The following is a 116,939-nucleotide window of genomic DNA, read 5'->3' on the forward strand; positions in this document are numbered from 1 at the left end:
TTCAGACCCTCATCCAATGATCTCAGCAGCCCCTCCAAGGAGGCTGTTCCCATTTCCTTTCCAGAGGGGGGAACTGAGGCAGGGGATTCTTGGGTGCAGGTGGCTGATTGCAGTGCATGAGGGCAGTGACTCTTAAGGGCTGCAATGACTGGTCCTCTTAGGTCTGACCTGCAGTCAAATTTCAAGGCAAGGCCAGGCCCCAGCCTGGCTCTAAGAAGCAAGAGTTGAAAGTTGATGTCCCCCAAATGTTGGACTTGAAAGACAAGCCATTCACTGTGGCTACTGCTCCTGGCCACAGGACCACGATCTGGTGACCCTCGTTTCCCCACTTTGTTGGGATGTTGCAGAGCACATGTTCTGGGAAATCCAACTAGCAGGACAGGGTCCTGCTTCTCTGGAGTCCTGAGGTCCCCCAAAACCAGGCTGGAGAATCCCTGATGGGTAGAGTTGGAACCCAGGGCATCTTGAGGTCACAGCTGGCCCGAGGAACTGCTTGCCACCTGGTGCCCAGAGCACCCTGGTCAATGGGACCAGGGAGCTGGGCCCCATGGAAGCAGTGTAGACAGCCCTCTTTCCCACACGGGGCCATATTGGCATGGACACTGCCTGGAGGAAAAGGGGGTGTTGGGACCATTCCTGGAGGTCACCTCTGGGCTGAACAAGACCTCTAATTCAGGGGCAACCATACTGGGGGGTGAGGGGTAGGAGTGGCCCCCTGGGCAAGCCTGCCCCACACCTGTGCAACCTCACCAAGGTGCAGCAGCATGAAGTGGTCATCCAGCAGCTGTGGAACACCAACCTCCTGCAGGTGAGGCTTTGGGTGGAATGTGGCCCGGGTCCGCAAACACTCCATGCCTCTCCTATCTGTCCATGTCTTCAGGAAGGGTACCGGAGGCCCAGAGCTGCCCCCTAGGAGGCAAGTGAATGCGGCATAATGCACCACTTTTCCAGCCCAGAAGGGCTTCCTTCTCTGGTAGCCAGGATGCTGTGTGGCTTCCCAAGGTCTCCAACAAGGCCCTAAGAAATGATGAGTCCCTGGGCACTGAAGAGTAGTTGGCCCTGCAGCCTGTGCTCATAGGATTGGGTCTCAGAGGCAGACAGCCATGGCCTGGTTGGGCACCTGCTCTCAGCCTGGCTCTGTTCCAGGGTGTCCATGCAGCTGTGTGGAAATACTTGAGGGGATCTTCCTTTTCCCCAGCCTGATTCTGAGTCCCACTCCCTTTTTCTGAGTGTGTCATCTGCCTGAAGAGCAACTTCACTGAGTGGCAGAGAAGGCTGCTGGAGGTGCACAGCCAGCACTGGCACCACTCTGCAGCTGGGCTGGTCTTCACCCTTTTCACCTGAATCCTACTACTGTTAATGCCATGCTGATTCCAACATAAATGAAATCCATGACAGATACAACACTTCATCTCAACTGAGATACTATTTTCCTACTATTTTGTTGTGCAGCATATACAAAAAAGCATATTAGGAATTAAGTATTATCCTGTTTTATTTTTGTTTTTTGGTTTTGGTACCGGAGATCAAACTCAGGACCTTGTGCTTGCAAGGCAGATGTTGCACCACTGAGCTAAATCCCCGGCCCAGTATTATCCTAACTGTTGAAGGCTGCAAATAAAGCTTGTTTCTCCAAGTCCTAAGTCTCCTTCTCCACCAGTTTTCAGGTGTCTCCTGTCAGCCATTTGTTCCTAACCCTGCTCTCTGCAGGTCTGGAAGGCAGGTCCCTCTGGGGGACATACTGGACTACACATATTGGACACCCTGGGGGCACCCAATGCTGCTGATGTGTGGTCTTGCTGAGCTGCCTTCATCCTGGAAGGGCCACAGCAAGGGAAGAATTGTTCTTTCCAGGATACCACACTTTAGTAAACAGTTGCATGGATCACCTCAAGGCAGTCAGTTCAGTGCCTACCACCACACAGCAGCATGGTGCTCCTGGCCCTACTGCCCCATTTCCTGGGCATTAATTTCAGCAAGAAGTTGGCCAAAGCCGGGGATTTAGCTCAATGGTTCTGGCGCCTGCCTCGAAAGTGCAAGGTCCTAAGTTCGATCCCCGGTACCAAAAAAAAAATAAAAGAAGTTGGCCATGAAGATCAGCATGACACAGGCTGAGGAACAGAATGCTGTATGGAGAGGAAGTAAGGTCTGGAGCCAGTGGACACTGTCTTCAAAACTAGCAGCAGCCTGGGCTGGGGATTTTGCTCAGTGGTTTCGGCACCTGCTGCGCAAGTGCAAGGACCCGAGTTCGATCCCTGGTAACAAAGAAAAAAAAACAGCAGCAGCCTTGACAGGACAGTAGGCCCAGACGCATAGAGAAGGGATGCAGGGAAGGACTCCTAACGAACACAGGAATAATAAATTTATTATATGAACCACATGACAGGGTAGTGCACATATAAAAAGGGAACTTCTTGTCACCAGAGGACTGCTGGCTGCTGCTCAGTATGGCAGGCAACACACAGAGGTGCTGCATAGCCGCATCCCACTGGGAGTCCACTCTAGGGGTGATGCAGAGAACAGGGTATTCTGAGGATGCCGGGTCCCGAGAGGACAGTACCCAACTGGTCAGTCTTCATCCCTCACAATGGGAACTTGGCACCCTTATCCAAGAGTGACACAGGTGAGCCAGGGACAGGCTCCTATGACCCCCAGCCCCTGCTCCCTCACAGCACACAGCCTGATGCCCACCTGCAGCAGGGGACTCCTTGCTGCCTGGAAGCCGGCCTTCCCTCTGAAATGGAGCCTGGGACCCAAGTCCCAGAGCATCTCTGGGCTACATTTCACATGCCACAAGCAGCATGCCCTGAACCTAACACTGCTCAGAGTTGTACTGTCAGGATTTCCTATGTCCTCTTCCACATCCTCCTATGGAAATGAGTGGAACATATGCTAACTCACAAGACGCTTGGATGAGACCCTGAGTTCTCCCTCATGCTGCTGAGAGTGGACAAGGAGCCTGGAGAGGTCACAGGGAACACAGTCCACGGTCTGACTTCCTGGAGGGTGCTGTATGGAGAATCTTCTCTAGGAAGACCCCTCCCTGCACCTTCCACATTCATTCAGCTCCACAGCCCAGTACTATACAAGTATGGGAAGACCCCAAGGCAGAAGAGAAAAGCAGGAAAGCTAACCTAACCCCAGGCTCTCTAAGGAAGCCAACACCTAGAAAGGTCCAATATGAGGTGTGGATCCACAGAATGGAGGAGGCTATTGGTTGTCCCTGCCATTCCTGGCTAGGCAGCTGAGAGGCAGGCCTGGTGGATGCTCTGTGCCCAGGTGTTGAGCAGGGCTGTGACTGAGTGCTTGTCAGGGAGCTGCAGCAGCCTGGAGGTCATGCACCGGTGCACTGACTGTAGAAAGGGGTTGGCATCTGCAATAAAGCAGAGGGCTGTGAGCATCAGGCCCTCAGTGAGGCAGCCAGCCACATCCGAGCCCAGCCCACACATGCAAATCTGTGGGAAGGGACAGCCCCTGCATTAGTCTGCAATCGCCAGGCAGCGGGGCTCCCCACCCAGAGTCATACCCTAAGTAAAAAACTGGAATTTGGACTGTTTTTCTAGAGCCTCATCATGCAGCTGGATTTGCATGAGACCAAGCTCCTGCTGGTGGCCCTGGGTCAGCCCTGTAGAGCTCCACAATGGCCACTGGGAGCAGCTGGGTGTCCTTGAGCTGCGGCCTTGCTCAACCCTCCCCCACTGAACATAGCTGCCTTGCAGCTGCATGACAGAAAGAGTGAAGAGCACAATGCGGGGCACACACCCACCCTTCTCTGGGTGACTGGTGAGCACCCTGCTCTTGACGGTGCTGGGAGGGAGAAGGCACGTGGAGGCTGCCCAGTGCTGACCCTGGCCTGCCCCAGCCCTGGACATCTCTCAGTTCACCCACCATACTGCCACTGCCGGTCGATCCACAGCGGGCTCTGGGCAGGGTAGTCAGCAGGCACGCTGAGCTCCAGGGGCGGCACACTTGGGAGGTCCTTGTCATCTGCAAGACATGAGGCTGCACTTGTGCCCCAAACCCTGACCTGATGCACACACCAACCAGCTTGCACCACAGCCCTGCTCTGGAACAGGGCTCTTCACACCCTGAAAGGCTCTGTTAAGGCTTGCTGAAAAGCCTGGAGGGCTCCAAACAGAGCCAGCAGCCACTTGTGGGGGAGAGGGAGTTGAGGGTGTAGGCTCAGGGACTGGGAGCATGGCTACGCTGCCAAGAAGTGATGACAGACAGTGGGCAGGGCTGTGTGAGTACAGGGCCAGCTGCGGGGAGGGAAGCACTGTCTTGAAGGCCTAGACACTTCACAGCCTTGGGCATGGGCAGCAGAGCCTTGGATCCCCCCCACTCCCCACCCCCCACCCTACTTGGCCACTCACCCAGCTTGCATATGAGGTGGACGGTGCCATTGTTACTGCAGTGAGAAGGGTCCAAGTTCACCAGGAATTTGGGGTCTAATCTGGCCACCTCCCCTTGGAGCACATTGGGGATGCTCTGCCGCTCATCCTCCTCAAACCTGCGCTTCCGGGTACATACCACTGGGGCCCTGGAGGAGGAGGCTGTGGTGACCACACTAGATACATGCAAGCCTCTGGCCTGCCACACACCTTGAGACCCATCCGTGGCTGTACGTACGTGATGGGAGGGCCGTGGATGGCTGTCATGGCTGGCACAAATGTGCGGTACAGGGAATGATTGAAGACAGGTGAGCGGATGTTGGCCAGGACAGCATCCAGGAGCGGCTGACATAGGTCCTGCTGCTTGGTCGGTAGCACTGGGGGCGGTGGGGGTGTGGGCTGGGAACAGGACAGGTGGATCAACAGCCTGGGCTCAAGGCTTCACCTACTCTGAGGAGGCCTTTCAGACCCCAAGGCCGACCCCTTACTCAGCATGGCCTCCACCTTGACCAAGCCTGGACAAAGCTCTAACCCTCCTGCAGCCTTGCTCCCAGCCAGGTATCCTTCCCAGGGTACCGGACTGCCAGAGGCACCCATGGGGACCAAGGACAGAGGGTGACTTCTCCCACATTCCCACTCTCTACATCACTAGCCTGAAAGAAGCCTCCTGGGCAGAGCCCCCAGGCCCAGGCCCTGCTTGCCCTAAGTATGAAGGCTCCTTTCAGCCAAGTTCCAAGGTGCTGTGAGGTGGGCCCTAACCTCCCCAGAGGTGCCTGCAGCTCTACTTACCACCGCCATGTCATTCTTGAGCTTCTCTAGGGCGATCTCACACTTCTGCAGGGTTTTCAGGGGACATCTGAGGGGAGGAGGGATGTGGATTGTCTCTCTGCATGGCAGCTGGGAACGCTGGTGACTCAGGTACTCATCCCAACCACTGCCTGCCTGGCCTCCCTGGCCCTCAACCACTGGAAACCTCCACAGGAAGCCCAGCCAGTTGGCCAGCTGCTCCTAGGCCAGGCTGAGAAGGCCTCTGTTTCATCTGGGCCAGCTCTTGCCCATTGGCCCCACAACCCCAAGGAAGGGTCAACCTCAGAGGGCCTGGAGGGCTGTCCAGCTCCAATGGGCCCCATTCAGCAGAGCCTGGTATCTGACCCAGACAAGCAGGACAAGAACTTTCTGGAAGGGGAGGAGTAGAATGTGAGCTGAAGCAGCAAGATGGGAGAGATGTACGAGAAAGGCCCATTCATGTGCACAGTTCCTATGCTCACAGCAGCCTGTGACTGGCAGGCCAGTCTTCCACATGCTTCTCTTGGGTACCACCTTGTTTCATTTTCCTGAGCAGCACACACAGCCTTGCTGCAGACAGGGTGACCAAGATACAGTCTCCTGGCCAGTTACCAGCAAAGTAAGAAGAGATGAAGGTCAGACTGAGGCCTATCATGGCTAGTTGAAGAGACCACTGCAAACCAAGACCTAGCTAGTGGCCCACTGAGCCAACCTCTGACAGCCACAGGGTGGAAATGTGAGGATAACAGCAGCAGCCTGGAGCAGGCAAAGGCTGGACAATGGAGAAGGTCCAGTCAGGGCTCCACACCCCAGCACACACCTACATGGAATGGAGCTTCTGGGACCTTTAGCAGGGCCCTTTGCTAAACTATCATCACCAAGCCCTGAGGACCGTTCATGAGCTGCAGTGCAGCCCTGTCTAGCCCCAGAGCCTTGGGGCAAAGCTCACCGCTTTGAGGGGTCAGTCAGAATGTCCAGAAGACTCTTCATCTTACTCAGGTCCTTTTTTCTGTCTGGGACAGAGAGGGGACACTAAGACCCAGGTATCTAGAGGGTCCCTGCCCTCAGCCCGGCCGTTGACCCCACCTTCATTCTTGTCAATCTTGTTGATCATGCGGCGCAGGGGCTCGATGTACTTGGATAGTTGCTTCAGCTTGTCTAGGTACTGCTGCTCCTCAGCCTGGCTGGAGCCTGCTGGGCTCATGACAGAGCTGGGGTTCACTGTAGGACATTGTGGGTGAGGCTGGCTCTCTGCAAACCCTCAGGTAGGGCATTCAAGCTCTGAGGCCCAAGAACGCATGCACCCTTATGAATTTAGGCCTCATGAAGGTGACTCTTGGTGCTTCATGGCACCCCAGTCCCAGGTCCCACTTACCAGGGGTATTTAATGGTCCAGGGGAAGGGACGCTGAAATTCTGCGGGGTGCGTGCTGTCACTGGGCTCTGGGAAGGCTGAGGTGAGGGGCTGGGCAGGAAGCTGCTGGGGGAGGGGGCAGGACCGGAGCTGTAGCCAAATGAGAGAAAGCAGCTCTGAGCCAGGGGCACTGGGCATGCCCGCCCTGAGGACCAGACTAGAGGGCTGGCTGTCCTTGGCCAGCCTTACCTGACATTTGAGTTGGGCTGTGAGCCAGGCTGTGGGGATGGCTGCGGGGGAGGAGGCATCGACTGCGGAGTCTGCACCTGCTGGCCAGGTGATGGTGAAGACAGCATAGTGAGGCCACTCTGGCTGACCTGGAAGTGGAGGGGATTAACCAACTAAAAGTCATACATTCCCACATGCCTCCATGCTACCTGCCACCATATCCACAGCCCCATCCTCCTTCACAGCCTCACCCATTCCCTTGTCTTTTTCCAAATATGCACCCAGGCAATAGGCCCACCTCTGGATATACAGAATGTACCTGTAAGTGCTGCAGGCCCACCCAGATGGAGCCTTTGCCATAGGACTCTGGACACTGGAGTTGCAACTCATAGCCACAGACTCCCACAATGCCTCTGTGGGACCATACATATACTGCCACCCAACTGTGGCCACAGCTCCACACCTCCCTCCTACCACTCTTCTGCTATGGTCCCAGAAGCAATGAGTAAGGACCACTCTGGGTTCTCAGCTTTTCACACTGGGAACAAGTCCAGCTCTCACCCACCAATGATTCCTTCCCACCCCATGGGACAGCAGGGCAGGGAACAGGGACATAACCACCATAGCTGCTCAGCCCTTTTAGGACCTACTACCTGGACAAAGTTTGAGGAGTGAAATGGCACTTGCCTCCTGCACACCAATTCATCTGCTCTCACTGATTGTGCCACACAGTGCTGCCCAGGGGACCCTGTCCATTAGGGTACCAGGGGGACTAAAGCACAGGGTGCCACCCACATTGTGATGATTTCCACATGGCTGGGTCAGAGGCCTCAAACCAAAGCTGCTGGCCCGGTGGGACAGTAACAGAGGGAACACACTGTTCCCACCATTCTGTGACACCCCTGCCAGGAGTCAAGCAGAGCTCTTCACTGATTTCACAAGGTCAGACCAGGACTGGTGTGGCTATGCCTGTGAAGTGCTGAGCTGAACAAATACAGCAGGTTTCCCCTGTAGGTCTGACACACCACTGAGTCCCAGGGGATCAATGTGTCCCACATACATGTACCAGAATCAATCTAGGTGCTAACAAAATCCTAGGCCCAAAACTTCCCTGCAGAGAACTACATATGGTGTCAAGGAGCAGAAAGCAAAGGCCCTAGATCCCACTACACACCCTACCCCACCCCAGTCCAGAGGGCAGGACTGGCTCTGCAGTGGTTCCCTCTCACCCCTGTCCCCCAAGTGCCCACCACCCCTCCTTCCTGGACTTGAGCCTCCATCTGCTGCCAGTTTCCACCGGCACCCAGTCCCTGATGGAACAGCTGCCCCTTTTAGAAACTAGTTAGTTCTTGTCCATGGCCTAAAAACTGGTGCTCCTCTGGAGGACAGCAAGGCAGATGTAGGGAGTCATAACTGGGCAGGGGCTGTTGCAGTGGGAAGGTCACCTCACAGCTCATGTTCCCACCTTAGTAACCAGACCATAGGGCACAGGGACACACTGCTGACACCCTCTGCTCTTGGAGAGGGCAGGGTAGGGTTTTCAGGGGTTGTGTCTCCAAGCACCAGGAAGTGTGGAGGGCAGCCAGCTGCATAAACCTCCAGAGGAGACAGAACATCCAGGTCCAGCCCAGAATCATGTCCTCAGGGAACACAAGGGCCTCTCCTCTCTGTCAGAGGAGCCTGGATCCCAGTGTCATGCCTCTTCTCACACCCTAAGGAGGCCTGGACTCTTTCTCCTAAATACTCTACAGGATCCAGGATGGCACACTGGTCTGTTGATACATGAGGCTCCTTCAGACCCTTCCAGGCAGCTGTCTGCCCCTGAATCTCATCAGCATCTCCATTTCTGTCTCTTCAGGGCCCCCAGGCACACAGGTCTCTCTCAGCAATTCAGCTGTTCCAGGCCAGGGTAGTCGGCAGACCCCAGATGATGGGAAGTAGGGAACACACGTCCAACAGGGAGTAAGACAAACCTGGGGCACCCTTTCACTTCCAAAGCAGGAAAAAGGGGGCTTAGAGAGTGCTTAAGATATCAGCCCTGAGGATCAAGTCACCGGACACCCCCACCCCCACCCCCAGCCTCAAAGACCCATCTTCAGACACTGGCCTAGAGAGGCAGCCAGTAGGGTGGGAACAAACCCAGCCTTTAGGGAGCAGGGCAGGAGATACCAGTGCATCTTGTCAGCAATGAGCTCCTTGCAGGGAGGGAAATGATCCTCCATGTGTTCCCATCCTGCTAGTGGCACAAGTATGGATATGTCACAGATGCTGGCAAAAGCCACAGGAGAATGATGGATCTCCCGGGGAAGAGCTTGTGAGTGCTTGCCACGTGCCTCACACTCCTGTACATCACAGGTGGGAACATGGGAGCTCAAGGGAGGTGATCTGCTCAAGGTCACACAGCTAGTGTTGTCACTCAGGGAGCCCAGGTACAGTAAAATCCAGTGCCTCCAAAATGATGGCATACTGTATACTTTCTTGGGAAAGGGACTGCACACAATAGCCACAGGGAGGTTATGGGGCTGCACAGAGCAGCCGGGCCAGAATGCAGATGGATGCACAGTGGGGGCAGGTGGGAGTGGAGGTGGGGTAGAAGGGAAAAGGGGCCACAGCTCAGGAGAAGCAGAACAGAAAGGTTGGTCCAGGTAGCTTTGTCCCACAAACAAACCTTAGGACAGGCTAGTACCATGAGCTCTCTCTCTAGACTACCCACGCTGTTCAACACTTCAACACTTGCTCCTGGATATTCATCAGGCCCCTGTGAGTCACTTTCTAGAGCTAAGAGGAACATGGTCTCATCATGGTGCCACCTGCTTACACCCACCAAGAAGTGTGAGAAGAGAAACTTTAGGTCACCCCACTGGACCCCTATGTTGGGCACTGTGTCTGGTACACGCCTGGCATAGAATCCTATTTGATCATAGTTGTTGGAGCCCATAAAGTAACCCCACCACAGCACAAAGATGCACCTGGAACAAGAGGACACACAGGAGTCTCAAGAAGCCGGTGGTGGCACAAGTCTACTATCTCAGCACTCTGGGAGGCTGAGGGAGAAGGATCACAAGCTTGAGCCCAGCTTGGGCAATGTAGCAAAGACCCTGTCTCAAAGGAGTGGGGGAGAGGGGGCTGGGGATGTAGCTTAGTACAAAGGCCCTGGATTCAACCTTTAGTACTAGGTGGGGTGTAGGGTGGGGTGAGGCTAAAGAGTGCCTGAATTTCTGCATGCTATTCTCGAACCCAATTTGTTATCACAAGGAAAGAAAAAAACCAGATACAGATGCTGAATTGTGTCCTGCTGAGGAATGAGAGCAGGTGGCTGGGGGAAGACAGCAGCTATAGGACATGCTGAGGTCAGGAGGCACTGGAAACCTTAAGTGGGGTACAGGCTTCAGCCAAGCTCACTGGCCAGATAAGCAATAGGGCAGTTCCCAGCTACATTTTTATTTTGTCTTTAGTGCTGGGAATGGAATCCAGGGCCTCTGGACGCTAGGCAGATGCTCCACTACTGAGCCATAGCCCCAGCCCGTGAATGGATTTTAAGGACATTCTTGGGATAAGCTCTCTTTTCTAGGGAGGGCCTAAATTAGAAAGTCACTGTCACAAAAGCAGCTGCATTGTTTCTGGAACTAGATGAATGTCCAGGGTATGCATAGCCCAGGGTGATTCCAAGGTCCTGAACATGGGCAGGGCTCCTCTGTTCAGAGGTCACTCAAAGCCAGGTGTACAGCAGGCTGCATGGGGGAGGCCCACCAAGGCTGGGCCTGTGTGGAGGCTGGGGAAGGGAGGCTCCCCATGGGTAGGGCCAAGATCACACAGGACTGCAGAGCACTGTGTTGGCAGCAGGAGGCTTCCAGGGTTCTCTCCATTGACTTTTCTCCCTTCTCTAAGTATTTTCAGAGTCCCCTTCCTCTCAGTAGGCATGGATGAATGAGTCTGCTTTAAAAAAACAAAGCCAGAGGGCCAGAGATTTAGCTCAGAGGCACCACGCCTGCTTCACAAGTGCAAGGTCCTGAGTTCGATCTCCAGCACCAAAAAAACCCCCCCAAAAAAACCAAAAACCAAAAACCAAAAAAAAAAAAAAAAAGCCAGAGCCTTCTAGTTTCCCGATGCCAGAAATCCTCTGGCTAGATCACTGTTGGGACAGTAGTACTTCCTAAATGCTGCTGGATTTGTCAACACACTACCTCAAAGCTTCAGGGGTATGATCCCCTGCCCACAAGCACTAACGGTGTATGTCTTTGGGTGGGTAGATGTTGTGAATAATCTGTGTGGAGTTAGCTGGCATTGTCTGGTGATGGCTCTGTTACTATAGCCACAAAATGCAACGGGGATGAACTAAATTTGCCATGTGTTAACTTTATTTTGGCTTTATCTTCTTTTTTTTTAATCTTTCCTAGCCTCTACCTCTCTTCCTAGCCTTTTGGGGCTGGGAAGTACTGCAGATAATAAGACTTAGCTGGCACCACTAGTGGGTAGACTTGATCTGGAGGGGGCTGAGGAAGGCTGGGGAGAAGAGTGGAGAGATTTGGCCCAGTGAGTTCAGATGGAAACATCAAGAAATCACCAGCTAGGGGTGTGGTACAAGCACCCTGCAACAGACTGTGGGCAAGACAAGGGGTGGAACAGAACTTGGTGTGGCAGGAGTGTGGAGCCATAGGGGTGTGAAGGAGGCCCCCTGGGGAGCATGGGAGGGCCTGCTCAGCCAGGAGTAAAAGCAAGGACTTCAGCAAGAACAGGGCTGAGGTGTTTCCAGAAGGCTCCTACTGAGAGGCCAAAGTGTGAGAAGTTCATCTGTGCACCTGGGTCCTCAGCAGGCCAGCTCCCTGTGGCCCTTCTCAGTTTGTAAGAGGAGCTAAATGCCTGAACCAGGACCTGCAGCAGTGAGAACCAACAAGATTCTGCACACAAAGTACCCACCTTGAGGCCTGGCGCATATCACACACTCAAAGTGTTGGAGACTTGTAAAAAAAAATTTTAAGAGTAGGAAAATTTGTTGAGGAATAGGAATAGCTTCTGAGAGACAGGAGGGGTCCCAAATGGGTTGCCGATTTCTTTGTTTTATAAAAACCAGTCCTACATGCTGTGGATAAAGTCATTTGCCCCTACAAGGTCACTTGACTGTGAACCCAAAAGGTACCAAGCCAGTGATGTGACTGTTCAAGTGAGGACAAGGATCATACCTGTTTGTGAGCTCGCAGGGAAGGGCAGGGTCTACTGCTGTCTGCTAGGATTCCCTGTGACAAAAAGGGAATTTTGAAGGTCTTTTGGCAGATTTAAGGTTTTCACAACAAACCTACCAAAATGGAAAGTCTGTATGATGTGAGGTCTTTAGAACTGTTTTATCTCAGAATCTTACAACACTGTTTGGCACACAAGAACCCACGTGGTATCTGTTTGTTAAAGAAATGAATATACTGTGAGATGATTCCATATTTCATACAATGGAAAACCAGGAGTTAACTTCCTTAAAAGATGTAATGCAGCTGGATGTGGTGGCACAGGCCTATAATTCCAGTACTTGGGAGGCTGGGGAGGCTGAGGCAGGAGGATTGCTACAAGGTCAAGACCAGCCTGGGATACACAGTGAGTTCAAGAACAGCGTGAAATACACAGCAAGACCTTGTCTCAAAAACAAAAGAATGTAATATACACCGAAGTTCACTTTTACCTAGGAAGGTACGTCTGTAGTAAATTCTGCTGCTTAGCAAACTCGAGGGAGCTGCCCTGGGCCAACTCAACTTTCACCCACAATAGCTGTCTTCGGTGATCTGTGTTGTCTTGATGGGAGCCACTAAGTTCCCCAGGGGCTACTGAGCTCAAAATGTAACTGGTACAAACAAAAAATTGAGCTTTTAGCTTTATTTAATTTTAATTAATTTAAAGGTAAACAGTCATACATCTCTAGAAAGCAAAGTTATCTGTATGGCTTGTTTTATTTCACCATGAAAATAATAGCAAGATGATCATTTTAAACTGGAGGGTGGGGGACAGACATTATTCACTTCCCAAGAAACACCAGCTGGGTTTGGCCTTATTTAATCAGATTAAAAAGTGATACTTGGTATAATGCACGCTGAAAGTCACTGCAAAGGAAGTCACTGAAGATAATAGATAGGCTTAACAAAGGCTCTCAGGATCATAAGCATCTGTGGCAGGGGCTGTACAACCAAAGGATGGAGGATGTCAGTGGAGTTAGGTGGGAACTGGGCTCTCACATGCATCCTGCCTTGGGCCAAGGCTTCAGCAATCACCTTTGAGCACATGGGGACAACGGACGGGGTGATACCAACAAGAATCGCAGTGCACAGCAGGTAGAGAGGATGTATACAGCCTCTAACAAGGAGGAGCCACAGGATGAGACACCCTTGGCAGTTCTGGGTGGCCTGGGGGGAGGGGAGGCACAGTGATGTGTTTAAGCTCAGTGTCTTTCTATCCTACTGGCTGCACTCCTGCAGTGGTTGTCCTGGATATACTTCTGAGCTGTGGACAGATCAGAATCCTGTAGCCCAGAGTGTCAGAGCCTGACTGGGAGAGCTGAGTCAGAGGTTCTGGGAGACCAGGCTCGGGAACAGACTAGGAAAGGGGACAGGCCACCAAGCCTTGCTACAAGAAAAGTTGACCATCACTAACACAGAAACCACATTTAGATGAGCCTGCTCATAGCAGCATTCCTTCTCAGAAGTACCCCTCTCAGAGCCCCAAACCACTCTCAACTCCTCCATGCCTCTCCAGGGCTGCTAGTCCTGGCATCTATAGAGGAAATGGTTTTTTTCACAACTAAAAACTGGGGAGAAGGTGAGCAGGAGAGCCTGGACCCCAGTTGAGGGGCCTCCCCCCTTATGAGGAAGGTCACTTCCACAGGGACATGCATCAAGTCAGTCCCTAAACACCAAAGATGATTACTGAGGTGGAAATTCTAGCACCAGCCATGACTTCTCTTGTCAATTTATACTTCTTACTAGGGTTATAGCTCATATAACAACACTGATGTTCCCGGAGTCCTATTCTGTGTTCTACCTGGCTTTTTTATCTATTATTTGAGATAGGGTCGCCCTATGTAGTTCAAGTTGGCCTTGAGCTCACTACATAGCCCAGTCTGGCCTTGAACTCACAGCAATACTCTCGAGTTTGCCTTGGCTCTTTTATTTGATATTACTCATGTAGCAAGGGACAGTTTCACCCACAGTGGGATTTACTAGGATACAACAGATGTCTCTTTTTCCCCTATAAAACCAAGGTAGAATGTGTATCCATTTTCAAACAATTCCTATACTTTTGTCTTTTAACCTTCTATTCTTCTAGTATATGAAAATTCAGCTTTATTTTATAGGTTGCAAAGAACTGTCATCAAAGACAAACACCCATTATGGACATGCATGTGACAAAACTGACATACAATTGCTCTCTGAGTGAGCCTTTGCCAGCCCCAGAGAACGACCCCTCCTTTCCTCCCTCTGAGCCTTTCTGTGCAGTGACCAAAGCAGGCCTGCAGCCTGGGCTGGCGTGGAGTTTCCCTGAATTCCTTTCTGGGCAGCTATGTGTTGGAAAGTTGCAAAATGTTATCACTTGATAGTGAGTTACCAGTTGGTAGTTTCTGTTTTACTGGAATTTCTGGCTAAAAGAAAATGAATGGGCTGGGGATGTAGCTCAGTGATAGAGAGCTTTGGTAACATACATGAGGCCGGGAGCTCAATACCTAGTACCACAAAAAAATTTTTAAAGTTTCGTCTGTTGGAAGATGGTGGGACTATCTGAAAATGGTGGAAACATTTACAAGGTGGGGCCTAAAAAAAAAAGAGGTAGAGCTTAGTATATTTAAAGAAGACTGGAATGCCAGGCTCTTCCTGCCTGGATGACACACCTTAAAACATTGAAGGCACAGTCCTCAATAAACCAAACCCATTTGGAAATAAACCAAAGGGGTGACTATGCTCCACCTTTCCTAGCTACCACAGATCCTGCAATCTTTCCACTAACTACACCTAAACAGAAAGATCCTATCCTTCCTTTGACCTTCCACTTGCCAGTGATCCTCAATGATCGGGTGGGAAAGACATTAACAATTAAGGTGTATACTCAGACATAACTGTCCATGGCTCACCACGTTTCCACAAGAGCAGGAAGAGCCATGCCCTGCACACAGGCTCAGTGTGGGGGACTGAGCACATGTACCCAGAATCCTGCTGCTGGCAGCTGATGAGACATTGATATGATGATTAGGGATATACTTCCTTGATCTAGCAGCCTATGAACAAGTTGGCAGAATGGACCCACACCAACTGCACAAATGGCCCATTGTGCAGCTGTTTGCTTTCCAAACAATGAAAGGTGGGGATGAAAAGACAATTTCTTTCTCCCTTTTATACTGGACCAGACCAGAGGTAGAGAGGTTTTCATAAAGAAGGTCCTGTAATGGGGTCACAAAGCAGCAAGGGAAGCGGCCAGTAGCTTATACTTTCAGAGCAGTCACTAATGTGCTGCCACTTTGCTGACCGAACACAAACCACATCCTTCCTCTGCACAAGCAAACAAGAGGAGGGGGTCCCCAGGTGACCTGAGACAGAGTGGTGTTGGGAGAGACAGATTCCAATCTCACAGTGGTGGTCAGTCTCCCCCAAATGCAAACACGAAGTCTATGGTGTGTTTCACATAACAGTGGGTAATAGAGGAACACGGCCCAGGTCACTCAGTGTAGTGGCAAGGGAGCTGCTAGGTTAGATTAGCTGCAGCCAAAGACTTCAGGTTCCCTCCACTGCAAGCTTCTCCTCAGGCAGTGTCCCAGGGACTTGAACAATGCAGTGGGGACAGGAAGGGGTATTTCTGAGCCTCCACCCCAGTGTGAAACGATGTCTGACTGGCTCACAGAGCTGTGGACCCAGACTCAGCTCAGCAGGTTTTCAAGTAAGCCAGTCAGTACAGATACACAGCTGATAGCCTCCTAAGGGCAGCAAGGTGTGGTCACAGCACCAGCTGAGGGTGGAACTGTAACAGCCTCCCCATATCAGCTAGCACATTCCAACTACTTCTAAAGCCAATCTCCCAAGTCAGGACTAGGAGTGTTTCTACCACCATATGGACACAAGAAGAATCAAGGCCCCAGTTAGGTATCTCCTTGTACAATCACTAGCATGAAGGTGAGGTGGGCATATCAGTCAAGTCACAGGGACCCTGGGTGTCCAGTCCCCAGACACTAGGAAAGGCCAGACAAGGCCTCCTGTATCCCATCATCCCACTGACATCTGATCTAGAGTGAACAGGCATGAGCTAGCTGGACAGCAAAATGTGAGTGGTGCCTATTTCTCCCCGTGCAGGCCCATTCCCATGCTCCTGTGTGACACATGCCTGTCCATGTCTAGATACTCTGCTATTCTCATCTTCCTACGTTCATGGAAGTTGCCTCCCACCCTTGCCAGTTCTGTCCTTAGGGGCTCAGATGGAAGCAGAAGTGAAGATGAAACCATGCTGCTTTCCTCTCACATGCACCTTCTCGGAGCAGAGAAAGGAGAGAAGACAAGGATTCCTGGGGGTAAAGTGGGAACTACACACACTACATACACAGCTGGTAGGGTCCCAATCATGACTGAACAGAGCTGCCTATCCTGAAGATGTTGGGGGTGTCTCAGAGTGCCAGGGAGAGGTGATTCCCCATGCTTTACCAATTTGGACCCTAAACCAAACTGGACCCTTGCTGTAACTCTATGGGTGGATGGACATGCACCAGCTAGAGACTCCAGAAGCCTTCGGCTCCCAAGGCCTTTACCTGAACTCCAGAAGCCACCATCTGAGCAGCCTGTGCTGTCTGCACTGCTGGCTGCTGCTGTACCTGAGGCTGTACCTGCGGCTGCTGGACCACCATCGGAGCTCGGACCTGTAGGCAGGAAGAATTCAATTTGGAATTACCTGGGGCAGAGAGTAGGGCACACAGTACCTCTGTGGGAATGAAGGCAATTGAACCTTTCTAGAGATGGGAGATGAGATTATACTGATTTCATAGGCCATGATGTAACTGTTACTGGCTGTTACTGATATCATAAGGTCCTAAGAAATGTCCCACACCAGCCAAGTTATGTGTTAGCACAGACAAGGCCCTAACTTCTCTAACTCTGATGAGAACCAGAACAACCCTCCCACTGAGCTTCTCCAGACACCCACCACACCAGCTATCACCGTGAGCAGAGGAATGGCCTCCACAAAGCCAACTGCATAGCTTAATCTGCTTATCCTCTGGCTAAACATGCAGATGGTCCAGGAGGAAGAAAACCAAGACTGGCCAGCTGGCAGCTCAACTAGAAAGATGAGCTCGGGTAAAAGAGTCAGGCTTGAAGAAGAGCAGACAATGTAGGACCAAGTGCAAAAAACTCCTCGCAAGGACAAGGCAAGCCCCAATTAGGCCCAGGGAGGTGGCTCCTCCCTCGATGTTTCCAGGCCACCAGTCCCAATCTCAACAGGACACAGCCCATCACACAAAGGTTCAGGTCCCAATGGGCTGGTTTTCCAGTGACAGGTGAGGGACCATATCTGCTCCTTATGACCCTCAAGCCTCCCAACCTGCTGCAACAGGGCCTCTTCTTCACTCAGACACTCAGGTCAGGTGAGGTTCCTAACCCCACACCACTCAATGAATCACAAATAGAAAAGGTCACAAAAACCAAGGGAACTGAAAAGATGTCACAGTTATCTTCATCTTGGTGGCAACACTCTCTGTTCTGTAAACGTCATGGACTGGATTTACCTTGTAGAGACGTACAATAAGACTGAAAATAATAGTATTTTGTGCGAGTACCTTTCTCAAAAATATAGAAATTGTAAGACTTTTCAAAAACCTGAAGGTGTAGTTCATTGGTGGAACATATGCTTAGCATGCACAAAGCCCCATGTTCCACCGTCAGCACCAAAGAAAGTGAAAAATTTAAAACACAGCAAGGTGGTGCACGCCTATAATCCCACCACTCTGGGAGACTGAGACAGGAGGATCATAAGTTCAAGACCGGCCTAGGCAATTTATCAAGAAATAAAGAATTGGGCTGGGGATTTAGCTCAGTGGTTCCACTGCCTGCACCTCACAAGCGGAAGGTCTCGAGTTCAATCCCCGGTACCAAAAAAATAATAATAATAAATAAAGAAGAATAAAATATAAGTAAAAAAAAAGAGTTGGGGGTATAGCTCGGTACTGAAGGTCTTGAGTTCAATTCTTACTGCAGAAAGAAAGAAAAAAACGATTTTGGCTTAGGATACAACTCCAAACAGTAAGTGAAGCACCTTGGATATCCAACTGACCTAGCACATCCTCCTTCATGGTGAGACTACATGTCAGCCTGATCATGCACCACCTTCAAGTGCCCACAGACACTACTGAAATCAACCACATGGCTTGGAAGATGAGACATCTCCATGCAGGGTGCAAAAGTAGCTCTCAGAACACACAGTCCCTCACTGGCCTGTGCTACAAAGCCAGATGGGTGGGCCAACATGAGGGTTGCCCAAGTTCTAGTGTGTAAAGAAAAGAACACTGGGCCGGGGATTTAGCTCAGTGGTTTCACCTCCTGCTGCACAAGCGCAAGGACCCAAGTTCGATCCCCGGTACCAAAAAAAAAACAAAACAAAAAAACAAAAACATAGCCTGGTTGACAGAATCACCACCCACATGCAACACCATGAGAAGACGCGCGTGACTCACTATGGGCTTTGAGTACTTACAAATTTCAGCTGCGGTTGGGCATACAACATCTGTCCCGGAAGGGCTTGAGCCTGTGACACCAAAGGTTGGCTCTGTGACTGTGGTGGGAGTTGTGATGGTTGGTTCTGAGCCACTGGGGGTTGCTGAGCCTGTGGCGGAGGTTGGTGGTGTTGTGGATGATGCATCTGTGGCAGCTGCTGGGGCAGAGCCTGGGAGGGGGGAGGCTGCGGCTGCTGCATGGGTGGCTGTTGTATTGGTGGCTGGGCCTGCAAAGCCTGCTGCTGCTGCTGTTGTTGCTGCTGTTGCTGTTGCTGCAGCTGCAGCTGTGCCATCCTCTGCAGCTGCTGTTGCTGCTGTATCTAGGGACAGGAAAAGCAGCACTCAGTGACTACCCATAAGCCTCTCAGGTGCCAGCTCCTTCCAGTGCCAGCTGAAGCTCCAGAAAGCCCAGGAGGGGTTATCACCTTCATGGAGGCCTGTCTGACCTCTCACACAGGGAGGGGAGCATGTCCCAAGAAAAGGAACCTGGACTCTTGAGGCTAACACCAGCTATCTTCTAGATACTAAAGACACACCAAGCGTGCCTGTGCGCTTGCCACTGGAGACCGATCCACCCCTGAAGTGCCTCAAGGGAAATACCTAGAAGGTTTTTAACAAAAGTAGGTGCACTTCCACAGAAGGTAGGCTAAAAGCTCAGGCCAAGTGCAGATTTCTTCAGCTTTCTCCAGTGTTGCTGTTTTGAGCCTGTGATGGTCAGCAGTTCAAGCTTCCATAAGGGTGGCCAATGTCTATTTCTCATGATGAGGAAGACAAGTAGGGCTGAGATACAGTTATCTCTGGGAGAGGAGCCTCCAACCAGAGGGGGCCAGCAGGTGCAAAAGCACCATTGATGCATTTCTCCCTCAACCAATACGTGCTGACACATCTAGATTCTGACTGCAAACCACAGGAGGACAAAATAGCTTCTACCAGCAGGAGTTCCAATGTGACACTGCCACTGCCCTACAAACACCAGCTGGAGGTCACCTGATACTGTGCCCAGACATAAGAGACAAAATAAGAGGAGTGTTTATGTCCTCAAAAACAAAAACATCCACAGCACAGTTCAAGCATCCCTGAATCTCGAAGCGTCTGTTTCCCTTCTTGTTTCAGTTAATGCCTCACAGTATGCAGCAGGCCCAAGCTAGGGGGAACTCCTATAAGGCAGCACCACCCTATGAAGTCAAGGCCTAATTTTCTTGCCAGTCCTACTTTGTGGGAAGCCTACACAGGAGGGCAGGCAGCACCTGTCAAGAAGGACCCTTGGGAAGTAGGAAGAAAATGTTCAAATGGGAAGGAGAACAAGAGAAGGGGGAGGAAGGAGGGAAGGAAGAGAAAAGGAAAAAAAGAGAGAGAGAAAATAGAAGGGAAAAAATGGAATAAAGCTTTGATAAATAAGGAGGGGAAGAAGGGTTGAAGGGAAGGGAGGAGAATGGGGAAAAAAGAAGAATCAAGATATATTATCTACAGGTACAAATTCCCTATGATGAATGTTATCACTATGTATATCAAAAGTTTACCAATAAAATTAACAACAACAACAACAACAAAAAACAAAAACAAAGGAGGCCCCCACACCCAGCACCATGGCTGATGCCTATCCTTGGCTAAAGGACTGCAGGAGGGAGGACTGGTGCAGATGCAGGGAACCTGGTACCTGTTGCTGGTTTTGATGATGCAATTTAATGAGGTGCTGCTGCTGTTGCTGCTGCTGCTGCAACTGTTGCTGCTGCTGCACCACTGCTTGGAACTGCTGCTGCATGGCACTCTGCTGTGCCTGGAATTGCTGTTGCTGCTGCTGTTGCTGCTGCTGTAGCGCCGCCTGCTGCTGCTGGAACTGCTGCTGCTGCTGTTGCTGCTGCTGTTGCTGCTGCAGTGCCACCTGCTGGAGCTGCAACTGGGCTGGAGAAGAGACCCAGATGTAGGCCAATGCCACCCCTAGGGCTGCCTCAGGGCTGCACAGCAAAGGAAGCAGCAGCAAGCCAAGGCCTCAGTGCTACAGCTACTATGCAGACTGGGTGTTCAGGCAGGGCATGCTACCCAGGCCGTTGCAGGAATCTGAAAACTCTCATTTAAAAAGACAGATCAGACAGCAGTTGGCATTTGTGTTGATTATGAACTTACTTGAATTACTCTCTAGAGATGAAGGAGAAAAGGGCCCATTAAGTCTTCACTATGGACAAGAAGCAACTGCTAATGTACTTTCTTTCTTTCTACCTATAGATTTGTTGATTCAGACATTCATTTGAATGGCATTAGAGAATATGTGTTGTTTTATGACTGGCTTATTTTGCAAAATGGTTACAAAGCTCACCCCAGTTGTGGAATGTTACCAGCTTTACTAGTATTATTTTTATAGAATACTATTCTACTATAATAAAATAATATCTTACTATATGAGTTGCCCACATTTTTTTATCTACTCAGCTGATTGACATTTGGGTTGTTTTTACTTCTTGACTATTGTGAATAATTCTTATATAAATAGTTACAAGATTTTCTGTGTTGAGGTTTCTTTTTGTGTGATGAAAATGTTCTAAAACTGATTATGGTGACAGCAGCACAACTTTGAATATACCAAAAACTACTGAATAGTGCCTTCCAAATGGGTAGATTATATGCTAATGAGAATTATATATAAAAAATCAGGCATGGTGGCACATGGTTGTAATCCCGGCATTCTGGAGGCCGAGGCAAGAGGACTGCTGTGAGTTTGAAACCAGTTTGAGGTACATAGTGAGTTCAAGTCCCTCCTGAACTACATAGTGAAACCCTATCTCAAAAAACTGAAAAGGGAAAAAAAAACCCACAGAGAGAACTTTTCTATGCTTGGCCCAGTTTTCGTGGCAATATCACGCTACCGTATATCACAATGAAAATATGCCCTTGTTTGTATGGGTGTGTTTACTAAACTCTTACAGACAGCAATTTTATCACCATCTAGGTGGGTTGGACTACCATCAGAGCAAGACACTGAGCAGTTCTAATACACAAAGATCCCTCAGCTCCCATCAACAGTCCCACCTCTCAAGCCCTGGCCACCACTATGGTACTGTCCATTTCTAAAACTTTGTCACTTCAGGCCAGGGATTTAGTTCAGTGGTTCTGGCACCTGCCTTGTAAGTGCAAGGACCCAAGTGTACCAAAAAAACAAAACAAAACACTTTGTCATTTCAAAATTACATAGAATAGCTGGGGGAAAAGTTACACAATAAGTAGAACCACACAGCATGAATCCTTTTATGATTACTGTTTTTCCTTCTGCATATTTCTCTGAAGATCACTCAAGCTGTATGAACAGCAATGATTTCTCCTTCTATTGCTAAGTAGTATTCCATGAGATGTATCTATTGTTGACTATGCGCACAATGCAGAACATCTGAGGTGATAGGAGATTTGGGCTATTCCAAATATAGCCATGAACATTTATGCATATGTTTTTACAGGAAATTTTCATTTCTCTGGGATAAATGACCAAGAGTATAATGGTTGAGGTTTACTTTAAAGAAGCTGCACCATTTGACGTTCCCATCTGCAGCACATGAGCAATTCAGTCTCTCTACCATCAGCAAATGATATTGTCATGATTTATTTCAGCCATTCTGGATAGATGTTAAAACTTTTTTTTTTAACAGCATGTTTTCTTTGTTTTTTTCAATTTTTATTTTTATTAGTAGATGTTTGCAGTACATAGTGATTACATTCTAGAACTCTTAAATTTTTCTTTTGGTTACAAATTTCTGTTTAACAATCTGAAAGCATGTGAATGACAAAAATACTTTGAAACTGTTGAGACTCACTTTATGGTTTATTTTTGTAAACATATCTGTTCCATCCTGTGTTTAGAGTAAGTTCATTATACTGTTCAAATCTTCTCTGAATGTACCAATTTTTATCTGCTTAACTAGCAATAATCAAGAGAACTGAGATAACTGCCCAATACATGTATGTTTGTTCGTCTTTTATTTTCTAATCTTTTTGCATCTTACAGGCTTTTCATCTCTCCAGAACTGAGCATCATTTTAGAGGTAATTTTTGTTTATGCCAAGGGTTCTCAACCTTTCACCACTGCTGACTCTTTGGCGCAGACACTTAATTCTATATAGTGGGGAGCTGTACTATGCAAGATGTTTAGCCCATCTCAGTATATCTGCCCTCTACCCACTATGTGCTAGTGGCACGCCATCTGTGATATCCAAAAATGTCTCTGGACATTGTCAGATGTCCCTATTGTGCCCCAAAAAATCACCTTGGCTAACAATCACTGGTTTAGATTTAACATATTCAACATCTCTTCTGTCACTGTTATGTGCTGCATCTCAAAAGGACAGCTTAAGAGGGAAGAGGAAATGGTGAGCAATAAAAGAACACTCCCTTTTGTGTTGTTTATCTAAAAACTTCTTGGGCTGGGGATTTAGCTCAGTGGTGCCTCCACCTGCCTAGCAATTGTAAGGTCCCAAGTTCGACCCTGGTATGAAAGAGAGGGGGGGGAGAGGGGAGGGAGGAGGGAGGGGGAGGGGGAGGGGGGAGGGGGAGGGGGGAGGGGGAGGGGGAGGGGGGAGGGGGAGGGAGGGAGAAGGAGAAGGAGAGAGGGAGGGAGGGAGGGAGGGAGAAGGAGAGAGGGAGGGAGGGAGGGAGGGAGAGGAGAGAGGGAGGGAGGGAGGGAGAAGGAGAGAGGGAGGGAGGGAGAAGGAGAGAGGGAGGGAGGGAGGAGAGAGGGAGGGAGGGAGAAGGAGAGAGGGAGGGAGGGAGAAGGAGAGAGGGAGGGAGGGAGGGAGAAGGAGAGAGAGAGAGAGGGAGGGAGGGAGGGAGGGAGAAGGAGAGAGGGAGAGAAGGAGAGAGGGAGGGAGGGAGGGAGGGAGAAGGAGAGAGGGAAGGTGGGAGGGAGGGAGAAGGAGAGAGGGAAGGTGGGAGGGAGGGAGAAGGAGAGAGGGAAGGTGGGAGGGAGGGAGAAGGAGAGAGGGAAGGTGGGAGGGAGGGAGAAGGAGAGAGGGAGGGAGGAAGGGAGAGGGAGGGAGAGGGAGAGGGAGAAAGAGAGAGAGAGAGACTTACTTCCTGTGGCCTTGGACTAGATTTACAGGAACCAAATGGTTGGTAGCTCTGTTTGAATCACTTTAACATTTTATTATCCTTCTGACTCCACTGCTGAATCTACTGAGTGCTACTCTAACAGAATTACCTGTTTCTAAGATATCCTTCAGGCCTTTGTTGTCTGCATTTCCACAACAGCAGGTTAAGATATAGAAGCCTTTGACTTAACTTGCTTGGGGTCAGCTGGGCTTTTTGAAGCTGTTATCTCTTCCCAGACTATTTTCTTCCATTCTCTCCATTTGGTGCTCTGGGGCTTTGATTAGATCCTGGTTGGTCAGAACTGTGTCTTTCCATTTCTTGCCCTTTCTTTTGTATCTTCCAGGTCCTTTTCTCTGTGTTATACTAGGTAATTTCTTCACATGTAGCTTTAGTTCACAAATTTTTTTGTTTTTGCTTTTTGAGACAGGGTCTCACTATGCAGGTTCAGGCTCACCTTGAACTCACTACATAGCCCAGGCTGGCCTCAAACTTGCAGTGATCTTCCTGCCTCAGCCTCCCAAATGCTGGGATTACAAGTATGCACCACCACGAGCAGTTCACAAACTTTTTTTTTTTGGTACCAGGGATCAAACTCGGGACCTTGCGTTTGCGAGCCAGGAGCCAGAACCACTGAGCTAAATCCCCAGGCCCTTACAAATTCTTTTTTCAGCTCTACCAAATCTGCTGTTTGCCCATCCACACATTCTTCCTTCAATAACTGTATTTCTACTTTCTGTAAGGACCATTAGCTCCTTTTCAAATGTGATTGGTTACAGCGTTTTCAGTTAGAATCCTACCCTTCTTTACACACGAGGAATCTATACCGCAGTGATGGTGAACCCTTTAAAGCTTTCAATGATGCAGCCCAATACAGCCCTCAAACCGTAAGTTCGCCACCATTGCTATAGCACAGGGTAGGGTGGGAGGGTGGAGGATGTGATGATGTGTGTATTTTTGGTACTAGGGATTAAACTCCTGGGTACCCTACCACTGAGCTATATCCCCTAACTTTTTTTTTTGGTACCGGGGATCAAACTCAGGTCCTTGCGCTTTCGAGGCAGGCGACAGAACCACTGGGCTAAATCCCCGGCCCCCTAACCTTTTAATTTAATGCTGGTGGTTGTGGTGTTTTTGAGGCAGGGTCATACTATGGGTAGTTCTGGCTGGCCTTGAACTCTTGGTGATCCTGCCTCAGGCTCGCAAGTGCTAGAATTACAGGTGTGCACCATTATGCCCAGCTGCATTTTATTTTGACACAGGGCCTTGCCAAGTTGCCCAGGTGGGACTCAAACTTACAATCTTGTCTCAGCTTCCCTCAATGCTGGGATTACAGGTGTGTGCCACAGTGTCTGACATTATAGCCCATATTTAACAGTGCCAGTATGCATTTATTGTCCCTGAGTGTATCTACATCTGTTTATTATGTTTGTTCTCCTTCATGATGTCATTTCCTTCATACCAGGTGAATTGTGATTGTGTGCTCATTCCGCCTGACATAACCTGTGCAATTTTCACAACCATAAACTGGAGACGTTTCCCTCTATTGTACACCAGCTTCCAAAGGAGCCAGAGGATGCCACAGGTCCCCACATAATCCTGGGAGAACAGAGAAATCCCAGGCTTGCCTTCCCCATTTGACAGTTGGCCAGGGCTCAGCCTTCTGCAGGCCAGCAATCCAAAGAGCAGCCTAACCAGGATCTAGGACAATGGTAGGGAACCTATGTCATAAGTGCCACAGGACGCTGTTTGCATCACTGAAAGCTGTAAAAGGTTCATTCTCACTGGTCTAGGATATCTCGAAGAGGAAGAATCCTCAGTAGCAGTCTGTCACACAGCCAGATGTAGGAATTATTATTATTATTATTATTATTATTTTTGTACCAGGGATCGAACTTGGGACCTTGTGCTTTCGAGGCAGGCGCCGGAATCACTGAGCTAAATCCCCAGCCCAGTAAGAATTATTTTTTAAAGTCAGTTTTCTATGCACATAATATAAAATTTATTGAGGAACAAAAAACAGAGTGAAAAGTTTGGGTTCTAAATCTGTGTCACACCCCCAGCCATATACATAATCAACAGTTTCTGTCTAATTTGGGTCACCTGGAATCTATGAGCATCCACTGCAGTGCCTGCTTTTTGAAAGTCCCTTGCAAAATCTCAGACCTAAGGTTTGCCTTCATAGGGGTACCTGGTGAAGATCTGAATCACCCAAAATTATGCAGTAATTTTGCAGAAGGCACCAAGATCTCAAAAGCCCATAAGACAATACCACTATTTCAGGCAGACCATGGAGGCAAGGGGTCAAGGGCAGGGAGGGAAGTTCTCTGACAGAGATAGCAGCAGGACGCAGAAGTAGAGAAGCCACTTCAACTTTCAACTAGTGCCACCCAATAGACCAGACCTATAGAATTGAAAACAGGATGTGGGTCAAGGTCAGACTAGGGAGGAGTGGGAGGATACCAGTGATTCACCACTGAACTTCTGACAAATAATAATTCTAAAACAAAGTCTTAGGAGTGGGATCACAAAGCAAATTAGGTGAGATTCTAAACCCATATTTTTAAAAACCATTTCTTACTATAAAAATAAGTCAACCACTACACAAAAGTATAATGCAGAAGAAGCCAGAACTTCTGTGCTTCCTTGTATAAATCTGTGCATCAGGTGTGTTGATGAGAGAGAAGAGGGGAGTTTAGGATGAAGAACCAAGTGGAGATTGTTTGAGGATAAGGAAATCGTAATGTGTCAAGAGTTAAGAGGGCTGGGGATTTAGCTCCCTGGCACCATGCCTGCCTTGTAAGGACGAGGTCCTGAGTTCAATCCCCAGTACCAAAAAAAAAAAAGAGTTAGATGGGAAGAAGTCAATAAGAGCTGGGTATGGTGGCACACACCTGTAATCCCAGGGAGGCTGAGGCAGGAGGACTGCCTAGAGTTCAAGGCCAGCCTGAACTGCACAGGGAGACCCTGTCTCCAAAAAAAAAAAAAAAAAAAAGGAAGGAAGAAAGGGAAAGGGAGAAATAGAGAGAGAGAAAGTAATATGAAGAGGGAGTGGCTGGGGATGGAGGAAGGTTTAGTGCAAGAGTGGGTGGGAAAGAGGACCCCCCCCTAGGGCCTCTGAGAAGGGAAAGGTGATGCTCCTACAGGAAACCTGACACAGGTCAGGATGTAGGGGTGAAGAACGCACTGGGTTTCCATTCCAGTTCCTGGCCCAGGTGAGACTGCAGTTCTTGCCATAGCTACCTCACTGCCAAAGCAAGGGCAGTGACTCTGCCCTCTTTATAGGGCTGTTGTTATTATTTTCCTTCAACTCACTATGTAGCCCAGGCTGGCCTTGAACTCACAGTGATCCTCCTGCCTCAGCCTTCCAAGCGCTGGGATTACAGGCATGCACACACTACCACTCCCTGCTTCATAGGGTTATTGTGAGGGACTCATGACAAAAATATACTCAAACACCAAACCTGTATACAGATGTCCATAGCAAGATCAAACTGGAAACAACCCAAACATCTTTCAAGGGTGAGTGGAAGGCAAACTGTGGAAAGTCCATCCCAGGAAACACTCAGCAATTAATGGCATGAACTACTTGTACAACTTGGATGAATTTCAAGGGCATGATGAAGAGCAAAAGAGCCAATCTCAAAAGTCAAATGTCTATGGCCTGGGGATTTAGCTCAGTGGTTCTGCAGCCTGCCTCGCAAGCGCAACGTCCTTAGTTCGATCCCAGGTACCAAAAAAAAAACAAAACAAAACAAACAAAAAACCAAAGATAAAGTCTCAACCTGAGTTGGTATTATTGTTCCGATACTATTTCTTGCTTTTGACAACATACTACACAAGGCATTATCACTAGGGGCAACTGGGTAAAAGGCACATGGGAACACCCAGCTATTCTACAACTTCCTATCAAACTATGTCAAAAACAGTTACATAAAAGGAGAAAAAGTACTGAAGCACTTTGCAGTGGGTACAGCACATTACAAATATTGAAAAAATGTTCACGGGAATCAGACAGACATCAAAATGGGTCTTGAAAAAAAGAGGAAGCAGGTTCACTGATTCTCCCTGAGAGTAGCTCTGGTCCAACTGAAATACTGGACTATAGCTCCACTCTCACTCCTGGCCACGGCAGCCACATGCAAGGGACCAATGGCATGACCTACAGAGAACAAAGCACCTCCTTCAAGGAGGGGGGGTCCAATGAAGACGTGGCTGTGAGTCTTAAGCCAGGACTGGCCAGGGGGCAAGAGTAACATCAGAAAGGATAGCTCCAGGCCTTGGGACAGATCATGGGGTCATGGGGTGCTGACACTGCATTGCTCCACAGCCAAGAACCACGTAAAATACACTGTTTCTTTTTCCATTGTAAAACACAACCTAGACCTTGGATGTTGGCCTAGGCCCTCCCCAACCTTCTACAAGAGCCTCATCCTCCACCCAAAAAGAGAGCCTAGTTTCCCCAGGCATGGTGGTGCACACCTGTGTGTGATCCCAGCACCCTGGGACACTGAGCCAGGAGGATCATAAGTTTGAGCCCAAGTGGGACAACTTAGGGAGACTGTTTCAAAATAAAAAGCAAAATAGGCTGGGGATACAGTTCATTGTTAATACCCTGGGTTAAATCCCTAGGACTGAAAAAAAAACAGAGAGCCCAATTTCACTTAATCCTTTTGGTAGCTCAAATAGAGCTTGGAGCTTTTCTCTCCATACTAAGCCTAGAGAGGCAAAAGGACAGGGGTATCTGTAACTTCTCCATGCTTTTCTTTCTTTATTATTTTTGGTACCAGAGATCAAACTCAGGTTCTTGTGCTTGCACAGCAGGTGGCGAAACCACTGAGCTAAATCCCCGGCCCCTGCATGCTTTTCTTAATGTCATCATAAGGAAAGGAATAAAATGCAGTGTTGTAAAAAGAAAGCAAATTCTCTTGGAAGTGCAGTACTCACTCTGTGGAGTTCCTGTAGACACTACAGTCATGCCATGAGGAGTCATCCCTGAAGTCCCAGGGGGTGGCTGCCCAGAGAGGGACATTGGCTGCCCCATGGCACCAAGCCCACCCATCCCGCCTAGGGATTGTCCTGGGCCCCGAGGAGGCATGCCAATTCCGGCTGCTCCTGAGGCAGGTCCACCGGTAAGGCTCTGCAGTGCGTTCATGGGATCTGTTGGAACATAAGCAAGCAGCAACTCAGTAAAGTACCCAGGGCTGAACAGGTTCACAAGTGTGAGGCTCACGGGGCACAAACATCTTCTCATCTATATGCTTTACCCCCAGGAAGCCCCGAAAGTTGACAGCCAGAATCCCAGAGCCAGGATATGTTTGTTGATCAATGCTGCCAGAATATGAGCCACATGAGAACAAGGAGCACACCCCACCCCTACTCTGGCCTAGGTCAGGGTCCTAGTGCTAGGCAGGAAATGATCCCCTCTTACACTAGCAGTTAGTCTAAGGATGAGCTGAGGCCTGAAAGGCAAATGGCAGCCATGACCTGACTACCTAGACACCATGCTGGGTGAGCACACTGCAGAGATTTCCAGAAACAAAGTACAAGGGGCCCTTCTCCCCAGCAGGTGGGAGCACTGTGGCCAGAGAAGAGAAGCAGGAGGAGTCAGACAGACACTCCTCAAGGAGGGCACAAGTAGGCTGACACACCAGTGCCCCACTTCTCTTCCAAGTCTTTGCAGGATGCTGCCCCAATACAGCTGTGCAGCCAGAAGAAGTCCACCAGAGAGCCCAAGGTGTGCAAGAGCTTCACAGAGTGCCGAGGGGCAGACTGGGCTCACTAAGCTCCTCAGGAAAGCAGACTCAGCTCAGTCAGCAATGTCACAACCACACACAGAAAGTCTGATGCTATCATCACAAGAGTGTGCACTCACGGTAAACAGTAGCCTGCAAACAGGTGTGAGCTGGCTGGGTCACCTTTCCACAGAACTGGGTAGTGCCAAGGACCACCCAATGCCACAGAGCGCAGGCATTCTCCTGATGACATGCACTTGACCCTCCCACCTCTGACAGGCCAAGAATCACTATACAGGTTGAGATGGGGCCTACACAGGCAGGGGCACCCATCATTTATAGGTCCCTGTGTAGGGCAGGACACACAGACACATAGCCTGTAGTGCTAGCTCACTCCCTTCCTGACAGGCTGGAGGTCACGGCCAGCTTGAACCTGGCTTAACCTCATCCTAAGCAGCAGAGACTAGGGCTCTGCTGACTGAATTCCCCTGATGTGATAAAACCTTGAAATTAAAAAGGAAAGATTTCTGACTTTGCAAAGAAATTTTATAATTTAAGGATCTGAATTCACATCTGCTCTTTAAGACATGCTATTAGCGATCATTATACTGAATATATGATAATAGTTCTCTCCCAGGGAGCTCAAAATTTTTAAATAATGAATTAATAGCTTTATTTATGAGTTTTTATAATCTTTAAACAAGGAGGAGAGGCATCATTTGACTTCAGTCTGCAGGAAGATAAAAAGTAGAGGAGAGACTCGGGTACAGCTGGCTAGCCTCTGCCCTGCCAGAGATCTCCTGAACATTCTCCTCTAGCAACAGGTTAACCCAGGCACAGGAAGAAGCATGCATCATCTCACACCTGCTGCCACAAGTCTGAGGTTGGGAAAAACTTTATTTCAAAAGAAAAAACTCTTACCACTGACAGAAGCTTGAGATTTCTTGTTATCTGTATAAAGACACAAACAGAAAAAAACCAAAGTAAACAAAGTTTTATATAAACATGTTTCCACAGGAAAGTCAATTTTGTAAGGCATTTGACCAGAGGTCATTTGGTAAGACTGATCTGACCTTGCCCAGGAACAAGGCAAGAGACTTGAGGGCCTCAACCCCAAGGAATCACTGGTACTTCTGGCAACCAGGGGAGGAGATATCTGCTCCTGGTAGCACTGAACACACAGAGGCCCTGGGCACAGGACACAGAGCCACACAGGAGTCCACTTAGAGCCTCAGGGAACTGTTTCAAGCCTGAGGCACCCTGGGGTGGGGTTCTAGGCCTATGGGCCTACTTTTCTTTCCTTCCAGGTCCAGGATCTCAGTGTGGGTTCTGGGCCACAAACAAAAGAGCAATAGGGGACTGGGGATTTATCTCAGTGGTTCCACCACCTGCCTCGCAACCACAAGACCCTGAGTTCGATCCCCAGTACCAAAAAAAAAAAATCATGCAAAAGAGCAATAGGAACCCACTATGGAGCTGAGAACTTGATAACACCTCCATTTCAGCCCACTCTGGTTGCCTAGGTGAGGAAACTGAAGGTACCTGAGGCTGTCTGGAGGTCAGGTCTAGCTGGCCCCAGCATATGGGGAAGAACTGCCCAACAGTCTGTGGCCCAGAGGCTTCTAAGAGCCCCTCTCTGTGAACCCATGAGACTCTCAGGATCATGTGTGTCTCCAGGCGACTGTCCTGATGAGCACAGCAGGGTGTGCCTGTGTGTGTGCGCGCACCAGGACATCTGGATGCTTGGTTCCCAGATTCCTGGATCCTTCTCTTCTTCCACACTTTTCAGGTCTTTCCACAACCCCAAAAAATGAGATCCCATGAAGTCCACTGGACATTCTGGTAAAGAGTTAAGTGTGGGAAGAAGCAAATCATACTAATCTCTTGGCTCTCAATGTCTCTCTTTGCCCTCAGGAATTGACACTGAAGCTGCAGCTGCCTCTAAAAACCATGTTCCAAATGTCACTAAGCCACGGGGCATGGAGAGAAGCCAGTGTCAGAAGAAGCCCATATCCACTGATTACATTAATGGGGTAGGAAAGAGAGTTGTTGGCTGTACCCAAAGTGGTCATCTACTCCAGTTTCCTTCACAGGCTACAGCCATCCAGGAACACTCACTTGGGGTCACATGCTTCCACAAAACACACAAAGGCACCAAGACTTCTCACTTCTGAAGTTATCTTAACAACTCATTTCTGAAGAGCTGGGGCCACTGCCTGGCCAGAATGACAGAACCACAGTGGACATTCTGAATCAGAGGGGGTACAATGTAAAGTGAGGGGAACCTCATGACAGATAGGAGCAAGGGGTAGGGATTTAGAAAGTCAACCTCAGAAACACAGCATCACAGAAACACACATTAGGTCAGGACTCCATGGATCCATAAAACCAACTGGAAAGTGTCTGTTTCAGAATAAACTGCTTATTTAAGAACTGCCCCAAGGGCTGGGGATTTAGCTCAGTGGTTCCGGCGCCTGCCTTGCAAGCGCAAGGTCCCAAGTTTGATCCCCAGTGCCCCCCCCCCCCCAAAGAACAGCCCTGGGGGTTAAAAAACAAAAGTCCTATAAGAAGGAGATCAAATCAGAACAATTTTGATCACTTTGAGGCCAACATTCCTATCATGTCAGGATCTGCATTTTTGAGGCTGAGGCTTGAGGGGTATGAAGAATCTGGAACCCAATGCCATCCAGTGAGGAGCTTCCCAGAAGCAAGTGGACACTGACATTCCAATTCAGGCACTGCAGCCCACAGGGTCAGCCTCCACTAAACAGCAGAAGAGTCTGCTTCTCAGAGCCATCATAACAACCCAGAAATATGAAATCTTACTTACGAATGTCTCGAAAATGGATAATGAGCCTGGCCACAAGGGAAAGGTATTCGTCCTAAAAGTAAAAACAGGTAGCAGTTTAATCCCAAATGGAGAAGCATAGTCATGTGACTCCCTCTCCCAACCCCTCGCCCTTCCTGGCCATCCAGCTGAGGTTCTTCCTGCAAGCTTGCTGGGCCCTGGGCCTGACCAAGATGGTTGCAGGTGCTCTGCCCGGCTCACCCTCCTTTGGAATCCATCTCAGAGAAGAGCTGTCAGTGCCCCACTCTGTAGCTGATAAAAGGCACAAAGAAACAAAGACACAAGAAGGGCACAGAGAACCTTCAAAAGGCAGCTGCTCCACTCTAATGGAAAGACCACTCAGTTGAGAGAGCCAGGAGTCATTTCAAAGCCTCTTGTCACAGAGGGCTAAGGAGCTGGCCTGGGGTCACAAAGCCTACCCAAAACAGACACAGGCTCGCCACTGTTGCCTTTGCATATGGGTATAAATGTGCTTTCCATTTTCATGCCGAGCCTGTTTCTGCCTTTCCTCTGCTGACGTGGTATGTGCACATAAATCTCCATGGGATGCATCTGGCCATGCCTGCAGGGAATCCATGTTCCTCTGCTGCCTGCACCAGCAAGGGACGCAAGGAAGCAACACTTGAAAGCGGCAGGTGAAGAAGGTCCCTGCCTGCCCAGGCCCTCGGTCCAGGCTGCCATGTTTCTGGAAGGACCTAGTAGGGCCTGCCTTCCAACAATTGTCCTTTCTGTACCCAAGGACACTCACTCCCAGGTACTGTAGGTAAATCACTACAGTAAATCACCACAGTCAAGGAAGTAATGTCTGAGTTAAACCTCACTTCAGAGAACATCTTTCCCCTCCATAGAAATGCCCATCCTTTCAGCAAGGCAGCTTTCATTCTGCCCTGCTTAAACAACTATCCTCCCAAGTCACCATGGTGCTGAGTCCAACAGACAGCAGAAAGAAAGACAGTAGGTGTTTAGGACAGAAAACAAATGTGGACTGGATGAGGGTGGAAATTAAAGGACACTGTCTATACCTTTAATACCTATCACCCAATCTCCACACTCCACTCCACCACTATTTTTCACTTAGGGGAATCAGAGCAAGGTAACATGAAGGGGAAAGGACAAGAGAAGCTGGCAAATGTTCTGTCAAGGGGACAGAGACAGAGAAAGGGACAAGAAAAAAATGCTGAAACAAAGGGTGACTGAGATATTCTGCCAACATTCCCAACTCCCAATGGCCCCATTAACTTCCAGTTGGAAAGACAATGTTCCCAGGGTAAAAGGGCCCTATACAGTCATAAGGGCTGGTCTCTAAAGGACAGCAGTGTGGTGAGTGGGAGCAGTGGAGGTGCAGGGGGGCTACAGGAAGGTCAGGAACGGAAACAGGGCATTCAAGCTGGAGGGAGAGAACCTGGAAGCCAGGAAATTCCACACCTAGCCTCTCATTAGCACCCTGGACTATCCTGTAGGTCTGTGATACCATAAAAATTTTTGTGAAGTTTTCCCTACTACCATGAAGGAGGAAGTAGGTTTCAGAAGGAATAAGCTATGTTTACATTGACAGAAGATACGGTAAACAGAACTCAAGGAGGAAGTTCTCAAAGCCCTTCCACACAAAGGCAGGACCTAGCAAGACTTACTACCAGCCAGTGCCTAGCACTACATGGACAGATATCACCATGGTGGGTATCTAGTGTCATTCCTGGCCTACAGCAGGTGTGGCCATTGAGGTACAGTCTGGCTCTGCAGACCAAGAGGAAGGAATGGGTTGCATTATGTGAGAATGGAGCACAGGAAACAGTCACACTGGTGGCCAAAGGGCTTTCTTGGAGGTAAAATGCATTTCTTACATTCTCCCAAGCCAGGTTGTCCAGGATCATATAGGGGCTAAGCCTGGGTCAGCTACAACAGCTCCTTTCTGTAGAAGATCCCAGAATCTGATCTCTGGGCTGGGCTACCTTTCACTCCCTGGCTGTTCACTGTCTGGAGATGCTAGCATCCTGACATTTCCAGGTGGAAGAATTCCCAGGCCCAGTCCAGACAGAGAGGAAGTGATAGTACTTCTTTCTATTCCAAATCACCCCAACTCTGCTAAGACAGTTTCAGAAAAAGGGCTGAAGAACATCTCTTTATCTTTGCTCCATCTCCTCTGGTCACTATCAAAAACTTAAATGTCCAAGATGTACCCAAGACTAAGTCTTACTAGACCATAAATGACAAATCCTTTAAGAAGAGCAGTCAACACTTGGGCAGTTACAAAGTGCCAGGCACAGCTGTAAAAATTTCGTAAGTGTTAATGCCTTTAATTCTCGCAACAACCCATGAAAGAAAATACTGACATTCTTGATCCATGCATAAGAGAAAAATATTTTTAAAAGTTTCACGGGGCTAGGGGTATACAGCAGGTACTTAGCACTCATGAGGCCAAGGATTCCATCTCTAGCACCACACACACACACACACACACACACACACACACACACACATATAACACAGAAAAATTGCATGACTTTCAACATTTTCTTGATTAGTACAGTTCAAGTCTTACACAGAGGCTGAATAATATGTCATGGAGTAAGTGCCAAGAAGGAGAAAGCAGAAGGGAAACAGGCACACTTCTTTATGAAATACTACCCACCACACACTGTGCTACCCACTGCTTTTTGTATAAGACCTGGGGAATCAGAATTACTTAAATGTCTAAGTAAAACATTGGAATCATGGATAAACAAATATCAGGGAGTGGGTTGGAAATGAGCCTTTTCCAAACTTAGTGTTACCTGTCTTCACTTTGAAAATATGTAAAAATTTCACAACTGAGAAGATAAAACAGAATCAAGGGAAAAAGGTACAATTTCTAAAAATTCAAAATTAACCAAAACAAATTAGTTGGGTATCAAGTTGGTGCCAGAATCATATAGGAAAAAGTATTTTGAATGTCCTTTGGGGAAAAAAAGGAAATCAAGAACCAAAACTGAATGTTTTCAATAGAAGGTATACATTTTAAGGATGAAAGGGCTCCAAAGGAATCTTAAACCTTTAGATCATATTTTGTCATTAGTGGTAATATTAAGATGTTTATTCTGAAAATACCTGAGAATAAAGCAAGCAGTTATGCTAATAATACCAGAAACCAAGATACTCATAGTTACAAAATAGGCATATGTTTAAAATGAAAGAAAACACTGTAAGGTTCATTTGAATTGGAAACATCAGTGTGAAATTATGGAGTTTTGTTTTTATTTCAAACACATATTATTTCTTAGATCTGTTCATAAAAAAGGTCCAAAAGTACTAAGCAGAGCAGTGCCCACAACTGCATACTCTGTGTGCTATATTACCCTCGAAAAAGAACCTTAGATCTCTGCCATTCTCCGGCCAAGGCGCCCACTTTAACCCCAACAGGCCGACAGTCGTCGCAGTCCCCTCAGCCTCGTATGGACGTAAGCCAGTGACTGAGTAGAAATCGGGCCTCATTGGAACCCTGAGCAGAGGTTGGACAACTGCTTCTCAGGAACTCAGGAAACTCATGGGTCAGAAAAGGTGACTCATAAATAAACCAAAAGAATACGGCTGCACAGATATCAGAATCTGATCAGATAAAACAGTTTAGGGAATTCCTGGGAACCTAAAATAAACTTACAGAAACCTGCTTTTTGGACTATGGTAAAGACTTCACAACAAGAGAAGTAAAACCTGAAGAGATCACCTGTTCAGAACATTGCTTACAGAAATATTTAAAAATGACACAAAGAATATCCATGAGATTTCAGGAATACCATATTCAGCAGAATGAGCCCCTGGCAGCCAAAGTGGGACTCCTTGGCCAGCCTCGATAGAGAAGTCCCAATGGCTGAACTCTGGGTGGAGGCTGCCACGGCTGTTGCACTGGGAAAGAGGACTCATCAGGTGGAATCCCTGGAAGCGGTGGGCACCATGTTGAAGCATCTGTCATGACTATTTGGCAAATGGAAACCACTGGAAAAACAAAATTGCTGCTCAGCAGGAATAATCAAAATAGAGGATCTTATTCAGTGAAAATAATAAGGTGCAACATTTTTTGAGGCCTAAGATTCAGTACCTTGGTAACTTAATTAGAAAAATAAGCCACTGTTTCTTCAATAGTGACTGATAATTTTTAAGCAAAATATGTGTTCAATCATGTAAGAGAAAAACATTACTGGAAGTGAAATAAATGGAAATATCACTGAAAAAAAAAAAAAAAAGAAGAAGAACCTTAGAGTAACAAGCCATCTGGGGGCCTAAATGCCAGCGAGCTATAAAAGACTAAAAGAGGTCATGTAAACAAAACAAAACAAAACAAAACAAAACAAATCAAGAGGTCTTGTAAGAAGCCCCAAGAGAGACAGGAAAGGCCTTAGGAACTCCCAGGATGTATGTGGATGGGACCTTTTATACAATTAAACAGATTGAAACACGCCAGATACACAACCCTGAGTTTGAAATGTTGCTGAACAGAGACCCATCCCTGGCCTCTGGGAGCAGACCTTGCACTGGGAAGACTGACAAGAACATTCTTGTACAGAAAATGCTGCCTTTGTTGTTGTTTGGTGGTACTGAGGACTGGATCTAGGGCCAACTCACTGAGCTATATCCTCAGCCCTTTTTATTTTGAATAAGGTCTTGCTAAATTGCCCAGGATGGGCTCACACTTTCAATACTCCTGCCTCAGGCTCCCAGAGTGCTGGGATTATGGGCATGCATCTCCATGCCTGACTTGCTGCTACTTTTATTTTGGTCCCTGGGGCACTTTATCACTAAGCCACATCCTCCTGTCTTTGTTTTTTGAGATAGGGTCTCCCTGTGTAGTTCTGGCTGGCCTTGACCTCACTATATAGTCTAAACTGGCTTTGAATTTGCTGGGATTGTGCTGGGATTATGGGTGTGAACCACCATGCCCGGTTTAGACTTAGCTTTTTATTTTGAGACAGGGTCTAACAAAGCTGCCCAGGCTGGGCTTGAACTTGTGATCCTCCTGTCTCAGCTTCCCAGAGTGCTAGGATTACAGATGTGCACCACCATGCCCAGTTGAGAGAAAGCTTACTGACAGAAAAATTCCATGTTATAAATGTGAGAAGTCAGCATTAAGTACAATTAACATTTTGCAATTCATAATGAAACAATGGAACCATCAGATAATAATGGGGAGCTTTACACAGGAACAGTCAGGCTGCTACTCTCCAAATGCCCAATCCTTTTGGAAACATCAGGAAACCTAGAAATGTTGGATGCTAACAAGACTGCAGTACTCTGTGCACTTTCAATCTCACACCCAGTTCACAACTAAGAGAGAGTCAGGCGGGAGTCAGACCCTTGCAGGGCCCATGCAGAGGGTCCACAGAAACTGATTCCATTAAAAAATATATAAGGTTTACTGACATAATTCACTGTTCATAAAATCCACCCATTTAAAGTATAACACTCAATAGTTCTTTTCTTTTTTTTTTTTTTTGGTACCGGGGATTGAACTCAGGTCCTTGGGCTTGCGCAGCAGGTGGCGAAACCACTGAGCTAAATCCCCCGCCCACACTCAATAGTTTTTAATATATTCAGAGTTATGCAACATTATTGCAATCAATTTTGGACTATTTTCATCACTCCAAAAGGAAACTCCATTTCCCCCACAGCATTCTTGGCCCTAGACAACAACTAATCAATTTGTAGTAGTCTAAATAATAAATTCCATTTGTAGTAGTCTAAATAATAGGCCCTAATACATCAGGTCTGATTCCATGGACTCTGTAAATGTTACCTTATTTAGGAAAAGCATCTTTGGTGATATGCTGAAGTTAAGGACCTTGAGAAGGGGAACATCCTGGATTACCCAGGTGGATCTTAACTGCATTGCATGTATTCTTGAGAGGGAAGCAGAAGGAAATAGGGGCTGGGGATGTAGCTCAGCAGTGCAGCACCTGCCTGGCAAGCGTGAGTCACTAAGTTCAATTCCCAGGACCAAAAAAAAAAAGGGCCAGGGAACTCCCTGCCTGGCAAGCACAAGGTCCTGAGTTCAATTCCTAATGGGGGGTGGGGGGGTGGTGCCGCACACCTGTAATCCCAACACTTGGGAGGCTGAGGCAGGAAAACTCCTGTGAGTTCAAGATCAGCCAGGGCTACATACTGAGTTCAAGGTCAGCCTGAACTACTCACCAAGATCCTTTCTCAAAAGAAAAAAAAAGAATGGGCTGGGGATTTAGGTCAGTGGTTCGGCTGCCTGTCTCGAAAGCACAAGGACTCGAGTTCGATCCCTGGTACCAAAAAAAAAAAGAAAGAAAGGAAGGAAGGAAGGAAGGAAGAAAGAAAGAAAAGAAAAGTAAAAGGCAAGGTAATGTAAAGATGCAGCAGAAAGAGATTTCACCTTATGATGGAGACTGGACCCTCTACAAAAATACCACCAGCCACCACAAGCTGGAAAATACGACAGAGATTCTCCTTGAGATCCCTCAGCAGGAGCATAGCCCTGCTAGCATAGTGATTTTGGCCCAGTGTTATTTAAGACTTCTGGCTTGAGAACTAAGAGAGAATAAACTTCTGTTCTTTTAAACAACCAAGTGTGTATTAATTTGTTACAAAAAATACAAGAAATGAACACAGATTTTGTTACAAGGAGTGAGATGCCTAAAAATGTGGCAGTGGCTTTGGAACTGAGAGTCTGAGAAGCACAACAGAAAATCCCTAGATTGCCTTGACAGGCTGTTGGTAGGAACAGGAATACAGACTCCACTAACCAGATTCTGCCTCAGAGAAAGTGAAGGATCTGTCTAGTTGTGTGGAGGTAGTATTACAAGCAATGAACTCATGAATTTGGCTAAGTAAATTTCTAAGCAAAGTGCTGAAGGTTCAACCTGGTTTCTTCCTGTTGCTTGGAGTAAAATATGAGACGAATGAGATAAATTGAGAGCTAATATGCAAAAAGAACCTAGACTTGATTTGGGAAATTCTCAGGTCACTCAGATTGGAAAAAACAAACAAGGAAGTAAACAAAATGCTAAAACTAGGAGATCCCCTGTTAAGAAAATGTGTTCTGGGCCAGGGATTTAGCTCAGTGGTTCCACCGCCTGCCTCTAAAGCTCAAGGTCCCAAGTTCAATCCCCAATACCAAAAAAAAAAATGTTCTAATTGCCAGCATGGTGGTGCACACCTGCAACCCTAGCTCTCAAAAGGCTGAGGCAGGATTGCTGTGAGTTCAAGGCCAGCCTGATTTACAGAGACCCTGTCTCAAAAAACCAAAAGCCGGCCGGGGATTTAGCTCAGTGGTACTGCACCTGCCTTGAAAACACAAGGTCCGGAATTTGATCCCCAATACCAAGAAAAAAAAAAAAAAAGAAAATGTGTTCTAGAGAGAAGGCCAATGGTATGGCTACACAAATTTTGGCAATTGTCAAAGAGATCAGGTATGAGATTCATGAATCCTCTCATTCATCTTATAGAAGCCAAGAACAGGAGTGAAATTATATAGGATTATGGAGAAACCTCACCTAATAGCACAACTCTCATCACATACTGGGGAGACCCCAGAAGGTTTCTCAGAGTGCTGTACCAGCAAAAACACTGCCAACTTGGACTGAAAGGTTCATTAACTAGAAAAAAAATCAAAATTGGACTCCCAAAATTCTACAGGTAGGAAATAGGCTCATAAAACTACTCAACAGCAGGGCTGGGGATTTAGCTCAGTGGTTCCAGTGCCTGCCTCGCAAGCCCAAGGTCCTGAGTTCGATTCCCAGTACTAAAAAAAAAAGAACAAGGAAAGATGAGCTGTGTATAGTGGTACATATCTGAAATCCCAGCTACTTGGCAGGCTAAGACAGCAAGATTGGAAGTTAGAGGGCACCCTAGGAGACAAAGTAAGATCCTGTTGAGAGACAGATACACTCAGACAGATAGGCACGCGCGCGCACACACACACACACACACACACACACACACACACATGGAGGCAGAGATAATGAGAGAGGGAGAGAGACTGACCTCAAAAGCACGCATAGGCATGGTGGCACATGCCTGTAATCCTAGCACTGTGGAAGGCTGACACAAAAAAATTCCAAATTTGAGACCAGCCTAGGCAACTGACAGTCTGTCTCAAAATATAAAATAAAAAAAGGGCTGGGGCTATATAGCTCAGTATGAATGTCCTGGGTTCAACCTCTAGTACTAAAAGAAAAAGAAAAGATGGATGACCACAAGGGCAGAGCCATGGATCCAGAAATCAAAGACTCCAAGCTTGTGGTAATTTATTACGGCAGCCATAGGAAACTAATATAGTACCTAAATTGATATGCCTATTACATACATGTCATAGAAATGCAATATGTGGTCCTTTATGGCTAGGGGAAAAAAAAGACAGGGTAGCCTTTAATTCCCACATATAGCAGTCCAATGTGTGCTACCATGCTCACAAAGTTTTCAAGGTTCATCTATGACACAGCATTATCAATACTTCATTCTTTCATATATGGCCAAATAATGTCTCAGTACATGGATACATTGTCTGATCCATTCTCAGTGCCTGTCTCAAAAACAAACAAATGAAAGTACTATATCATTTTTTAAAAATTAAATGTTTTATTTTATAAAACAAAACAAAATTCCACAACAAACCAAGAGAAAAACAATAGTTAATATACTGTATATCATTATCTTCACATAGTTGGGTGCACTAGTATTTGGTGCATATATATTTATGACTGTCATCTCTTCCTCTTGAACTGTTCCCTTTACTTTACAAGGATGTAGTGGCTTTCTTTGTCTCTCTTAATTAGTGTTGGTTTGAAATCCATTTGACCTGCAAATAGGATAGCTACTCCTGCTTATTTTCAGGTTCCTGTCGCATGGAGTATTGTTTTCCACCCTTTAACTTTCAGTCTACGAGTTTCTTTTTGAATTGTTTTTTGAATGAAGCATATTATTAGATCTTGCTTCTTGACCCATTCTGCCAGTCTCTTTCCTTTTTTTTGGTACCAGGGATCAAACGCTTGCGAGGCAGGCACTGGAACCACTGAGCTAAATCCCTGGCCCAGTCTATTTCTTTTTGACTGGTGAATTGAGACCATTAACATTGATGGTTATTAAAACAAAACAAAACAAACAAACAAAAAAACATTGATGGTTATAACTGGTATGTACTGACTTATCCTTGTCATAACCTTTTCCTGTTGTTGAATTCTCCCCCTTTGCATTTAATTTCTTGTCTTGCCTGATGGGTTCATTCTGCTGGGCTTCCTTGGGTTGTGATCCTCATTGTCTTTTCCTAGCATATTGTTTAAAATTTTTTGGACTGCTGGTTTGGTATTCATGAAGTTTCTCGGGTGTTCTTTGTCATGAAAGTTATCTTATTTCTCCATCAATTTTGAAAGATAGTTTTGCAGAGTACATCAATCTAGGTTGGAGGTTATTTTCCTTTAGGGCTTGAAATACTTTACTCCAGGCTCTTCTAGCCTTGAGGGTTTGCGTTGAGAAGTCTGCTGTGATTCTGATGGGCTTTCCTTTGTATATGATTTGTTTCTTTTCTCTAACTCCTTGTAGGATTTTGTTCTTCTGTTGGGCTTCTGAAATCTTAACTATTATATGCCTAGGTGTAGTTTTTTTTTTTTCATCAAAGCTAGTTGGAGACCTATATGCCTCACTTATCTGTATGTCAAATTCTTCTCCCCTGCTTCAGAAGTTTTCTGCCATTACTTCTGTGAACAGTTTTTTCATGTTGTTTGCACTGTCTCCTGTTTCTTCATTGACTCTGATCAGTCTCATTTATTTTTCTTTGAATCATCTAGCAGCTGCTGGATTGATTTCTCATGATCCCTATTTTGAAGAAATTATTCTTTTCCTGGTCACTAATTGCAAACCTGTTTGCTATATCTGATATTTTGTCCTCACACTGGCTCATTCTGCTGCATAAATTTTCAATGGAGTTTTTAATCTCCTGGATATCTGCTTTATGGATTCCATTTGTCTTCTATGCTGGGATTTCATCATGTTCCTCAGCTCCTCTATTTTTTAATCTGTGTCTGCTCTAGAGTTATTCATCATCTCTTGCACTATGGGCACAATCTCTGTTGTTATCTGAGAAATTATTCCTGATTTCATTTTTTCCAGATTCTCTTTGGCTGCCAGTTCAGGGAGTTCAGGTGACTGAGTATCCTCATATTTTCTTTTTGGTACCTGGGATCGAACTTGGGACCTTGCACTTTCAAGGCAGGTGGCGGAACCACTGAACTAAATCCCCAGACCTATCATTTTTATATAAGGGACTTGAGCATCTGCAGATTTTTGGTATCCTTGGAGGATCCTGGAACCAATCCCCTAGAGATACCAAACTTGTTAAAGGTAATTTTTTTTTTTTTTTTTTTTTTGCAGTACTGGGGATCAAACTCAGGACCTTGAACTTTCGAGGCAGGTGCAGTGCCACTGAGCTAAATCCCAGCCCTGTTAAAGGTTAATTCATTAAAGAGCAAATAAGTAAACATTCAGAAATAACTTCAGTTCTAATAATCATCTCTCCAAAAATTTCCTATAGATACTGGCAGAGGTGCAAGCACCCTGACTACCTTCTCATCCAGTGGATGCCAAGTCTTCCAGAACTTTCAGAAGGCTGGCTGGAGTGTCTGGAGTTGCCTTTATCACTACAGCACACCACCCTCAGGCACATTTATATTTGTTTCCCTCAGCCTCTTTTAGACAGAGAGGAATTCCAACCATAGGAACTAAGGTCTTCAGGAATTAAAGTAAATGTCTCAATATCTTTTGCTCTGGTAGATGGGAATCAGGAAGAGACCTGGCAAACAGTGTCGGCTCTAAAAGACTTCTGGGTTTATATCCCAGCTCTCTACTAGGTCCCAGCCCAGTGACATTCTGGGTAAGGCAATTAGCATGCTGTATCCGAGTTTCTTTCTTTGGGAAAGAATAAGAGATCAAATGGGGTCACAAGAACTCAGGATATGACCTTTCAAGGGAACATCACTTTAGAGTCCACAAATGGGATCTGGTCATGAGAGCTGAAGCCAGCCAATGTCAGAATGGGGAAGACTTTAACTTGGGGACTTAACATCTACATTGGAGATATGTGCCCTTAGTCACTTTCCTTGTTCCTGGGACAAAATACATGGAGATTAATAACTTAAAGAAGGAAAGGTTTATTTTGGCTCACAGTTTCAGTACATGTTTGGCAGACTCAAACACAGAAAACAGAAAATGGCATGGTGGAAGGACCTAAGACAGTGGTGGTAAACCTTTGGCACATGCTGCAGTGGGCTGTTTGTATCACTGAAAAGGCTAGCCATCACAAGGACAAGGAAAGCTGCCAACACTGTGGCAGCCAGGAAGCAAAGAAGTGAGAAGCTGGGAGGGAGACATACTCTTCTAGATGACACCATCAGTGACCTGTCTCTTCTGACCAGACCCCACTTCCTAACAGCAAGTCAACTATCTCTCCCTGTCCCCTCGTGATTCTAGCACCTCCCAAAACCCCTTTCTATGAGTACATGAAGCTTTCAGGGGACATTCTCAAGCTTTAACATAAAATGCCTACTCCTGGCAATTCTGTGATTAATGTAGACAAGAGTACACAAAATTGTATGTACTAGACAGTCTGAGGTGCCCATTAGTGCCACAGTCCTCTAAAGTGTGGCACCTTTGGACCTATAAGCCCACTTTCCAGGTACCAAGGAAAGGTCATCTCCCTCCTTGTGATAGTTAACTGTGTCAACTTGAGTAAGAAGTGCCCAACTAAACTGGATCAACACAGTTCTGAGGTGTGGATAAGGGGATTTACTGAAGACAGAAGACCTACCCTGCTTACGCTTGTTGTCTGAATATAAAATGGAAAGGAAGAAGGAAGGCTTGCTTTTCTGCCCTTCCCTGTTCCAAGGTCCTTCCTTTTAAATTCTTCCACAGCTCTTCTAAGAGTCTCAGGCAGCAGGGGCAGGTACAAATGTGCCTGAGCTATTTTTTCTTTTGTTTTTTGTAACGCTGGGGGTTAAACTCCCTCAGCGTCCCGAGAAGCTGGTATTATAGGTGTGTGCCAACATGTCTGGTTCTGAGCTGCCAGCTTAACCTTGAGAGTCCTCTCACAAGCCCACGTGGTAGGAAGGTCCTCGACAGCACTTAATTTGCATCTGCTTCCATGTGGAGTTTGATTAGTGAGTATAAAGGCAGACGTCAGATGACAGTGTCCAAGTATAATGTCTGTCTGTGTAAGAAGACAGAAATTTTCCAACACTGCTCTCATAAATACTTCCCTTCCAATTAGTCAGATCCTCCTTTAGAAATTAGGGATGTAGAGTCACCTTAATCAAAGGAAATTAACTGAATTCATTAAGGTACAACATGAGTAATTCAATATGTAGTAATTCAGAGACCAAGGCAGAGTGAACTGTGATGGGGAGGGGCTGCTGTGCTCTTAGGTACCCCCTTTGGTTTTTTTTTTTGGTACCGGGAATCAAACTCGGGTCCTTGGGCTTGCAAGGCAGGCAGTGGAACCACTGAGCTAAATCCCCGGCCCTTAGGTACCTTCTTTGTGATGAAAGGCTTATTTCCTCAACTGCCAGGAGGGTCCCTGAGGTAGCTAGTCTCCATGATGGCCCCACAAGAATCACTGGCCTCCCTGTATACAGAGATAGCTGCTCACACCCTAACTTTGCACTGGTCTTAAGACTTCCTGTATCCAAATGATGTTCTAGAGTCTCTGAGGACTAGCAGGTACTACTTTCTCCTCTTGAAAGCCAGTCACAGTGTTGCAGTGAAATCTGAACTACACCAAGAAAGATACCATGTGGAGGCCACTCTGGAAAAACTGATTTACAGCCACATGATGGATCCTTTATCGATCTCAGCTCAGCTGCTCCCTGAAAGCAGTCACAAGAGAAGTCAGAAGTGAGACTAGCAGAATGGCCCAACAAGGCAATTCCAAATGTCCCAACTTCTGGCCCACAGAATCAAAAACAATACTAACTTGTTACAGTAAGCCATTAAGTTTGAAGTTTGTTTGTTATGAATTAATAAATAATAAAAAATACTGAGCCAACAAAGTCTACATTTTAAAAAGTGAAAGAGTTCAATATGTCTTCATCAAAATTCGTTAATTCTAAGAAAATATAAACTAACAAAACCAACAAAAATATCTTATCCCCAAAATATGTATCTAATAAGAGACTTATATCCAAATACACATAAAGAACCATTAAAACCAACAACATGAAGGGGGTGAATGGGATAAATAAAATTTAATAATAATAATAATTTAAAAACCAACAACAGAAAGACCAACAACCCAACTTAAAAATGGGCAAAGAGCTGGGCATGATAGTACACACCTATAATTCCAGCACCCTGGTAGGCTGAGACAGGAGAATTCCAAGTTTGAACATAGCCTGGAAACCTAGCAACTTAGTAAGACCCTGTCTCAAAATAAAAAATTTAGAAAAGGGCTGGAGATGTAGTTCAATGAAATGGGCTTTCATTCAATCCCCAGTACTGGGGGGTGGGTGGAGGCCCTAAGATAGAAATACACATATCTCCAATGAAAATATACAAATAGCTAATAATAGCACATGAAAAGATCCTCAACAGCATCAGTAAGCAGGCAAATGTAAATCTAAAGGCCAATGAGAAACTATATATGATGGTGGGGACGAGGATGTAGCTCAGTGGCACCACAACTGCCTGGCAAGCGCAAGATCCTGAGTTCAATCTCCAGTACAAAAAAACCCACCAAAAATCATATATGTGATGGCTGTAATAAAAAAGGCAATAACAAGTGCTGGGGAGAAACTGAACCTCATAACCTATTGGTGCATTTTAGATAATACAGTTACTCTGGAAAACAGCCTGGTAGATCTCGAAAAGGTTAAATCTAGCTAGGGATGGCGGCACTTGCCTATAATCCCAGCATTCTGGCAGAGTGAGGCAGGAGGAAAGCAAGTTTGAACTCAGCTTAGGCAACTTAGAAAGATCCAGTCTCAAAAAAAAACACAGTGCAAAGGCCTGGGGTCAATCCCTAGCACTGTAAAAGAAAAAAAAAAGTTAAATGTAGAGTTATCATACATTGCAGTAACTCTACTCCTAGGTATGTACCCAAAAGAAATGAGAATATAAGTTCACAAAAAACATTATACATAAGTATTTATAGCAGTATTATTTATGGTAGCTAAGAATTGGTAACAACCCAAATGTCCATTAAGTAATAAATGAATATATAGAATGTGATATTACACAAATGGAGTATTATTTAGTAACAAAAAGGAATCAGATACATGCTACAATATGGTTCACAGATGAACCCTGGAAACATACTAAGTGAAAGAAGCTAGCTGCAAAAAACAACCAACTAAACAAAGCACACATTATGACTGTTGTTTTTTTAAGGTTTTTTTGTTTTGTTTTGTTCTGCAGTCCTAGAGATTGGACTCAGGCCTCACACAGGCAAGCACTCTAACACTGAGCTACATCCCCATTCCTGTATGGATTTATATGGAAAGTTCAGAGTGGGCAAATCCATGACTACAGGAAGTAGTTAAGTGATTGCTGATGGCTAGGAGGAGAAGGGTGTTGAGTCCTAATGAGTACCAAGTTTCTTTTGGAAAATTTTCTAAAATTGCATTGCAGTAATAATCCACACAACTTCTGAATACTCTATACAACTGAATTGTACACTTTAAATGGGTGAATTGTATAGTATATGAATTCAATCTTGACAATGCTCTTAAAAGGAAAACAAATTGCTTAATCAGACATATCTACAAAGCAGAGCCCACCCTGTCCCACCTCAGTATGTCTGCTCTTGTAGCTCTTTCCTATGCATCAATGCGCCAACAAATAAGTACATTTTTTTCCCCACTTCTACTACATTTCTTTTCTGACATCCTGCTTCATTTCTATTAAAATGACTCCCCAGGGAGAACTCATGTATGAAGGGAGGTGATCACATTAAGCTCAACCTGGCCCAGGGCAAGAACCCACACAGCAGAAATCCTTCTCACCACTCTGTGATGTTCCAAGCCTCAGTCTCAACAACCACTCCTTGGATCACAAAAGGGGACCAGAGGGCCAGGGATTTAGCTCAGCAGTTTCACTGCCTGCTGCGCAAGCGCAAGAACCTGAGTTCGATCCCCGGTACCAAAAAACAAAAACAAAAGGGGACCAGAACTGTTCTGTACCCATGCATCAAGGCCGTGTAGGTTTCAGCCAGGACCCTCCCTCATTGAGCTGAAGTCAAGGAATGAGTCACTTCTTACAGTGCTCCTCCTTCCACAGAGCAGGATTTAAGTGAGCTCCCTGTAGGATTCTTTGGGGCTGGCCACAGATAGAAGGTTCCAGCAGTGAGACCCAGGGTTGAAAGCTAGGCTTTTTTCCTAGTGCCACCCAGTGTTCCATGGACACACAGGAGGATACAGAGCACTTCAGTCAAAGCCAACTGTGTGCACAATCAATGAGCAATCATCACCCTATTCCCAGAACCCTCACAGAAGTTTCTCAGAACCTGAAATACTCCCTTCCCTGAGCCTCTCTACCAGGGCTCCAACCAACAGGGCCTTACCCGGGTCTTGGCCTTCAGGAACACATGGCTCTCCATATCCTTGCTAGATTTACTGTGGGCCACTCCAGCTTTCCTCATGGCATCCTCACTGAAACACAAAAGGAGAAGAGACATTTACACACCCCAACGGGTCTGCTCTTCAGGGCACCTACCAGCAGGCCATGCACAGCAGCTATCCCTAAGTGGACAAAGTATTGTCCCTAGCACGCCAACCAGCTGAGGTCCTAGAGAGGCTTGAAGGAAAGTGAACTCACCAGAGCAAAGTAGTAACAGAGGAGGGCCATAAGAAGAAATGAATAGGAAAGATGGTCACCATGAAACAAAGAGGAAGCCCCTGGCATGAGAGGGGTTAGGTGAGTCCATCCCTACAGACTGATTACACCCAGCACAAAACCAAGCATGTATTAGACCATTAGGGTGGCCAGCCAGCCTCTAATTCCTGCCCTTTGAATGAACTAGGTCCCTACCCAATTCTGCCACTGAGCACAATGGGACCTCAGTTCCAGATTCCTCCACTATAAAATGGAAAGGAGCAAAAAACTCACCTCTGTCTCTCCCAAGGCAAGGGTCCCTATGTGAGACAATGCATGTTCTCCTAATGGGACCAGAGAGACTAGCCCCAACTTCAACAACTTTTAGCTGGGAATAACAAGAGACAGATCACACAAATGTGCAAAGCATCTTAAAAACAATTTGCCAACATGGGTATAATAAGACAGAAAATCCTACTAAAGGTTTTACATCACACTGCTGCTCCAAAGGATAAAGAGCCATGCATACAAGATAGGCTGAGCTCTCCTGGAGTGATAGCATACACTACCTCCCCCATGCACACACACGCACAGAAAGAACAGGTGTATAATTACTAGAAAAATAGGAACACATCAGGACTAGCTGCTCTGGTCTGTTCAACAGCCTGCCTTCTTCCCTGTAGAGTGAGTCTCTTTCCTACCTGTCCTCCCAGCACTGGGCTTGTTGATGAACAAATAAGCCTTGTCAGGGCTCTGAGTAGAATAAACAAATGCAGCCCAAATGATGCTTGAAAGCACTCTCACCACTCCAAACATAAACCAACCAAGCCCAAGTACAGAAGAACACATGTAGGGCTGCAAGCATCACACCTATTACCCCTAAAGAACTCATACAAAGGCCAGGTACATGGCTGCAAGTTCAAGGCCAGCATGGGATACATGGAGAGTTCAAGGCCAGCCTGAACTACATAATAAGACTATCTCAAAAAAATTAAAATATAAAATAAAAGAGCCAGGTGCAATGGTGCATGCTTATAACCACAGCTACTCAGGAGGATGAGGCAGCAATGAAAAGTTTGAGTCCAACCTGGGCAACTTAGTAAGACCCTGTCTCAAAATACAAAATAAAATTTTAAAAATAAATAAATAAATAAATAAATTTTTAAAAATTTAAAAAAGCGATAAGGTAGAACCCCCCTGGGTTTGATCCCCAGTACTGCAAAAAGGAAAGAAAAATGAAAAAGACCCATTACACTGCTAGATCCTTTACTCAATAAGCATAATTGGAGTGCCTACCTACCTTCTGCTTCCTAAAGCCTAAACTTTGGCAATAAGGCAGCAACAGGTTCTTGCTTGCATGGCAACCAGGGGTGGAGCAGATGAACAAGGGGAAAGGTCCCTGGGGCCACAAGAGAAGGAAGAGAAATGACATGACATAGGACAGTAATTTAAGAACCAGCTTACACACAGTGCAGGATCAGACTTGTAAACAAGAAAGGCATTGACACAGGTGGGAGGCCAACAAAGATCCAATGTACACATGCTGAAGCTGGCATGGGGCAGGCACTCCATCTTGGAGACGGAGACATTACCTGGTAGGCTCTAAGAAGACACAGCATTTTCAACAGAAGTGTCAGAGCAGAGACCTGTTTTCAGATGGCTGCCTTACCTGTGCCCCCAAGCCTATTCTTGTTCCTCTTCCTATCTTCTGACAGCAATGTGAGAAAGGGACTATGAAGCTAACCAGGGCCACAGGGCCACAGAGGTACACAATAACAGAAGGTCTCAAGGCAGAGCAGCAGACACAAACAAACATTTGTACCTAAGAAGCACAGCATGGAGGCTGCCTAAGTGGGAAGCAAGGAAACCACAAGGTTGCGATACAGCCAGGACACCAGGTGCAAACACAGAGGGATCTGAGGAGGAAGTGGTTGCACAGATGAACTCTGTGCTGGACAGCAGCAACCACTGAGGGTCAAAACAGGTTCCTAAAAGTGGTCCTCCCATAGTGCCTCCAGCCACTTTTGCTAGTTATCAGACTGGAAGGTCCCAGACAGTACAGGGTGTTGCCAAGACAGCAAAATATCTGGTGTGTCCCCAGAGACAAAACCCAGGACACAGCTTACTGTGATAGCTTCAAGGAGGTAGGATGACCATGGCCAAAAAAAGGTGCTTGCTTAGCCATAGGCACAGTGCACCAGATGCCAGGAAATGTGCTGGGAGACAAGCTCTGCTCTGTTCTCCCAGCGTAACATCACAGATGACATAGATGGTAGGGGCACCAACGGTTAGTGACTCAGAGCTTGAGGATCATTGACCTGGCTGTAAGCCAGAAATAAGACTATCCTGACAAGCTAGAACATACCCCTCAACAGCGGGAAACTGAACTGGAAGAAGGAGGCAGCCAGTTCTGCCAAGAGCTGTGAAGGAGGGGCTACTGTGAGGGACAAGAAGAACTGAGGAGGAAGGAGTTCCTCCAACCAGGCATCAGGGTTCTGCAGGGTAGCTCATGCCCTGTCACTCCTACATCCCCTCCAGAGATCCTGCTCCTGGGCCAGGGAAAAGGCCCAGGGAGCCTTTTCATGTTTAATGGTTAATGAATAAAACAAGATGCCTTGAGCACTCTTTTCAGTCCTGCAAACCTATTTTTAAAACTGTTTTTGTTCCTGTTTCTAAAGATCATGCCCATAAAATAGAAGACAGAGCCAGGCACAGTGACATAAACCTGTAATCCCAGCACTCTGGGAGGTGGAGGCAAGAGGATCACAAGTTTGGGGAAGAAAGGGACCTGCTGGTCAGGAGTTGTCAAGGAGAAAACTGATGTCAGCTCACAAGTCTGGATCCTAAATAGCTGTTCTGCCACAGCTCTGTCTAGTATTAGCCATATGCTTGCAGAACAATAGAGACTTATGTGGCAGTCACCAAAAAATTAGAGGCTGCCATAGTGGTGTTAGCACCAGCCAACAGAGCCCTGGAGCTCCTGCCTGATGCAGCCAGCCAGCCCTCTTGACAAGATAAATGCAGGGACAGACAATAGCTCAGAGCACATACCCCTTGTGTGACCAGGGCTCCACAAGCTTTTCCTTGGCCTGTGGACTAGCTTCCTCCTGGTTGTTGTGACTACACCTGCTCCCCCTGGTCAGGGTTCAACTGATATCTGGTTTAGACTGGAGCCTTCTAGAGGACTTCTGGGAAGATGGTGGAGGGGTGAGTTGCAGAGAAAGAGCCTCTCTGAGATTTTGTGTTCTGACACTGGAATATAGCAGTGTGAGGAGAAGGAAGGAAGGAAATGGGTCCCCAGGACTCAGGAAGGATCTGAATCAAGAATTGAAGTCCACAGGGAGAGCAAAGAGAGAGTCTTCAACAAAGAGGAGGGAGGTAGCAAGCAGCACTTTCTCCCAGAGCCCAGAGTCATGGTGTGGGAATGGCAGGTTAAACCTGCAGACACATGGTGACTACTGGCAACCCCAGAGGCCTCCACAGAGAAATGCACAAGTGGAATGGAGCAGTGGACGCAGTGGACTGCAGTGGCTGATGTTATTCAGGTTCAGACATCACCCAGGAGAGGGCAATTGACCAGTAACCATCCTGGAGGGGCCAACTGAGGTCAGAACTCAGAACATCTATGGGCTGACTCCATTTAGTGGCTCCCAGTATCTCAGTGAGGGTGCCAAATTCAAGTCAGTGGAAGGTCAGGAGTTAAAATCAGCAGGGAGCTGAGTTCGAGCCAGCAGGAGGCACAAGAACTGTTGCAGGCTCAACAAATCCAGTTTCAGCTTGAACTTCAGTGGAAGTGGAACTAAAGGTGGAGACTGGCTGGGATTATCCACTACCCCACCGTAAAGCTATGGCTAACTTGCTGGGATTAATCAACTCAAGTCTGTACTCTGTCTGGCCATGTTCTCTGGCAGTGATAGCAGAGACATGCTTTGAATTGAACTTTTCTTTTTCTTTTTTCTTTTCTGGTTTCTGGTTTTTTTCTTGATTATTTGAACAGTTTCTAGATTTTGTTGTTGTTCTGTTCTTGTTTTTATTTCTTCCTTTCTCCTTCTTTCCTGTCTTCACTAGTTTCCCAAAGCTTGTATGATCCTCCCACTCCCCCTCCCTCTCCCTCTCCTTCTTCTTCTTGTGTTTCTCTATTTTCCCTCCCCTAACTCCTTTTAAATCTTCTCCCCTAAGAGTAATATTTCCATATTAAGGGCTTTCTTATTGCATACAATTTTCTGGTTTGTTTTAGATTTGTTATATAACCACAAATCTAGTTCATATGGTGGCAAATCAAGTTACCACAGTTTGTCATTTTCTACGCTGTATGATGCTACTGTTATGCTGATTGTACTGCATTAGCCAAGATGACATAATGTGGAGAGCTGCGTGTGCCGCGCCTTAAAGATGGCGCTGGTTTCCGCCTTCCGCCATCCCGACGGCGAGAGCTCTTTATGATAAACAACTCCTTATTTGGCTGTGATGTGTCTGATGCTCTGCCCCCTCTTACGTGTACCTATCCGCATTCGCCACATGACTATCCGTGATTGGTTGGTTCGGGGGTACTTATTCTAGGGACGGGTGCTCCCCAGGGGTAGAAGAAAAAGAATGTTAAGTTTTCCTGAATAAACTGCTAGAAGAAGAGCGTTGGTGTTGCGTCGTCATTGCTGGTCAAAGGCGAACGCGACAACATAATTGCGTTAATCAGTTGTTCTTCCTAGTATACCAAGACTGAGATTGCCTAAGGATCTTATAAAAAAAGAACTTTAGGCCAGTGCCAAAGAAGCAGGGCCTGGGCCAAGAAGGCAGAAAAGTCTCATCCCCAATAAACTGAAGAGGTAGGATCTTACAGCAGACTCAAACCCCAAAAGCCAGATACACCTGGAAGACACCTCTAAGAAGTAGTCATTTCCTAAGGGTTCTGAATACTGGCAATGAAGCTACTCACCATAAGCAATTTACAAGCATCAACCCAGGAATTAAACTTAAAAAAAAAAAAGAAAATGATAAGACACTTAAACAAAATCCAACCCCACCCCCCCTGCAGACTTTCAGCTCACCAAAGGCAAACCCAAGGGCCAATGAGGTGGAACAATCTGAAAGCCACCCACCAGGACTCTATGAAATGGTAACAGTGGACGTAACAAAGCAGATGAAGAAGGCTCTAGAGAAAAATCAAAGCAGAAATAATTTCTCAGATAACTACAGAGATGGTGACCGGAATGAAAGACATGCCTAGTAACTCTAGAGCAGATACAGATTTAAAAAATAGAAGAGGGCCAGGGATTTAGCTCAGTGGTTCCACCGCCTGCCTCACAAGCGCAAGGTCCCAAGTTCGATACCCGGTACAAAAAATAAATAAATAAATAAAAGAGCTCAGGAAAATGATGGAAACCATGAATGCCCAGCTTAGGAAAGAAATGGAATCCATGAAACAGATATCCAAGAGATTAAAAACTCCATTGAAAGTATACACAGCAGAATAAGCCAATGTGAGGACAGAATATCATATATAGAAGAAGGATTGTGGTTCATGATCATGAAAAGAAAGATTTCTTAAAAATAGCAAAGGAGGGGCCAGGGATTTAGCTCAGTGGTTTTGTCACCTGCCTTGCAAGCACAAGGTCCCAAGTTCAATCCCCAGTACAAAAAAAAATAGCAAGGGAGGGCCGGGGATGCAGCTCAGTGGCACAGCACCCACCTGGCAAGCATGAGGGCCTGAATGTGATTCCTAGTACAAAAAAAAAAAACCAACCAAGGGATCGCAAGAAATCAATCCAGCAGCTGCTAGATGATGCAAAGAAGAACAACATAAGATTGACTGGAGTCAATGAAAAAGCAGGAGATAGCACAAATGACATAAAAAACCTGTTTACAGAAGTAATGGCAGAAAACATCCCAAACAGGGAAAAAGAATTTGATATACAGATAAGTGTGTCATACAGAACTCAATTAGTCATGATCAAAAAAATCTTCCCCAAGGCATATAATAGTCAAGATTCCAGGGCCAGGTATTTAGCTCAGTGGTTTTGCTGCCTGCTGTGCAAGTGCAAGGACCTGAGTTCGATCCCTGGTACCAAAAAAAAGAAAGAAAGAAGATTCCAGAAATTCAACACAAGAACAGAATATTAAAAGCTGTTAGTGAAAAGAAACAAAGCACCTATAAAGGAAAGCCCATCAGAATCACAGCAGGCTTCTCAACACAAACCCTCAAGTCAAGGAGAGCTTCAAGTGCAGTATTTCAAGCCCTAAAGGAAAACAAACTCCAACCCAGACTGATGTACCCCACAAAACTATCTTTCAAAATTGATGGAGAAATAAGATACTTCCATGACACAGAACACCTGAAGAAATCCATGACCACCAAACCAGCACTCCAAAATGTTCTGAAGGATTAGTCTGGAAAGAGGCAACAAGGATTATAACTCCATGAACTCCAAAAGAATTAATTCACCAGGCAAGGCAAGAAATTAAACAGAAGAGGAAAGAAGGAAGCCAACAACAGGAAAATAATATGACAAAGATAAATCAATACATATTAGTTATAACCATCAATGTTAATGGTCTCAATTCACCAATCAAAAGAAACAGACTGGCAGAATGGAACAAGAAGCAAGATCCAACAATACGCTGCATACAAGAAATAGATTTAGTTCAAAAAGAAATTCATATGCTGAAAGTCAAAGGATGGAAACAATATTCCATGTGAAATCAGAAAAAAGCAGGGGTAGCTATTCTATTTGCAGACAAAGTGGATTTCAAGCCAAGACTGATTAAGAGAGACAAAGAAGGTCACTACATCTTTCTAAAGGAAACAATCCAAGAGGAAGAGATAATAATCATAAATATATATCCACCAAATATCAAGGCACCCAACTATATAAAACAAATATTAACAGACATGAAAAATCAAATAAGCACTAATACAGTCTTAATAGGGGACCTCAATACCCCACTGTTACAAACAGATCAAGTAGACAAAAAACAACAATGAAATATTAGAACTGAACCAAACTTTTGTTTGGTTTTTTTTTTTTTTTTTTTTTTTGGTACCGGGGATCGAACTTGGGACCTTGCGCTTGCAAGACAGGCAGTGGAACCACTGAGCTAAATCCCTGGACCTGAACCAAACTTTTGAACAAATGGACTTAGTAGATTCATCAGAATACACACTCTCCTCAAATGCCCAGGGAATGTTCTCAAAAATAGGCCACATACTAGCTCACAGAACATGCTTAAGTAAATGCAAAAGAACTGAAATTATCCCATGCATATTATCAGACCATAGTGCAATGAAATTGGAACTCAATGCCAAAAGAAGCCACAAGAATTTCATAGACTAGAGCCTTCTAGGGACTTATCTGTTATAATAGGACTGGAACTGCCCCTTATCAAGGGATCTAAAGATGCCCTCACAGTCCAGACCAGCCCCTGGAACATAGTGTGTCTTAAAGGCACTACCTAAGCAGCCAGAAGATGACATATCATGAAAACCTTCTGATATCCTTATTTGTTCACCAAGACCCCATGCAGTATACCCCAGGAAAATCCCTTCGCTTCCCCATGGCCTCCAACTCCCTAAATTTCAAACTCTCGCCTCATCTCCCATTGTAATTGCAGCAATCCCTTCCAATGGGCCTCTGTCTCCAGTTCCCAGTTCCATCTACTCCCCAAGTCACATTACTGCCAATGAGTGAGGGAAGCTAGACTAGGGTCGTGTCTACCTGGTCCCATCTCAGCAAGGCCTGCCCAGTAGCCCACTTTAGCACCCATGCCACTTGTTCCCAGGCCAGGGCCCTAGGGACAGTGACCTTTTTTATTTTTCATTCTGCTTGAATGTCCACCGGCTCTGCAGGGGCTTCTCACTTTGAGCCCACCTAGCACTCCTGCTATCTGCTTCACAGAAATCCTGGAACTCCCTGTAGACCTCCCATATGAATCACTAGCTCTGTCAGGCCCACTGTACTAAAAAACACCCCAAGATTGAAATGACAACATCCACCTCTGTATGCAACAGGTAGTCATACAGATAATAGGCTGGACAAGATAACAGGCTATTTGTAACACAAGAAATGGTACTGCTTCCACATGTGGTGGCAACACACCTATAACCCCAGCACCCAGGAGGATGAGATAGAAGGATGGCTGTGAGTTGGAGGCTAGCCTGGGCTACACAGTGAGTTCAAGGCCAGCCTGAACTACATAATGAGACCCTGTCTCAAAAACAAACAAACAAACAAAAAAAACCAAAGCAATAGTACCACCATGCATGTTCATGGACCATGAGTCAGTATAGCAGGCACTGGAGGAACCAAGCCTTAAAAGAGCACTTCCACTCAGTGGAGGTCAGGGTCACCAGGGAAAGGTGGGTGTTGGAGTGGATGGAGCTTTAGGGTAGCTGGGCCTGGCCAGATGCAGACAGAGGAGGAAGGGCCTGGGCTCCAATTCCAGTCTGGCCACTTGCCAGCTGTGGGTCTTGAGGAGGCACTCCCTGCCCCCAACACTGCATCAGCTTAAGAAGTACTTTGAAGGGCTATGGCCAGGAGCAAGGTACACATAAGGGGTGAGGGTATAAAGACAGGCCCAGCACTGGCCACCTGGCACAGCTTTTGTCCAGCATAGGCCTGTGGTTCCTTATCTCCCCACTATCCCCAAACTTGAAAACTCAATTTATCAGAAATGGGCACAGTGTCACCCACCTGCAATCCCAGCTACTCAGGAAGCTGAGACAGGAAAATCACAAATTGAAGGCCAGTTTGAGCAACTCAGTGAGACCCTGTCTCAAAAAAATAAAAAGGCCTGGGTATGTAATTCAATGGAGACCCTGCGTTCAATGCTCACTATCACCAAAAAAACAACAAAAACAAGCAAACACCACAGTGGGAATCTAATCCCAGTCCAGGATATAGGAAAAAAAAGGCAAACTGAGTCCCTTGGGAAAGTACACATGGACATCAAAATCTAAGTGGCTAATGTGAGTGAGCCCTATGGTGAGGTACCCCTGCTCTGAGGCTGGTTGCCACAGCCTGTCCCTCAAAAACACTCCTAGCACTGCTGCACCCTCCCTGAAAAGGGAGGACCATGACAGTGTCACCTGACTATTCCGAGGATAACAACAGTTAATATTCTAAGGCACTACATACATAGCAAGCACTAATTATGCATTAAAGAAATAAATCAGAGAACAACCTGTCTGACTGAGCAATAAGACAGCATCCAAGTTAGGCACTGTCACACACACCTGTAATCCCAGCACTTGGGAGGCTGAGGCAGGATGATTGCTGTGAGTTCAAGGCCAGCCTGGACTACATAGCAAGACTGTCTCAAAACAACAACAAAGACAGCACCTGAACACAACTCCACCACACAGTGATGTTAGTGTTGCCCCTTCCCAGGAGATGGAATACCATACCAATGAGTCCCTGTGGCTCCCTTGGGCACAGCTGTGTTCCCACTGGGAAACTAACTCACCTAGCACTTACTGCCATGATGGATGCCAGCAACACAACTCCAATGGGAAGGGTGTTCCCATGGGTATGGCTAAAGATAAGAACTAACTAGCCTTCCCCTGCCCCTGCTCCCTTATCCTTCCACACCCTGTCCCTAGGGCCCTGGTTTCCACCCAAGGGGCCCCTCACCTCTCACTAAGGCCTCTTTGACTCCACTCTCTTCACCACTAGCCCTCACCTGGGCTGACAAGACCCCGTCCATGGCTCACCTTCTTTCCCACTGCGCAAAGGATTCATGAATTCCCAAGAGTACCACTCCTCTAGTCTCCTGCCAATATCCAACACAAGAAGATTCAGACTCACCCGACTTCAGGAGGACAAAGGGCTTCCTCCCATCCATTTGTGTGACCGATTTATTTTCTGCCCAATGGAAACTTCTGTAGGTTTGTTCTAATTTTGAGAAGACACTCATCCGTCAAGTGATCTCTTGTGGAGCAGGAGGAATTTCTGCCAGCCCCTCCTAAGTGGTTTCCTGGCAAATGGCTGCCTGCATGTACAGATGAGTCTGTTCGCCCACCTGGGACAGAAGCTTGCATATGGTATACTTTATCCTATGTGTTTAAAAATCAAATTTGGAAGCACCAAAAGATCAACAGAAGAAGTTATACAATATCAGGATGATGACAGTTTTCCTAGGCATATAACCAGAAGTAGGCCCTATAAAGGAAAACTAATTTTGTCATATCAAAAAGAGGTCTATCACCTTAGATAAGGGTAAGTGTCCCTGATATCCCATGCTTTCAACCACTCAAGCTCAACCCTGGATTTGAGGTGGAGACTCTGGCAGACACCAGTTTCCTTATTTGGCTTCCCTGTATCCACTTCCCACTTCACATTGTATGTAACCAACCTCACACTAGAAGACACTGGAGCTTTCCTCTCTGGAAAGGCATAAACTTGAGAAGGGGATTAATCAATTCAGTTGAAAAGGCACGTTGAGGATGTGGCCTGAGTGGCCATCTGTGACCCGATCCACACTGTGAAGACCCTTCACTTTCCAGCCCAGGACCTGGGAGACTATGCCCTGGAGGAAGGACTTAAGAAAACCTGCAGCTCAACGAGCCTCTGGAAAAGCTCCCAACAGACAAGCCCCTCCTGCTCAGAGACCATGTAGCCTGAGTGCCCCTTTTCCATAGAGTGAGCAGCCACCAGGAGTTCCTGGACACCCTAACATGGGAGATAGAAACCTGTAAGAAGCCAGGGATTTAGCTCAGTGGTTCCACCGCCTGCCTCGAAAGTGTAAGGACCCAAGTTTGATCCCGGGTACCCCCCCCCAAAAAAAATAAGAAACCCATAAGAAAAGAGTAATCTTGAGGTAACAGAAAATCAGCAGGAAGACCAAAATGTAGAAACTATTTTCCACAGAGATAAGACATCACATTGTAGTGCTCGCTTCGGCCGCACATATACTAAGACATCACATTGTATTCATTTAACAGGAAGGAAAAGTCAGATTTACAAAAAAGAAAAAAGGGGAGAGTTCTTAGAAATAAAAGCATGTTAGCCAGATGTGGTAGCAAATGCCTGTAATCCCAGCGCTCAGGAGGCTAAGGCAAGATGATTTTGGCAAGTTTGCCAGCAATTCAAGGCCAGTCTGGTGACTTCAGACCAACCTGAACTACATAGTGAGATCCTGTCTCAAAAAACAAAACAAAACAAAAAAACCCACCAAGATGAGTGTGATGGTGCATACCTGTAATCCCAGCTTTTGGGAGGCTGAGAAAGGAGAACTACCATGAGTTCAAGGCCAGCCTGAACTACATAGTGAGGCCCTGTTTCAAAAAACCAAAAATAGAAAAACAACTAAAGAACCTAAAAAGCAGTTATGCACCACTGAGGAGTACAGTTGTGCCCAAATTGGCATAGTCTCCAGAAGCTAATTCCTATAAGCCGTTTTCCAGGAAGCTTGTAGAATGAGACACAGGATATAAGAAATCAAGAGACTTGGGCCAGGGATTTAGCTCAGTGGTTTTGGCCTGCTGCGCAAGCCCAAGGACCCGAGTTCGATTGCCGGTACCAAAAAAAAAAAGAAACAAGAGACCTGACACAAGAGGACAACAGGCTGGAGCCATGCATCTTGAGAGATGACCCCACTGACAGCTGTCCTTATCAAACCCGTGCCCATTGACTTCAGGGTTGCAGAAGGGAGGTACTGGGAAAGAGATATAACTGATACACAGTCCAGTAGTACACACAGAGTCTGGGGCTAATTATGCTGAGAAGCAACTGAAAGATATAGGAAAAATTTGCACAAAAAACCAAGTATAGTTTTTTAAAAGGCATTTTTTTCCCCTAGAAAAACAAAACAAAACAAAAATACAGCCAGGCATGGTGGCACACACCTGTAATCCCAGCACTCTGGGAGGCTAAAACAAGAAGGTCACAAATTCAAGCCTGCTCAGCCTGAGCAATTTAGCAAGCTAGCAAGAACCTGGCTCAAAATAAAAAATACAAGGGGTTGAGGATGCAACTCAGTGCAAAGGCCCTGGGTTCAATCCCCAGTACTGAAAATACAGAAAGAAAAGGAAAAAAAAATCAATTAGAGTATATACCACTATGCTTAGACACGAGTACTGTTTGTGTGGGCATAAGTGTAAACATTCATTACTGATTTACTCAGAAAGTAAAATACTGGGAAGATGAAGGAGGGGAACCAGAGATAATGGCATTGTGTACAGAGGCTATAGAGCAAGTAAACAGATAATTTATATAACTCATAAAAGTGATAAGTCAACGTAGGAGAATGTACACATTACAGAGAACCACAGACACAGAAGAAACAGGGTCAAAGGTGGCTGCTGTCTCTGGGGAGGACTGGATAAGTAGGGAACCTTTGTAGTTTCTTGTAAAGTCTTTTATTATTCCTTGACTTTTGCAATTTATGTGCATATATTACTCTGGTAGACTCTAAAGCAATAAAAATTCAATGACAAACAGTATCCCATAGAGACAGGAGACCTTGGAGCCCCCAAACTTTGGGATTTGTTTGACCAGAGAAAATGTAAACTAAAATGCCTTTTTGATTGTAAGAAAAAAAAAAGTATGCCACAGAAAAATACTCAATGAACAACAGCTACTATTAAGGAAAGTCTGATTTACCTTTCTAAACCTTCCTGTCTCGACATGGAAAGCAGATGACATCTGCTCTATCAACAATTTTGACCCTGAGGAGTATACCCAAAGCCTATCACCCATTCTTTCCATGGTTCTCCAGGTGGCCCCATAGTCACAAAGTAAGAATTGAGGGCCAAAGCATAGTAGCACATGCCTATAAACCCAGCACTCTGGGAGGCTGAGGCAGAGGATCACAAGTTTGAGCTCAGCCTAGGCAACTTACCAGTTTAATGAGACTCTGTCTCAAATTTAAAAGGGGGCTGAGAAGAAGTGTGAAGGCCCTGAGTTTGACTCCCAGTATCATGAAAGAAAACAACAAAGAAAAGAGTTGGAAAGGACCTCAGGGCGGACAAGGCCAACATGGTCCCCACACACCTGAGAGGTACCTTCTGATGCAGCTCCAATATCTCATCACATCCTAGGTAGAAAAGCCCCTCCCTTCCATTCAGTTTTCTGCCTTTCACAGGGTCTTTAGAGAGTTACAAAACAATACTCTTTGCTGTCCTTATCCTTCTTCAGATCCTGGAGCCAATGTATCACCCCTGTTTCCAGGTTTCATTCAGAGGAAGGAAATGAGTCACCAACTGTTTCATCACCAACAGTAACCAAGCAAACACCTGGCCTCTGGACCTCACAGGTAGCTGGATGCATGTCTGCCAAACCATATTCCCAAACAGACTGTAATTTCTTCCTTTCCATTATTAGAAAACATCTGCATTTCAGTTCCTTGACTTTTTTTCCCCCAGTACCACTAGGGATTGAACCCAGGGTCCTCACATTGAGCTACACTCTCATCCTTTTTAAAAAAATTTTTTTTTTGTACTAATCGAACTCAGGTCCTTGAGTTTGTGAGGCAGGTGGCGGAACCACTAAGTCCCTGGCCCATCCTTTTTTAAATTTTAAGACAGGGTCTCACTAACTCACCAAGTTGCCCAGGCTAATCTTGAATTTGAGATCCTCTTTCCTCAGCCTCCAAGAATGCTGAGATTACAGGCATGTGCAACCATGGCCCGTTTCCTTGACTTTTTTTTTTAAAGACACATAAAAGTGGGTTTTTTTGTTTTGCTTTTGGTACCGGGGATGGAACTTGGGACCTTGCGCTTGCAAGGCAGGCGCCGGAACCAGTGAGCTAAATCCCTGGCCAAAAGTGGGGTTTTTTTTTTTCACAAGTTAAAAATATCTACTTTGTAATTTAGCTTTCCACCTACATGTAGAATGGATATTCTGGTCTTGCAGAAAAACATTTTCTAATCATACCAATACCCAAGATGTGACATAGTTTCTCTTTACACTCCCATGCTCAACTGAGCTCTCCTTCTGCCCCCAAGAATTGCCAATGTACAGGGTCAAAGAACTAAACTGAGCCAGGCATGGTGATCCATGCCTGTAATCGCAGCACTCTAGGAGGCTAAGGCAGGAAGATCACAAAATCAAGCTCAGTCTGGGCTGCTTACCCAGACCCTGAAAAGAAAAAATAAAAAAGGACTGGGAATGTAGCTCATGGGAAAGACCCTGGGTTCAATTCCCAGTGCCACAGATTAAAAAAAAAAAAACCCAGCATGCCTCGAAAGCACAAGGTCCTGAGATCCCTGTACCAAAAAAAAAACAAAAAACAAACACAACAACAACCTTAAGCCAAGCCTGAAGCTGGGAGTGGTAGCGCACATGTGTAATCTCGGCGTTCTGGGAGGCTGAGGCAGAAGGACTGCAAGTTTAACTCCAGCCTGGGCAACTTAATAACTCAGAAAGACCCTGTCTCAAAAATTAAAAAGGATGAGGCACTGATGTAGTTCAGTGTGAAGGCCCTGGGTTCAATCTCCAATACTGACCAAAAAAATTTTGAAGACTGCTGCTTCAAAAGGCATATTATTGGGGCCAGGGAATTTAGCTCAGTGGTTTCACCGCCTGCTGCGCAAGCACAAGGACCCGAGTTCGATCCCCAGTACCAAAAAACCCCCCCCAAAACAAAAGACATATTATTATCTGAGCTTGTTCAGTACACCATACTAGCCTCTGACATTTACTCCAATCTGTTAACTTGACCTCAAAAAAACTGGGAGAGCTGGAGAGACCTTATGATTCCAGTCCTGGCACCAGCCTGGGGCTCCTCCAGCTCTAGCACATCCTACTTGCACCAGGGAACCACATGGCAGGGATGTGCTCTGCCAACCAAGACCCTACTTCACATGTTTTTTTGGTACTGAACAGGAAGCAGTACGTTTTAGATATCCTCAATTAAGCACTCACAGCTGAAAAGTATGGTGCCTGAGATATGATTTAAAATAATCCAGGAGAGAACAGGGAAGCTTGGTGAAATAACACTGGCCATATATGTTGCTACCTTTCAAAAGACTTGGGAGACCATTATTCTATTATCCTCTACTTCTGGAAATGCTTGAAAAAGAATCCATGATGGAACTTTTTCTAAAAAAGTTGTAAATCAAATGCTTATCTGAAGCTATGGTATGGCTGTGCACAGCCCAAACCTCTCATGACCCTGGGTGCTATGGGGCATGCAGGTACCAGCCAGAGCCCACCTAGGGAGAGAACATAGCCTGAACTGTGAAAAGCTACAACTCAAAACTGCACTGACACAGCCTAGTACTACTTAAAAAGTACATGTGTTCATGTATCTACATATTTAAAAGACATTCATATAAAGTTCTAAGCACACAAAGGACTGGAGGAAATATATCAACATGTCAGTAATAGCCATGTCTGGGCAGAGAGATTATGGAAAACACCTTCCTGTTTTTCATTTCTCTACAATGTTATCTGGAATGGTATGAAGTACTACACCCAGTCCTCAACATACAGCCTGAAACAGGGGAGACATAGCCAAATTGGCTGTGATTGATGAGCAGCTTTGCTGAGGCTGGTGGTCTGGCTGAACTGTGCCTATCCTCGCACCCCACAGTCCTCCACATCTGCTCTGCCCACCACAACCCTCCTCTTGGGTCCTCTGCTCTGCCCATCCAGCTGGGCAGATTGGCTTTACCTTGGCCTCTAGGAGACCCCATTCCTGTGCTCTTTCGCAGAACTGCTCTTTAAGGCTTGCGCCCTGCACCTACTTCTGGCTGCTGGACATTTCCCCTTAGAAAGGTTGGCCCCACACCCACTCTCCACATCATCACCTTATACCAGTCTCTCACAATCAGTACTGAGTCAGTCCTCCTTCTCTACTGAGGTGCATACTTGTGTCTTCCTCTTCCCTTCCTCTTGCAAGCTCATTCATGCATGCATAACCACAAGTATGTGCACCCAGGTACATGCGGAGTCACCATATCCTACCATCCCTTTCCTTACAGGCTTTCTCTCTTAAACCATCCTTTCCAATCTAATTGTCACTGCACCCAGGGAGTCTCAAGTTTGAGTGTGTGTTCAAAGCCAACAAAGGTGCTTGTTATAAAGGCACATGCCTTGACAATACCAGGTGTTGGCCTACATGTTAACAAGTGGAACTCCCCCACATCGCCGTGGAGATGTAAACTGGTACCACTTGCGAAAAGTGTGGTAACATCACCTAACCCTGCCCCCTATTCCACTTCTATGGGCACAGCTCAGAAAGTTAAGTGCATACACACACTGAAGACATGACCACAGCCATTCCTGCCACTGCCTTCATACAGCTAACAACTGGAACTAACTCAATGTCCTTTAAGGGAGCAGAGAAGTAATCTGGGTTAGAGTTGTGCAATGAAAAAGCACATCATAAATCTGAATAACTGCTCCCCATGAGGATGAATTACAGACATGACAGTGAATGCAAGAGGCCAGACACAAGATCTCATAGTATAATGCTGGTCATAAGAGGTTTAAGAACAGATGAAAGGTCTCCCTGGCCAAGGAAGTCAGAAGGGTGGGGCTGGGTTCGCCCTGGTTGAAGCACAGGGAGGAGTCTGCTGCAGACTGAGCCTGTCCAATGTGCAGATCTGGGCGGTGCATGAGGACACTGACATGTGTGAACAGTCATCTGTAGAAGACTGGAGCCTTTGCATCACTTACTGTAGCAGGTCCAATACACTTCAATATAAATACAATATAAAATAAGGGAGAGCTATTGAGTCATGAGTCCCAGGATTCTGCTCCATCCTTTGGTTGGGACTTGAATGGCATCTCGCTTGAATCCCTACTACAGAGCACTTTGCAGAGTCTACTCCCTGGCCTGAATCAAAGCAGACTGACAGCATTTCAAGGCCTCTGGTAATCCATTAGGGCTTCTGAGGGCCAACCTTGAATTTTTTCTACTTCACAACAGGGGTTCCATCCCACACACCAGCCAGATCCCTTCCTCAAAGGTCACCTCTGGTGAAGAGGACTGAATAGAAGATGGAAAGTGAGAGAAACAGAACAGAAAAAGAACAGGGATGCCATTCTGTAAACACCAAATGTTATCTGTCTGCCCCTAGACCCCACCAATAAAAGAAGAAACAAGGGAATGAAAACTAGGAAAAGCAATGGCCCCAGAGGTAGAACCCTTTCTTGTCCCTAGTGCTTGGCCCAGATGCCCCTCATTGCTCCTGCTATCCCTCTGCCAGACTGGACACAAGTGATTCGGCTCAAAAGCTACCTGCAACCTGTCACACCTCACTCTCCACCAGCCACCAGCCCTTATGCAAATTCCCAGGCAGGGAGCTGAGAGAATTGTTCCAAAGCCACAGGCTAACAGAGAAAGGGCTCAGAACAGGAGGCCCCAGCACCGAGTAGGAACAAGCTACTGAGTAGGAGCTGAGAGAAACCTGTGAAGCTACAGACTAACAGGGAAAGGGCTTGGAGCAGGAGGCCCCAGCACTGAGTAGGAGCAACCTAGCACTGGCTGCTATTCATGGAGCACCAAGAAGATGGCATAAGTGAAAGTAAGCTCGTGAATCCTGGAGAAGGGCATAGCCAAAGGCTTTTAGTATCCTTGCAATTCTCCCTATATTTGAAACATTCTTAAAACAAAAAGATCAAAATAAGGAGACTTGGGGCTTAGAGAAAAGGTCAAATGTCTTCTCCAAAAACTTACTGCTCTAAGTAACAGTTATTCGGGCCTGGGATTTAGCTCAGTGGTTTTGCTGCCTGCTGCGCAAGCGCAAGGACTCGAGTTCAATCCCTGGTACCAAGAAAAAATAAAAAGAAATCTAAGTAACAGCTATTCCACCTCAAATATTTAATTCATTCAATACGGGACCTTTATTAACAGTCCCACACCTATGGAGGAGATTCACTGTGGAAGTTGAAGTGAGTATCTCCTTCATGGGGTAGTAGTTTAGAGGTGATTGAGTCTCAGCTCCTATTCATTCCCTTTTGTTGTCATTCTGCTATCTATTAAATAGAACCACCTAGAAATAACCTGTATTCCCCTTTGTCTTTAAATCAGTGTCTCAAAGAAGAAAAAAGTATCAAAATGACAAGCAGTTCAGCAGTTTAAGCAGCATTGATGGTCTAAACCTTAGTAGGCTGTAGGAGAAGCCAGCACTGCATTAATGTAAAAACACCAAAAAAAAAAAAAAAGATAACTTAGGAGTTTTATGTCATTATGCACCCAATGGACCTCTGTAAACTCAGAGGAAGGAAAAAGTACCACTGAGCAGAGCTGTCAGGGTTCACTGGGAGGGAATGCAGACAGAGAAGAGGAAAATGGCCCCAGGAAATAAGGGAGCCAGCCACAATGGTGCCCAGAGAGGCAGTGTGGCATAGGGCTCTCCTGCAAGGGTTAGTTGAAGAACAGTTTCAGATTGAAAGAAAAAGGGCTTCCAGCTCCTTTGCAAGGGTGGGAAGGGTTGAATCATCTTGGGAAGGTTGGTCTGGCATTGAGCAACGAGGTGAGGGAGTACACCTACCCTGCACACAGTGGCTTTTCACTTCAAGTAGTCAGTATCTGCCACCTCAGGTATGGACAGGGTCCATCTTGTCAAAAGATTTACAAATACTGGGCCGGGGATTTAGCTCAGTGGTTTCGCTGCCTGCTGAGCAAGTGCGAGGACCCGAGTTCGATCCCTGGTACCAAAAAAAAGATTTACAAATACAAAAGGAACATACATTCATTCTTGACAAAAATACACATGTACATATATGTATTAAAAATTTCAAAGAAGGAGTGGTGATGTAGCTCAGCAGCACTGTGCCTGGCAGGCGGGTGGGGCGTGGAGGGGGCTGAGTTGATTCCTGGTACCAATAAAAAAAAAAATTACAAAGAAAAGCTGGGTGTGATGGCCCGTGCCTGTAAGTGCCTGTAATCCCAGCACTCGGGAGTCTGAGGCAAGAGGATCACCAAAAAATTTGAGGTCAGCCTGGGGTAAGTAGTGATTTCAAGGCCTCCCTAAGCTACATAGCAAGACCTTGTCTTAAAAAAAAAGAAAGAGGAGGTGGGCTGAGGATTTACCTCAGTGGCACCCCGCCTGCCTCGAAAGCTCAAGGTCCTGAGTTTGATCCCTGGTACAAAAAAAAAAGAAAGAAAGAAAGAAAGAAAGAAAGAAAGAAAGAAAGAAAGAAAGAAAGAAAGAAAGAAAATTTAATCTGTACCACACATCTTGCTTGGTAACAGATTTTGCTTATATTTATACATTATGCAAGGTTCCCACATCATTGTCACCAGCAACACAAAATCTATCATCTCCAGCTACAACACTAACCAAGCTTTTCTGCTGATCTGTTTCAAATGCCCTACTTCTCAGATGTGGCAATGAGTATAACTTATAACCTCACAGCCTCATAACTATTAGGCTTTCAACATTCCTAGATTATGTCCTAGAGGAAATGCCCAGGGAAATGGACATTTTAAGGTTACTGAGATAAAGACTATTACCAAAGGGCCCTCAAAAAAATGGTCCTGATTTATGCAACACCAGGTGATTTGGTTGGTTTGCCTGTCTTCATGTGGCATTACTGTTGGCTCCATCAAAGGTAAACTACCCAACAGGTGAGCCCCCGTCACCACAGCACCTGAACAGGCCCACATGGTGCTCAAGAAACCTATGCTGGATGACACTAAGAATTCTGCATACTAAGCACTCATGGCCAGACAGAAATCAACATGACTCAAAAAACATTCATACTGTTCCTGTACTGGAGGAATTCAGAATAATAGGTGTCCGGAGCAATGCTACATAATTTTAGGGAAAAACCACTCGATTAGGCCTAGTTCTCCTGCCTACAGGCCACCTATGGCATTTTGAGGCATAATTCCATCCCCATCAGGGCCCCCCCGCCCGGATCACAACTGAGACCTCAATGATCCAGTGATGCTGTGATGCTCCAGGACAAGATTACACCAGCTGAAGACATCCTGGGAGGAACAAAATCTTCATCTACTCAGTTCCTCATTGTTCTTAGATTGTTACACTTTGTTTATCCCAATGTACATCCAGATATACTAAACTCTCTGCAAGTCATTTGTTACATCTGTTTCTCCTGATGTATTGAATAAAAGGTGCGGTAAGCTGGGGGCTTTCATCTTTGCTGCCCAGAGCAGTACTGATCAGGCCCAAAGCTCAGTTTCTTCTCAGAGTCTCATTTTTTCTACCTTTCCTGTATAATAAGTTAATTCTCCTTGTGGTGCTGTGGCTCACAGGAGACTAGGACTTACTGCAGAGGTCCTAGTAACGTCCCCTCTCCCTATTCCCTACAAATAGGAGACAAACCTTCAAACAATCCAAGGGCAAATTGGTACCTCTTTACCTAGCACATGGATAGAGCAGGAAGATGACAGGGAGGCCCAATTTCCTGTGTAGAGTGAGGCACAGTTCAGCCCAGGGAATGTTGGGTCTTTCAGGCAGGGGAACAAACCAGATGCAGGGTAGCCAGGGCAGAGCTGGGCTCATTCGAGGAGCCACGGGCAGCTCAGTAAGATACAAGATGTAAATAAGGCAGACAGATGCAGACCGGGGAAGAAGGACTGAGACTCACAGTTGAATCTACAGGTAATGGGCAGCCCCTAAAATATCTTGAACATCAAAACAACTTTGGGGAGCTGAGGCAGGAGGATAGCAAATTCTAGCCCAGGCTGGGCAACTTAGTGAGATCCTGTCTCAAAAAAAAAATTTTTTTTTAAAGGTTAAAGATGTAGCTTAGTGCAAAGGCCCTGGGTTCAATTCCAGTACCAAAAAAAAAAAGGAGGTGGTGGACTTGAGGGTTGGCTGTGGCCTGTGGTAGGGGCTAAAGATCAATGGGGGCTTTTTGCTAGCACTTTCTCTGTTCTCTGAGGCCTAAAGACCCATAGGGAGTTGTTGAAATTATAAATAGGAGGCCCCCCAGCAGTAGGATCCTCTACATGGTCTCCCAATGCACTTGGCTGGTATTAATTTTGAGCTGTTCCTCTCCCACCCCACCCCCAAAAAAGATATAACCTCTCGTCATGCTATGGTCCAGCAGACATTCATTTGTAAGATGTAGAGTAATTAGGCCTGTTTCTTCATTTTACAAGTGGGAACAAGTGCATCTACAGACAGTTTAGCATGAAGAGGTGAATACTCAACATAGGCCAACTCTGTTACAGAATTGGCAAAGTTGTCACAGCATGTCAGCTGCAGTTGCAGCTGTTCAGAAAGTCCTCGATTCCTGAGAAATCCAAGGGCTCACATCCCCTCAGCCATGTTACTACTGCTCTAGAGGCTTAACAATCATTCCTGGTTGCCCATCAAAAGCAGCCCTATTGGGGCAGGGGATTTAGCTCAGTGGTTCCGCCACCCGCCTCGCAAGTGCAAGGACCCAAGTTTGATCCCTGGTACCAAAAAAAAAACAACAAAAAAACCCCCAGCCCTATCAAGGCACTGGAGCTATGGAGGTGAACAGAAGGTCAGAGCCCTTGCCTTGGCCTCAGGAAGCAGATATTCTACCAATGAGTTATACACAGACACCTGTGAAAGCCGGTTACAAAGCTGGCAATGAGACTCAGCACCCTCCCTGTCGAAAAATAAGGGCCAAAATGGCAAGGGCTATTGGGAGAACTAAGTGGGGAAAGTCACAGAACAAGCCTGGCCAAATCTCACTGGCTTGTGCCTTGGTAGGGACCTTGACTTATAGAAAGGATCTGAACTTGGAAGTTAAAGATACTCACTCCCTATCCATGATGGGCACTGGACCCTTAAAAGTTGCTGTTTCACTGTTTGTTTTGTTCTTTGTGTTGTTTTCTTTCTGGCTAAAGAGCACTTACTTAACTTTCTGCTTGTGATCCAAGTCAAACTCTCCATACTTAAAGTGTCAGACCCAGAGCTCCACATCTCTTTTTTCTCCCCCTCAGTACTGGGGATCAAACCTAGGCCTTAGCACTGAGCTACATTCTTTGTTTTATTTTTTGAGACAGGTTCTTGCTAAGTCACTAAGTGTCCAGACTGGCCTTGAATTTTTTATCCCCCTGCCTCAGCCTCCCAGAGTGCTGGGATTACAGGCATACCCTGCCACACTCAGTTCAGAGCTCACACCTCCCAGGGGACTTCACCATCCAAGCTCATATGTTCTGTATGGTCTCCTTCCCCCATCTTATTTTTTTGTTTTATTTTTGTTTGTTTGTTTGTTTTTTGGTACCGGGGATCAAACTCAGGTCCTTGCACTTGAGAGGGGCAGGTGACGGAACCACTGAGCTAAATCCCCGGCCCTCCCTCCCCCATCTTAACTCTTCCCCAGAGTCTAGATATGACACTGCCCTTCCTAGCCTGTGTTTTTTCCTCTCTGCATTCTGTTCTGCCCAACTCACTTAGAGGGGAGGGGAAGGGAGGGGAGGGGAGGGGAGGGGAGGGGAAGGAAAGCCCACGTAGCTCAGCAGCACAGCATCTGCCTGGCAAGCACAAGGTCCTGAGTTTGATCCCTGGTACCAATACACACACACACACACACACACACACATACAAATTCCACTCCTACATGTGCAATCTGCTGTACTAGGGGTAAGAGGGATAAAAATCTCAAAAACAGGATATTAGAAAAAGTAAAAAGAACCAGGAGGCAATGACTGATGAAGTCCTCCCACTCATTCACTGCATACATATTTCTGTGAACCTACTGTTAAGTATAGCACTAGTCACTACAGATACATGCCCGGTTTCCAGGAGCCTATAGAAAAGCCTGTAGATCAGACTTGCTAGCATTAACCTAACAATCCCCAAAGAAAGCCTCAAGTCCCATAAAGACTGGCTCAGGAAGCTCTAAAGGCCCTTCTGAAGTCCCTGCAGAGAAAGTGACTGTTAAGGAAAAGCTGATCTGAACCTACCAACAGTTTCCCAATAACTCTTTCCCTATAGGCGTCTTTAAGTGTCGAGCTCCATTACCAGGATTGGGATATTACTTTCATGATCCAAGACTACAAAATATTCTACCCTTGCAAGGGCAGAGGAGGAGGTATCAGGGAGCTCATCACTGAGTTCTCAAGCCTCTTTGCAGATTTCAGACTCAAAGGTCTCCGTTCCTCTCACCATCCCTGTAAGACACATTGGACACCTACCATTTCACATAAGTAAAATGTTCCAGAAAGATCAAATAACGGCAAAGGCCACTCAGCTAACAAGCTAAAAGCAGGATTTCCAGAGCTTCACAATATACCTTGGCTCTGGTAAAGAACACCACTGTAGTACAAGAGGTGACTCACACACCCCTCAGGGAAATACTTTCTCCTGCACTCCAGAGTTCCAAGAGAAACTAAAAAGGGCTGAACTAACACCTATCGGAGAAGCCAGATATGGTGGTGCAACTTATTAAGACCTTGTCTCTTGGGCTGGGGATTTAGCTCAGTGCCACTGAGCCTGCCTCCCAAGCAACCTTAAATACTTGATAGTACATTATTTTTAAAAAGAACAGCAGGCCGGGGATTTAGCTCAGTGGTTTCCAGGCCTGCTACGCAAGCGCAAGGACTGGCGTTCAATCCCAGGTACAAAAAAAAAAAAAAAAAACAGCCAGGTGTGGTGGCACCTGTAATTCCAGCACTTGGGGAGGCTGAAGCAGGAGGATCCCTGCAAAGTTCAAGGTTAGCCTGGGCTACATAGTGAGTTCAAGGACAGCCTGAACTACATAGCAAGACCCTGTCTCAAACAACAAAAATAGAAAATAAAAAAGAGAACAAGCTGGGTGTGGTGGCATATGCTTGTAATCCCAGGGATTTGTGAGGCTGAGCCAAGAGGATTGCAAGTTCAAAGCCAATTTAGTGAGACTGTCTCAAAGTAAAAAATAAAAAAGACTGGGGATGTAGCCCAATGCAGAACTTACTTGCCTGGCATTCATGAGGCCCTGAGTTTAATGCCTAACTACTGGGAAAGGGTGGGGGGCACACAGGGGAGGGGAGGAGAGAAGAGAAGAGAAGAGAGGGGAAGGGAGGCGAGGGGAGTGAAAGAAAGAAGAGACCCAAGGTCAGGGGGCTGAAAGTGTACCTCAGTGGTATGTTAAGCAGGAGCAAGGCAAAGAGTTTGAAATGTTCAAGAAGTGGAAAGATCAGAGAGGCTAGAACAGAGTGGAAAGTCCAAGATAAACCAGGCCAAGGTTTATGTTGGCCTTATCCAGGGACTGCTTGGAATTTTATTTTAATGCTAAGGGAAGTCACTGATGGGCAGTGGCATGAACCTGTTGGACTATTGGGGAAGAAAGGACCTGCTAGGAAGACTGAGTGGCAGTGGCAGTCCAGGAAAGACCTGGACAGGTAGATCCAGTGGAGAAGAACTAAGAAGCCCAGAGGGACTCCCCCCACAGGCTGTCTAGTTAGGGCTCTCCTAACCAGCCCCAACTCAAAATTCCTTTTTCTCACTGGGAGTCAGAAGGCCAGATTATCACTACACTCTGGGACCTTGTGCCCTAGACTAAGTAGATCAAGAGGCAGGTAGAGAGAGCGAATTGACAGTCAGACACTTTCCTTTCAATTTAAACCTCTCAGTTCTTTGCTATGCTTTTTTAAAAACTTATTTGGGGTCTGGGGATTTAGCTCAGTGGTTCCAGCGCCTGCCTCGAAAGCGCAAGGTCCGGAGTTCGATCCCTGGTACCAAAAAAAAAAAAAACTTATTTGGTCCTGGAGATTAAATACAGGGCTCCGAACATGTTGGCAAGCATTTTACCACAGAGCCACACCCCCAGCTCTATTCTTTCTTTATTCCCTCAACTATAAATCACTTGGGTTCAAAGCACTTCCCAAAATGGGCAACAACAACATAAACACCTGAGCAAGTGAGAATTAAAGATGTGTAGGAGGGGCCAGGGATTTAGCTCAGTGGTTCTGCTGCCCGCCTCCCAAGCGCAAGGACCCAAGTTCGATCCCCTGTACCAAAAAAAAAAAAAGATGTGTAGGAGACCCAAATATAAATGCACTCTTTTAACCCTGTAAACACAATAAACCAAGGCACCAGGAAAGAAACCTAGAGAGAAAACAGACAAACCTGAGAATTGAAAACATCTACATCACATTAGGACGGGAACTTTTCAAACTGTGCACCCAGGTGTGGTAGAAGATTGTCCTTCCCCCAAAAGATACAGGCTCTAATCTCTGGAATCTATAAATATGCTAAATTATGTGGTAAAAGGACTATGCAGGTATAACTTTAAAGAGATTATCTTGGATTACCAGAGTGGGCCCTATTCTAAACTGACCTGTAAAAGCAGAGAATTTTCTCTAGCTGAAGTCAGAGATGTGGCAAAAGAACCGGCAGCTGCCAAAAGGAGGCACATAGAAAGCATGAGCAGGAAACAAGCTCTAGGAACAAAGAAAATGACCCCTACCAAATATCCAGGAAGGAAAGAGGATACCTTAGTTTTATAAATGCAAGGAACTGAATTTGGCCAGCAACCTGAATGGGCTTGGGAACAGATTATACCCGAGGAAATGCATCCTGCCAACCTCTTGATTTTAGCTATGTAAAACTCTTAAACAGGCAACTCAATTAAACCTACCTGAACTTCAGATCTACAGAAATGAGGGGGAATTTTTTTTTTTTTTTTTAGACAGGGTCTCAACGTGTATTTCAGGCTGGCCTTGAGCTCGCTATGTAGCCAGGCTGGCCTCCAACTCAAAGGAGTCCTACTGCCTGGGCCTCCTGAGTGCTGGGATTACAGACATGTGCCACCAGCCCTGGCTAAATCTATGTTTTTGGGGGGTTTTTTGTTTTTTCTCTGTGTTGTTTTAAGGCACAATATGTGTGGTAATTTGTTATGACAGCAACAGAAAAAAAATACACAAACAAAAAGGAAAAAAGAACTCAGTTCTCCCAAGAGCACAAGGAAGTATTTGGTCAGTTTCAAACACCCAAAACTCTTCAATCTTCCCTCTAGCCCTCTGACACTTCCCCAGCCTTCTCTCATTGCCTTGAGATAAGAACACATTCTTCTGGTTCTTCATCACAGGGCTTTCCCAAAGAGGAATCCTTGCCTGAGGGCCTTTTCTAGCAAGAGTCCTCAAATGGGTTATCCCTCAAGATTTCACCTAAGTACATCAACAAAGCACTGTTCATTGATTCTGCAAAGTCCACAGAATTGTCCAGAGGCCATTCCATGGCAGTGCCCAAAGCTACTAATGTTATAGTTCCTATTCCTTCCACTCTACTGTTGTTTCCCACCATTCAAGCCCAGCTTCCTTCCTTCCACCCCACCCCCTTCATCCAGTTAGTCATTAAGAATAGCAGGGGATTTAGCTCAGTCGCTCCGCGACGACTGCCCTGCAAGCCGCAAGGACAAAGCCGCAAGGACCCGAGTTTGATCCTCGGTACCGAAGGGGGAAAAAAAAAAAATTGTCTGCACTCTCTCATTTCTCTAGAATCTGTCTTCCTCTTTCAGTTTCTAAAGTTCTTTCTTCCAAGTTCTAAAGAGGGCCTTTATAATCTTTTGCCTAGTCATTCCACGATGATTTTATGAAGTAATAGGATAAAGTAGAGATCTAGTAGTGGAAATACAAGGATGAAAAAGGACAGTTCCCAAGCCCTAATAACTCAAAACTCCCCAAATGGCCAGACTGGTCTCACAGTCCTTGATTCATCTCCGGGGATTTGAAAGATCTTCCTAACACTGGCATTTCACAAACTCAAAACAGGCCACATGCCAAATCCAAGCTCAATTTCTTAGCATAGCACCCACTAGTAACGTGCTAGCACCTGCTCACCCTCATTCCATTATCTCTCTGAACTTCCTTACTCCCTAACTCCACAATTCTCAGCCTACAACAAAAATCCTTCGTCCAGTAAGCGCTCTCCCTTCCCACTCCTACTGGTCACCTACTCCTCAAGGCTGCTTCAGGCCTGCTCAAGCTAACTGTCTCTTTACAGGAAGCCCCCGAAGCACCCACATCACAGAGCACTGGCAATACCTTACTGTGTTTGTTTTCCGTACGGGGGGATCAAACTCGGGGACCTTGCGCCTGCAAGGCAGGCGCCAGAATCACTGAGCTAAATCCCCGGCAAATATTAAGGTTCTTTTTTTAAATTTTGTTGTTGTTCTTTTTGGTACCGGGGATCAAACTCCGGACCTTGCGCTTGCAAGGCAGGTGGCGGAATCACTGAGCTAAATCCCCGGCCCTGTGTTTGTTCCTTAACCTATAGCGATATTTCAGGGAAGGGGCTGTCTCAGGCAATTCTGTGAGGAACACAACAGGACAGTAAGCTCAGTAAAAACTACTAAATGAAACAAGCAGTGGGCAAGCTAAAGTTCTGCTGAAAGGGGCGCTAACCTCAGGTCTTCCCTCCCTCCTCCAGAATGCCTGATCGCTTCCTGACAGCCGCTTCCTGCCAACCTTTGGACAAGCCCACACTCCGTTAGATTTTCCGTCCCTAAGGCCCACAACCCAAATACCACCCAAACTCATCTTCCATCAACCCTCTTCTAATTTTTTTCTCTCATCCTGATGCGCTTCTGAATGAAACCACAAAACATCTAGCCTTGCTAAAACCACCACAAATGGCTTCCTTCCCTTTCCGTATTCCGTATGAATCAAAGCCGGGGAAAGTCTGCACCCAAGGCATACACATGACGAATGAGAAACCTCAGGACGATGACTCATAAGGCAGAGCTCCTTGGTTTGCAGAGTTCGGCCCTAAGAAAGCTAACAAGCAGTCCTTGTCTGCCGACAACGATGGGGACCACCACCCGGATAGGGCCACTCGCTAGAACTCACGCAGTTACCCGGCGCCCTCGAGACTCCGCCGGGTTTCCCCGCCGGGGGTCTACTTCAGGTCCAGCCCCGGTCTCGCCCGCGGCGCAAAGACGGAAGATGGTCATCCTGCCATCCGTTCCAAGCTCTACTCACATTTGACTGACCAGCTTCTGTCTGAAAGCGGCGCTCCGCCAGTCAGTCTCCTGCCCCGAAACGTCCATGCCGGTACCCCAGCTCCACCTGCTCCCGTCCCACTCGGCCGCCACCGCCTCTACTACAACCAGGCCCAAACCCGGAAACTGTCTACGGCTCCTTGGCCGCGCCGGAAGTAAAGAAGGAATTGTGGGAAATAGAGAAGCGCGCGCGGGCCCTGTGGGAAATAGAGTTCCCGGGTTGCGTGCTGGACGGGCTAGTCTGACTCTTCCCGGGCTCCGCTTCCAGGTACTTCGTCTCCCTGGAGCTTTGGACTCCTCACCCAGAGTGCAGTCTTGCGTGGCCGGGATCCCAGATGTGCCGGGATGGGAAGAGTGGTGGCTGCGTGGAGTTCCTGGTGCTGCGGCAGGAGTTGCTCACTTGCATTTCTTGCAACCCTTCTGTATGCTGGTCTCATTTAGTCCCTGAGATCTGGATCCCTCGAGGATACTGGGCCAAGTGGCCAGCTGTCTACAGGGATGCTAGGGAAAAGAGAGTTTTTTGTTTGTTTTTTGGCTTTTAATTAAGTATACGTGAGCACATCCTGTGTGCGAGGTACTGTGGCTTGCTTGCCTGCCAGCGTTGCGTCGGATGAGTGAGCAGGTAGACTGTCATCACTCCTTCCCTTAGACTTTGGACTCTCAGATCCCACCCCACCCACCATTGTGGTTGTGGATATTAATCCCCCCCCCGCCCCCGCTGTCCTGGAGATTGAGCTACAGCCCTAACTTTTTAATTTTGAGACAGGGTCTTGCTAATTTGCCAGGACTGGCCTCAAACTTGCAATCCTCCTGCCTCACCCTCCCGAATATCTGAGATTACAGGCATGCACCACTGCGCCCGGCCGACGTTTATTATTTTTATGGGCTTTCCTGTTGTCTTTCCACGTAGTCTGCTCCAGCCCAGATGGTCGCCAGAGGCTGTACATCAAACTCTTAAAAAAAAAAAAAAAAAGGACCGGGGATTTAGCTCAGTGGTTCCACCGCCTGCTCGCAAGAGCAAGGACCTGAGTTCGATCCCCGGTACCAAAAAAAACCAAACAAACAGGGTCTCGCTATGTAGTCCAAGCTGGCTTTGAACCATGTAGTTTAGGCTGGCCTCACAGCCATCCTCCTGCCTTAGCCTCCTGAGTGTTGGGATTACAGGACTACATCACCATGCCTGGACTTAAAGTTTCTGGGTGGAGGAAGTGAGCAGTACACAGGACGGAGGGTTCCAGAATCTGAGGATACCTTTTTTTTTTTTTGGTACCTGGGATCGAACTTGAGACTTCGCACTTGTGAGGCAGGCGGCAGAACACGGAGCTAAATTCCGGTCCTCTGAGAATACTTTTAAGAGGGCTGTGTACACCCTTTGTCCCTGAGCACTAGGCAGGGTCTTGCATTGATGTGAAAGCTCTCCATATCTTCAAACATTTTTTGCTGTCATTCTCCCAAAATAGCTTTTAAAAAAAAACTCAACCTAGGGCAGTCAGTGTGTCCTGGTTTGACCAGAACTTTCCAAGTTTTAGCTGTGACCCCCCCTTAGCCCTAGACCAAACAGACTGGTTGATCACACTATCTGTACTTCTCTTGTACATTTTTATTATTATATAATTCACTACTATATAATTTACCCTTTTGAAGTGTCCAGCAGTTTCTAGTCTATTTATGTATTATAAGGTAGTGCAACTTTTACCACTGTTGCACATTTTTGACAACTAAAAAAATTATTCTGAATTGCTCAGGGTATAGCTCAGTGGTAAAATGCTTGCCTAGCATGCATTAAGCCCTAGATTCTAGCCCGAGCACCAAAAATAATTTTAAAAAGCATTTATGCTGTGCTTGGTGGTACATCCTTGTAACCCCTAGACTCAAAAGTTCTACACTATGTAGTGAGACCCTGTCTCAAAAGAAAAAAAAAAAAAGTTAAGGTGTGGTGGGGATGTAACTCAGTGTGAAGGCCCTGAATTCAATAACCAGTACTGCAAAAAAAAGTTATAATAAATATTTCTCTGTGACTCATTAGAAGACTGTAACTGTTGGTTTATTTTATATCGTATATGGGCTTCACATGCTTGTTTGTTTGCTAAAGGGTCTTGCTATGTAGCCGAGACTAGTCTCAAACTTGCGGTCCTCCTGCCTCAATTTTCCAAGTACTGGGCAACCACCACCATGACAAGCTTTTCAAATGCCCTTTTTTTTTTTTCTTTTTTGAGACAGGGTCTCACTGTGTAGTTCAGGCTAGCCTCGAACTCACAGCAATCCTCCTCCCTCAGCCTCTCAATTGCTGGGGTTACAGTCATGTTTTACCACACCTGGATTTTCTCAAATGCCTTTTGTTAGATCTTTGTCCCTGCAGATTATATTCATTGACATAGCCAGTCCTCATTATCAAACCCTCTGGCAAATTAAACACACTGGAAATTTTGAAAAAAATAGGGTGGACATCTTGTCTGACTTGAAAACATATTAATAATGTCCTCAGGACAACCTACCCCCTTGTGTACTCTGGTTTGAGGAAAACAGCAACAAATACAGAGATTCACAAAGAGACAAAGTCCCAGGGCCCTAACAGTTTTTGTCACTATGATCATATATTAGGTGCTGTTTTCTTGTTCTAAGATAGAACTGTACCCTTAAGAGGGTTGAGATGCTATTTTTCAGATAAATAACTTCTCAAGAAGTTCCGGAAAGAAACATTACATAGCCAGGCCCTAGTTGCATATGCCTATAATCTCCAGCACTCTGGGAGGCTAATGGCAGGATTGAAAGGCCATGCTGGGCTACCAAGTGACCTTGTTTCAAAAAAGAAAACAAGGGCCAGGGATTTAGCTCAGTGGTTTCGCTGCCTGCCTCGCAAGCACAAGGTCCCAAGTTGGATCCCCGGTACATATATATATATATATATATATATATATATATATTTTTTTTTTTTTTTTTTTTTTTTTTTTTACTAAAGTTTGTTCTATATCATAGGCCCTAGGCCAACCTATGGCATGTATGCTGCAGTGGGCTTTTTTGTATCATTGAAAGCGCTAAAAGGTTTGACATCACTGCTAGACTATGTGCAGCAAGTCATTCCTCAATACCCATGCACTATAGTTCATTTGTGGACAGTTATGTTGGTTCTTATTTTTCACAATAAAAAATATACCCCAAGCCAGGTGTGGTGGCCCATTCCTGTAATTTCAGCTACTGGGGACCCTGAGGCACGAAGATTGTAAGTTTGAGGCACCCTGGGCAACTTAGTGAGACCTTGTCTCAAAAGGTAAATGGCTAGCAATCCAGAGGATTTAGCTCATTGGCAGCGCACCTGCTTCGAAAGCGCAAGGTCCTGAGTTCAATCCGATACTAGAAAAAAACAAAGAGAAATGGTTTCAAGATTAAAAGGGCTGGGAAGTAACTCAATGGTGGAACACTGGCCTACCATACATAAAGACTGGGGTTTGATACCCAGCACTATTAAAAAAGAGAATAAATTATATATATGGGTGTATATATATATATATATATATATATATATATATATCTCCTTCACTACACAGTCTTCATTCCATTTAGAAGTATTTCTCAGGCTGGGGATTTAGCCCAGTGGTTCCATCGCCTGCCTTGCAAGAGCAAGGACCCGAGTTCAATCTCCGGTACCAAAAAAAAAAAAAAAAGATGTATTTCTTCAGTATAAGTACCCAGAATTATTTAATTTTTTTTTTGTTTATTTGGTTTTTGTTTTGTTTTGACCCAGGGTTTTGCTTCACAGTTCAGCTGGCCTTGAACTTGAGACAGTTCTCCTGCATGGTTTTTGAAATTGGTCAGCTGGAATATTTTGTGATGCAGGGGTTTGAACCCAAGGCCTCCAGCCTGCTAGATGCACTACCACTGGGCTACATGCCTAGCCCTATTCAACTGAATTTAAGTACCCATTTGCCTTTGAGCACATTAATTAAGGTTGATAACTCAATCTCTTCAGAATCTATAAAATGAAATAATAATAGTATCAATTCCAAAGAGTTGTTCTCAGGTTGAATGAGACAATCTTTTATATGCTTAGCACCATGACTGGCACAAGGTAACCACTGAAGTGTTAACAGTTATTTTTCTTTAAAATAAAGTGTAGGGGCAGGGAGCTAAATAACAATGATGATAATAATAACAAAAACATGATAATAATAATAAAATACAGTAGGAGGAGACAGCCCAAGTAGTATATATTTGTAATATAAATGTAACCAAACTACACTCAAATAAAGAGGATCACTTTAAAAGAAACAGAGAAAGATGTACAAATACTTACATTTTGGGTACTGAAAAGAACTTGCCTTTGATAGACTGGCACAGCTCAGCACCTCACAGCAACAATGACACTACACTGTCAGAAATGATAAGAAAAGAAAGAAAGAGGGAGAAAAAAATACTCATAAAAATCTATTCTAGGTGGGTGAATATGGTGCATCTGTGGTTCCAGCTACCCAGGAAGATGAAACAAGGGGATCACTTGAGTCCAGAAATTTTCGGCCAGTTTGGGCAAATTGAGAGACCCAAATCTCAAAATACAAGTAAAAATTAAGAACACTGATCTTATTTAAAAATAAGTGGTGGTGGCACCTGCCTGTAACCCCAGCACTTGAGAGGCCAAGGCAGGAGGATTACCATGAATTTAAGGCCAGGCTGAACTACATAGCAAGACCCTGTCTTCAAACAAAAAAGTTTAAGCTCAGCCTGGGCAATTTTGTGCTCAGCCTGGGCAATTTTGTGAGGCTATTTATTTTCAAAAATAAATTAATACAATGGGCCAGGAATTTAGCTCAGTGGTTCCACCGCCTGCCTTGCAAGCACAAGGTCCTGAGTTCGATCCCTAGCACCAAAAAATAAAATAAAATAAATTAATACAGGCTGAGGATGTAGTTTAGCATAAATACCCTGGGTTCAATCCCCAGTACTGAGGAAGAATGGAAGGAAGAATGGATGGAAGGAAAGCAGAGGCCCATTCCTGTAATTACAGCATTTAGGAGGGGAGGACAATGAGTTTGAGGCCTCTCTTGTTATCTTCACATAGTGAAAGGAGCAAGTGAGCTTCCTTACAGCTCTTTCATTGATTGATTGATTGTTGCTGGGGATTGAATTCAGAGCCTTCACTTTGAGCTACGTCCCCAGCCCTTTATTTATTTTATTTATTTATTTTTTGAGACAGGGTCTTGCTTTGTAGTGCAAGCTGACCTTGAACTCACTATGTAGCCCAGGCTGTCCTCAAATTGTGGCAATCCTCCTGCCCCAGCCTCCTTAGTTTTATTTTTTATTTTGAGACAGGGTCTCATTAAGCCTAAACTGGGCTCTAACTTGTAATCCTCAAACTGCCTCAACCTCCCAGAGTGCTGGGATTACAAGTGTGTACCACTGTACTGGACTTCTCACACCTCTTTTATAAGGGCACTAATCCCATTTATGAGGGCTCCCTACTCTCGACTTGATCTCCTCCTAATGGCCTCACTTCTATTTTTTTTCATTTTTAAAAAATTTTATTAGTACATGTTTGCAGTACATGCAGTTTACAATCATCTTGGGAGTGGTTACATGTAAATATTCAGCTTGTTTCTTTTTATTTCTTCCTTCCCTGCCCTTCCCCCCTTCCTCACTGGTTCCCCTACCCCCTTTTTCATACTTGATATTATCTTAGCTCATGTTATGGCATATACTGTTTACATTAATTGGCGTTATTAAGTTCATGTACATGATAGATCTTGATTCTTCTTACTTCCCCTTCCCCTCATCCTTTGTCCTACTCCCTTGGATCGCTTCCCTGTTGCAAGAGATCCATCCCATTGTCCCTTTCTATCAATCCTATATCATTTTCTTTGTTTGTACTATGCCTCACTCAGATGAGAGATACTATACGGTATTTAAGCTTGTGTGTCTGATTTATTTCACTCAATATTATATTTTCCATTTCCTACAAATGTCTCAAATTTGTCATTCTTAATACCCAAGTAGTATTCCATTATATATAAAATTGAAATTAGGAATTCCATATGACCCATCCATCCCCCAAAAAGCTTAAGTCATCCCACTACAGTGCATACCAATGTTTATAGCAACACAATTCAAAATAGCTAAATCTTGGAAGCAGACTGCATACCCATCAACAGATGGTTGAATAAAGAAAATGTGCTATCTCTATATAAAAGCCTCATCTCTTAATACTATCCTACTGGGGATTAAGTTCTTTTATATGATTGTTTGTTTGTTTGTTTTTTGAGACAAGGTCTCGCCATGTAGTCCAGGCTGGCCTCGAACTCATTATGTAGCCCAGGATTGCCTCAAACTCCTGACGATCCTCCTGCCTCAGCCTCCCTGAGTGCTGGGATTACAGACATAAACCACCATGCCCAGCTGGGGATTAAGTTCTCACATACAAATTTTGAAGGCACAACATTCAGAACAGCAGACTCCTTGCACCTCCAAGGCTTCTCCTGTCTCCACTGGGTCCACTCTCACCGCTAGTCCTATTGGGCATTGGGCTTTTTTTCCCCCAGTGCTGGCGTTTGAATCTAGGGCCAAGTGTTTGCTAGGCAAGCACTCTATCGCTGAGCTGCATCCCCAACTCCCACTGGGTCTTTGAGACTAGCCTTTTCCTGTTCCCTCTGTGGATTCCTGCAATTGGGATGGTGCTGGAATACTGTTCTTCCTCATGCTTCTACCCTTAGTCATTCTCCTTTCCTGCATACTTGTTCTGGCTTAGTACTCCACCAACAGCTATGGTGTATTATATGCCAATGACTCCATTCCACCCTGACCTCTTTTGCCAGAAAGGTCCTCAGCAGGGCAGCTTCAAGTCTCCTCACTCAACCTATGCTCACACTGGGCCTTGTCTTCCCCAGAGGTCACTCTGGCTCTGGGTTTGCTGACCCTGGCCATCTCTTGGCCTCCCCATCTTCATCCTTCAGTTGCCTGTACTATAGAAGCTGCCTCCTTCCCATGTGTATTTGTCAGCTTTGTGTCAGTACAATGAAATACCTGATGCAACCAACTTAATAAAGAGAAATGGTTTATTTAGCTCACAGTCTTGGAAGTTCAAGTCCAAGATTGGGTAGCCCCACAGATTTGGACTTCTGGTCAGATGGAAATGGCAGAAGCACGGTATGGCAGGGGGTGACATCTCCAGTAGGAGCTGAAGACTGAGGTCCTGCAGTCCCCTTGGTAGGCACAGCTAAGAACCTAAAGGCTTCCCACCAGGCCTCAGCCTACCCCCCCCCACACACACACTTTATCTTTCTGCAGCACTAGGGATTGAACACGGGGCCTTGTGGCATGCTGGGCAGGCTCTCCACTGCTGAGTTACTTCCCCAGCACTTTTGTTTGTTTTGTTTTTTGTTATTTTCGGCAGAGTCTCATTATGTAGTGCAGGCTGGCCTTAAACTCACTATATAGCCCACACTGACCTTAAACTTGCAGCAGTCTTCCTACCTCAGCCTCCCAAGTGGCCAGGATTACAGATGTACCATGATGCCTGGCAGTCCCATCTCTCTCTCCTCCCCTCCCCTCTCCCTCTCCTCCCTCTCCCTCTCCACTACAGGCCTTTGCACTCAGCTACATCTCCAGCCCTTTTATTTTTTATTTTATTTATTTTTTTATTTTTTTGGTACCGGGGATTGAACTTGGGTCCTTGCGCTTGTGCAGCAGGCGGCGAAACCACTGAGCTAAATCCCCAGCCCTATTTTTTATTTTTATACAGGGTCTTCCAAAGTCAGTAAGTTCTCCAGGCTGGGCTCAAACTTGTGATCTTCCTGCCTCAGCCTCCCAGGATCACAGGCATGCACCATCATGCCCAATTTGACCACAACTCTTAAAAGTCTGCATTATCTCCCAATACCACCACCTTGGGGACCAAGCCTTCATATGTGGACTTTAGGGGACACTCAAGTTACACTCAAATCATAGCACCAGATTTCCAACCCACTTTGCCCTCTATCCTCCCTGGCTTTCCAAGGTCACAGCCTTGCCACCACCTCCCTGCTTAGCCCTCCTCCTCTGCTCTCCAGTTCAGCCTTTGTCACCCACATTGGCATCTCCCCACCTTGGCTGAAGACTGCCCTGGGGGCCATGTCCAGCATCCAGCAGACATCCCTTTAGGGTCAGAAAATCTTGGTGACCTTCCAACCACTCATGTTGCTGGATCTCACTTCCATGCCTTTGTTGACAATGTCCTCTTCCTGGAATGCTTTTCTTGCTCCCTCAAAGTCCTCCTCTGGGGGACACTGCCTCTAGAAAGCCTTCCTGGAAGGGACCCCTACTCCCAAAGTTGCCCTTCCTCTTCTGGCCCTTCACACTGAGCTACATTCCTAGCCCTTTTATTATTTTTTATTTTGAGACAGGGTTTTGCCACGCACTGAGTTGCCCAGTCTGGGCTTGAAATTTTTTTTTTTTTTTTTTTTAAGTACCGGAGATTGAACTCGGGTCCTTGCACTTGCACAGCAGGTGGCAAAACCACTGAGCTAAATCCCCGGCCCTGGGCTTGAACTATTGATCCTCTGCCCTCAGCTTTCCAGAGTGCTGGGATAAAGGCATGGACCGCTAACTACTCCAGGCTCCACTTTTCTTTCTTTCTTTCTTTCTTTCTTTCTTTCTTTCTTTCTTTCTTTCTTTCTTTCTTTCTTTTTTATACCTGGGATCGAACTTAGGTCCTTGCTCTTGCGCAGCAGGTGGCAAAACCACTGAGCTAAATCCTTGGCCCTCCACTTTTCTTTTAGCCATAAACCATCCCCAGTCACATCTTCCACCCATTTCTCTTCCCACCCACCATAGCGCCTCTCAAAAACCCACAATGTGAGACACACCACCCTGCACCCATCTATGAAGAGGCTTTGGGTGCTGCCATATAAGGTGGGCCTCTGCAAATAGGATTCTCTTGGAAGTGAGGCAGAGAAAAATGAATGCCAAAAGACTCCTTGGGATGGCTAGGGGCAAATGGTGTAATTGGGAATTGGATTTACTCCAGAATCTCAGAAAACAGGAAAATCAATACCTAATTCTCAAAGGTTTTATATAACTATTCTCCTTATACCCGGCAGGGAGTGTATGACCTTTGAGGACCCTGTGTTCTCAGGTGTGGTGGGAGAAAGATCAAGGGAGAAGATGACTAAGTTGAGGATAGATAGGAGGGAAGGAATGAGTGAGGGAATGAGTGAGTGAATGAATAAGTAAGGGAAGGAAGGGATGAAAGAGTGACAGAGTGAAGGAATGAGAGTGACTGAAGGAGGGAAAGAGTGAATGAATAAGAGAGAGGAGTGAGTGAATGAATGAAGAGAATAAGGGGGAGAGAGTGAGAGTAAAGGAAGGCATGAATGAGTGAAGGAGGGAATAAGTGAGTGAAAGGGAGAGAATTAGTGAATGAATGTGTGAAGAGGGAATGAATGAGTGAAGGAGGGAATCAATGAATGAATTATGAAGGGAATGAGCAAGTGAAGGAGAGAAGAATAGAATAACAAGGAATGAATGAAAGCAGGAATGAGTGAGGGAATTGTTACCAGCCACTTAGGTTCATATGCTAAGGTTCAAATCCAAATAGGGGCCATATATTTTGCTAAAAAGGAAAAATGACTTATTCAAAGCTATTTCCAAGGAGGTAGAGGAGATGGAGGGGCCCATTTACCTCAAATCATCATCTCCCTTTGTACAGGTGGGTAAGGGTCCTTTATGGTAAGAAAAAAAGGGGAGGGGGCTGGGGATTTAGCTCAGTGATTTGGCCACCTGCTGCGTAAGCGCAAGGACCCGAGTTCGATCCCCAGTACCAAAAATAAAAAAAAAGCTTGAGAACTATAAGAAGAGAAATACTTCCCAGTTAAGAAGGGTTCCAAGAGTGTCACCATATCCAGAACTTCTTATGGATAAGCAGAGCACAGGAATTGATCAATTATTTAGTAGCCACCTATCTCAGGTGGCTCTGTGGGCTTAAAATGATCAGTTGGAACTCAAGCTCTCTAAACCACTTACTCAGCTTGTAGAGTTAAAAGGAAATTGGGATTTTAAAGAAAAACCAGTTATTCTGCATTTAAATTCCTTGAAACTCAAGAACTCAGTAGAGATAGGCTGGAACTCCCTTAGTAGGAGGGACAGCGTTTCACGTTGCCTGAGGAAGTTTTGTTTTTTGGGGGGGTTTTTTTGGTACTGGGGATCTAACCCGGGTCCTTGGGCTTGCAAGGTGCATACTGGAACCACTGAGCTAAATCCCTGGCCCAGGAAGTTCATTTTTGAGCCAAAGTCCTAGTCCATTGCCTGTTTTTATTTTAATTCTTATCAAGGTAGCTGATCATTCAACTCTATCTGAAGTCCTTTCCCTAGCTAGCTACCTATTAATAAGCTAGGTAACTAAACTATCTTACAGTGAGAAAAACCCAGTCTTTGTTTTTGTTTTTTGGGGGTTTTTTTGGTACCAGGGCTCAAACTCAGGTTCTTGGGCTTGCCAGGCAGGCAGCAGAAACACTAAGCTAAATCCCTGGCCCCAAAGTCTTTGTTTTTGAAACTTCCAAGGCTTTTCTTTTTTTCTTTTTCTTTTTTTTTTTGGTACCAAGGATTGAACTTGGGACTTTGCACTTGCAAGGCAGGTGCTGTGCTGCTGAGCTAAATCCCCGGCCTGATTGACTGATGAATTGATTGATTTGGTACTGGGGATTGAACTCAGGACCTTGAGCTTTCAAGGCAGGCACAGTGCCACTGAACTAAACCCCAGGCCTCCAAGGCTTTTCTGTAAAAACAAAATGACTTTTAAAAATTCATTTCAAGGGCCGGGGATTTAGCTCAGTGGTTCCACCGCCTGCCTTGCAAACGCAAGGTCCTGAGTTCGATCCCCAGTACCAAAAAAAAAAAAATTCATTTCGAAGCACTTAATTTAAGCAAAGATTAGACAGTAAAATAGCAGTTCATGTACTACAGAGAAGCAAGCAAACTTTTTTTTTTTTAGCATCTTTTAAAACTAGCATTAGGTCATGTAAACAAACCCATTAACAGAGCAGGTAAGTCATAGCTATTAACTCTTCACAGCAAAAAACTGTTGCTAGAGTATTAAATGAGTTGTGTTTATACAGCTTATTAATTTTAGGGTATCTTAAGATGATGAACAGATACAACCCTCAGTCACTTTGAGATTTATTGCATTAAAGCTTTTTTTTTTTTTTTTGGTTTTTTGAGACAAGCTCTCACTATGCAGTTCAGGCTGTCCTTGAGGTCACTATGTAATGCAGGCTAGCCTCCAACTCAGGTAATCCTCCTCCACAGCCTCCCTAATGCTGGGATTACAGATGAGAACCACTATGCCTAGTCAGGGACCAAAAATCATGTCCTTATTTTAGATAGGTAAATTAATTAGATAGCCTGTAGGCAGTTAGACAGGGCCTGGCAGGAAGGACAATTAAGGAGCCAACATGGAGGACAATCAAGACACATTCACTAAAGGACAGCATTGTAAAAAGAAACTACTACATCCCAGTGCTTCCCTTAGGGATGAATAGCAGTGATTGATATTCTGAATAGGTATCAATCACCTGGGTGGGGGACCAAGATCTTAACCCACTCCTTCCAGGAAAGATCCCTGACCCACCCCTTACCAAAACCCCTTGCTAGGTCCTTGTAGTTTGCTACTTGACATGCTTCCCCATTTGATCCCTATTTAATCAATATTACCTAAGCAACTATACTCATTGTAATCTTATTGGTTGATCATAGTTTTGTCCCACCTTGTGATTTTCCATTGGATCAATATTAATATTACTAGGACTGCGGATGTAGCTCAGTGGCACCATGACTCCCTGGCAAGTGTAAGGTCCTGAGTTTGATCCCTGGTACCAGAAAAAAAAAAATCTTACTAGTTGACTATAGTTTTGTCCCACTTGGAACTCAACTCACCTAGTGGCTTAAAAACCATAAAAACCATAAAAACCCCCTGGGAAACAGGGTCTTCAGGCAACCCATTTTCTGGTCTCCCTTCGGTCTGTCTTAGACATAAGCTATCTTTCTCTCAATAAATTCTTCCTATTCTTAACCTGCATTGTTCCTAGAATTCATTCTTCAATTTTAGAGAACATGAAACTGTGTTTCAGATGTCTAGCAGGTTTTGGGAGTTACATCTATTCCCCCTATATCACCCTGACTGATCTAAATGAGACATAATATAGATACTCCTTGTTTAACAACCAAATTCCATTCCTGTTCCTGTGTCTAGGTTAAGTGAATTGGTTGCTCAAATGAGGAATTGTATTTAGTATGTACATTACAATATTCAGAATAAAGAAATGGTCAAAGGAAACTCCAACTTGATGACTTTGCTTTTATTTGCATAACTTATATGCAGTACTATATAGCCTACCTGACTCCATTTATGTAAAGTCGAGTAATTCCGGGTGGTCACCGTCCCCTTCTGCCTTGGGAGTCCCCTCAGTCAGCGCATGACAGACCACCACATCCTATGTGAGTTTGCAACTGTGTTATCTTTACTGCCTTACAAACAGGATGCTCTGCGCCGCCTGTGTAAGTCTACAACTATGTTATCTTTACTACCTTGTAAACAGAAGACTCTGCACCTGTGTGATATTTTAATTAAACTGTGTGAAACTGCCCCGACCCCCACTGATTTAGCCAAGTTCTGCTGCTGCTCCCCCTCTCCCTGAGCCCTCCCCAAATAGAAGAGCCCTTAAAAGAACCTTGCAAACTGCCTTTCCTTTGTCCAGAACTTTTCTGGTGTGAGCCATTCTCAATTGCTGGCTGTGATAATAAAGGACTCAATTTATTTATTTATTTTTATTTTTTGGTACTGGGGATTGAATTTGGGACCATGGGCTTTTGAGGCAGGCCATGGCACCACTGAGCTAAATCCCCGGCTCATAAAGGACTCAATTTAATTCAGAGTGTGGCTCATCTCTACAGTACCAACTCTCCTGACCCTATAACACTATGATGTATAACAATGTAATACTATAGTACTATACTGTACAATACAATCAGCAAAAATTACAGTACTGTATAAACAAGGTGTACTGTACCAAAAAAAAGACATGGAGGCTCTATAAACAAAATGTACCAAACTGTTAAAAAAAAAAAAGGCAGGCCATAAGTCTGAGTGGCAGTTTTAAGTTCAAACAGTGTGCTTTGGCTGTAAATGTGAACAGTTGTGATTAAACAGGTAGATCATTAAAAAAGAAATATTTGTATTGGAGTCAATCTTTTGAATACCATCATCTTTCAATGGTCTGAAAAACAGGGCAAAGACATATGAGACATTAGCCCACAACAATAATGAATCATGCAACAGAAAAGAATTCCACTGTACCTGTCATAGTCAGAAAAATGGGAACTTCTTCCCAGGTTGTTCCACAGAACCAGGAGGCTAGCCAATCATTAAAGTTTGCATCAGAGTCTGACGTTGCACTGATTCATGACTATATATTTTGTAATGCAGAAGAAACATTGCAGAGTTGTCAGGAATGTACACGCAACATTCTGTTTTCACAATGACCCTGGTTTCACCATGTGTTGCTGTCAGAATCTCTGCAGCCATTCAGTTTTTGTAAATGGCTTTTTTTCATCATTTTTACTTCTTAATTTAGTAATGAAATACCCTCTACAATGTCATTTAGGGCTTTCTATGTATAGTTAGTAAGAGATTCAATGTGCCTCATTACATCCTCAAGTCCTATTTGGGGAATAAAGATAGCAAAGATAGTGGCCAGCTGATCATACTAGTGGAAAACTGATCTGGTCCATCCATGCCTCAAGACTGGGAGGTTAGGGGCCAGGCGTGGTGGCGCACACCTGTGATCCCAGCTGAGGCAGGAGGGCCTCTGTGAGTTCGAGACCAGCCTGGGCTACATAGTGAGTTCCAGGTCAGTCTGAACTGAGACTCTGTCTCAAAAAAGCCAAAAGAGAAAACCAAAAACAAAACCAAAAAAGACTAGGAGGTTATCTGGTTGATCTAAAGTTTTAACCCAGTGCCGTTGGACCCATGGATACCCTAATGTACACTTTCCTATCCACCCTGGAGGCAACCAAGGCCATATATTTGTGCCACAGAGTCACTGGGTACCTTTTGGGGATGGACATCTTATTCCAGCTCTTGCCCTTCAGTCAGTAGCAAACAAGTTGAACATCTCTTAACACAATAATGTGATTACAGCCTCAGGTAGGAATCTATCCCATATTTCAGATGGACATTGCTCCATTTATAAGTATGTTTTTGTTGTTGTTGTTCCCAACAAAGGTGTACTAGTTGGCTGAGTTGTCCTCTTTGTATATTCAACCAAGCTTTTGATTTAATATTACTACTACTCTTTGCAATTTTGGTTATATTTTCCCTTTGGGTGTTTAAGACCAAGTCAAAGTGAGACCTGTGCTAATAAAATTAATCTCTATCTATCTATCTATCTCAAGGTCAATTAAGGCTCCTCATTATTTTTGAGTCCAAGCACAGAGCCTCTTAACTCTTCTAATTTTTCCTCTACAAGTTGTATCATCTGCCAGGATGGGTCATAGTCTTTGCTAGACCACAGTGCTTCCTTTGGAAGCATGGAAACACTTTCTTCTTTAGTAACTGTGATGGTTGAGTAATTGTGTTAACCTGAGAAGTTTAGTTAAGAGAAGGTTAGCTAAATTGCCCCAGCAATTCCACACCGTAGGGCATGGGAAATCCAATTAGGGTGACTCATTGCCTGAACGTTATAAAGGGGAAATGAGGAAAGATGCAGCTGCTTCTGTTCCTTTGGAGGAGCTCCCGTCTTCTCCTTAGGCAACCTTCGACTTCCATTGTGGATCCTTCAGCCTTCTTTCCTGCATAAACTCTTCAGCCTTCTATATAGCAGACCCATCAGCCTCCTGATTGCAGACTTACACAGGAAACTGCAGTGAGCTCCAGACCTTTGACTATATCCCTCAACCTCCAGTTTGCAGACAGACTCTCTGGACTCTTCCTCATCTGACTCTGTGGGTGGCCATTGCAAAACAATCTTGTAAATTCTTATATATTTATATGTCTTGTGTTATATCTGTTTCTCTAGTAAGTACTGACTGATACAGTGACCTCTGGTTGACTCCTGTCTTCAGGGGTCTGTCAAGCTCCCTGCTCAGAAGGTTGGGTGACTCATCAAAGTTGCAGGATCCTGTAGAGAGATTCTCTCATATTCTGGGTCCTTGTTGATCTTGGAGGGACAGGGCCAAAATATTGGCTGTCCTCTTAGCCAACTTACCTTTTAAACTTTGGTCTCTAGGTCTTAATTGCTGAACAGCCAGAAGGTCAGTTCCACCAGTATTGAGGAGGGAACAGTAGGTTTAACTATTATACTCTCATCTGGATAAAGTATAGCCAGAGACTGCTATTTTTTTAACCTAGTCATAATTATCTTAGAAGTCAGATTCCTGTAGAATGTTAGCAGATAACAGTTATAAATCAGACACATATGTTTAAATACCACATTGCTTCTCTGGTATGAGAAACTGAATGTGGAAATAAGGACGGAGATATATAATGGATGTTGGGAAATGGGATGAAAGTGTTCAAATGGGAAAGGGAACAAGGGAGGAGGGAGAGAGAAAGGAAGGAAGTGACAAGAAAAAAGTGAAAATAGAAGGGAAAAAATGGAAACAAAGCTTTTGTACATAGGATGGGGAGGGGCTTAAAGGGGGAAATGGGATAAAATAAAATATATTTTATTTTAAAAAGTTAAAATAAAATTGGTGTATTTTGGGTTTTTTTGAGACAGTCTCGCTATGCAGTTCAAGCTGACCCTGAACTCACTATGTAGCTAGGCAGGCCTTGAACTTGCTTCGATCCTCCTGCCTCAACCTCCCAACAGCTGGGATTACAGGCATGCAGCTGGGATTACAGGCATGTGCCACCAGGCCAGGCTCCTATTAATCTCTAAAAATACATTTAAATTTCCATTTTAGTATAAAATACCTTTTAGTCAGTCACCTTTATTCAATTACAAAATATTATGTGACATAAAGAAACTTTTATCTAAATTTATTACCTTTTAATACAGAGCTATTTAAGTAAAATATACTTGTTTATAGATGCCAGGAGTTCAAGGCCAAATCTGAGCTACATAGTAAGTTCCAATGCCAGCCTGAACTACGTAGTGAGACTCTGTCTCCAAAAAAAGAACCCAAAAAATAATCACGTAAACATAAACCTGAAAAAAAATCCATGATCATGAACAACTTTAGATTGGAGGTCATTAGTATGCTAAGATGTCTTTTTCAAGTCCTGCATCTTAAAAGACCTATACATAGGCCAGGTATGGTGGTACACTTCTATAATTCAGGCACTCAGGAGGCTGATACAGGAGAATTGCCATAAGGTCAAGGGTAGCCTGGGGAAAACAGTGAGTTCAAGGCCAGCCTTGAACATAGTGAGACTCAAATATAAATAAATAAAAACATTTAGGGCCAGGGATTTAGCTCAGTGGTTTTGTCGCTTGCTGCGCAAGTGCAAGGACCCGAGTTCGATCCCCAGTACCAAAAAAAGAAAAAATTTTTAGGGCTGTCAGAATTTAGACAATAGAGTTAATGACCACAAATAGACTTATTAGTCAGTATTTGTGTATCTCATTTATACAATAACAAAATGCTTTATTTAATCAAAGCTAATAGATGTATATCAAGTTTTAAATGATAAGACCAAATTTTAAAAGACGGCAAAAAATTTGATCATCTTATGTTTAATTTCTAGATATATATTATATAAAAGAAAACACTCACCAGGTGGGGTGGCACACACCTGTGATCCCAGTACTCCGGAGGCTGAAGCAGTAGGATATCTGTGAGTTCAGCCCAGGCTAGGGGCTGGGCTAGCAAGAACCTGTCTCAAAAAAAAGAAAGAAAGAGAATTTATTAGTTACTTTGTATGTATTAAATTTATGTAGTCTTAACTCCATATGAACTTAACATTAAAACAGATTCACTGTATGTCTTGTTTTTGATGTACCTCTAGTCCTAGATATACAGATTGAATCATAAACTAAGACAATGACTGGCAGCTCTGCTCTATTAATTGTCATACCCAGAACAAGCGTCCTTGTTCCTGGAACATGGCCATTCCAACAACAGATCAAGGAAGCAGAAAAAGAAGCTGTATACAACAGCTGAGCTTTATTCAAAAATTTACCCCAATAATCTTTATATCTAGAGACCTGTAACATATATGAGGAACTCACAGAGTATCTTAAAAGTCTGGATATTTTCCTTAACAACTACAGATCAAGGAAAGCAGAATCCATGTGCTTCCCCTTCCCCCTCCCAGGTGGTGTTCCCTACCTCTCCATGGTAACTAATATCAGAGAAAAAAGTCAAAAGGTTTGAGTTTTCTGATCAATGAAAGCCTTAAGAGGAAGAAGGGACAAGAAGGGGACTGGGGCTTTCTTTGGGGAGAGTGGAGGAAAAAAAGCAAACCACTGGACTCCTTTTCTTCTAAGCCCATAGACTTCACCATGTCCCATGGATAGTGTCAGCTATCACATGATTGATCAATTGAATCTGCATGGCTTAGAACAGTTCACTCTATGGCAAACCTATGGCATGTATCCAGAGTCCTGTCAGCGCATGGACCAAGTCACCCCAGGAGTCAAGCATTGGATAACAATTGTTTTTGCTTTTTTTTTTTTTTTTTTGATACAGAGTCTCATTGTGTAGTTCAGGCTGGCCTCAAACTTGCAGCAATCCTCCTGGCCTCAGCCTCCCAAGGGCTGGAATTACAGAGGTGTGCCACTACACTCAGCTACAATTTTTTTTTTCTAAACTAAAACCTCAATATTCAGTTGGTTTTTTTTCAGTTCTTTTATTGGTACATTTTAGGTATGCAATTCATTTATATTTATCATTGGGTGTTTGTACCTGTACATGATATATCTTGGTTCTTATTTTTTTCTCCCATCACCTGTGCACCCTTCAGCCCCTCCGCCCTTCCCTATTTACATAGATTTCATTTCCTTTTTTTTTTCTTTTCTCATAGTTTTTCCTTTCCTTCTTTTCCTTTCCCCTTCCCCTCCCTTCACTCCTTCGTCTTTGGACCTTTTTTCCTATTTCAAATTATCAATTATTCATTTGAATCATTTTAACCCTTGTTTACACTATCAGTTTCTCACACTAGTGAAACTATTCGGTATTTACACATGTGTGTCCTATTTATTTCACTTAAGAGTATGGCCTCAATATGCAACCATTTAGCTCTAGTTTTTCATTCTTTACGGCTGAGTAGTACTCCATTTTATAGAAAAACCACATTTTCTTTATCCAGTTTCCAGTTGATGGGCACTTGGGCTGTTTCCAAGCTTTAGCTATTACAAACTGTGCTGCACATACATTGCTGTGGTATGATTCTTTTAATTCTTTTGGGAAGATACCCAGCAGGGGAATAGCTGGGTCAAATGGGACCTCTAGCCCTAGTTCTTTGAGGTATCTCCATACTGATTTCCACAGTGGTTGCACCAGTCTGCACTCCCACCAACAATGGAGAAGTGTTCCTTTCTCCCCACAACCCCGCCAGCATTTGTTATTTGTTGATTTCTTTTTTTGTTTTTTTGTTTTTTGTTTTTGGTACCGGGGATCGAACTTAGGTCCTTGCGCTTGTGCAGCAGGCGGTGAAACCACTGAGCTAAATCCCTGGCCCACTTGTTGATTTCTTGATAGCAGCCATTCTTTCTGGGGTGAGGTGGAATCACAGTGTTGTTTTCATCTGCATCTCTCAAATGACTAGTGACGTTGAACATTTTTTCATGTATTTGTTTGCTGCTTTTACTTCCTTGTCTGAGAAATGTCTGTTCATTTCAGATGCCCATTTTTGAATTGGGTCTTTGAATTTGGGGGGTCTGATTTTTTTCAATTCTTTATATATTCTAGATAGTAGTCCTTTGTCTGAGGTACAGCTGCTAAAATTTTTTTCCCATATTGTCGGTTGTCTGTTAGCTCTGTTGGTGGTTTCTCTTGCAGTGCAGAAGCTTTTTAATAAGATGAGATCCCAGTTGTTGATTCTTTCTGCTAGTTCCCGTGCTGCTGAGGTATTGTTCATGAAGTCTTTTCCTATGCCAATGTCTTCAAGAGTTCTACCTAACTTATATTCCAGCAAGTTTAGTGTTTCTGTCTTAATATTTAGATCTTTAATCCACTTTGATCTTAGTTTAGTGCATGGTGATAGGTATGGGTCTAGTTTCAATCTTTGGCAGGTTGAAATCCAGCTTTTCCAACACCATTTATTAAATAGGCTATCTTCCTTCCAATGAGGGTGGTTGGCTCCTTTGTCAAAGATGAGGTGGCTGAGCATGTCTGGAGTTGGTTCTGCATCTTCTAATCTATTCCACTGATCCTCAGGTCTGTTCCTTTGCCAGTACCATGCTGATTTTATCACAGTAGCTTTGTCGTATAGTTTCAAGTTGGGCATTGTGATACCCCCAGCCATGTCTCTGTTGCTTAGAATTGCTTTAGCTATTCTAGGTCTCTTATGGTTCCAAATGAATTTTTGGATTGTTTTCTCTAGTTCTGTGAAGTATATTGTTGGAATTTCAATTGGCATTGGATAGAATCTATATAGTAGTTTTGGAAGTATGGCCATTTTCACTATATTGGTTCTTCCTACCCAGGAGCAAGGGATGTCTTTCCATTTTCTTGTATCCTCTTTGATCTCTGTTTTCCAGAGTGCTGTAGTTTTCAGTGTAGAGGTCTTTTGCTTCCTTTGTTAGATTGATTCCTAGATATTTCATTTTTTTGGATGCTATTATAAAAGGAATTGTTTCCCTAATTTCTCTCTCAGTGAGTCTGTTATTTGTGTACAAGAAGGCTATTGTTTTTTGAGTGTTGACCTTGTATCCAGCTATTCTACTGAATCTGTCAATTAAGTCTAGAAGTCTTTTGGCAGAGTTTTTTGGGTCTTCTATGTAAAGTATCATATTGTCAGCAAATAATGACAGTTTAACTTTTTCCTTTCCTATCTTTATTTCTTTTATTTCTTTCTCTTTTCTAATTGCTGTGGCTAATGTTTCCAGATCTATATTGAACAGGAGTGGTGATAGTGGGCATCCTTGTCTTGTTCCTGATTTTAGCATGAAAGTTTTCAGTTTTTGACCATTTAGTATGATGCTGGCTGTTGGTTTTTCATAGATAGCCTTAATCAGGGTAAGATAAAGACCTTCTATTCCAATTTTCTGTAGGGTTTTATCATGAATGGGTGCTAGATTTTGTTGAATGCCTTTTCTGCATCTATTGAGATGATCATATGGTTTTTGTCCTTGACTCTGTTAATATGGTGTATTACATTTATTGATTTACGAATGTTGAACCATCCTTGCATCCCTGGGATAAATCTGACTTGGTCAGGGTGTATGATCTTCTTGATGACCCTCTGTAGTCTGTTTGCCAGTATCTTGTTGAGGATTTTTGCATCTATGTTCATTAGGGAGATTGGCCTGTAGTTCTCTTTTTGGGTTGGGTCTTTCCCTGGTTTGGGAATCAAAGTAACACTTGCTTCCAGGAATGAATTTGGAAGTATTGCTTCCCTTTCAATTTCCTTGATGAGTTTAAAGAGTAATGGCGTTAGTTCTCCTTTAAATGTCTTGTAGAATTCAGCAGTGAAGCCATCAGGACCCGGGCTTTTCTTTGTTGGTAAATATTTTATTACATTTTCAATTTCACTCATTGTAATTGGGGTTTTTCGAATTTCTATATCTTCTTCATTTAACTTTGGTAATTCCTGTGTATCTAGGAATCTGCCCGTTTCTTCTGTGTTTTCCATTTTATTGGTGTTAGAGGTTCTCGAAGTAGGTATTGATGAGCCTCTGGATTTCTGTTGGATCTGTTGTGACTTCACCTTTTTCATTCTTAATTGCATGTATTTGTGCCTTTTCTTTCCTTGTTTTGATAAGGTTGGCTAAAGGTTTATAGATTTTATTTATTCTTTCAAAAAACCAACTCTTTGATTCATTGACTTTTTGTATTGTTCTCTTAGTCTCCATTGCATTCATTTCTGCCCTATTCTTTATAATTTCCTCTCTTGTATGAGCTTTGGATTCATTATGCTCTTCTTTTTCTGGGAGCTTGAGGTTCTGCATTAGGTTATTTATCTGAGTTTTCTCTGTTTTCCTAATATGGGCATTCACTGCCATGAATTTGCCACGTAGAACTGCTTTCATTGTGTCCCATAGATTCCTGTATGTTGTACTGGCATTTTCATTTACTTGTAGAAACTGTTTAATTTCTTCTTTAATTACTTCTGTGACCCATTGGTTGTTCAAGAGGGTGTTATTCAGTTTCCATGTGTTTGTTGGGGTTTTGCGGTTTCTTATGTTATTGATCTCCAATTTTATTGCACTATGGTCTGATAATATACAGGGGGTAACTTCAATTCTTTTACATTTACTTAGATATGTCCTATGAGCTAGCATGTGGTCTATTCTGGAGAATGACCCATGTGCAGCCGAAAAGAATGTGTATTTCAATTTTGTGGGGTGGAACACTCTGTAAACATCTATTAAGTCCATTTGTTCAATAGCTTGGTTCAGTTCTAGAATTTCCTTGTTAACTTTTTGTCTAGATGATCTGTCTAATTGTGATAGTGGCATATTGAGGTTCCCCCACTACAACTGTGTTAGTGTTTATTTGGTTTTTCATATCTACTAATATTTGTTTTGTATAGTTGGGGGCATTCATATTTGGTACATATATATTTAGGATTGTCATCTCTTCCTCTTGCATTGTTCCCTTCACAAGGATGTAGTGACCATCTTTGTCTCTTAATTAGTTTTAGTTTGAAATCTATTTTGTCTGCAAATAAGATTGCTACCCCTGCTTTCTTCTGGGTTCCTGTGGTGTGGAGAACTGTTTTCCATCCTTTTATTTTCAGTCTATGAGTTTCTTTTTGAGTTAGGTGTATTTCTTGTATACAGCATATTGTTGCATTTTCCTTTTTAATCCATTCTGCCAGTCTATTTCTTTTGATTGGTGAATTGAGGCCATTAACATTGAGGGTTATAATTGATAGATATTGATTTATCCTTGTCAGGATGTTTTACTTTTGTTGGCCCTTTTATTTATTTTTTCCCCCTTTCCATTTAGTGTCTTACTTGCCTGGTGGCTTCCCTCTGTTGGGCATCATGGAGTTGTGGCCTTCATTGCTTTTTTCTAGGATTTTGTTTAAAATTGCTTGTAGTGCTGGTTTGGTGTTCATGAAATTTCTCAGGTGTTCCTTGTTGTGGAAGTATCTAATTTCCCCATCGATTTTGAAAGATAATTTTGCAGGATACAACAGTCTAGGTTGGAAGTTATTTTCTTTTAGGGCTTGAAATACTTCACTCCAGGCTCTCCTTGATTTGAGGGTTTGTGTTGAGAAGTCTGCTGTGATTCTGATGGGCTTTCTTTTGTAGGTGATTTGTTTCTTTTCTCTAACTGCTTGCAGGATTTTGTTTTTCTGTTGGGTTTCTGGGATCTTGACTATTATATGTCTAGATGTAGATTTATTTTGATCATGGCTAGTTGGAGTTCTATATGCCTCACTTATCTGTATGTCCAATTCTCTACCTCTGTCTGGGAAGTTTTCCAATATTACTTCTGTGAACAGGTTTTTTATGTCAATTGTGCTTTCTCCTGTTCTTTCATGGACTGCTATCAGTCTTATGTGATTCTTCTTTGCATTGTCTAGCAGTTGTTGGATTGATTTCTCGTGGTCCCTTACTATTTTTAAGAAATCTCTATTTTCATGGTCTCTAAGCACAATCCTGTCTTCTATATCTGATATTCTATTTTCATATTCCCTTAATCTGCTGTGGATACTTTCAATGGAGTTTTTGATCTCCTAAATATCTGTTTGAATGTGTTTCATAGATTCCATTTCTTTCTTATGTTGGGCAATCATGGTTTCCATTTCTTTCTTATGCTGGGTATTCATGGCTTCCAGCATGTTTCTGAGTTCATCTATTTTTTTATCTGTTTCTGTTCTAGATCCTCTAATCATGTCTTTCACTCTGCTCACCATCTCTGTGGATATCTGGGAGATTATTTCTGCTTTGAATTTTTCTAGATCCTCATTCATCTGTTTTGTTATTTCCTGTGCTATCAGTTTGGGGTATCCAGGTGGTTGGTTATGGGCCTTTTCCATCTCATTTCCCCCAGGATTTACCCTTGGTGGGGTGGAAGTCTGAGTTTGTGCCTTGCTTAAATGTCTTCTCATTTTTGTTTTTGGTACTGTCCTTGGTTTAACTCCTGGGTTGATAGTTTGAAATTGCTTATTGTAGGTATCTTTGTTGCTTGAAATTAGAACCCTTATGGAATGATTGCTTCTCAGAGGTATCTTCCAGATATAGCTGGTCTTTAAGTTTTGAGTCTCTAAGGACTCTAAGGCTATCTCATTTTCCTTATACTAGGAAGGTTCATTGACTAGATCAATAACAACACGTTAGCCCAAGTGGTACAATCAGCAACACCACTGCATCAAGTACATCTTTGAAAATGACATTTTGTGGTAGTTATTAATCTATCACCTTTAGCTGTGTGAATTAAATCAAGATCAAGGACCAACCCAACATATAGTGAATAAACTCTTCAATATAACAACTTTACCCTTTGGGATAGGGAGTTAGAAGGGGTTGGGGAGGGAGGAACAGATGGGAAGAAGGATAGGGGAAGGTTAGCAGTGTGGTCAGAGGACACAGGTGAGAAGGAAAAAGAGAATACTAGGAAAATAAAGAAGAATTCTGAATGAGGACCAAAACAGGGACAAAAAGGGAAGATGAGCAATGTGGGAGAGCAAGAGAGTAAGTGTAAAAGAGAGAGAAAGGAAAGAGAAAAGAAAGAAGAAAAGAAAAAAAAGAGAGAAAAACAAATATTTGCAAAGAGTAGGGAAAAAAATTAAAGATAAGAGGAGCAAAAGAAAAGAAAAGAGAAAAAAACCCCAAAAATAATAAGACTAATTTTGGGAATAAAAAATAACCGTGAAGATGAAGGGCCTCTTTCAGGATATATCTCTGCTGTCATAAAAGACAACATGGGTTGCAGTGTGCAGATATAAGTCAATGAGTCTCAGCAAGCTCGTCGCAGACCCATGAGATTCAGGCAGATTTCTGGCTGCAAGTCCCAAGTTGAGCTCCCTGTCCTCCTGTAGGGTTGAACTCTGCAGAGTTGTATTGCAGGTTCCAGCTGCCCTTCCCCTGAAGATAGTCCCGGTCCTGATGGGAGGTGAAGATAACTCCAACTTACCCAGTACAGTGGTCTGGTGGTCCGGTGTCCTCTGCATCTTTGTAGTGTGGAACCAGGTGGCTGTACAAAGGAGCAGGGGGTTGGGGGCTGTCCAGTAGATTGCTGCCGGGGTGCAGGCTGATTCGGTTCCGCACGACTTCAATATTCAGGTTTAATTGCAGTGTTGGCACTTTGCATTAAGTGGGTTGCAGTTTGGTCACTCAGTCTCTAAAAAGTTTGCCATCACTGCTTTAGGACATGTTCCCAGCCCCACAAAGGGGGGAGCTGTGGCATCAGGCAGAGTAAGCTTATGCCCTTTGGTTTTTAGAGAGGGAATGAGAGATCAAAAGAGCAGTTTGGAGAAACTCCCTCAAAAAACTGGAGTGGTTATTTTTGTTTGTTTTTTGTCTGGGGAATCGAACTCAGGGCCTTGAGCTTGCCAGGCAGGTGCTATGCTGCTAAACTGGAAAGCTGGCCCCTTAGAGTATGTTTTTGTCCCCACAGATGTATATGATTTTGGAGACTGTTTCTTCCAGTATGACCTGGAGGCCAGTTCTCTGCACTGTGCCTCAGGATTGGTCTTTCACGCTGGTTGCATGAGAAACTTTGCTCAAGACACTGAATGAGGAGTTCATCCTTATTTTGAGTCTCCCTGGATGAGCAAGATTTTTCAGTCCCATCTAACCCAGGGGTGGGGTGTGGTGCTAACCTAAAGCTACCTAAGGAGGCTGCTACATGTTTTAGTGTGCCTCCTGACACCTTTTCTCATTTCTGGTCAAAGGGAGAAAGTGCCTCATCTTCAGTGCTTTTGTGTATAAGCACTTGTTTTCTGGGGATTAGGAGTCTCTTAACTGCTTGAAAAGAAATAAAAAGACCTATTATTACAGTTGAGTAGGCCAAAAATACTCCTGAGTTCTTGTGTATGAAGAGGAAAGAATTGCCGAGTGTAAACCTCATAGTGTGTAGTAGGTATCTATGTTTATTGAAGATCATGGGTTAGTAGCAGCAGAAACAAGCAGAAGGGCAAAGGGAAAAAAAGAGACTCAAAAACTCAGGTTTCCAGTGTTCAAAGGGCCTAATTCTAGGTGCCTCCCATTGTTTCTCTCACTGATAACAGTAATCTGATGCCTTGGGGATTGCAATCTCCTAAATTTAATCCTGGATAATCATTAGCCTGATGTTGTGTTTATTGTTGAAGAGAAGGGAGTGACTCACACAACTTCCCTGTTTCTAACTGCACTATTCCCCAAAGCCCTGGTCCTTGAAGGTCTTCTAGAGGAGCTGAAAGAGGAAGTTCCATCTTCTGTAGCTACCTCCAGCTGAGTAGGGGAATTGCCCCTATATATACAGAGACCAAGAAGCTCTCACCTTGATGATCTAGGAGTTCAAGGAAGCTGAGCCCTTCCTTTGAAGACTTCTTGATGAACCATGTGTGCGGAAGCAGGTTCTGATCTCGAATTATGGTCACCACCAGTAATTTATGGTATTTTAGATTTATTGACAAAAGAAGTATATTCTTTTTCTTTTAGGGACAAACATAGCCCCTTTGTTTCAGCTGTTAGGAGATCTAGGCACTTCTGATGTTGTATGGCCACTGCTGCCAGTGAGTATATCTGGTCTTAAAGAAAGGTAATACTCTGAACAAGTTTGTCTAGACTGTCTAACAAGTTCTTAGGTAGCTGTTGATCACAGGAGAAAGACATGATTAGTTTTAAGGTCTCATGTAGGTAGGCACTGTTTATTATCTCTATTAGAGATAATTTCCTCCCTTGTATGAGCTTTGGGGTTGTCCTGCTCTTCTTTTTCTAGAAACTTGAGGTTCAGCATCAGGTTGTTTAATTGGGATTGTTCTGTTTTCCTAATATGCGTATTCACTGCTATACATTTCCCTCGTAAGACAGCTTTCATTGTGTCCCATAGATTTCAATATGTTGTATTGTCATTGTCATTTAATTTAAGGAACTGTCAGATTTCTTCTTTAATTTCCTCTGTGACCCATTGGTTATTCAGAAGTGTGTTGTTCAATTTCCACATGTTTATGAAGTTTTTTGAGTTTCTTTTGCTATGGATCTCCAATTTCATCGCACTATGGTCTGATAATATACAGGGGATAACTTCAATTCCTTTGCACTTACTTAAACATGTTCTATGTGTGAGTGTGTGGTCTATTTTGGAGAATGACCCATGTGCAGCTGAGAAGAATGTGTATTCTGATTTTGTGGGGTGGAAGACTCTGTAAACATCTCTTAAGTTCATTTGTTCAAGAGGTCGATTGAGTTCTAGTATTTCATTACTTATTTTTTTTCTAGTTGATCTATCTATTTGTGCCAGTGGGGTGTTGAGGTCCCCCACTACAATTGTATTAGTGCATATATGACTTTTCATGTCCGTTAGTATTTGTTTTATATAGTTGGGTGCACTAGTGTTTGGTGCATAGATATTTATGACTGTCATCTCTTCCTCTTGGATTCTTCCCTTTACGAGGATGTAGTGTCCTTCTTTGTCTCTCTTAATCAGTGTTGGTTTGAAATCTACTTGATCTGCAAAGAGGATAGCTACTCCTGCTTTTTTTGGGGTTCCCATCGCATGCAGTATTGTTTTCCACCCTTTAACTTTCAGTCTATGAGTTTCCTTTTGAATGAAGTGTGTTTCTTGTATGCAGCATATTGTTGGATTTTGCTTCTTGACCCATTCTACCAGTCTATTTCTTTTGATTGGTGAATTGAGACCATTAACGTTGATGGTTATAACTGAAACGTATTGACTTGTCATTGCCATGACTTTTTCTTTTTGTTGGGTTCTCCCCCTTTACATTTAATTTCTTGTCATGCCAGATGGGTTCGTTCTGCTTTGCTTCCTGGGGTTGTGATCCTCAATGTCTGTTCCTAGGATATTGTGTAAAATTCTTTGGAGTGCTGGTTTGGTATTCACGAAGTTCCTAAGGTGCTCTTTGTCTTGAAAGTATCTTATTTCTCCATCCATTTTGAAAGATAGTTTTGCAGGGTACATCAATCTGGGTTGGAGGCTGTTTTCTTTTAGGGCTTGGAGTATGTCACTCCAAGCTCTTCTTGCCTTGATGGTTTGTGTTGAGAAGTCTCCTGTGATTCTGATGGGCTTTCCTTTGTATGTGATTTGTTTCTTTTCTCTGACTGCTTGTAGAACTTTGTTCTTCTGTTGTGTTTCTGGAATCTTAACAATTATATGCCTGTGTGTAGATTTTTTTTTGATCAGGGCTATTTGGAGTCCTATATGCCTCACTTATCTGTATGTCAAGCTCTTTTCCCCTGCTTGGGAAGTTTTCTGCCATTATTTCTGTGAAGAGATTTTTTATGTCATCTCCACTCTCTCCTGTTTCTTCATTGAGCCCAATCAGTCTTATGTTATTCTTCTTTGCATCATCTAGCAGCTGCTGGATTGATTTCTCATGTTCCCTTATAATTTTGAAGCAATTTTTCCTTTTCTGGTCACTAATTGCAATCTTATCTCCTATATCTGAAATTCTGTCCTCACATTGGCTCATTCTGCTGTGTAGACTTTCAATGGAGTTTTTCATGTCCTGGAAATCTATTTGCATCTGTTTTATGGATTCCATTTGTTTCTTATGTTGGGATTCCATCATGTTCCTGAGCTCCTCTCTAGATTTATTAATCATGTCTTGCACTAGGGGCACAATTTCTCCTGTTATCTGAGAAATTATTTCTGATTTCATTTTTTCCAGATCCCCTTTTGTTGCCATTTCAGTGGGTCCAGGTGGTTGAATATCAGAGTGTTGCATCTCATTTCTCTTTGGGGTTGCTGTAGGTGATCTGGAAGTCTGGTTTTGAGACTTATTTACGTGTTTTCTCATTTGACTGGGGCGGGGGCTGTTAGCGCCTGCACGGATTACCTCCTCTGAGCTGGGTGAGGTGGGACAGGGGCCGGGAGCAGCAGTAGGGATGGTGACCCAAAAGCCCTTTCCTGTGGACTGGGAGCTGCGGGAGGGATGGTGACCGGGAAGCCCCTTCCTCTGGACCAGGAGCAGTAGGACGGCGGCTCAGAAGCCCCTACCCCTGGGCCGGTAGCAGCGGGACTCATACCTTGGTCTGGTGGTCTGGTTGTCTGGTGTCCTCTGCGTCTTTGTAGTGTGGAACCAGGTGGCTGCCTGTCTGCAGCCGGGTGATTCGGCATCTTCCGTGCAACTCGGGACCTCGGTAGGGCGTGCACAGACCTGCCTGTCTGCATCGGGCTGATTTGGCGTATTCCACTCGACTCTGGGGCTGGTATTTTTGATCTCTAGTTTTCAAGGCTGGTTATTTTTCAGTTAGGTCTTACTTTGGGCAAAACTTGGTAACAATTTTGGAAGTATGGCCCTTCTGACTGTATTGTTTGTGCCTAAGCAAAAATGGGATATTTTTCCATTTTCTGATATTTTCTTTTATCTCCTTTTTCAGAGTACTATAGTTTTTTGTTTTGTTTTGGTACTGGGGATCAAACTCGGGTCCTTGCGCTTGCACAGCAGGTGGTGAAACCACTGAGCTAAATCCCCGGGCCCAAGAGTACTATAGTTTTCATTGTAAAAGTCTCACTTCCTTGGTTAGGTTGATTACTAATTACTTCATTTAAAAAAATATTATTGTGAAAAGTGTTGTTTCCCTAATTTCTCTCTCATTAAGTTTGTTATCTGTGTACAGAAAGGCTATTGATTTTTGAGTGTTCTTTTTATCTTGCTACTTTACTGAATTTGGTTATCAGTTCCAGAAGTATTTTGGTGGAGTTTTTTGTGGTCTTTTATGTAAAGGATCATGTCACCTGCAAATAATGATAATTTAATTTCTTTCTTTTCTATCCATACCCCTTTTATTTCTTTCTCTGGGTAATTTTTTGGGGGGGAGGGTACCAGGGATCGAACTGAGGACCTTGCACTTGCGAGGCAGACGGCAGAACCACTGAGTGAAATCCTTGGCCCTAATTTTTTTTTTTTTTTGAGGCAGGGTCTCCCTTTGTAGCTCAGGCTGGCCCTAAACTCACTATGTAGACCAGGCTGGCCTCGAACTCGTGAGATCCTCCTGCCTCAGCCTCCTGAGTGCTGTGATTACAGGTGTCTGCCACCACACCCCACTCTCCTCTGGCTAATGTTTTGAGAACTATATTAAACAGGAGTGATAATAGTGCACATCCTTATCTTGTTCTTGATGTTAAAGGGAAAACTTTCAGCTTCTCTGCATTTACCATGATTTGCCTATTGGTTTGTCATAGATGGCTTTTATCAAATTGAGATAAAGACCTTCATATCTATTTTCTTCAGGTTTTTTTTTTTTATCATGAATGGATGTTAGACTTTGTCAAATGGTGTTTCTGCATCTGTTGAGATGATCATGTAATTTTTGTCCTTGCTTCTGCTTATGTGGTATATTGCATTTATTGATTTGCATATGTTGAATCATTCCTGCATCCTCAGAATGAATTCTACTTGGCCATCATGTATGGCTTTCTTGATGACTTGCTGCATTCTGTTTGGCAATATCTTATTATTTTTGTATCTATGTTCATTGAAGAAATTGGCATGTAGTACTCTTTTTGGTTGGGTTATTTTTCTGGCTTTGGAATCAGAATAATTCTTTTTTAAAAATAAATTTTATTTTATTTTATCCAATTCCCCCCATCCTCCTTTCCTTCCTATGTACAAAAGCCTTATTTCCATTTTTCCCTTCTATGTTCCCTTTTTTTCTTGTCCCTTCCTTCCTTTCTCCTTCTTTCCTCCCTTGTTCCCCTTCCCATTTGAACACTTTTTTTTCCCATTTCCTAACATTCATTATACATTTCAGTTCTTATTTCCACTTTCAGTTTCTCACACCAGAGAAACAATGTGGTATTTAAACATGTGTGTCTGATTTATTTCACTTAAGAATATGGTCTCAAAGTCCATCCATTTAGCTATAAATGTCTGAAGCTCATCCTTCTTTTTTTTTTTTTTTAAGCTCATCCTTCTTTATGGCAGAGTAGTACCCTATTGTATTAAAAAACCCACATCTAGGGGCTGGGGATTTAGCTCAGTGGTTCTGGTGCCTGCCTTGCAAGCGCAAGGTCCTGAGTTCGATTTCCGGTACAAAAAAAAAATACTGATCCTATGCTAAAATGGGACAGGTTTGACAAAAAACCCACATCTTCTTTATCCATGGAATCTTCTTTATGGCAGAGTAGTACTCTATTGAATTAAAAAAACAAAACAAAACCACATCTTCTTTATCCATGGAATCAGAGTAATTCTTGCTTCCAGGAATAACTTTGGGAGTACTGCTTCCCTTTCAATTTCATTAAAGAGTTTCAAGGTTTTGGCATTAGATATTTTCTAGAGTTCTTATAGAATTTGCAGTGAATCCATCAGGACCTTGGCTTTTCTTAGTTGGTAGTCTTTTATTACTTTCTCAATTTCATTGACTGATATTGGTTTATTCAGAATATATTTATTTATTTATTTATTTAGTACCAGGGATCAAACTCAGGACCTTGAGCTTGCAAGCCAGGCAGTGGAACCACTAAGCTAAATCCCCGGCCCTCCATTTTATTAGAATACAGGTCTCTACCCGAGTTTGATCCCCGGTACCAAAAAAAAAATTTAAAAATTAAAATAAAAATAGAATACAGGTCTCAAAGAAGTTACCTGTCTTCTGGATTTCAGCAGAATATATAGTGGTTTTACCTTTTTTGTTTCTAATTTCATAGATTTGGGTCTTTTTTTGCCCTTATTTTAGTAAAGTTGGCTAAGGGTTTGTCTATTTTGTTTAATATTTTAAAAAAATTTTATTTGTATATATTTGCCATACATAGTGTTCACATTCATCATAGGGAATTTGTTTGTGTACATAATATATCTTAATCCTTCTCTTTGTTTCCATTCCCTCCCTTCCCTTCAACACTTTTTTCCTTCCCAATTACAGAAACTTTGTTTCCATTTTTTCCTTTCATTTTTTTTGGGGGGGTATGGGGGATTGAACTTGGGACCTTGTGCTTGGGAGGCAGGCGGCAGAACATTCTTTGCTTTTAAAGTCCCTTTTTTTTTTTTTTTTTTTTGTACCGGGGATTGAACTAGGTAAAGTCCCTTTTTTAAACCCTTTCTTCCCTTCCCTTTCCCCCCGTCCCTTGTTCTCCTTCACATTTGAACAAGTTCTTCCTACTTCCCAATGTCTCTCCTCCCTTTTGCTCCTTATTTACCTTGTGAGTTTCTCACACAAGAGAAGCAGTTCGATATGTAAACGTGTGTGCCTTATTTATTTCATTTTAACTTATGGTCTTGACGTGCATCCATTTACCTAAAAATACCTTGTTTATCCTTCTTTATGGCAGGAATACCACATTTTCTTTATCCTCTCATCTGTGGATGGGGATATAGGCTGTTTCCAAGATTCATCAACTATAAATTATACTACTATAAAATGGATATGCATATATCACTGTGGTATGATGCTTTTTAACTCTTTAGGAAAGATACCTAGAAAGGGAATGACTGGATCAAATGGAACCTCTAGTTTTAGCTTTTTTTTTTTTGGTACCAGGGATCAAACTCAGGACCTTGCACTTGCAAGGTAGGTGGCGAAACCACTGAACTAAATCCCTGGCCCTAGTTTTAGCTTTTTGAGGAATCTCCATACTGATTTCTATGGTGGTTATATCAGTTTATACCCCCACCAAAAGACAGGCTCTGTGCCACTGAGCTACATCCCTGGCCCTCTGTGGTGTCTTTTGCCACTGATTTTCTACTTTCAATTCTTTTGCATTTACTTAAGCATGCTTTATGGGATACTATGTGGTCTATTTTGGAGAAGGTCCCATGTGTTGCTGAGAAAAATGCGTATTGGATTTTTATTTATTTATTTATTTTTGGTACCAGGGATTGAAATCAGGACCTTGCACTTGCAAAACAGGGGGCAGAACCACTGAGCTAAGTCCCCACCCCCTTGTATTGGGTTTTTTGTTTGGTTGGTTGGTTTCGGTTTTTTGAGACAAGGTCTCACTATGTAGTTTAGGCTGGCTTTGAACTCACTATGTAGTCCAGGCTGGCCTCAAACTCATGGTGATCCTCCTGCCTCAGCCTCCCAAGTGCTGGGATTACAGGCATGCACCACTACACCCGGGCTATTTTTTTGTTTGTTTGTTTGTTTGTTTGGGGGGGGCTATTTGTTTTTTTGATGGAACACTTTGTAGATATTTATTAAATCCATTTGTTTGAAGATTTGGCTTAGCTATATATATATATTTTTTGGTACTGGGGATCAAACTCGGGACCTTGTGCTTGCAAGGCAGGTGGTGGAACCACTGAGCTAACCCCCCCCCCCCGGTCCTTAGCTATATTTCTTTATTGATTTTTTTTGTCTAGTTGATATGTCCATTTGTGACAGTGGTATATTGAAGTCTCCTGTTACAATTGTATTGGTGGTTATCTAATTTTTCATGTCCATTAGTGTTTATTTTATGAAATTGTGTGCACCAGTATTTGGTGCATATATGTTTATAATTGTTATCTCTTTCTGTTGAATTGTTCCCTTAACCAATATGTAGTGACTATCTTTGTCACTTCTGATCAGTCTTGGCTTAAAATCCACTTTGTCTGAAATTAGGATAGCTACTCCTGCGCTTTTTTTCCAGGTTGCCATTGCATGGAATATTTTTTCCATCCTTTGATGTTCAATCTGTGAGTCTCTTTTTTAATTAAATGTGTTTCCTGTACACTATATATTGTTGGGGTTTTTTTGCTCTATTCTGCCAATCTGTGTCTTTTGATTTAGGAATTGAGATCATTCACACTGACAGTTATTACTGAGTATTGATTTATTCCTGTCATTGCATTATTTTCCTGTTATTGATGTCCTTCCTTTTTCCCCTTTTGCTTAGCTGCTCTTCCTGCCAGGTGTATTCATTCTTTTTGACTTATTGGCTATGTTGGCTTCATTGTCTCTTTCTAGGTTATTCAGGAGAATTTTTTAAATGCTAGATTGGCAGTCAAGAATTTCTTTTTTTTTTTTTGGTACCAGGGATTGAACTCGGGTCCTTGGATTTGCGCAGCAGGTAGCAAAATCACTGAGCTAAATCCCTGGCCCTGAAATTTCTTGAGTCGTTCCTTGTCATGGAAATACTTTAATTTTCCATCAATCTTAAAGGAAAGTTTTGCAGGATACATAAGGTGGGGTTGGAAGTTTTTATCTTTCAGGGTTTGAAATACTTTTCTCCAATCCTTCCTGGCCTTTCAGGTTTGTGTAGAGAAGTCTGATTTAACTCTAATGGGTTTAACTTTATATGTGACTTGTTGCCTTTCTTTAACAGCTTTTAAGATATTTGTCTCTGTGATGAAGTTCTAGTACTTTGAGTATAATGTGGTGCAGAGATGTTCTCTCTCTTTTTTTTGGTACTGGGGATCGAACTTGGGTCCTTGCCCTTGCGAGGCAGGTGGCAGAACCATTGAGCTAAATCCCCAGCTCCAGAGATGTTCTCTTTTGGTTATGGCCATTTGGGATACTGTATGCCTCATTTATCCATATGTTTATTTCTTTCCATATATTTGGGTTGTTTTTTGCCATTATTTCTGTGAACAAGTTTTTTCTTTTTTTGGTACCAGAGATTGAACTTGGGTCCTTGCACTTGTGCAGCAGGCAGCTAAATCCCTGGCCCAACTTTTTTCTTTATATACCATTTGTGATGTCTTCTGATTTTTCACCTATTCCAATTATTCTTAGATTAATTTTTTTACATCATCTAGCAGTTGTTGGATCCATTTTTCATGTTGTTTTTAAAGTGTCTTTGAGTGATTGGTCTTTGAAGCTATCATTTTGTTCTAGTTTTGAAATCCTGTCCTCACATGGGTCACTTTTTTTTTTTTTGAAACAGGATCTCTGTGCAGTTCAGGCTGGCTTTGAACTCACTATGTACCTCTGACTCGCAGCAATCCTCCTGCCTCAGCCTCCCAAATGCTGGGATTACTGGAATGCACCACCACACCTGGCCCACATTGGTCACTTTTGCTGCCCATATTTTCGATATAATTTATCATTTCCTAGATTTCTGATTGAAACATTTTCATAGACTCCAATTCTTTGGTAAAGTGGTAATTCATGTTTTGTATCATTTTGTTAAACTCATCTAGCTTTTTATTAGTGTCTTCTGCAAGCTACTGTATCTTTTCGGTTTTTACTTCCATTACCTGTTTAGTTACATTTTCTCTGATTCTGATGAGTACCTCTTTGATCTGTTTTCTAATCTTTTTTATCCTTTAGAGTAACTGGGTGTGTGGCTTATGGTATTGTTCCCTTCCATGCCCCCTGGATTGGCTTCAGAAGGGTTGGGAGACTTGGGAGGCATTTTATTTCCTTGTCTTCTCATGTTTCTATTCTTTTTGTTTGTTTGGGGTGGTGTTTTGCTGAGGTTTGTGGATGCTTATAGTTTAGAGACTTTGTTGCTAGTGTACACATCTCTTTAGTTGCTTTTCAGTGTACTTTGGGCATGCCTAACTATAATTCTTTGCCACAGCTCCAAGATCTAACTACCTTGGTTAATTTGGGGGAGGGGGAGGCATTGTAGTTAGCCCAACAACCAAGTTCTCTGGGAATATACCTAGTATTGTTTATGTTACCAAGGTAATATGAGTGTTAGTGTACAGAGAAATAGCAACAATTATGTAACCTTGTTAATGTGAAGCAAATCAGCTACAGTATTACTGTCCAAGATAAATTTAATATTAACATACCATAAGAACCAGTTCTGGGCTGGGGATTTAGCTCAGTGGCACCTGTGCCTGCCTCCCAAGCACAAGGTCCTGAGTTTGAGCCCTGGTACAACAAAAAAAAAGTTATGTACCACCCTCAATTCTAGAAAAGAAATCTGCAATTATAGTATCATCATTAAGACAAACCTAACCTTAACCCCAATATACTGGTGCAGAAGAAATGAGAAGAGGAATGAAGGAGGGAACCCCCCCCAAAAAAACCCAAACCTAAAAACAAGACATATACTCACACAAAAATAAAAACAAAAAAGAAACAGGAAAAAAAATTTCTCTGTGATTTTGAATGTGTAGTTTTCTTCCAGTATCTATAATTTTGTGGTAGTGTCCAAGTCAAGACATGTCCCTGCTGGGCCGGGGATTTAGTTCAGTGGTTCTACCACCTGCCTTGAAAGCACAAGGACCCGAGTTCAAGTCTCAGTACCAACCCCCCCCCCCCAAAAAAACAACAAAAAAAGACATGTCCCTGCTCACATTGGTAGATAAAGAAGATAGTCAGATCAAGGTCTGGCTGGATCCAGTCACCAGCAGGCTACTGTATTAGAGTGAGGATGCTAATTCTGCCACTTTCAAATCCAGAGCAAGTCAGGCTAAGTCTGACCTCTGGCCATTATGGTGGGACCTGTGTCCTTTAGTTTAAACTCCTCAGGGGGTCTCTTGCCAGCCTAACTGCAGATCCCCAACTATGGCTGTTTCGTTCTCACCTAGTCACTGTGGGACGATGGCACTTAGGAGCTCTGAAATGAAGCCAGTACATGACTTCTCTGAGTCCTGGGTTCAAACAGTCAGCCCCTCTCTGGAATGACATCTGACCAAGCACTTTCTCCATGGGATATGGCAGGGTCTTGGACTGGAGTCACTCACCAGCTGTTGCAGCTCACAGCATCTGTGGTCTGATCTAGTGCTGTGTTTCTCCCTGATGCTCTCTGGAGCCTCACTTTCCCTTTGTCTTTGTAGATTTGGTCTCCTTTTCTCTTGAGCCAGGAGCCAGGAGCTGGTGGAAAATGAGTGCAGATTGTCCCTTCCCTTTTCTGTGTTGTGTTCTATCTCTTTATTTATCTCCTTATTTATTTTTTGGTACCAGGGATCGAACTCAGGACCTTGCACTTTCGAGGCAGGTGGCAGAACCACTGAGCTAAATCCCCAGCGGCTCTGTCTCTTTAATTTATCTGTAGGTTTTTTGGGGGGGTACCGGGGATCAAACTCGGGTCCTTGAGCTTGCGCAGCAGGCAGCAAAACCACTGAGCTAAATCCCCAGCCTATTTACCTGTAGGTTTTAATTTTTTTTGTCAGATCCTTTCCAGTTCCTGGAGATCTTCTTTCTTTCTTTCTTCCTTCTCCAAATTGTTATTTCCCAGTGTCTGGAATCTGAATCTCACAGGTTGTGCTGTTGTTGCTTACTTCACCACCATATTTCTGGAAGCCCCTCCATAACACATTTTCCTTTTTTCATCCCCTTTACACCCTCCTCTTTTCCCTTTCTCCCTCCATCTCTTGATCACTTCTCTCAATCTGTCTTCTATTTCTTTTCTTTTCTTTTTTTTTTTTGAGGGGGTTAGGGTCTTGCTATGTAGTTCAGGCTGGTCTTGAACTCACTGTGATCCTCCTGCCTCAGCCTCTGGAGTGCTGGGATTACAGGCATGTGCCACCACATCCAGCTGTGATGCTCCTCTTAAACCAAATCCTCTCCAATTCAGAGAGAGAGGCAGCTCTGAGAGCAGCACAGATTTATGAGGAAGAACTATACCTTGCCCATTGTGCAAATGAAACCCATATAGTAGTTCCCTGCAAGAGCCCCAATGGCACCCTAATGCCCAGGTGGGATGGGGGTTCTGGAAACATAGAAATTTTCTTACCTGCATATTAGAGGCCTCCATAGCACCTGCATCAAATCTCTGAATTCCAAACTGTCTATGGTGATCTTGGAAAAGGGAGAGAGTCCCTTAGCTTTCTTTGAGTGACTCAATGAAGCACTAATCAAACATATTTCCCTTCAACCCAGGTTGCTTGAAGAACAACTCGTTCTGCAAGATAAATTTATTACCTAGTCCACCCTCAGGATTTGGAGAGAGCTACAGAAGTTAGCTATGGGACCACACCACACTTTAGATGATAAGAATAGCCACCATGGTCTTTCTTTTTCAATCAAGGTCAACAGGAGACCAAGGAGAAGGACCAAAGGGATAGGAAGAAGGCTGCCTTAATAGTGGCTGCCCTACAGACCCACCCATCCAAGGGTTCCCAGGAATCTTCCATGGGTAGATGTTATAAATGTGGAAAGCTGGGACACTTCAAAAAAGCCTAAAATTGGCCTTCACCTGGGCCTTGTCCCAATTGCCAAAAGGACCACTGGGAGGTTCTTTGTGAATGGGAAATGTGTTTCTCTGCAGTTAAAGCCAAACTTACTGGTGGAAAAGTTTTCCCCCATTCTCTCAACATGTCCTGGCTTCCGGACACTTCCTCTCAAGCATCTCAGGAATTTTTTTTGTTCTCAGTTTTATTACTTTTATCTCCCCACCAAAATGTAAATGGGATGTGGCTCTACGCACTGAGCTTGCTGTCTGTAATATCTGATAACCAGTGAACTTGCTGGGCCCAAATTACTTGTGTTCTATGTAACCAATGCAAAGTGCTCAACTCCTACAAGCCCACCCCTCTCCCAAGAGTATAACCTGCCCTGCTCAACCCCAAAGGGGGGTCAGTCACTTTGTGAAGTCCCAGACTGACCTGCTGCCATTAAAAATAAAACTGTACACTTTGCCTCCAAAACTCCTGGGTGCGTCTTCCATTCTCCTGGACAACTGTCTGTATGTTCTGGGTGGCACTTTGCCACTACATTTATACCCAGGGATAAAGGTCCTAGGGACCAAATCAGTCTGACATATGGTTCAGCAGGACTAAAGGGTCCTGAGGCCTTCCCCAGGGCATCATCCTTCGTGAGTACCAGGTAAACCTAACAGCGGAGGGTCAAACAATAGAGTTCTTGCTAGATACTGGTGGTGCACTCTTGGTTCTTTGCTCCAATACTGGCTCCCTCTCTCTCACTAGCACAACTATGAAAGAAGTATCAGGAAAGGCTGTCACTCAGTTTTTGATATTTCACCTAAGCTGTATCTGTTAAAGGGTGCATATAAGCCCCAAGATTTAGATGCCTCCACAGTGTCCTCTCCTTGGAGCCCCTCTCAACTAGTAAGAGTTTTTCTTTGTTCGTTCTAATAAACCGCACCCAGTTCATTCCCCACCATTGTTCTCAGGTCTCATTCTTCAAGGTCTACAGAACAAAGGCCCTGGAGGGAGAAGTAAATTGGTTATCAAGTGAATAAAAATCCATTTGGGTTTATGCTTTCTTAATTAGTGAGGGCTCTTATTTTTAGATTAGTATGATACCATCTAAATAATACATGAACACAGGTATATACATAGACATTACATATAATACACACATTCATGTCAACACACAAAACAAAGATTTAACTTTATCATTTACCAGCTTTTTCAAAGTTATTCTATTGGCATGATTTTCCTTTTTCAGTACTAATGAATACTTAATCCTGAATTTGCATGTCTGAAGGTTGGATTCCTGGTTGTAGCTAGGTAAGAAATATATATCTTAAAGGAGATTGTTGCTCAGTTAATCTGAGTTTGAATTTCTGAAGGTTTTTTCTGCTGACTTAATTTAGAGGTTTTAGTCAATTTAAAAGTTCTTGCCTCAGGTTTTAAGACATTTTTTCATTGTGTTAAAATTTAGATATAGCTGGTCAGGAGTTTACATATCTTATCCTGGCTCTGGCTCAAGGCCTCTAGTATGGAAAAAAAAAAAAGAAACTAGTTTAGGAACAATACTATCCACTGAGCAAAACACAAAGGCTAGCCATCTGTAGTCAAATTTCTCCAACTTTTTTTTAGTTAAGGAATGGCGGTATCAGGAGACAAAAATAAATTTCCAGCAAACAAGTTTTGACAAAGATTTTGAAACACAAGTTGTTTAGAGTAAACCAAGGACTGTTTGCCAAAATGAGAGGAAATTTATTATTTATTTATTTATATATTTTTTGGGGGTACTGGGGATTGAACTCAGGACCTTGCGCTTGGGAGGCAGCGGCACTACTGAGCTACATCCCCGGCCCTGGTGAGTTTCTTACTGTGGTTTAAATTTTCTCTCATTGAGGGCTGGGGATGTAGCTCAGTGGTGCAGTACCTGCCTAGCAAGCATGAGGCCCTGAGTTCAATTCCTAGTATAAAAAAAAGAAAAGAAAAAGAGAAAAAAAAAACCAAAACTCGCCAAAGTTAGCCAAGTGACTCTATAGTCAGTGGCATTCTTGCTTGTATTTGCCATTGATCCAGAAAAGGGCTATGGGTAGAATCCTGGCCAAAGATATTCCACAAAATCTTCTTAAGAACAGCTGCATGAGGGGCTGGGGATTTAGCTCAGTGGTTTCACTGCCTGCTGCGCAAGCTCAAGGACCGGAGTTCGATCCCCGGTACCAAAAAAAAAAAAAAGAACAGCTGCATGAAATCAGAATATGCTTGTAGTTATACAGGCCATATTGTCTCACAATAAAGTCACTTTTCTAAAGTCACAAGGAACTAGAACTTCTCTAGGGAGTTACAAAATAACACAAGCACTTTTATTCCTGAGCAAATCACAATAGAGCTCCTCAAACATACCATCAGTGTTTTTATCCTCTTAAAATCTCTTAATCCAATCTTTTTGTAGACAAATGATTCAAGAACATTGAATTCTATATTGGCTCATGAAAAAATTTCAGAATGGCTTGAAGTCCCAAATGACTTACATAAAGCCCCAAACAGATTCATAAGAACCCTCAAAGACAGGGAAAACGCTCAAAGCCTAGAATCTCTCTGTAGGATGAATTTAACCTCTAACTGTGTAATAGGGCTAGGCAAGTTGGAACTATAGAGATGTGCCACACTCTGAATTAAATGGAATCCTTTATTATCATAGGTGGCTGATCCAGAGTGGCTCATGCCCAAAAGACTCTGGACAAAGGAAAGGCAGTTTGCAAGGTTCTTTTAAGGGCTCTTCTATTTGGGGAGGGCTCAGGGAGTGGGGGAGCAGAAGCGAAACTTCACAGGAGCAGAACTTCGGTAAACTATTTGGGGTTTGGGACGTTTCACACAGTTTAGTTAAAAGAAAGTATCACATAGGTTCAGGAGTCTTCTGTTTACAAAGTAGTAAAGATAACAGTTGCAGACTCACACAGGATGCAGTGGTTTTCTGTTAGGCATTAACTGAGGGGACTCCCAAGGGGGAAGGGGAAGGCAACCACCACTGGATTTTACACAAATGGAGTCAGGTACACAAATGGAGTCAGGTTGGCTCTCACAACTGCATACTACTTCAGAGGCTATTGTGTTGTCTGAAAAGAAGGAGATCCCTGGCCAAACTGGGTGTTTCATTAGATCCTAAAGTAGGAGTCTTTTCCTACCTTACCTTATATGATGAAGAAGACACTGTTTGGGTGGCCCCCTCATTACAGAATATTGGCCACAACTCATGCAATTAGAATGCAGCTTATAGAATGTACTGAAACCCTGTTGCTCATTCTAGAAAAGAGGGGGTAATAAGAGAAAGAGAAAAGATACCAAAGCAAACCAAAATAAATGAGTACTCTAAACCAAATGTATAGAAATTTTTTCTACTTCTGAATCTCTTTACACACCAGTTAGTGCTCCAAAATATTGGCCAAAGACAAAGATCTTTTCTTCACTCAAATGCCACTGCTGAACAGCCTAAGAGAAGGTCTAAATCAGTGATGGTGAAACTCTTAGAGCTTTCAGTGATAATGAAGAGCTGGCAGAGGTACACATGCCAGAGGTTCACCACCATTGGTCTAAATGGTACAGACAGATCCCTGGAGTACACCTCCCAGTAGGAAAGCAGGTGGAGCCTATCAGCTCCCCAGTTTCTTTTATCAACAAAGATGTTTATAGGCAGCTGATACTATGAGCAGAAAAGGGAGATTGTCAGGTGCAAAGGTGTCCCCAGCAACTGCTGGAATGTCCCTTGAGTCCAGACCATGGGTTCACCTAACCACAAGCAGTCAGTCCTTTCCCAAGAAGCTGCTGGGATGTATGCCTCTCAGGATCTGGGACTTACCTTCTGCCTAGCTCACCAAAACTGTTACTGACCAATTAGGTTCGTATGCTTAATTTGCTTGCTGCTGGCCAAATCAAGGGAAGCTATGTAATTTGGTTAAAAAGGATTTATTCAAAGCTAGCTTTTGTGGAGATGGAGGAACCCCATTTGCCTCAAA

At 44.4% G+C, this 116,939-nt stretch overlaps 1 protein-coding gene and 1 pseudogene across 11 annotated transcripts; one reads left to right on the forward strand and one right to left on the reverse strand.

The window, feature by feature from the left end:
* Positions 1–2,340: 2,340 nt before the first annotated feature.
* Med15 (mediator complex subunit 15) lies at positions 2,341–75,873 on the reverse strand. 11 transcript variants are annotated; one of them, XM_013069321.3, is made up of 19 exons: positions 75,703–75,873; positions 47,660–47,747; positions 32,107–32,158; positions 30,198–30,227; positions 28,489–28,701; positions 20,132–20,376; positions 18,456–18,794; positions 16,519–16,626; positions 12,926–13,009; positions 11,220–11,261; positions 6,780–6,907; positions 6,553–6,680; positions 6,264–6,398; positions 6,127–6,190; positions 5,181–5,247; positions 4,630–4,790; positions 4,374–4,540; positions 3,885–3,987; positions 3,127–3,373 (listed from the first exon to the last, which is right to left on the reverse strand). In XM_013069321.3, exons 1-19 carry the CDS (start codon positions 75,768–75,770, stop codon positions 3,310–3,312), a joined length of 2,286 nt encoding a protein of 761 aa, XP_012924775.1. In that variant the 5' UTR covers positions 75,771–75,873; the 3' UTR covers positions 3,127–3,309. The 11 variants fall into 11 exon arrangements, 8 of the variants coding, with proteins under 8 accessions (XP_012924774.1, XP_087058990.1, XP_004874935.1 ...); XM_013069320.3 differs by lacking the exons at positions 11,220–11,261; positions 12,926–13,009 and adding an exon at positions 11,939–11,992 and having other exon boundaries at positions 2,341–3,373; positions 3,889–3,987; XM_087202864.1 differs by lacking the exons at positions 11,220–11,261; positions 12,926–13,009 and adding an exon at positions 11,939–11,992 and having other exon boundaries at positions 2,341–3,373; positions 3,889–3,987; positions 75,571–75,825.
* On the forward strand, positions 32,193–36,075 carry LOC106008651 (mitochondrial import inner membrane translocase subunit Tim9 pseudogene; annotated as a pseudogene).
* Positions 75,874–116,939: the final 41,066 nt, after the last annotated feature.

Source organism: Heterocephalus glaber, unplaced genomic scaffold (genome assembly GCF_053883595.1).
Source record: "Heterocephalus glaber isolate CG9 unplaced genomic scaffold, H.glaber_assembly_v1.0 deba00001781, whole genome shotgun sequence".
In the NCBI taxonomy this organism is placed as follows: Eukaryota; Metazoa; Chordata; class Mammalia; order Rodentia; family Bathyergidae; genus Heterocephalus; species Heterocephalus glaber.

What these genes read in the sequence shown, in the direction of transcription:
- Med15 (XM_004874876.4), bottom strand. Translation starts at nt 75,770, where the DNA reads ATGGACGTTTCGGGGCAGGAGACTGACTGGCGGAGCGCCGCTTTCAGA. An exon ending in GTCTACAGGAACTCCACAGA is followed by an intron (nt 20,377 to 28,488) that starts GTGAGTACTGCA and finishes TCTCTTCTCCAG; the next exon opens with CCCAGTTGCAGCTCCAGCAG. An exon ending in CTGACTGACCCCTCAAAGCG is followed by an intron (nt 5,248 to 6,126) that starts GTGAGCTTTGCC and finishes TCCTCCCCTCAG; the next exon opens with ATGTCCCCTGAAAACCCTGC.